This window comes from Saimiri boliviensis, chromosome 14, assembly GCF_048565385.1.
Source record: "Saimiri boliviensis isolate mSaiBol1 chromosome 14, mSaiBol1.pri, whole genome shotgun sequence".
In the NCBI taxonomy this organism is placed as follows: domain Eukaryota; kingdom Metazoa; phylum Chordata; class Mammalia; order Primates; family Cebidae; genus Saimiri; species Saimiri boliviensis.
Window position 1 is genome coordinate 93,500,475 of NC_133462.1, and position 144,179 is coordinate 93,644,653.

Sequence of the window (144,179 nt, forward strand, 5' to 3'; positions counted from 1 at the left end):
GCGCTCTAATGTGCAGGGATGAAGTGAGGAAGTATGTGCACTCTATTGTTCATGGATGAACTGGAGAAAGTGAGTGCTCTCTAATGTGCAGGGATAAACTGGAGAAAGTGCGTGCACTCTAATGTGCAGGGATGAAGTGGAGGAAGCGTGTGCACTTTAATGTGCAGGGATAAACTGGAGAAATTGTGTTCACTCTAATTGCAGGGATAAAGTGAGGAAGTGTCTGCACTCTAATGTGCAGGGATGAACTGGAGAAAGCATGTGCACTCTAATGTTCAGGGATGAACTGGAGAATGCGTGTGCACTCTAATGTGCAGGGACGAAGTGGAGAAAGTGTGTGCACTCTAATGTGCACGGATGAACAGGAGAAAGCGTGTGCGCTCTAATGTGCAGGGATGAAGTGAGGAAGTGTGTGCACTCTAATGTGCAGCAATTAACTGGAGAAAGTGTGTGCACTCTAATGTGCAGGCATGAACTGGAGAAAGTGCGTGCACTCTAATGTGCAGGGATGAACTGGAGAAAGTGTGTGCACTCTAATGTGCAGGGATGAAGTGGAGGAAGCGTGTGCACTCTAATGTGCAGTGATGAACTGGAGAAAGTGCGTGGACTCTAATGTTCTGGGATAAAGTGGAGGGAGTGTGTGCACTCCAATGTGCAGGAATGAACTGGAGGAAGTGTGTGCACTATAATGTGCAGGGATGAAGTGAGGAAGTGTGTGCACTCTAATGCTCAGGAATGAACTGGAGGAAGCGTGTGCACTCTAATGTGCAGGGATGAAGTGGAGAAAGCGCGTGAACTCTAATGTGCAGGGATGAAGTGAAGAAATTTTGTGCACTCTAATGTGCGGGATGAAGTGGAGGAAGCGTGTGCACTCTAATGTACAGGGACCAAATGGAGGAAGTGGGTGCCCTCTAATGCCCAGGGATAAACTGGAGAAAACCTGTGCACTCTAATGTGCAGGGATGAAGTGGAGAAAGCATGTGTAATCTAATGTGCAGGGAAGAAGTGGAGAAAGTCTGTGTACTCTAATGTTCAGGGATGAAGTGGAGGAAGTGTGTGCACTCCAATGTGCAGGAATGAACTGGAGGAAGCACGTGCACTCTAATGTGCAGAAATGAAGTGAGAAAGTGTGTGCACTCTAATGGGCAGAGATAAACTGGAGAAAACGTGTGCACTCTAATGTGCAGGGATGAACTGGAGGAAGCGTGTGCACTCTAATGAGCTGTGATGAACTGGAGGAAGCGCTTGCACTCTAATATGCGGGATGAACTGGAGAAATTTTGTGCACTCTATTGTGCAGGGATGAACTGGAGGAAGCGTGTGCACTCTAATGTTCAGGGATGAACCGGAGAAAGCGTGTGCACTCTAATGTGCACGGATGAACTGGAGGAAGTGTGTGCACTCTATTGTGCAGGGATGAACTGGAGGAAGCACATACACACCAATCTGCAGTGACGAAGTGGAGAAAGCGTGTGCACCCTAATGTGCAGGGATGAACTGGAGAAAGCATGAGCACTCTAATGTGTAGGTATAAACTGGAGAAAGCGTGTGCATTCTAAGTTTAGGGATGAACTGGAGAAAGCGTGTGCACTCTAATGTGCAGGGACGAAGTGGAGAAAGTGTGTGCACTGTAATATGCAGGGATGAACTGGAGGAAGCATGTGCACTCTAATGTACAGGGATGAAGTGGGGAAAATCTGTGCACTCTAATGTCCAGGGACGAAGTGGAAAAAGTGTGTGCACTCTAATGTGCAGGGATGAACTGGAGAAAGTGTGTGCACTCCAATGTGCAGGGATGAACTGGAGAAAGTGTGTGCATTCGAATGTGCAGAAACATAGTGGAGAAGGCATCTGCACTCTAATGTGCAGGGATCAACTGGAGAAAGTGTGTGCACTCTAATGTGCAGAAATGAAGTGGAAAAGGCATGTGCACTCTAATGTACAGGGATGAAGTAGAGGAAGTGTGTGCACTCTAATGTGCATGGATGAACTGGAGAAAGGGTGTCCACTGTAATGTGCAGGGATGACCTGGAGAACGTGTGTGCACTATAATGTGCAGGGTCGAAGTGGAGAAAGTGCATACACTCTAATGTGCAGGGACAAAGTGGAGAAAGTGTGTGCACTCTAATGTGCAGAAATGAACTAGAGGAAGCGTGTGCACTCCAATGTGCAGGGATGTACTGGAGAAAATGCGTGCACTCTAATGTGCAGGGATGAAGTGAGGTAGTGTGTGCACTCTAATGTGCAGGGATGAACTGGAGAAAGTGTGTGCACTCTTATGTGCAGGGATGAAGTGGAGGAAGCGTGTGCACTCTAATGTGCAAGGATGCACTGGAGAAAGTGTGTGCACTCTAATGTGCAGGGATGAACTGGAGAAAGGATGTGGACACTAATGTTTAGGGATGAACTGGAGGAAGCGCGTGCACTCTAATGTGCAGGGACAAAGTAGAGAAAGTGTGTGTACTCTAATGTGCAGGGATGAACTGGAGAAAGCATGTGCACTCTAATGTGTAGGGATAAACTGGAGAAAGTGTGTGGACACTAATGTTTAGACATGAAGTGGAGGATGCACTTGCACTCTAATGTGCAGAGACGAAGTGGAGGAAGTGTGTGCACTCTAATGTTTAGGGATGAACTGGAGAAAGCGTATGCACACTAATGTGCAGGGATGAACTGGAGAAAGGGTGTGCACTCTAATGTGCAGGGATGAACTAAAGAAAGCGTGTGCACCCTAAGTTTAGGGATGAACTGGAGAAAGCGTGTGCACTCTAATGTGCAGGGATGAAGTGGAGACAGTGTGTGCACTCTAACGTGCAGGGATGAACTGGAGGAAGTATGTGCACTCTAATGTGCAGGGATGAACTGGAGAAAGTGTTTGCACTCTAATGTGCAGGGATGAACTGGAGAAAGCATGTGCACTCTAATGTGCAGGGATGAAGTGGAGAAAATGTGTGCACTCTAATGTGCAGGGACGAAGTGGAGAAGGCATGTGCACTCTAATGTGCAGGGATGAAGTAGAGGAAGTGTGTGCACTCTAATGTGCATGGATGAACTGGAGAAAGGGTGTCCACTGTAATGTGCAGGAATGACCTGGAGAACGTGTGTGCACTCTAATGTTCAGGGATCAACTGGAGAAAGCGTGTGCACTCTAACGTGCAGGGATGAAGTGAAGAAAATGTGTGCCCTCAAATGTGCTGGGATGAACTGGAGGAAGCACGTGCCTTCTAATGTGCAGAGATGAAGTGAGGAAGTGTGTGCACTCTAATGTGCAGGGATAAACTGGAGAAAGCGTGTGCACTCTAATGTGCAGGGATGAACTGGAGGAAGCGTGTGAACTCTAATGTGCAGGGATGAACTGGAGAAAGTGTATGCACTCTATTGTCCAGGGATGAACTGGAGGAAGCACGTACATGATAATGTTCAGGGATGAAGTGGAGAAAGCGTGTGCACCCTAATGTGCAAGGATGAACTGGAGAAAGCATGTGCACTCTAATGTGCAGGAATCAACTGGAGAAATGATGTGTACTCTAATGTGTAGGGATAAACTGGAGAAAGCATGTGCACTCTAAGTTTAGGGATGAACTGGAGAAAGCATGTGCACTCTAATGTTCAAGAATGAACTGGAAAAAGTGTGTGCACTCTAATGTGCAGGGATAAACTGGAGAAAGCGTGTGCACTCTAATGTGCAGGGATGAAGTGGACAAAGCATGTGTAATCTAATGCGCAGGGACGACGTGGAGAAAGTGTGTGTACTCTGATGTGCAGGGGTGAACTGGAGGAAGCGTGTGCACTGTAATGTTCAAGGATGAACTGCAGAAAGTGTGTGCACTCTATACTGGAGGAAGTGTGTGCACTCTAATGTGCAGGGATGAACTGGAGAAAGTGTGTGCACTCTAATGTGCAGGAATGAATTGAAGGAAGCATGTTCACGCTAATGTGCAGGGACAAAGTGGAGAAAGTGTGTGCACCCTAATGTGAAGGGATGAACTGGAGAAAGCATGTGCACTCTAATGTGCAGGGATGAAGTGGAGAAAGTGTGTGCACTCTAATGTTCTGGGATGAACTGGAGAAAGTGTGTGCACTCTATTGTGCAGGGATGCAGTGGAGGAAGCAAGTGCACTCTAATGTGCAGGGATGAACTGGAGAAAGCGTGAGCACTCTGATGTGCAGGGATGAACTGGAGGAAGCACATACACGCTAATGTGCAGGGATAAAGTGAGGAAGTGTGTGCACTCTAATGTGCAGGGATGAACTGGAGAAAGTGTGTTCACTCCAATGTGCAGCGATGAAGTGAGGAAGTGGGTGCAGTCTAATGTGCAGGGATGAACTGGAGAAAGCGTGAGCACTCTAATGTGCAGGGATGAACTGGAGGAAGCACGTACACGCTAATGTGCAGGGATGAAGTGAGGAAGTGTGTGCACTCTAATGTGCAGGGATGAATTGGAGAAAGCATGTGCAGTCTAATGTGCACTAACGAAGTGGAGAAAATGTGTGCACTCTAATGTGCAGGGATGAACTATAGGAAGCGTGTGTACTCTAATGTGCAGGGATGAACTGGAGAAAGTGTGTGTACTCTAATGTGCACCGATGAATGAGAGGAAGTGTGTGCACTCTAATGTGCAGGGATAAACTGGAGAAAGTGTGTGGACACTAATGTTTAGGGATGAACTGTAGAAAGCGTGCACACTCTAATGTGCAGGGACTAAGTGGAGAAAGTGTGTGCACTCTAATGTGCAGGGATGAACTGGAGAAAGGGTGTGCGCTCTAATGTGCAGGGATGACCAGAAGGAAGTGCTTGCACTCTAATGCGCAGGGATGAAGTGGAGGAAGCATGTGCACAGTAAGGTCCAGGGATGAAGTGGAGGAAGTGTGTGCACTCTAATGTGCAGGGATGAAGTGGAGGAAACATGTGTACACTAATGTCCAGGGATGAAGTGGAGGAAGTGTGTGCACTCTAATGTGCAGGGATGAACGGGAGAAAGTGCGTGGACTCTAATGTGCTGGGATAAAGTGTGGAAGTGTGTGCACACTAATGTCCAGGGATGAATTGGAGGAAGTGTGTGCACTCTAATGTGCAGGGATGAACTGGAGAAAGTGCGTGGACTCTAATGTGCTAGGATAAAGTGTGGAAGTGTGTGCACTCTAATGCGCAGGGATGAAGTGGAGAAAGCGTGTGCACTCTAATGTGCAGGGATAAACTGGAGAAAACGTATGAACTCTAATGTGCAGGGATGAACTGGAGAAAGTGTGTGCACTCTAATGTGCAGGGATAAACTGGAGAAAGCGTGTGGACACTAATGTTTAGGGATGACCTAGAGAAAGTGTGTGCACTCTAATGTGCAGGGATGAACTGGAGAAAGCACGTGCACACTAATGTGCAGGGATGAACCCGAGAAAGGGTGTGCATGCTAATGTGCAGGGATGAACTGGAGGAAGCATGTGCACAATAGTGTGCAGGGATGAAGTGGTGGAAGCATGTGCACTCTAATGTGCAGGGATAAAGTGGAGGAAGTGTGTGTACTCTAATGTGCAGGGATGAACTGGAAAAAATGCGTGGACTCTAATGTTCAGGGATGAACTGGAGGAAGCACGTGCACTCTAATGTGCAGAGATGAAGTTAGGAAGTGTGTGCACTCTAATGTGCAGGGATGAACTGGAGAAAGCATGTGCACTCTAATGTGCAGGGAAGAAGTGGAGAAAATGTGTGCATTCAAATGTGCAGGGACAAACTGGAGAAAATGTGTGCACTCAAATGTTCAGGGATGATCTGGAGGAAGCGCGTCCCCTCCAATGTGCCAGGATGAAGTGAGGAAGTGTGTGCACTCTAATGTGCAGGGATAAACTGGAGAAAGCGTGTACTCTCTAATGTGCAGAGATGAACTGGAGAAAGCATGTGCACTCTAATGTGCAGGTATCAACTGGAGAAAGTGTGTGCACTCTGTTGTGCAGGGATGAACTGGAGGAAGCGAGTGCACTCTCCTGTGCAGGGATGAACTGGAGAAAGCGTGTGCACTCTAATGTGCAGGGATGAAACAGAGGAAGCATGTACAAGCTAATGTACAGGGACGAAGTGGAGAAAGCGTGTGCACCATAATGTGCAGAGGTGAACTGGAGAAAGCATGTGCACTCTAATATGCAGGGATGAACTGGAGAAAGCATGTGAACTCTAATGTGTAGGGACGAAGTTGAGAAAGTGTGTGCACTCTAATGTGCAGGGATCAGCTTGAGAAAGGGTGTCCAGTGTAATGTGCAGGGATGACCTGGAGAAAGCGTGCACACTCTAATGTTCAGGGATGAACTGGAGAAAGCGTGTGCACTCTAATGTGCAGGGACGAAGTGGAGAAAGTGCGTACACTCTAATGTGCAGGGATGAACTGGAGAAGTGTGTGCACTCTAATATGCAGGGATGAAGTGGAGAAAATGTTAGGACTCTAATATGCAGGGATGAACTAGAGGAAGCGTGTGCACTCTAATGTGCAGGGATGACCTGGAGAAAGTGTGTGCACTCTAATGTGCAGGGATGAAGTGGAGGAAGCGTGTGCACTCTAATGTAAAGGGATAAAGTGGAGAAAGTGTGTGCACTATCATGTTCAGAGACGAACTGGACAAAGTGTGTGCACTCTCATGTGCAGAGACGAACTGGAGAAAGTGTGTGCACTCTAATGTGCAGGGATGAACTGGAGGAAGCGTGTGCACTCTAATGTTCAGTGATGAACTGGAGAAAGCGTGTGCACTCTAATGTGCAGAGATGAACTGGAGAAAGCATGTGCACTCTAATGTGCAGGGGTGAACTGGAGAAAGCATGTGCACTCTAATGTGTAGGGATAAACTAGAGAAAGCGTGTGCACTCTTGTGCAGGGATGAAGTGGATAAAGTGTGTGCACTCTAATGTGCAGGAATGAACTGGAGGAAGCATGTGCACCGTAATGTGCATGGACGAAGTGGAGAAAATGTGTGCACTCTAATATGCAGGGACCAAGTGGAGAAAGTGTGTGCACTCTGTTGTGCAGGGATGAACTGAAGGAAGTGTGTGCACTCTAATGTGCAGGGATGAAGTGAGGAAGTGTGTGCACTCTCATGTGCAGGGATAAACTGGAGAAAGCGTGTGCACTCTAATGTGCAGGGACGAAGTGGAAAAAGCGTGTGCACTCCAATGTCCAGGGATGAACTAGAGGAAGTGTGTGCACTCTCATGTGCAGGGATAAACTGGAGAAAGTGTGTGCACTCTAATGTGCAGGGATGAACTGGAGAAAGCGTGTGCACTCTAATGTGCAGGGATGAACTGGAGAAAGTGTGTGCACTCTAATGTGCAGGGATGAACTGGAGAAAGCGTGTGCACTCTAATGTCCAGGGATGAACTAGAGGAAGTGTGTGCACTGTAATGTGCAGGGACGAAGTGGAGAAAGTGTGTGCAGTCTAATGTGCAGGGATGAACTGGAGAAAGTGTGTGCACTCTAATGTGCAGGGACAAAGTGGAGAAAGTGCACTCTAATGTGCAGGGATAAACTGGAGAAAGCATGTGCACTGTAATGCGCAGTGATGAACTGGAGAAAGTATGGACTCTAATGTTCAGGGATGAAGTGGAGGAAGTGTGTGCACTATAATGTTCACGGATGAAGTGGAGGAAGTGTGTGCACTCTATCGTGCAGGGATAAACTGGAGAAAACGTGTGCACGCTAATGTGCAGGGATGAATTGTAGAAGTGTGTGCACTCTAATGTTCAGTGAAAACGACTGCAGCAATCACCATTTTCAGTGCTGCTGAAGGTCTGCTTGGGTCAGCCGTTAACATACTGGTCAAAAATTCATTCTTGGGCATTTTTTGACCAGCTGCCTAAGAAGCCATGCTATTTTAGAAGACTTAAATAGTGGCTACACTTAACAGTTACTTAAGTTATATGTATAGCTAACGTTACATAATTATGCAGCTGTGCCTATCTGTTGAAGTATTTCCCACAATACAGATGGATACTCAGAGGCACAGGACAGAACTAATGCCAATCGGATACACAAAGTAACACTGATAATGGTGAAAGCAGCAACCTCCTGTAAGGTCGTCAGATTGGAGCCCATTCAGGGCCAGTTACTATCAAATAGGCCTCCGCATGTTGTTCTGTCCAGCAAATCTTTACCGGTATTTTACAGAGCCTTTATTCCTCTGAAACACTTATATCTAGGAAGCCTTCAAGATCTGTCCAGGCAGAATTACCTACACCTGATCTGAGTACCTTATTAACCTTACTACCGTGACACTAAGTATCTTTTTGCGAATATTACTTACCTTACTACTATGATACTAAGTACCTTGTTTAACCAATGCATTGATAATCACAGATACATGGTTGCTACGAGGTCCAAGAATGACTATCATTCATGTGCTATCCTAAAACGTTGTAGCAACACATTTTAAGGAGCAGTGTTTTTATTCAAGCGATATGAAGACATTTATACATAAGTACATACATTCATTTAAAATAGATAAAGTTCTTTTAGAACAGGCAATTGTTTTGCTCAGGATGTACATTCAGAGGGGAAAAAAAAGTACATCTATTAAAAACAGGTACCACACAACTATATTCACCAAATTGCATTGGTTTAAAAATTATCACCTGACACGTTTCACCCATTTTCTCATTGTGCTACTTGTGCAAAAGGAAATGATTTACTGAATTGTTTCATCTTTAAACTATTCATTTAACAAGTTCATTTAAGTAAGTTCAATACTCCATAAATGACAAGCAGCTTAAATACAAGTTTATCACTAAAAAAGTAATAAAATCAAAGTCAGTGAATTTCTCGACAAGGCAGTGTAGCAGCCGCACTGCAACCTTCACACTGTCAATACTTGGCGTAGGCATTTTCATCCATTTCTCGATGTCCATATTGTTATTTGGTAGAAAAATAATGCAGAAAGCACACTGCTTATGCTTCACATTAAAACAAAAGCTTAGCCAACAAAAGCAGTTCTAGATGATCAATTAACAGACCATTCATTACACACTATCAGTTACCTGTTATAAATTATTTTACAACACTTATTTATTGATGAATTCTAGAGCCTACATCAAGTATCACTGCTTAATTGCACAGGTGCGCTGTAGAGAACGGGGTGTTTGTTTTTGCTTTTCCTTTTTTACATCTTCTCACACTCTCCCCAACCTCAATAATCTGTACCTGAGGTCCTGTGGGAATTTGCCAGTTCTAAAACCTGAATATTTAGGGATTTCTGTGGTTCAGTAGCAAGCTTCTTCACAGCAATATTATAAAAACTTGTTCAGACGTTTCATCCCATCAGTATTAGGCACACACAAGATGCACTGAATATCCATAGGTTTATTTTACATTTCCCTTTGTCAAAGCCTTTGATAAGGCTGCAAGTGAGCAGTGAACCGGTCAGTCTAACCTGGATTAGTCTTTGAATAATTAAGACTTTAAAGATAAAGAGACTTTAAGCTTGCTGAGTAAGAGATGCCACCGGTGTAGCTAACCAATGCGTTACTTGGATTATCCGTTTGAGGTAGGTTACGCGAAATTCGTGAAACTACAAAGATGGCCAAATTACACGCCCACAGTTCAGTCTTAACGTAGTCACAGCCAAAACCAGTAAAATACCTTTGATGATTAGAAATCTTAATCACAGAATCAAAGTGCATAAATTATAAAATAGTAACTGTAAAAAGAAGTATCAATAGTTCAATCATCCCCATTTTAAGACTGGTCTAATGTTTTAATCACAGAGAAAATGAGACCCATGAGCATATAAAATGACTGAAACAGATGCCCCTCCCTTCAAAATCCAACAGACACAGACACTGTGAAGTATATACTTTATTTAAACATTCCAGTAATCCATATTTACACATTATAGAAATGTATGAAGTCTTAATAGAAAATAGAAAAATTGCCTGTACTAAAACAATCACTCCATATGGAGTTACTTTACTTATTGAAGACCTTATGTTTACATAAAAATTTACAATAATTTATATAAATTATTTTCTTCCAAACTAGATATTTAGTAATCCACAATATCCTGATGACTTTACAAATAGGTGTACATTAAAAACTTGCCAAGAAATCACAGCATTTTTCTGCGTAAAATCTGCTTTGGAAAGGAAGACGGCTTCTTTCTGTTCCTTCCAAGCCCTTTTCCCGCCGCTTCCGCAGCTTTTTTTGGTCTGCTCTTGACCCCGGCGACTGGGCTTGCCAAAGGAGAAATCAGCTTAATTTCTACGGGAGGAGGTGACCACGCACTTGCTTTTTCTGTGTTTCTGAAAAGAAAGATAGGATTTAAGAATAAACACATGATCAGGCCGGGCGCTGTGGCTCACGCCTGTAATCCCAGCACTTTGGGAGGCCGAGGCGGGTGGATCACGAGGTCGAGAGATCGAGACCATCCTGGTCAACATGGTGAAACCCCGTCTCTACTAAAAATACAAAAAATTAGCTGGGCATGGTGGCACGTGCCTGTAATCCCAGCTACTCAGGAGGCTGAGGCAGGAGAATTGCCTGAACCCAGGAGGCGGAGGTTGTGGTGAGCCGAGATCGCGCCATTGCACTCCAGCCTGGGTAACAAGAGCGAAACTCCGTCTCAAAAAAAAAAAAAAAAAAAAGAATAAACACATGATCCTATAAAACTGGCTTCCCAACATGTTGAAAGAAACCTTAGGGCAGGCGTCCCCAAACTGCGGCCCCCCGCTGCACTTCAGGAAGGGGCACCTCTTTCACTGGTGGTCAGTGAGAGGAGCACAGGATGTGGCGGCCCTCCAACGGTCTGAGGGACAGTGAACTGGCCCCCTGTGTAAAAAGTTTGGGGACGCCTGCCTTAGGGGCTGCTTAGTGCTTGCATTTTATTAAACATGTAACAGCTTTAAGAAACCACGGAGGTGAAGCTTCAAGCTTCACTTATAAGCTAATGAGAAGCAGAGTTAAGGGTTCATTAAGTGGAATTTTTTTTTTTCTTTTTTGATTAGAATATTTACAAACAATTCAATTATGGAATTTTCCCCTAAATGTTTCAAATGTATTAAAAACGCTGCTGGATTACAAGGATGGGTCGAGTGCCAGCAGCCAGCCCAGGGGTGAGAGGCCAGCAAGGCCCACGCGGCCTATCGGAAATGTCCAGCATTAGCAAATACGTATAGAATTCACAAACATGAGTTTCTCAGATATATACAATACCAATTTATATGTAAACGGGGCTATCAGTCAAGAGTGTGTTAAATCCATTTTTAGATAAAATGCATCAACTTGTGCTTTTATTAAATTCAACCATGCCTAACTAAGCACAACATGAACAAGATACTGTGTAACAAATACATCTGACATGGAATAATTTTCCCATGGATCCAGTTTCATTGCTTTTTGTAAAATAACTGCAGAATTTAAAAGTATATAGTCATTTTTTACTAATAGTTACCTAACTTTACTGACAAAGAGGCAAACCATCCCATTTCCCTCTCCCACTTGCTGCTTTTCTGAAAAGCCAGAAGGATCCACTGGGAATAAACCGCTCCCATCCTACCATTCTCCTTTCAAAAGGATTGGGCGTTCATGCCTTTAGTATGTAGAGAAATCTACCTTCAGCAGTAAAATCCAACAATGCCAGGGAGCCAGTGCTTGTGAATACCCCTGAAAATTAATCTTTTCTGATGAGCTTATCCTTTTTAAAATTAAGTCTTCTCAAATCTAATTTTGAGAAAAAAATGGATATAAATTACAGAACGAGGCTGGGTGTGAGAGCTCACTCCTGTAATCCCAGCACAGGAGGATCACCTGAGGCCAGGAGTTCAAGAACAGCCTGGCCAACATGACAAAAACCTCGTCTCTACTAAAAATACAAAAATCAGCCAGGTGTAGTGGTAGAAGCCTGTAGTCCCAGCTACTCGCGAGGCGTAGACATGAGAATCGCCTGACCCTGGGAGGCAAGAGGTTGCAGTGAGCGGAGATGGATCACACTCAGCCCGGGGGACATAGTCAGACTCTGTCTCAATCTATCAGTAACAACAGAAAGTCATACTTGCTTGCTTGTTTTGTTTTTGACGTCCTGATTCGTTTGGCTTTTGGCTTTCCCACAGTTTCTACTGATTGTGCGTCACCTTCCTATGGATTAAAAAATTTTTAAAGTTAAGTATTTAAACGCGAATCTGATTTTAAAACTTCTATCCTGAGACAAGGAATACCATAGGCCAAACACTGCTGATGAATTCAAAGTCACCAAGTCCAATCCTTTCCTCACACTTTTTAGTAAAAATCCTTAGTTATACAGGACTGTTCTTTATTCCTCGTTCCCACAATTCCACTCATCTCCAAGTTATCAGTTTTATTTTTTAATGTTTCCATTGTCCTCTGCCCTTCTGTACCCATTCCCTTTGTCCCTATCCAGGCTCTCACTTTGTAAGCAGCAGACAAGCAGAGACCATTCTTTCCTACTCACATTTCATCTTTCATAGCAACTGCGTATAATACACACATGGCTATTTGCTGTTCATGAACACTCCTCATCTGCCTGCCACTGCCATGCTCTGAGTCTTTGCATCTGCTGTTTACTCTGCCAGGAGGAATGCCTGTCTTCTCTAACCTCTATCTATAGAGTATTTGGGTATAAATGATTCTTATCATGCCATGAAATAATTATTTTTGTCTCTTCAATGAAACTGTGTATCTCAATTGAACTGTACGTACCTGAAAGATGAGGAGTTTGCCTGATTTTTGTGTAACCTGGCCTTGCAGAGTAAGGGACTCATGGCAGATAATTCAGTAAATACTTATGAATTAACATTTATAAACATAAGGGACTCACACCCAATCCTTCAACTATTTCTTAAAAAAAACACACCAGGTAATTCTGATGGGCACTAGAATTTAAAAACTAACAGGTAATTTAAACTAGCTGCCAGTAAAATATCATCAGTAACACACCACAGATCTGTCTTAAAGGCAGGGTCTTCAAAGGGGTAGAAAAGACCATTTTGGGCTTTGAGTATAAATGACTGTTTAAGACATTTAGTTAACAAAATTTAAAATCATTAAAATTTAAATTAAAATTTTATTGAAACATTAATTTTTTTTAAAAAGTATGTCTTAACAAACATACAAATAAACTGTGTTTCTCACCAGTTCATCTTCAAGCTTTTTCTTACTGGATGTGTTTTTTTGTCTGCTCCTTAAAGCAGGAGGCGAGATGACAAAAGGAGAAGATAAATCCGAAACTAATTCTTTCAGCTGTGCAGGAACTTCTATTTTTTTAGCTAAAAAAAAAAGTTGAAAAAACTGTTATTTGTATCTTTTGAACTATATATATCTATATATCTGTGTGTGTATATTATATATATTAAAAAACACAATAAAAACTGGAACAAATGATGTACTTTAGAAAGATACAAACACCCCCAAACCTGGAAACCATTAGTACTGTAACCTAACTTTCCATGTTAGGAGAGAAATGACAGGAAAAATTCCACCATCATTTAGGTAAGCCGTATGTTTAGGACTATCTAACGCTTCCAACTAGAAAGTGCTGTAATATAAAGACAGGCCATGAAAGCAGGTACTCAACTGTGTTAGTCTTTTCCTTTTAATCCTTCCTGCTCCTCAAGCTTTCTGAGCAGGGAAAGCATTAATCCTAAACATAACCTGAGCTTGTCTGTGCCATAACTACTGCTTTTCCAGAGACAATGTTGGTTACAAAGTAGATTTTTTATTTTCAAAGAAGTGAAACTCTTTCCAGCCAGCTCATTCTGAACTACTTGTTCCAGTCAAAGGGAACAGAAAAGTTTATGTACACAAAAGGAGAAAGTGCCAGGCGCAGCGGTTCACAATTGTAATCCCAGCACTTTGGGAAGCTGAGGCAGGAGGATGGCTTGAGGCCAGAACTTCAAGACTAGCCTGATCAATAAAGTGAGACTCCTGTCTCTACAAAAAATTTAAAAAACAATTAGTCGATGTGGTAGTGTATGCCTGTGGTCCCAGCTACTTGGGTGGGTGAGGCAGGAGGATTGCCTGAGCCTGGGAAGTTGAGGCTGCAGTTAGCCATGATCGTGCCACTGCACTGCACCCTGGGTAAGAGCGTAAAAGGCTAATAGGAAGATATTCCATAGATAAACAACAATTGGTTTAAAATACAGAATTAAAAACATTTACCACATACTTTATTTTTTTTAAACTATAGGGCCCCCATTTTAAAAGCAATTATCAATATAATTAGAGGAGCACAGGGAGGTTTAACCAGCCTGCCAGAGTAAATCCGAGCTTCTGGATTTTTTGTGAGACCAGAATCAAGTAACCTACAGCTCTCTGTGCATCAGTTTCTATGAAGTAGGGTTAATAATATCATCCATCAGAGTTGTTCTGAGGATTAAAGAACCAGAACAGGGCGTTGCATGGCAGGTGGTAAGTGCTTTACAGATGTTTGCATTTGTTATTTCAAGAATATAATTTACAAACCCTTGAAACCAAATTATAGTTCAACGTTATTTCAGCTACTGGGGCAGTCAAGAGTTCTATCAGGTATCAAATTCTGCTTTTAAAGCACAGGATTCTTCAAAACAATTCTTTTGTGGGTACATAGTAGGTATATTGAGACACGAGTTTTGCTCTTGTTGCCCAGACTGGGGTACAATAGTGTGATCTGGGCTCACTGCAACCTCCATCTCCCGGGTTTACCCAATTCTCCTGCCTGAGCCTCCCAAATAGCTGGGACTACAGGAACGCACCACCAAGCCCAGCTAATTTTTGTATTTTAGTAAAGACGCGTTTCACCACGTTGGCCAGGACGGTCTCGATCTCCTTACCTCATGATCCACCTGCCTCAACCTCCCAAAGTGTTAAGATTATAGGCGTGAGCCATCGCGTCCAGCTAAGCATATGATTATTAAAAAAAATAATTAGAAATGATATCAGAAATAAGTCATCTCTGCTCCCAGCTTGTAAATGGCAGAAATGGCTAGGTCTACTGGTGGTCCCGCTTTTGGCTTCAAAAAACAGATGAACAAAAACATTCCTACAAAAATTATATATTCTATAACTCTCTTCTAGGCTATCTGGAAAACTACTACTTTTGCTTTTCATAAACTTCACCAAAGCTTTCCTACTCCATTTCAAAGCAATAAATAGGGAAATACAAAAATATACTATCACTTGTGAAAATGTTTAGCCTCCACCATTTTCCCCATATGCTTCTATTATAGTGCAGATGAGACTTTCTTGTGTGTATGTAAATTCCTTACCCATCTCTGTTTTGAGTGCTACTTAAGGACTAAGGAGTTCAGAAGACCCAGGTTCAAACCCAGCTGTGTGCTAGTAAATGATTCTGAAAATTCAGAGAGCTCTGATTGACAGCGTTTGCTGATTTCTAAGGTATAAACGTGCCTACTGTGGCCAATGCAAACCATGGCTGGGTTCCAAGTTTGTGGATGTTTAACAAGTGCCTCTTACCAGCCAGCAGTAGCACCTCCAGGACAATACTGGGTGATATGAGTGCTCAATCTCACTGAACCTCAATTTCCTCAATGTGGACAAAAGGAAGCAAAAGTGCCTACACTTGACTGGGCTGCAGTGGGAATCAAATGATATATGACTATCACGTATCTAGTGTGGCCTCGGGCATATAGCAGGCCCTTCTTAAGAAGTATGTGCTGTATAAAATGTGAAGCTTCATATACATTCAGCTAGTAAAACACAAAATTCTAAGATAACTTCTTCGCTATGTTTCAACAAAATAAAGGACCACCTCTAGCCTTTCAATCACACAGTATTTCTGTACCCGGTCTTCTCTGCACCTCCACCCCTAAGTAAAAACGAAGTTTAAAATATGGGCCTTCTCTTCCCCGTTCTTCCCAGAAGTTGGGAAAAGCTGGGTTGAGAGGGCGAAAAATAAATAAAATATAAACAGGCCCAAGGGACAGAAAGTATGGTTAACAGTATAAAGGGCAAAGGAAGAAAGGAAGCTACATCCTAGAGTGGCAATTGCTTGTTAAAGTAGTGAATACTAAGAAGAACCCCTTGTAAGGTATGCATTACCTACCACCTTCATTCTAAGGATGAGGAAACGAGGCTCAGGAAGGTTAAATGATTTTCTGCCCAGCTAATGAGCGGCAGAAATGAGGAATCCCAATCTTATCCCCTCCAATCCCATCATCGCATTCTAATAGCTGCCTCTTTTTAATATTAAAATATCTGAAAGCTATTCAAATACCCAACAAAAGAGACTTTAAACTATCTGTGGCACATTTGTGAGATGAAATGCCAATATAAAAATATATATATTACGTTTAAGATTTTGAATTTTTTTTTTTTTTTTTTTGGTGACAGGGTCTCATTCCATCACACAGGCTGGAGCGCAGTGGCGTGATGGCTCATTGCAGCCTCAATCTCCCGGGCTCAAGCCATCCTCACACTTCAGCCTCCCAAGTAGCTAGGACTAGAGGTGCCAGCCACCATGCCCAAATCATTGAAAAAAAATTTTTTTTGTAGAGATGGGGGACCCACTAAGTTGCCCAATCTGGTTGGATTCTCAAGAACATTTAAGAGTAACTGAAGGCCGGGTGCAGTGGCTCATGCCTGTAATCCCAGCACTTGGCAAGGCCAAGGAGGGCGGATCATCTGAGGTTAGGAGTTTTGAGACCAGCCTGGCCAACATGGTGAAATTGCATCTCTACTAAAAATACAAAAAAAATTAGCTGGGCATGGTGGTAATCCCAGCTACTGGTGAGGCTGAGGCAGGAGAACTGCTTGAACCTAGGAGATGGGGGTTGCAGTGAGCCAAGACTGTACCATTACACTCCAGCCTGGGCAACAAGAGTGAAACTCTGTCTCAAAATAAATAAATAAGAGTAACTGAAAACGCTCATGAAATAAGTAGGGGGAAAAAAGCAGACTATATGCATATACTTAAACTGCAGGCTTTTAAAAACCAACCGTACATACGTATCTGGAAGGAAAATGTGAAGAGTGATTCTTTTGACAGCTGGATTATATACTTCTATTTTCTATTTTCAGTAAGTAGGCATGTATTGTTTTTGTCTTTATTTTTATTTTGAAACAGGGTCTTGTTCTGTTGCCCAGGCTAGAGTGCAGTGGCACACAATCATGGCTCACTGCAGCCTCAAACTCTCAGGCTCAAGTGATCCTCCTGCCTCAGCCTCCCAAGTAGGTGAAACCACTGGCTAATTTTTGTAGATATTATATATATATATATATCTCCATACTGCTGCACGTATTTTTAATTTAACAGAAAAAAGTTAAAATTCGTAGGTATAGAAATGAAAAATATGTAAGGAGGACAAAAATCAGTCACTGAGATGTTTGCTCTGCTCTAACAAAACCACCCTCACTTGTGATGCTTACTACACTTCTCCAGCCCTCATGAGTGTATAAGTTATGTTAGTAATTTCCTGCCCTCCCTGCCAATGTTTCTCATTTTAACTTTTTAATATCACCTTAATAAAATCAACTTTAAAATATTCTGTCATTTCATTCTCCTCCATGCAAAGCATAGGTATAACCACACTTTTCTCATACAATGAAGAAATTAAGCTATACTACCAAAGTCGAAGATGTAACCAAAAATTCTTTGAGTGGGGAGGGGAGAGGAGGAACCCCTATAGTTACACACCATTTTTAGGACAAATGATCGATTGTTACGTGGAGGGTCATTTTCCTGGGCTCAAGCTCTAACATATAACAAGTCATCTACTTTATTTACAAAGCCCTGAACTGCTTTGCTGAAATTCAAATATTAAACTGTAACTTAATCAACTACATGGCACAGTGCTGTGGCTCATGCCTGTAATCCCAGCACTTTGGGAGGCCAGGGCAGGCAGATCACTTGAGGTCAGGAGTTCAAGATAAGCCTAGCCAACATAGTGAAAAACCACCTCTACAAATTAAAAAAAAAATCAGCTGTAATCCCAGCTACTACAGAGGCTGAGGTATAAGAATCGCTTGAACCTGGGAGGCAGAGGTTGCAGTGAGCTGAGATCGTGCCATTATACTCCAGCCTGGGCGACAAGAGAGCAAGACTCCACCTCAAAACAAACAAACAAACAACCTACATTTTGTTTAGCTAACCATAAACATTTTTACAGAGAGTTACTCTAAGGGGACCTATTCAGCCACACCAGTATCTTTTTAGACATCTTTAAAGCACCCCCTATTGAAATTTTATTACTGCAGATACATTGTGTATCTGTTTGTGTACTTAATGTATATATAGGTGCTCCCTTTGGGGAGAGGTCACCCCTGCTGAGAAGGTCTGACCTACAACACCAACCATACAGAGTCCTTAGCTCACCAGTGACAACAAAGGATGGCCTCATTGAAGATGAAGGCATACAGATGTGCCAGTTTATGGGCAATAGTGAATACGGATTGAAATTGTTTCTGTAGGCCGGGCGCGGTGGCTCAAGCCTGTAATCCCAGCACTTTGGGAGGCCGAGGCGGGTGGATCACGAGGTCGAGAGATCGAGACCATCCTGGTCAACATGGCGAAACCCCGTCTCTACCAAAAATACAAAACATTAGCTGGGCATGGTGGCGTGTGCCTGTAATCCCAGCTACTCAGGAGGCTGAGGCAGGAGAATTGCCTGAACCCAGGAGGCGGAGGTTGCGGTGAGCCGAGATCATGCCATTGCACTCCAGCCTGGGTAACGAGAGCGAAACTCCGTCTCAAAAAAAAAAAACAAAACCAAAAAAAAAAAAAAAAAACAACAAAAAAAAGAAATTGTTTCTGTATCTTAACAAAAAATTACTGGTGTTTCCCTTCAAAACAATTTGGGGTTGTGGGTATCACTGGGGCATGAGTCAAATGCAGCAGTACTTAGGAGATTAAAAATGCTCACTCTATTTTGGGAGAAACTAAAAGTCACATTATTTACAAAAGTCAAATAAAGAAGAGAAATTACACTATTCTAAAAAATAAATCTATGTTAAGGGAGTTACAGGATTTATAGGTTATGTTAACCATACTGAAAAACTGAATCTCAAAATAAACTTTGAAACATGGAAACTTTAAACTTTACTACTGAAAGATCAATTTTGGTTTGAGAGGGGAAGGGGCGAAAATCCTCTATAGCTACAAATCATTTTTAGGACAGATAATTAACCAAGTTTTAAGCTGAAGACTGAATGAGATAAAAACCCTGTTTTGCAGAGAAAGAAAAGTACCTTTTGCTTTCCTTGGAACTTCTGACACTGGAGAAAAGAAAGGCTCACTTTTTGGTTCAGGCAACAAGATGGTCTTGCTAGCTCTAGTCCTGGTGCTATGGGAGGATTTCGCAGAGGGCACCGTGGCAAGCGATCTTTCTTCTCGGCCCTTTGTTTCTTGGTGTGTCATTTCATCCATGCATTCTTCTGATACTGAGTGTAACGAACGTTTCTGGCTTTGATTTTCAGTCCTTTTTGTAGGCTTCTTCTTAGAGCTCATCACCATTGAAAGTTCCTCATTTGGCACTAAAATGGATTTTCCTAAAGCTGGTTTTCCAACATCAGTATTTTCATTTTTAGCTGGGGTATTTCTTGTAGATCGCCTTTTAATGCCGGGAGCTTCTCTCTTCTTGGGACTTCTCTCTTCCTTTACAGCCTTAGCTCCTACATCTTCTGATGGATTTATTTTTCTTTGTCTACCACGTTTCCTAGGTATGGCAGACATATCAGATTCTGCTTGCAAAATCAACTGAGATGAGTCAAGGCTGCAGTCTTCTCTCACATCTGATGGTTTAACCTCTCTCCCTCTGACCCTTCTAATACAATGAATAGGCAGCTGCTCATCACTGGATTTCTCATCTTGCTTATTTCCTGTATTTTCGGAAGCATCTAAATTAGCACTTCTCAATTTTCTGATAGTTCTGCTAGGAGTTGCTACTTTACTAACTTTTAGATCATTTATAATTTCAACACTTTCCTGATTTTCTAAAGATCTTTTAATTCTTCTAGGAGTCCTTTTTGTAACAGATGAAAGCTTAACTTCTTTTTTAAACATTTCTTCAACTGCTGGTTCCAAGAGCTGAGATGATTTTAGTATTTTTGATTCCCTACCTGTAGTAGTCTGTATTTCTTGTTCCACAGAACTGGTATTTTCTAGTACGTCTTGATTAACTTCTTTCTTTCTCCTCCCTCTTCTAGGAGTAACAGAATGTTGAGGTATTTGCTGGTTCTGAGATATTTCTTTAACATCAGAATAGGTGTTTTCAGAAGCTTCAGAAATTTCTTCTGCCTTCCTAGTTTTCTTCCTAAGTGACTGCCCTGACCTCTTAGGAGTAGCAACGCCTGCTGATGCTTCCTGCTGTGCTGACTGGATACTGGTGTTTCGGATTCGCTGTCCTCTCGTCCGAGTTTTGGAGGAAATCATGTCATCAACCTGGCTGACATTTATAGTCACTGCCCTTGTTTCCTGAGCAGTCTTAAATGCAGATTTGCCTACTTTAGTGGGACATATTACCTTCTGGCTTACTAAAGGTATCGTTTCATGAATGGACTGTTCCACTGTATCTGAAGTAATTTCTTTACTTCTTGTGTCTTTAATTACATCTAGTAAATTTTCTGCAATTGCTACTTTAATTGGCTCAGGCACATATGGTAAAGTCTCTACTTTTTGGGTCTTTTGGTCACTAGTCATGACAGATGGCAAATCTGCAACTTGTCCACGATTACCATTTTCCCCACTGTATACAGGTTTTTCCTCAGTGGCGGTGTTAGCTGCTTTAGGTAACACATCAGATGATGCAAAATCACCTGGCTCAACTTCTCCTTCTTCACCTTCCAATATCAAGGTAAAGTTGCTCTGAGCCACAAAAAGTTCCCCATCTACTTCGGCAATGTCACACTCAGCAGTGTCTTTATTATCAGCTAAGTCACAAAACTGCTGGTCAATAGTATCAAAATTATACTGAAGCTTAAGTGTTCCAGAGGGATATAACTCATTAAATGAAAGATTCCTAGTCTCTTCTCCTGAATCTTGAGCTTCAAGCTTTTCTTGTTCAATCACCTAAATGAATTAAAGATAAAAGACTGGTTAAATAAATATATATTTTAACTTGAAGCACACAGGTTTTTGATGACCCTTGGCTGTGTGCCTTTTAAAACATAAATTATATTTAATATGGCATATATGCTTATGGGTTTACTTTATAAAACATCCCTTTAAGCAATTAGTTTCTCATTTAGTCAAAATAACTAGATAGATTTTGAAATTATGACTGAAATTTAACTAGAAATTCCACATTTCCCTGGCTAAAAAGACAGTCAACAAAACCTTGAAAATTATGACGCTAACAGTTCTGAGAACATTTAAGGACTTATTCTACTCTCACCCAAGAAAAAAAATTAACCAGAGAAAAAGCAACAACCCCCAAACTGTGTTTTAATGATATTCCCCAAATTACCTAACTATCCACACTTTTCTAAACAGCACGATCCCCGTAAGGTTGAAGAACAATTCACATACATAAGCTCCCTTGGGCTAGACTCAATCCTCTTCCCTTTGCTGGGGCTGCATAAACCATGAAATTCCTAAGGCTTTCAAGTTCAGTACCTCTCCTGCAAGGGTTTGGTGGAAGAAGGAATGGTCCTTGCATTTACCTTTTGGTAAGGGAAGGGGAGAAAAAGGAGGAGGTAGAAAGTAACAGAGAGATCTCCTGACCAAGAAGGTAGAACATTACCACCCACCTAGACAATGACATTTGCCAATCCCCAAACAATCAGTGAGATGACAGACTGGAAACAACCTAGAAATCAGAATTCCCACTTACACCATACCCACAATTTTTATTAGCCTCCCAACTAAAGGAACTGGAACTTTACTCATCTACTTGGCAGTCGAAATATTCACTAGGATGACCATGGATAAGAGTTAAGAAACTTCCCAAATTCTAAACTATCAAATTTCTATAAATAATTAGTAGAGTTTTTTTTTTTTTAATCTTAAAATTTATTACATAAAAGGTGCCTGCTGATAATAAAAGATTTGGTATAATAGAATTTTTAAAAAAACTCTTAAGTCACATTAAGTGCAAAAAATCCTTTCCAGAGTGTACAGATATTCCACAGCAGCCAGCTGACTCTCATTCTCCCAATAAGGATGCATGGGGGGGATATCCTGTTTAACTGTATCCATGTATTCACATGGTCTTAGGACTAAAAAAACCTTTCATTTGAACCAGATTAGCAAAAATTAAGGTGGTGAAAGTATGGCTTCTTTAACACACCCTTAAAAACCAATTTATTTATTTATTCAAGACAGGATTTTGCTATGTTGACCAGGCTGGTCTTGAACTTCTGGGCTCAAAGGTCCTCCCTTCTCAAACTCCTGAGTAGCTGGGACTACAAGCACCTGCCACAGCACCCACCTTGAAGGCCAATTTCTTAAAGGATGTGTTTTTATATTCCACAAAATATTTATACACTTATTTTTTGAACCCAGATTTTTATAAAGAAATTTTTATATAGCAGGCAAACGAATGAACGTGTTAGGTTTGAACCACTGTGTCTTCAAACAACTAAAGCAAAACTGACAAAGAAGTAAAAAATTAATTTTTTTACATGAACTTCTTGAGTATCAGGAGGGCTGTCAGAAATTGGAAGCTTTTCTTCTGGGAAGTCAATACGTTCTTCTAGTCCATCAACTTCTACTTCATGATCTGCTTTTAAGTTCAACGCTACTTCCTGGTTAAGCCTAGGCTCAGAGATAACAGGACCTGCAGAGTTGCCACTATCACCAAGGACATCAGCCACAGCTGAAAGAAAAGTGAGAGTGAATCTTTTACATTTAAACTGAAAAATAAATCTACACACAATTAAGGGAACCATCAGAAAGGAAAAGGCGACAATGAACTTGAATATTATAGTAACAAACTCTCACACTGCCAGAAAGTCTGCAACTTCTTAAACAATACATACCTTTCCACAGAGATAAAAGAGAAAAAAGATACATTTCACATTTTAAAATGTTAACACTGGTTTTTCTCAACTGGAAGAGAATTCCTGCCCTTATCAGGAAACTTTTAATACGATGACGAACTGCTTCAAGGAAGTTGAGGCACTTGTTCCTTATAAATGTGAAAACTGTATTCACCAGGTGACTACCAGCTATCCTTGTGCAGTAATTATAGAACGACATGAGGAACATGCCATCTGGGCTTCAATATGACTAGGAAAAAGAATGAATCGCTTTCTGTTGGCAGAAAACACTTAAATGAGTATCAATGTACTCTATCACTTTAAACAAATAATTTTTGGGCTCACTTAAAAAGAAATTCCTTCTTTCGTCTTCCCCTTTGCCAAAGCTTAACATGTCATTAGCAATCGTAGGTGATGTAAATATTTGGGTGTAGAGTTTGCAAACGACACAAAATACCACAAGGGGGGAGATGACAACTAAAAACGCTTTAGTGTTTAACGACAACAACAAATCAGTAAAAAAGCACAAAAATAAAAGATGAACTAGGAAAAACTACTTCTACACTGTTAATGGATAATGGGGCTGTTATCCCTAATATGCGAATACTCATCAAACTGAAAGGAAAGCAAGCATTTTACCCTTCTCATCAAATACATGAAGTATACAAACTTTATTGAATACAACAATAAAATATTAAAAATCTGTATATACTCCTTGACCCAACAAGTCCATGGTTAAAAAAACTGACATAGAACGTAACGTGCAAAGACACAGGCATATTCACTGCAGAAACAGCAAAACAAACCCCAAAATGGTGATTGGCCCAAATGTTCAGCAATAAGCAATTAGTTAAGCACAGAACATCTCTATGTGGAACACTTAGAGCGGTTAAAAAGAACAGAATTAATCTATTTTACTGACAGAGAAATGTCTTAAATACATTGAGAAAAGAAAGTTGCTTTTTAAATAATAAATGTAATAATAATGATTACTTCTAACAGCTAACATTTATTAAACTGCAGGTACCAAGCACTACACGAAACACTTCACATGCAAATGGCTTAATCCTGACCACTCTATGAAATGGGTGTTATTAATATTCCCATTTAGAACTATTAATATTTTACCCACAAAAAAATGGAAGTATAGCCCCTAAGTGCAGAACTGGGTTATGAACCCAAACATTCTGGTTCAGGACCCTGCACTCTTTAGCCACCATATTATCTCCTCTTGCAACACATGTGGGGAAATATGCACAGAAAACAAAAATTCAGGAAAGACACTTTAGATTGTTAATTACGGACCCTTAAAATGGGTGATGAGCTTTTTCTTTTACATGTCTGACAACTCTCTCTGTATGACTCTATCATCACGTATCACCTTCTCAATCACGTCACAAAGACAAGCCTGCCGAAGCCTGTCCGCAGCCGCATTCATCACGTACGAGGGACAAAGGTGTAACAGTTAAGAGCATGGGCTCTAGAGTCACACGTCACGGTAGTGCTGTGAGGATTCAATGGGTTAATGTGCACCTGATTAGACAAATTCTGGGCATAAGCGTTCAAGGTGTCTGCTTCCCCTAAATCCAACATAAGCTCCTTGAGAAAAATGTATCTTCCTCATCTCTGTGTAGCCAGAATAGGCCCTCACAAAAATGCTCATTGAATTAAAAAAAAGTAAATTCCATATATATAATTTCCCTGGAGTATATCAAGTCATTTGTGATTTTCTAATAATGAAAAGTCAACTTTGGCCTTAGGTTATCACAAACACAAAATAAAAACTCTTCAGAGTCCAAGATCAAACAGTAGGAATGCAGTTGGCTATGGACTAGTAATTTACTTGTTCTTTTTTCATATTTCTTGTGGAAAATATGTCCACAAAAACCATTCTAAGACTTTCAACATTAGAGCCACAGAATGCCTTACAAGCAACCCACTGTCTGAGAGCTGACCAGAGAGGGAGGAATAATTGAGGGGGAAAATATGAATAACAGAATAGATTTTTTTGTTCTAAGAATAGAAAACTCTTTACTCAAAACATAAAAATGGAATAATCCTAAAGTCAAAATAACACCTACATTTCTCGCCAATTGCTCTACTTGCAGAGGTACAGGTTTCAGCAGACGTTAATCCTTCGTCCATCACTGCTGCCTTGGACTTCTGGGCGAAGACTTTCCTTTTTAGAAAAAGAAATACACACCTTAGTGCGTAAGAAGATCCCACCTGCTTTAACCTGCTTTATAGTCCTACCTGCTAACCTGCCATTTTAGTCATACACAACTGAGGTTCAGAGAATACAACTCAACTTCATTATGAACAACAATATAAAACTGACCAGTGAAGTAGAAACAACTCTGTACTTGTTTTTCCTATTTTCTAATGTTTTAACTCTTGTCAACAAAAGTAGAAATGACATGATTTAAAAATGCCTGTTAGTATACATTATATTTAAGCCAAGTTTTAATAATCTGTGGCCACAGTTTTCAAACAAGTCTGTCAAGTATTATGGAATATTTCCTATGAACTCAGTAGAAGAAAGGTTCAATATTTTAATGCTACCTGGAAATAGTATGGTAAATGACTAAGAGACCAATAAAACCTCTATTAATCCATATGATGAATATAAACCCTGGAATATGATGACAGTGCTCCTTGAATATTCTAATCTGACCTTTCTCAAAACCCAATTAAAGGATGCTAGTTTTAAAAATTAGGACAAATAGTAAATTTTAAGGTAAATTCAAGAAAAAGCACGTATTTAAAACATGTATGGATTTTAAAATAATAACCAACAGTGACACATCTTAACTGAGATAGTGAATATGCACCTAGATTCTCATGTGATTCTGTTTCATGTGATTGCTCTTTGCTTTGCAATTGTTGCAATTTCCATCAAAGCCATTGCAATAAATAACATTAGTTTTCATTAAAATTCAAAAAACATTAGAATGATAAAATAATTTGGATAATCCTTTTATATTGGCTTCTTTTACTGTTTCCATGCAGGCCTGGCAAAGATTCCAGCTAATAATCCAGATGTCTCAGTCGTAAAGCATGTGATTTAAGTTCAATGTACAAGGGGTGACTATCAGGACACTGAATTGTATAGGTGGTCTGGAAAGTCCCTTTCATTATTTATAAATTAACGAACCATTTATAATGTAAATTATATTTTCTGTGAGTTAGTTTCACTGAATTACCCTCACTACTACTTGATAACTGAAGGTGTCCCTTTTCTGTACCCTCTGCAACGGTGCTATTCAAAGTGCTGATATGCAATCTGTGTCAGTCTTACGAGACAAGTGCTCTTGCCAGAAGTCGAATCAATTACTTCACTAACCATTCTGATTAGCACAGCTGACTTTCCCTAAAGGAAGCAGAGCACTGATTTATATTCCAAGGCAAGCTGTTTATCTTGTTGCAGAACATAAACTAAAACTCTTACCAATCTGCTTGACCACGCTTTGAACACGCTGTCTAGTAAGGTGTCAATTATTTGGGAGTAAAATGTGTCAACCGGTCATTAAAAAACCAAACTTAAGAGTCATGTATTGAACAAATGAAAGGAAATAAAACTGTTATCTACCCTGTGCTCTACCTTGGGCTACCTGTAAGAGTCTTGTGCCTGATCATCCTGAAACCACTGAAAGCAGAGGGCATGGAGGAATGCACAGCCGGGAGTGAAACTTTTGGTCTCAACAGAAACAGAATCACTGAAGAATATTAAGAGTTCACCAAAGAATATTAAGAGTTCTGGCCGGGCGCGGTGGCTCAAGCCTGTAATCCCAGCACTTTGGGAGGCCGAGGCGGGTGGATCACGAGGTCAAGAGATCGAGACCATCCTGGTCAACATGGTGAAACCCTGTCTCTAATAAAAATACAAAAAATTAGCTGGGCATGGTGGCGCGTGCCTGTAATCCCAGCTACTCAGGAGTCTGAGGCAGGAGAATTGCCTGAACCCAGGAGGCGGAGGTTGTGGTGAGCCGAGATCGCGCCATTGCACTCCAGCCTGGGTAACGAGAGCAAAACTCCATCTCAAAAAAAAAAAAAAAAAAAAGAGTTCTGCCTCAATTTATCATGTCTCTGTATATTTCCAAAATGTCTAGTAGCACTGCGAAAATGTCAGTAACTACTAAATAACATACAACTGTATCACTAAACTTCTTTTAAAACAGCCAACATCACCAAAATGGAGATGTTAAAGATCTAAATGAAATCTAACATGTGCAGAATATTTTACTTCTGGTTCACAATTTCATTAAACTTCTTTTAAAAAGTATTTTTGAATTTTTCTCCGTAAACTTACCCTTCATGGATTGATGGTACACAGCTTTGAATGGGGCTTAAGTGATTCCATTCTGAAAATGCCTCCTCTGCAGCTAAGAGGTCTTTTGTTTCCGCACCTTCTAAACGGCCTGTGAGTCATACAGACAAGAACATTATTTACGCTAAATGTTTAGTGATTACTGAGATCTTGTGTGGGTAATCCCCACTTCTGGGCACCAAGGAAGGAAAGTTAAGGAGACCCCCAGCACAATTAGTGGCTGAAGAATATCTTCGTTTATAATGTTACTACTCTGTTATTTCCTTTTACATAATCCTTTATATATAATATTTTAGTTTATAATTGGAAGAATATCTTACTACTCAGTTATTTCCTTTTCTGTATATATATAAAATGATATCTTAGTTCATAGGGAGGATTGTCTAGAGCAGACACGGTACAGAGCATGAATTAAGGGAAAAACAGCTCTACATACATAATCATATCTTGTTTATAGTCAGCGGAATGTCTCCAGCAGACACGGTACCGAGCATGAATTAATGGAAAAAGTTCTACCAGGACAAGAATCTATGGCCCAGGCAGCCGTGCCCCTGACTGAAAGGGCATGAGCTACAGGGCAGGCTTGGAACAAGAGTCACTCCTCCTGTGAAGGAGTTGCAGTATCTTGCGTCCAGTTCTTATGGAAAGCTGGCCTCTGGCCGGCAATCTCGCGAGCATCGAGCATCGGAGGGCTTAAAACCCTGCCTGTATAACCGCGCCTTGGTGGCTGTATAACCTGTCAGCTCTCTAGCTACTGTGCGGACTCCAAGCATCTTCCTACAGAAACCACTGGAAGCTGCCAGCAGGTGGCGGCAGAGCCCGTCAGCTGTTGCCGCTGTACTGACTCAGCACATCCTCCCGTAGACATCCTTAGAAGGTGCCTGGCCCAACATAAGAGATGTTGCACACTGCACCCTCCTTACTACACACTGCCCACCTCCTCGGTGACCTCATGCGGGTAGGCCCCTTGCTTATTGCTCATGTGAATGTCTTGGCCCCATCACTCTCCTTAAAATGACCCCACTCACTACCCTGCCGTCTACCCTGTACCCAATAAACACAGACGCTTCTGGACACTCAGGGCCTCACTTTTCACTTTTTGCTGAATAGGCACTAATGCAACATCCAAAAAAGCAGAGAAGAAAACTGAAGCCTGGGGTTATACTGCCTAGCCCAGCTCATGACGCATACTCAGTAAGCAGCTGAGCTACGGTTCAAATCCAGCCTGCGTCACTCTAGAGTCTGTGCTATAGGAACCCCCCTACCAAAAAAAATACAGATTTCTATTTGAGACTGCCTAACATCGTTAGGAATAATCAGTGAAGATAACGGTACGGACATTCTTTGAATAGCTACCATTTAAACATTTTGGTAGAACAAGACACATCAGAAGAGCAGTGTAGGCCGGGAGCAGTGGCACATGCCTCAACTTCAGCTACTTGGGAGGCTGAGTCAAGAGAACTGCTTGAACCTAGGAGGCAGAGGTTGCAGTGAGATGAGATAGCCCCACTGCACTCCAGCCTGGGTGACAGAGCAAGACTGTCTTATTAAAAGAAGGAAAAAAAAAAAGGCAGTGTAAATTTCTAGACATTTACGAGCATAGTCCTAAAGTTCTTAGAGCAAGGAATTAACAGTGCCCATGCTTACTAAATAAAGATATAGTCCAAACTTCAGGGGACCCACCTCTTAAACTACTTAAGACTAGATTTTTATGTAAGTGTGTGCGTGTTTACAACTTTAGAGTTACCACTTACCTTTAAATAACCTTGTTAAAACTGTATGTAGGGTAAGAAACATACACAAATAGGCTAAGTTTTCTGATCCACCAATTCTAGGTCAAGTCTCTTCCCTTCACTAGTGTTCCCCTGGCCCCCCATCCCTCCAACATAGCATGAACCAAACTGGACTGTGAGTGTTTGTCAATATAGTCCACCATGCTCTACGTGACATGGGAGCAGGTACCGGTTCTACTTTACTCACTGTCTATCTTCAACACCCAGAATAAACATAGTAGGAGCTAACTGGCATACATTAGGGACTCAAAAAAATTTTTTGAAAACAAAGATAATATAAATGCACTAGCCACTGAACTAGTTTTTTTCTTCTTCTTTTTGAGACAGGGTCTCATTCTGTTGCCCACGTGGGAGTGCAATAGTGCAATCATGGCTCACTGCATGCTCAACCTCCACCTCCTGGGCCCACGTGATCCTCCCCTCTCAGTGTCCTCAGTAGCTAGGACTACAGGTGCTTGCCACCATACTCAGCTAATTTTTTTTTTTTTTTGTATGGGGATGGAGTCTCCCTATATTGTCTAGGCTGGTCTTGAACTCCTGGGCTCAAGCAATCTTCTCACCTTGGCCTCCCAAAGTACTGGTATTATAGGTGTGAGCCACCGTACCCAGCCTGAACATTTAACTGTCCAGTGATTATTCTCGAGGTGAGGATGGAGAGTAGAATGAAATTCCTGATTTATGAGAATTCTAGAAGCTTAATTAAGACTGCTGGATAAATTAAAAATTGCAATACTTTGTTCTGTAAAGTTACTTCTCATAGCTACTGGAAGGACTTTCAAGTCAGACTATGGCATCTTACATTTATTTCCTTCCTTAAAATATGACTGTTCTTTTCTAAATTTCATGGCCAAATAAAAAAGTACATATAAGTCCTCCTCCTCTGAAATTTCATACCTATTCATTAAACAATGTAAGCCATACTTTCTAAGCCAAAACAGCAAGATCTGTGTGTTGTGTCTAGGAACCAGTATACTGTGAGCATGTAATAATTTAACCCTGACGCTTTCTTTTTGAGACACAGTCTTGCTCTGTCGCACAGGCTGGGTACGCAAGTGCAATCACGGCCCACTGAGGCTTCAAACTTCTGAACTCTTACCACTTCAGCCTCGAGGGCAGCTGTGACTGCAGGCGCATACCACCATGCCTGGCTAATTTTTTAATTTTTATTTTGTAAAGACAGAGCCTTGCTTTGTTGACCAGGCTGTCTTAAGCTCCTGGGCTCAAGCAATCCTCCAGCCTCAGGCTCCTAGTGCTGATACTGTAAGCATGTGCCACAGTGCCTGGTTGTGATGCTTTTTTCTTATAGTGGGAAAAATTCTATTATAAACTTTATTGAGGAACATTAATAACAATTTTGAGTTTTCAGAAATGAGTTCTTACCCATTTGTTTCTCCAGGTCTGAAGGAGTTACTTTTGACTCAAGTACATCTTTATCTCCATCCTTTTCAATTTGTTCAGTTACCTTAGGTTCAGTGGAAGAGCTTTTTGGCTTAGAGCCCATGAAAACAGTATGTTCAAGGTCTTCTGGTGATGGTGCATCCTGATACTCTAAGGTAGTCTCAGCACTGCTGTTTTCTTTGCTCATATCCAGTTTCTCTAAACTTTGTGACCCCACATCCATTTCTTGATGGTCCTGTTCAGGGTTATTGAGGAGAAAAGATGTCACCCTATCTTTGCTCTTCAGCCATTCAGTTTCGGCTTTGCTATCATCTGCAGCCTGTTAAGTAAGATTTTGAAAAGAAAAAGAATTAGTAAATATCACAGTTCAGTCTGGTCCTAAGCTCCCCATCCCAATCACACCCACACTTTCTATGTTGTTTGTACCCAAACTCTCTCCTTAATAAAAACTCACTTATTCTAAATCCATTCTCTTCTGGTACATAAAAGTTAATGTGGCTAATGTTTCCCTAATTGGTAATATACCAGTATTTTCAGAAGACTAAAACACAGAACAGGCTAGATGATCAATAATCACTGAAAGGTTCCTAATAACCTACAGTGGATCTAGAGACACACCCTCCTAACTACACCACCAGTTAGAAACTTACAGGTAACAAAATACAACGTAAAAGCAAACATAAAAGAAGGACTAAGAATTAAGAAATCTGGATCCTAGTCCCAACTCTACCACCATATATCTAGATGACTACAACCAACTTACTTGGTGCTTCCAAGCCCTTTTATCTGTAAGATGATGGGTTTGGCTGAGCCAATGGCCCCAGTGTTTCTTCCAGAACTAATATTTTCTGATTGTACTACTATCTGCAAGGTTATATACAAAAATCTAGGCTGGGCGTGGTGGCTGACACCTGTAATCCCAGCACTTTGGGAGGCCAAGGTGGGCAAATCACAAGGTCTAAAGATCAAAACCATGCTGGCCAACATGGTGAAACACCATCTCTACCAAAAATACAAAAATCAGCTGGGCGTGGCGGCATGCACCTGTAGTCCCAGGTACTTAGGAGGCTGAGGCAGGAGAATCACTTGAACCCAAGAGGCAGAGGCTGCAGTGAGCCAAGATCGTACCATTGCACTCCAGCCTGGCAACAGAGTGAGATGGTCTCAAAAAAAAAAAAAAAAAAAAAAATCTATAGTGGTATTTAAAAAATTGATTTATGTAACTTTTTACTTGTAGAAGCGAATATATTCTTATTAAATATCTTTTCTCCCAATTATCAAACGTACTCCAGGAATCCATTTTGGGTTCACATCTTCCTCTACAAATGAAATTCTAGTCTCTTTAAGTCGTTGAGGAGACCTTCCAGGTGATGGAGAGGGAGACACTAAAGGTGTTGATCGAAGAGCAGATCTCAGGATGGACTGAGGAGTGAACTCAGAAAATCCAGAAGAAGTAACTGACATGGCCAAACTTTTAGCTTTCTAGGATAAAGAGCAAATAGAATTACACCATGAAAAGATGCTTATATAAGAACAGACTGGGTCAACTGAGTCACAATAGTGGTTATAGTCTAATCTCTACTAAGCATGTAAATAGAAATATTTATTCCAGATTTCTGCAAAGAAAATACAAAATTCTTCCAGAGCTTTTTACATGTAAGCCTATGAAACCTAAAACTGCGTCCACAATCTTTCTAAAAGCATTATTTCCAGCTCAAATTCAACTAAAAAATAAAGTGCCAATTAGGAAGATAAATTACTTAACATTACAGAATTACAGAGATCTAATAATTACAGAAATCTACAGTAAGACTGTAGTATATTATAGAAAAAAAGTTCATCACACAAATCCAGTAATAACCAAATTACATATTAGAATCCTCTGAAGATTTAGTACAATGAATACAAATAATCTGAAATTAGCATGTATGTTATTTAGTAGAGATAATTCCTTCCTTAACTTGGCCTCTAAAGGCCTAGTAAACAAATTACTGAATGTTGTTATATTATAATGAGTTCGTTAGACATGTCCTCCATAACAATTCTTTTTTCTAGGCTATTCTGGGAGCAGGTAGAAAATTATTCCAATTTTATTTCATTTGAACTTAGCTGTAGAGAATATAAAATGTAATTTTTTAAATAAATAAAACTATATTGAATATTAGAGAAACTTTATTTTTCAACTTATTTTAATAACCATTTTAGGAATAGCATTTATTGAGATATCTTTTATTCAACTTAAAAAATCAGGATTCCCTAGCTTCAATATAAACGCTAGATATCCAAACAGAAAACCCAGGGACAATGGGGAGGGATGAGGGAGAAAGCAAGCTTCTGGGTTTCAATCCGTAACACTGGTCAAGGGCTAGGGAGATAATATGTAAAGGAATTTTAAAAAAGGAAAGGCAAAAGACCACCACTAGCAGATAACACAAGTTCAGTGTTATGATTTCTGAGCTAATAGCCTTTGAGGGGTGAGAAAAGGCAATTTCAAGAGGGATAAAGGAAACCAGGAAGGAGTGACAGTTTATAGCTTCATCAGGAGTCAAAAAATTGAATATATAAAAATAAACCTAAGAACGAAATAGCATTTGATAGAATAACAGCATAATAGTATCAGCAATGGAGTTTACATAAAAATAAAATAAAAACAAACTCAAGAACCTGAAAGTATTACAAATGACAAAGGCAAATTTATAATGACCACAACTTGCATTACATTTATGAAAATAACGTGTAATTGTTAACTTTAAACAGGAAAGGATAAATTTAATCAACTGTTTAAAAAGATGTGAAAAACATAAAAGAATGCTTAAAGGACTTCCCAGCACTCTCACAACGTATCACTTCTAGATTGCTTATTTTTCTCCTTGCTACTTGAAAAGGAAGAATCATCTAGTTTCACTGTGAATACCAGATGTGTAAATACTAACCTTAACAACAAGAGGAGTTTCAAGCAAATGTAATTCTGAAACTCTGGAGATGGTCTGAGGTGAACCTTTTAATTGCGAACTTGAAGGCAGTGAACGGGATATGAGGTACAAAGGAGATCTCAAGGAGCTTTGCTGAATAAACTCTGAACACTGAGAAGGCTGGGGGACAGGCTGAACAACCAAATCCAGCAGTCTGGAATGAGAATATGCATTTATTGAGTTATACTGAAAAACCAAAAGAATTTAGTACCCATTTCATCAGACTCCCACGTTCACTGGTAACTATGATAACCACATGCAAATACAAATTCAGTCGAGAGTATTAACGTAATCCAAAGTGCCACCATGCATTTAAAAAGTCAGAAAATTATTTCATAGCAAAACAGAAAATTAAGAATTGCATGTAGCAACTGACTTTTCAAAAGGGTTCAAGTCGTCCTCCTTACCTTTACCTATATTTTCTGAGTTCCCACCATGTTCCCGGCATTTATTTTCAAATACGGATGAACTGGCAATGATTTAAAATACTAAAGCACACAGGACAAGGCTTCCCTGGCAAACCATTCACTAACATTCACTAACATGTAAAACAACCATTCACCTGCATGTGATATATATAATGAATACTGGTTCCTTTTGCCTTTATGGTTCTCACTGCCATGAAGACTAGTGACCGCCCCCTCTGAAAGTTAACTTCTTCAAATTAATGAGTTTGGTGACAAAGTACAATCTTAAGATTCTACTGCCCAGGCGCGGTGGCTCAAGCCTGTAATCCCAGCACTTTGGGAGGCCGAGGCGGGTGGATCATGAGGTCAAGAGATTGAGACTATCCTGGTCAACATGGTGAAACCCCGTCTCTACTAAAAATACAAAAAATTAGCTGGGCATGGTGGCACGTGCCTGTAATCCCAGCTACTCAGGAGGCTGAGGCAGGAGAATTGCCAGAACCCAGGAGGCGGAGGTTGCAGTGAGCCGAGATCGCACCATTATTGCACTCCAGCCTGGGTAACAAGAGCGAAACTCCATCTCAAAAAAAAAAAAAAAAAAAGATTCTACTACAAGGTTTTCCATTATGTCCTAGTCCCAGTGATAAAACTGATCCCACTGATTACTTGTACTGAACATGTATAATCCAAGTAAGTTTTAAAGCTTAATTTATAGATACATAATTTAAACTCAAAAGTAGAGTTTTCAGGTAATAATTTTTGGTGGACTATTTGCATAGGTCACTCCTTTCTCAATTTCCTAATAAACAGTCTATTTTATGGTTTGATATTCTAGTGGTAAAAACAATCCCTTTTTATTTCCCCCAAATGCCAACGTGGCTCACCTGAGAATAACCAGAAAAGTACATGATGCTTTGGAGGCCAGAAATAAAAGTTGCTGGTTGCTGTGCCTTCCTTATCATTCTACCTACTGATGAGCATTTTGCTATTAGGGGTGGCAGACCAACATAGGTAACAGCAGGGAAGTATTTAAAGGTCTTCCCACTTGTTATTCTGTATCAAACACAGCTTTTAGATTTCTACCAAACCAAGATTATGCAATCAGGCTGCTAGATATTTCTTTTCTTCTGATTTCACTTCTCTATTCATTTGCATTTAAATTCTGTACTTGAAAAAGAGTTTGCTCACTTTTATACTGAGCTATCACAAAGGAACATTTTGTTAAATGTGTTGCATGTGTTAATATTTATGTTTAAGGGACTTATTTATGAATGACTGCTTCTCAAAAGCAAGGCCTGTGCAACCTATTGAGTCAAAGCAGAACTCCCACATCAACAAAACTGATTTTGTTTTTTTTTTTTCTGAGTCCAAGTTTTCCTCATTGCTGAGGGTGGAGTGCAACGGCAGGGTCTCGGCTCACTGCAACCTCTGCCTCCTGGGTTCAAGTGATTCTCCTCCCTCAGCATCTCAAGCAGCTGGGATTACAGGCATGCACCACCAAGCCTGGCTAATTTTGTATTTTTAGTAGAGACGGATTTCTCCATGTTGGTCAGGCTGGTCTCGAACTCCCAACTTCAGGTGATCTGTCCACCTCAGCCTCCCAAACTACTAGGATTACAGACGTGAGCCACTGGACCCGGCCAAAAATAGGTTTTAAGAGAACTATTTTTAAGATATTTTCTAAATGAAATGTTAAATATTGCACTAGGTCTCAGGACTTCAATAAATGTTTGTTTTTTTTTTTTTAACCATAATCCAAATAAAGAATGCATCTCATATCACATAAAAATAAAACATCAATTACATATATTAGCACTTCAGGCTTGCTATGATTTTCCCTCAGATGTCATCTGCTCTACCCTATTTCACTGAAAAATATAGTATCTACCCAGTAATGCAAACTCAGTATGAAAAACAGAATCAGGGAATAAAACTATTTTTATAGAAGGAAATATTCATAACTCAATTAGCTTTCTTATATCTGAGTTAATACTGGCTTTAAAAAATTCTCACAATACTTTAAGGACCTGAGGCCATTTAATCAAAAGTCTTTTAACTTCTATTATTGACCCCCTGCTAAACCTCAGAGCTATTAAAGTATAAAAAGACCAAGAAAGGGGAACTTGCAGGAAAAAAAAAAATCAGAACTATTGGTAGAAAAAAGAATGTCAGTAATAACGACTTTCATTTAAAATATCTTCTTTCCATTTAAAATACGATCTTTCCATCTTATGAGAGTAAGTAAAGGGGAACAACTAAATTTAGTCCAAAAAAATGAAAACTCCTTCTAAGCTTTAAAATATGTCCATCATTGCACTCTATAAATACCTCTGGCCTCAGCTGTTTGTACATCCTTATCTCAAGTATCTTCCTTTAGTATCAAAAATTCAGATAATGTTGTAATGAACATCTATAATCATCATAAATACTGTAAACAATGTAATTTTGTCTCTGATGAAATTTGCAATGATCCTGGGCATATTAAGGACAAAGAATCAATATATCAAGAGACATACTGTGTTCTCTGTGATGGATAATTATGACAACTTTTCAATTAACCAATGCTCATAAGTAAATACTTGCAATCACAATTTCATCTTGGATATAAAACTTCAACTTAACAATTTTTGTAACACCACAGGTAAGATGTAAAAGTACTGCACCTGAGGCAACACAAGACATTTTAGTAGGCACTGTTGAACAGAAGAAAGCTTCAATGAGCCACCCAAGATTAATTTGTAAGTAAGTATAAAAACAACCTTCATTTAGAAGTATATTAACAAGGAAATAATATCAAGGAAAATAAGTTAATAGTTTGCTCATGAGACAAAATTCACTCCTGTTCACTAAGCAGTCTGAAATTATTTAACAAAAATTTCAAGTATACTCCTACCTGATGTTAAATTTCCTAAAATTACTATACTGCTGCCCAAATTACAATAAAAAGCTAGTATTAAAATATTCATTTAAGTCTATAAAATGTTAAATATAATTAAAATTACAATTTTAATTATCATCTAAATCTAACACTGTGTCTCTAAGAATGATTTAATAAATTCTTACCTAGAAATTTTCTGTGACGCTTTTGAAATTGGTGTTCCAAAAAATGCCTCAGGCAGCCCTGGAGCTGGGAGTGAATGCACTATAGGAGATGGTTCTTCTATTTTGGAACTACAAAAACAAAAATTTAACTTCTAATGTATCACAACGAGCCCTGATATAAAGCAGATGAGATGGGAGAACACAGGATTTTTAGGTTTTTACTTTGCGTATTTCTGCATCATTTACATTAACACCGTACATGTCGCTTTTAAAGGTTTAAAAAAACTCTTCTAAGAAACATAGCCAACATAGTTTTTCTTTTTAACATACATTAATAAACGTAGGCAATGGGAGTGGATTGTTGATGAATGCTGTTGATTGTCCAATAAAGATTAATAAGCAGAATGAGTATAAAAGGTGCAAGAAAAACATACCTAACGGAAGGTGTGATGTTATTTACAGGTTCTCTGCTCGCCCAAACTTCTTCAATTTTAGATAACACATTGTTGATGAAAACAGATCTTGTCAACACAGTTCCTGTTACAACTTGCTTTGGAACTGCTGATAATGGTTTGGGCCTAGAAACTGCAAAATGAAGAATGGAAGAATGAACTGCATCTCTAACAAGATTTTAATAAAAGCATATGAAAGAATGATTGGGGAAAAAAACACATTACATGGTAAGAGTAGCTAAAATTATATTTGGTTTCTTTTTTTTTTTTTTGAGACATAGTCTTGCTCTGTCACTCAAGCGGAAGTGCAGTGGTGTGATCTTGGTTCACTGTAACCTCCACCTCCTGGGTTCAAGTGACTCTCCTGCCTCATCCTCCCAAGTAGCTGGGATTACAGGCACGGCCACGACACCCAGCTAATTTTTGTATTTTTAATACAGACAGGGCTTCACCATGTTGGCCAGGTTGGTCTCCAATTCCGGGCTTCAAGTGATCCTCCCTCCTCGGCCTGTCAAAGTGCTGGGATTACAAGTGTGAGCCACAGCCCTGGCCCTATACATTTTTGGTTTCATTATAGTTATGCAGGATTAACAAGTTGGCATTTCAGTAATCGGTTAAAGAAAAAAAAAAGTTCTTCTTTGTGTTTTCTAGAAGATGGACATTTGCCTTCAACTGAAATGAGTTCTTTCATTAGGCACTACCCTAGTAATAGTCAAATCTTCTAAGAAAGCCTTACATTTACTGGGTTATAGAGCAGCCAATAAAAAAACATCCCTGTGATGAATGAGTACAGGTCTACCTCATTTTCTTGTGCTTTGCTTTACCTTTTTTTTTTTTTTTTTTGAGACAGTCTCGCTCTTTTTCCAGGCTGCAGTGTAGTGGCATGATCTCGGCTCACTGCAACCTCTGCCTCCCAGGTTCAAGCGATTCTCCTGCCTCAGCCTCCCAAGTAGCTGGGACTACAGGCATCTGCCAACTCCTTATTATTATTTTTTCGTTTTCTGTTTTTTTGAGATGCAGTCTTACTCTGTTGCCCAGGCTGGAGTGCACAGGTGCGATCTCGGCTCACCGCAACCTCTGCCTCCCGGGTTCAAGCGATTCTCCTGCCTCAGCCTCCCGAGGAGCTGGGATCACAGGCGCCTGCCAGCACCTCGCCTGGCTAATTTTTGCATTTTTAGTAGAGATGGGGTTTCACCATGTTGGCCAGGCTGGTCCTGAATTCCTGACCTCAGGTGATCTGCCTGCCTCGGCTTCCCAAAGTGTTGGGATTACAGGAGTGAGCCACCACGCTCTGCCTGATGCTACTACTGTAATTGTACTGAGAAGCTAAAAAATGCACCCAAAACAGCAAACTTAATAAATATATGTGTTCCGACTGCTTCACCAACTAGCCATTCCCAATGATGAGCTGTTACCCCGTGAAAGCTCTCCCTTTCCTGGAGGACCTCCCTTATTCCCTCAGACTGACAATGTCCAAACTAGGTCAACTAATAGTCCTACGAAGACCTCAAGTGTTCATGTGAAAGGAAGAGTCACATGTATATGACTTTAAATCAAAAGCCAGACCTGTCATGCCAGTTAGCCAAGTTGGAAATGCAAAACCGAACCTGAAGGAAATTAAATAGTGCTGCTTCGGTGAACAAATGAATGGTAATAGGGCAAAACAGCCTTACTGCTGAAATGGAGAAAGTTGTAGTGGTCTGGACTGAAGATCAAACCAAGCGGGGTGCAGTGGTGTATGCCTGTAGTCCCAGCTACTTAGGAGGCTGAGGCAAGAGGATCACTTGAGACCGGGAGTTTGAGAGTAGCCCAGGCTACATAGTGAGATCAAACGAGCTACAACATTCCCTTCAGCCAAGACTTAATCTAGGCCAGACATGGTGGCTCATGCCTGTAATCCCAGCACTTTGGGAGGCCAAGGCGAGTGGATCACTTGAGCCCAGGGGTTTGAGACCACGGTGGCAGGGGGCAAAAACAAAAAACCTATCCAGGTGCTGTGGCCCATGCCTGTAGCACCGGACAGTTGAGAGACTGAGGCAGGATCACTTGAATCCAGGAGTTTGAGGCTGCAGTGAGCAATGATTATCACTGCACGCCAACCCTGGCCACAGAGGGAGACTCTGTCTTAAAAACAAAACCTAATCCAAAGCAAAGTCTTAATGGTCTTCGGTTCTATGAAAGCTGAGAGACGTGAGGAAGCAATAGAAGACAAGTTTGAAGTTAGCAGAGTGTGGCTCAGGGACTTCAGGGAAAGAAGCCTCTCTAACACGAAAGTGCACGGCGAAGCAGCACGTGCTGACAGAGAAGCTGCAGAAGTGACCCGGAAGATCCAGCTGAGATGACTGATGAAGGCGGCTACGCTACTCAACAGTCTTTTGGTGCAGATGAAGCAGCCTTCTATTGGAGTAAGATGCCATCTAGGACTTTCAGAGTTAAGGTGGAGAAGTCAATGCCTGGCTTCAAAGGACAGGGTGACTCTGTTGTTAGGGGTAAATGTAGTTGATGACTTTAAATTGAAGATTATTTACCATTCCAAAAATCCTAAGGCCCTTAAGAATTATGTGAAATCTATGCCTGTCTTCTATCAAAGGAAAAAGCCTAGATGATAACACATCTGTTGACAGCATAGTTTACTGAATATTTTAAGCCTATTATTGAGAACTGCTTAGGAAAAAAAAAGTCTTTTCAAATATTACTGCTCACTGACAATGCACGTGGTCACCCAGGAGTTCTAATGACAGGGAGATGAATGCTGTTTTCATGCCTGCTAACACAACATCCATTCTGTAACCCATGGATCACAAAGTATCTTAATTTTCAAGATATAATTTAAGAAATATACTTCAAAAAGCTATCGCTGTCACAGACAGTGATTCCTCTGAGAGATCTAAGCAAAGTCCTCTGAAAACCTGGAGAAGATTCACCATTTTAGATGCCATTCAGAGTTCATAGAAGGAGGTCAAACTATCCACATTAAGAGGAGTTTGGAGGCCAGGCGCGGTGGCTCACGCCTGTAATTCCAGCCCTTTGGGAGGCCGAGGTGGGTGGATCACGAGGTCAAGAGATCGAGACTATCCTGGCAAACATGATGAAATCCCGTCTCTACAAAAAATACAAAAATTAGCCAGGCATGGTGGCGTACGCCTGTGGTCCCAGCTACTTGGGAGGCTGAGGCGGAAGAATCACTTGAACCCAGGAGGCGAAGGTTGCAGTGAGCCAAGATTGTACCACTGCACTCCAGCCTGATGACAGAGCAAGACTCCGTCTCAAAAAAAAGAGGAGTTTGGAAAAAGGTGATTCCATCTCTCATGAGTAACTGTGAGGGCTTCAAGACTTCAGTGGAGACAACGACGACAGGTATGGTGGACACGGCAAGAGAACTAGAATGAGAAGCAGAGCCTGGGTCAGGCATGATGGCTCATGCCTGTAATCCCAGTATTTTTGGAGGCCAAGGTGGGAGGATCACTTGAGGCCATGAGTTTGAGAACAGCCTGGGCAACAAGAGGCCATCTCCACAAAAAATAATTAGCCAGGCATGGTGGCACAGACCTGCAGTCTCAACCACTCGGAAGGTTGCAGTAGGAGGATCTCCTGAGCACAGGAGGCCAAGGCTACAATGAGCTACGATCATGCCATTGTACTACAACATGGGGGACAGACCAAGACCTTGTCTCTTAAAAAACAAAAACAAAAGACAGACCGAAGAGGCAATGAACTGCTGCAATCTCATGATAAAACATGGATAAATGAGGAATTGCTTATGGACAGGCAAACAAGTAGTTTCTTGAGATGGAATCTACAGTGTGGAAATAAGGTGAAAACAGACAGGGAGGGTCTCCAGGGATTACAGAAATTTTATTTTAAAAGAGAAAAGTATAATACATAAGTGATATTTTAATTACTAGCCCCTCTAAAGAGGAATCTAGTAAAAATACTGTACCCTAAACTTTCTAGCTGAAATAGGGTAGAAGACCTCAAAAAAACAAAAGGAAAAAAAAGCCCTAGGCTATTTAATTTCTCGGGGACAGAGGTTTCTTTCCCAGGACCGGAAAATGGCTGTATATCAAATACCTCATCCTCAGAACCAAAAAGAGTTACATAAATTCTTGAAAATGGCAGGATTCTGTCACACATAAATTCCCAATTTGAGTATTTTAACAAAGCTTTTTTTATAAAAAGCTGTGAGAGGTAGAGTCAGACCCTTTTAAATAAGAGAAACAATACAACTGGGCCTTCAAAAAACTAACTAACCAAGCACTCAAGTGACTGCTGCTCCCCACTGCAGCCCTGCTTAACTTGGCTAAACCTTTTGACTTATTTGCCCCAAAAAGGCAGGGACTAGCCAGGGCAGTACTTATCCAAATGCTAGGACCACAAAAAAGGGTGGTGGCTCCATTTTTCTAACCAACTTGACATGGTGGCCAAGAAACAGCCCCCATGTCTTATGATAGTAGTTACAACTTGCCTATTAATGAGAAAAGCTTAAAAGCAAACCATGAGTCAGACATTAATGGTCTAGGTCCTCAATCAGTTATCCAGAGATAAAACTAAAAACAGAAATATCACTGGCTTCCTGATGGGAGGATGTTACAATATAAACTAAAACCGAGAGACAGCCAAAGTATCCATATGAAAGTGTGCCAGATCCTAGCCCTGCCATGTTCCTGCCCACCTCCCAGGAACCCGCCCACACAAATACTTACACCACTACTGGTAAAATACACTCTAGTCCGAAGGACCTAAAAACAAACTCTTTCAGAACTCTGAAGTTAATAAAGCCTTTGTTCGTAAATTAGAGTAACATCACAGAAAGGGGTCAAGAGAAACAAGCTATATAAACAAGCTCACTTGGGAGTTGAGAATACTCCAACATGATACAACACAAACGTGAACTTTACAAATGACCCTGATCCCAGACTTCCTACTCCTCAGGTACCAGCCTCAGTATTCACCTCAGAATTAAAGCCAAATGGGAAGGGTATTTTCCAAATTTGGATTCAGAAGGATGAACTATTAATGCCCCCCGCACCCCCCAAAAAAAGAATCTAGATTCCCAAAAACCTAGGGTGGGCTATAACTAAATATGGCCATAGATCACCACATTATGGTAAAAAACAAAACAAAACAAAAAAAACCTTATGCCATTACTTAAGGTAATAAAGATACCAGATGTAAGAGATAAAACAGACCAAGGATCTAACAGGTGCCTCCAATTTGTACAAAATAATACTCAGATCGGGCTCCCTTATGACTCCACTAACCCAAGCTATCCAGCTGGGGTGGCATGCCAGGAAAAGACAGACAAAAAGACTACAGTGATGCCCCAGGCATCCAAACACTTCAACCTGCTAGTTGCCTTGGCATGCTCAAACATCTGACATTCACTGCTGTTGGGACCGAGAGGGCAGCAAAACGTTGTAGATTTTAAAAAGGAAACACAAACTCTCAAAATATGTGAAACCACAATCTTCTAGTTTCCACTGAGGTTAAGCTTCACTCATATTAACCTAGAGACTGGGTTCATCCTAAGACTCAAAAATCCAAATTACCTCCAGACCAACAAAACCCTGTTTGGACCATGTACTATTTACCACTCCCTCTTCTCTTAAATTTCAGGGGCTCAGACCCTAAAAGGTATCATTCCTGCATGAAGCCTGCACCACAGCCCTCAGACCAGGCTCTACTAGGTTCAACTTACTCCTATAACCTAGTATCTAATCTCAAGCTTCTCTTCTGGGGAAGGGATATCATATGTAAGTAAAATGTGCCCTTGCCATTCTCTTGATATATTCAAACTCTCTTCCTTATAGAACTCTCTATACTCTATATTCTTCTGTTGAAGAAAAAAATCTTAACTGGTAATAAATCACCATATAAAAAGTAAACTCCTCCCTTTACCGTTTAGTCCTTTTAATGACTGTGGCTGGTGATCTCCGGAAAGACAATACACTAGTCCAGGGGTCCCCAAACTGCGGCCCCGAGGCCATTTATCCGGCCCGCCGCACTTCAGGAAGGGGCACCTCTTCCATTGGTGGTCAGTGAGAGGAGCACAGTATGTCGCTCACGTACAGTCCTACTTCCGGTGACGCGGGGACGCACGGGTCATGGCTCCAGAAGCGCGTCATATGACGCACATCCGGTCTGCGGCCGCGGTGCCCCACATCACCGGAAGCAGTGTGAAATAACAGCAGAAGTAGGAAGGCAAAGCACTGTAACCATTACTACACAGTACAGTGGCCCCCATACTCCCCCAAATGTACACCACCACAATGGCCCCTATAACCTCCCGTTGCCCAAAAGTCTCCCCCTACATGACTACACACCGTATTTCCCCTATTATAAGACCCTGTCTTATATTAATTTTACCCCCAAAGGACGGGGCCTGTCTTATTTTTAGGAGGTGTCTTACAATAGGAGAAACATGCAGCAGTGGGCTTCCCACAGAAGAGGCTCACTGCCGCTGCAGATGTCCAGGACGCTGTATACACAGTGTCACAGGCTGATCACCGCCATCCCTGTAGACAGCACTGGAGGCGGTGCTGGGCCTGTGACACTGGATACCGCGGTCTGGGACAGTGGAGGCAGCAGCGCTGGCTGTGAAGGGTGTCACACCTTGCATAGTCCGGCCCTCCAATGGTCTGAGGGACAGTGAACTGGTCCCCTGTGTAAAAAGTTTGGGGACCCCTGCACTAGTCTTTGCTCTGGAGACTCCTCCCACCGTTGTCCTCCTAACTCAGAAGCCAAATAATCGAAGTCCGATTGATCTAAACCTGCCTTCTTGTAGGGTAGTTTGTTACTCACCTGGCATTAAAAATACTACATAAACTTAAGATGACAGGGCAGAGGCAGGGTTTGAGAGGACTGACTCCTTTTAGAAGAAGTTCTACTACAGGTAAAACGCTATCAAACAGTATCACATGCTACAGAGAAACTTGAGTGAAAGGAAACTGATGTGGCAAACTTCATTGTGTCATCATCATTAAGAAACTGTCACAGCCGACTCAACCTTCAGTAATCACCATCCTGATCAGTCAGCACCCATCAACACTGAGACAAGACCCTCCACTGGGAAAAAGATTACCACTCGTAGAAGGCTCAGATGATCATTAGCATTTTTTTTTTTTTTTTTTTAAGCAATAATGCATTTCAAAATTATGTATGTCCACTTGTTTTTCGGAATAATGCTAGCATACTTAAAAGCATAGTGTAAATATTATGCAATGGAAAACCAAAACTTCAGAAGACTAGCTTTATCATGATACTCACTTTACTGCAGTGGTCTGGAACCAAGCAGCAATATCGCCAAGGCATACCTTGGCTGCTACGTATTAGCAAAAGTGAGCTAAATTTAAGGTGGTTTCAGAAAAGTAATCATTCAATAACTTTTTTGGTCCAATAGATGATAATATTCTCCAATGAAATTCTTACCTAATCGAAAAACTGATGATGTTGACAGATGATAAGGCTTAGCTCGTTCAATGGCTAATTTTCGATGGACTCTAGGAAGGATTTTTCCATACTGGTCTAATATAGAATTTCGAGCCAGTGATCTCTCCCGCAAACGAGGATCACGATCATTCTATTAAACATATCAAAATTGGTTAAAAAAAAAAAATTTAACCTTCAAAATGTTAGGTGCTATAATTCTATATTTACCATTTAAAATAAAATTATGAATATCCAAAAATACCTTCCTACCTACATATCCACTTTTCCAAACCAATAACTTCATCCACATATCTAATTGTTTTATCAATCCTCACCCATCAATAAATTCCAAATCTCTGCTACCAAGCCTTGATTCTTCACAACTAATAAAAACAATGGTTATCACGTATTAAGCATCCACACTTGTCAGGCAACATTCTACTTCACACACATCTCTGTGCATCCTCAAAATAACCTCACAAGGAGATTTTATGATTTTACCGTTGATGAAACCAAGACTTAGAGTGTGTCCCCAGCACACAGAGTAAATGAAGAATTAGTCTGACCTGTGAAGTCAACGATCTTTGTACTGTGTAAGCCCCACTGCTGACCTCCACATCGTCCTCTCCTGCACAATCATCTTTCTACTATATATATTCCTACTGCTGGCCTCTACACCTTCATTTTCCCTGAGTCAAAGGGCAATATTGTAGGCAGATATCAGATCATAAATGGCATACATAAAAGAACTAGGTAGTAATACCCTGTTCCCAATTCTGCTACAGAGATGAATAGAGGATTCTGCAAGTTCAAGGTAATGTAAGGCACAGTGATTACCAAACCATTGTAAGCTCTTATATGACAAACCAAAAAAGTCCCCAGTTTTCCTTATTCTCTTACCCCCCCATAAGAAGACAACTTAATCATACCATAACATTAATCTTCAGAGTTTGGTTCAGCTTCAAGGCAGGCACATAATTGGCACGCTGCAAATGGTGAACTAAAAGGAATTCATGATTCTGAACACTGGCACTGGACTGCAAAAATTTCACTAAACATTCCTAAAAAGAACAAAATAGATTGTAAACTACCAGCTCATCCTGAATTTCTGACAAGGTTACATTGTTAAGTAATTACCTGCTCAGTGTCTGTAAATGGTAACTTCAGTAAATCTTCCATTAAGCCCATTTCCTGACAGACTTCATACATGTGCTTCAGTAACTCCTCTATATTCAACCTATTACAATGTTGCCGCAAAAAACTCCAGGCCTCAACCATGCACCTGAAAGCAATATTTATTGAAGTTTAGTTTTAGAAAAGTTATTTAAATGTTCAAAATGAGTAATCTACATGTAGAATCTCAAAGATACTTTGTAAAGTATGTTTACAAATAATAAAGAACTTTAAAAATCTGTTGAATACTGAGTACTGCACAATGAATATTGCCAGTAATAATAATAATGTCAGTAAGATGACTTGTTTAAAGAATTTTATGTTGCTCTTTAAACAATAAAAAAGCAAGCAAAGTACACACAAATTCAAAGACAAAAGACTAATGTGGCCTAGACAGAGCTGAATGATTGGCATGGTGTCACAGAGGAACGTTAGGCTTTTAAAGAAGTGACACTCAGTGAGAAGCATGTGGACGAGACTGACCTACAGGCAGAAGCAGGTATACTGTGTTCAAGAGGCAGTGAAGAGTATAGCTTGGTAGCAGAAGACGTTTTTTGGTTGATCTGCAGCAAGATTTGATTGGAGAACTTGGGGCAAATTTGGCAGTCTTAGGCACCAGGCGGAGGTGCTGAGACATCCTTTTGTGGGCAATTACATCATTTAAATGAAGGAGTATTTCTTTTTTTTTTCTTTTTTTTTTTTTTTTAGATGGAGTTTCGCTCTTGTTACCCAGGCTGGAGTGCAATGACGCGATCTCAGCTCACCGCAACCTCTGCCTCCTGGGTTCAGGCAATGAGTATTTCTTACACAGATGTCTCCCAGAATCAGGTAGGAGCATTTTTTTCCTTTTTTTTTAAATGCCAGTGTTCAACTCATACCCCACCAATAAGATTGTTTTGAAGGTTCACTTGACCATATCTATGAAAATTATAATTACATATAAGCCATGGCCCAACAATCCCAATACAAAGAATATAATCTGCAGAAATACCAGCAAAATTGCATAAAGATTAAGTATAAGAACATACAGTGAGGGCCAGGCATGGTGGCTCATGCCTGTAATCTCAACACTTTGGGAGGCCAGGGCAGGCAGATCACTTGAGCCTAGGAGTTCAAGACCAGCCTGGGCAACAAGGCGAGACCCTGACTACAAAAAAATACAAAAAGCGTGAAAAGCGTGGAAAGGACTGAGACCTACAGGTGGACACAAGCGTATTGTGCCAGGCATGGTGGTGTGTGCCTGTAGTCCTCGCTACTCAGGAGGTTGAGGCGGGGAAGCTGCTTGATCCTAGGAGGTCAAGGCTATAGTGAGCTATGATCATGCCACTGCACTCCAGCCTGGGTGACAGAGCCAGATTCTGTCTCAAAAAAAAAAAAAAAAAAAAAAGAATATGCAGTGAAACAATGAGTTATGATGTAGCCCTACATGAGGAAAATATGTATTAACTTGAAAAATCTATATATAAAGTTTTTTAAAAAGCAAGTTAAAAACCGTATGAAAGTGACAATTAAAAAAATTAACCAGGCCGGGCGCGGTGGCTCAAGCCTGTAATCCCAGCACTTTGGGAGGCCGAGGCGGGTGGATCACGAGGTCGAGAGATCGAGACCATCCTGGTCAATGTGGTGAAACCCCGTCTCTACTAAAAATACAAAACATTAGCTGGGCATGGTGGCGCGTGCCTGTAGTCCCAGCTACTTGGGAGGCTGATGCAGGAGCATCGCTGGAACCTGGCAGACAGAGGCTGCAGCGAGCTGGAGCACTCCACTGCACTCCACTCCACTCCACTGCACCCCACTGCACTCCAGCCTGGGCGGCAAAGTGCGAGTCTTTTCCCCCAACCCTGCCAAAAAAAAAAAAGAATTTAAAACATAATGGTATATCCATCCAAATAATGAACTACCATGTGATAGTTAAAAAGTAAATACTTCATGTATCAATTCTAAAATTAGTGCCCAACTAAAATAAGTGGAAAAGTATCTTGCAGAAGGGTATACAGTCAGAAGGGTATACAGTTTGCTGTTTTTATTTTTTTTAAAGGGTGCAGTGGGAAAGAAACAACATATAGACAACATTTGTTAACATTTGTTTAGAAGATCTTAGGAAGAATACACTAGAAATTATTCACACTATTGGTTACCAGGAGGAAACTTAAGAGGTTGGGAGTATTATCATTCTTACCTCTTAAACGTTGACGCATATCATGTTCTTATCAAAAACAAATAACACTCCATGTCTCTCCCTGAGCCCACAGACATATATTTTTTTAATTTTCCACTTTAAACCGTGATACCTACTCCCAGCTGATTAGACATACTAGCAGGAGTAAGATAAACTTACTTTATGATTTACCAAATATTAATTTGATAATAGTATAGAGAGTATTTTTAACAACAAATGACAAATGATAATGTTCTTTCCCAGTTTTGCCCATAGCAGGAACCACTTTAAACTTCAAGAAATCCATTTCTAACACTTAGAAAAGTTTAAAACAAAGTCTCCAAACTCTCACTAGTCTCAGGCTTCCTAGAGGAGAAAATAATGATGCTAGGGAAGAACAGTAAGAAAATTATTTCAATTTATGACAGGCTAGGCTAGCGTGTTGGGAGTAAAAGATATAGAAGTCATTTTAATAAGGAAGGCATGAGGGTTCTTGGCAATACAGCAAAAACAGATTGAAAAACCATTCTGTGAGAAACTCTCTAAACATGCTAGACCACATATAGATATGCATTATGAAACGCATGATGGGGACCATAATAAAAAGAGATATTTAAGAGAGGTAAACAAGCAGCCACTGATTTCTAGTGACCGGAGTAAAGTAAAAAGACTGGGAAAAGATATACACAGGATATAAATAAAAACATTGTTTGTGTAGCTACATTAACAATTATTCATGATAAAGAAGGTTACCATATAGTAATTTTAAAGGTCATTTAAAAAAAAATTTAAAACACTTATGTGCCTAATATTCAAAACACAAAATGCTGGAAATACTGTGAGGAACTGACACATCCAGCATTATTGTAAGCAACTTGCATACTTTTCTTAGTAACTTACAAAACAGACCAGGAAAAAAATTATTAAGGACACAGAAAGATTAAAACCATGCGAACAAACCTGATCGCTGGGACAAATACATTTGACATTTCACCTATTAAATGGAGAATACACTGAGTACTTATCAGTGGGTAAAACAAGTCTTAACCAAAAAAATTTTATTTTTTAAATAGAGGCAGGGTCTCCCTATGTTGCCCAGCCTGGTCCTGAACTCCTGGGCTTAAGTGATCCTTCTACCTTGGCCTCCCAAAGTGCTGGGATTATAGCTATGAATCACCATGCTGGCCATTTTTTATTATTACTTTTAAATAAATCAAGTCTTAGCAAATTTTAAAGGTCAAAAACCATGTGGATTATGTAATAATCCCGTATTATGGGATTACAATACAACTCAGAAGCCATCAACACAGTAATTTTTAAAACCCATTATTTATAAATTAAAACTTCTAAATCATACATAGGGAAAATAAATAACCACAATGAAAATTTAAAAATATTTAGAACAGAATCATAATTAAAATTGTGGGATGCTGCTAAGGTGCTATGCAGGACATTCAGATTTATATTTTTATGTTACTAAAGAAAAATGAAAATGAAGCAATCGTCCAACTGAAGTGAAAAGTACAGCAAAATAAACTCACCTACCATAGAAAGAGGAAAAACAATTATGCCTATACAAACATTTTTCCGCTTTCTTATACATTTATGATACTAAGACTGAACACTCTATGCCAGTAGCTGAACTGTCTACAGCCTTCATTTGTAAGTTGGTCGCTGTACAGTGCATTGTGGTTAATTTTCAAGTAAAACAGCCATGCCAGTTGTGATAGTATGTCCACACATATAGCTCATAAAATTGAAAAGCTACCAGTATGAAGTTTTAGAGAAATGCAAAGATGCTCTTAATGAGGAAACTCAGGCTCAGAGAGGATAACTGAACTGCTTTTGATCAGATTTCAGAAAGTGGCATAATTTAAATTCAAATCTATTTCAGTCCAAACATCTTGCTCTTAACATCTTTGCTACAATAAGTGGCTGTTTCAGTAACATTATTTGTAAGGATGCAAATTAATAAACAATTTGACTAACATAAATCAAAAACAGGGCAAAACCTCACTAGCACAGGTTGAGTCGGGAGAGTGTTACTGTTTGATGGTTCAAATATTAAAACTTTTTCAGCCATTTCAACTATATGCAATGAAATCATTTCCGTGTTAGACTATTATGCAGCCTAACCTCTCTTTTAGTTCAAATTTCCCAAATGTAGCTTCTATCCATGGTTCGAGGATACTGATTAAACACTGCTGGACTAGAGATGTAGGTATCTGAACAAATTAGGTGATCATGTATGACAACAGGACACACTCAGAAACTGTGTTTTCTTGAATAAGTCCCTGTAAATCAGCTTGTTTTCTTATTTGCTTCCTTCTGATAAAAGTGAAGTGTAAAGTATGTCGTTACATAATCTCCTGGGAAATAAACATGGCTGCCTTTTGCAAAATTATCCGTTCAAATATTAAAGCAGCTTTCTCCTCAGATGTTTCAATAAAAATTGGCACCTTCACTTTCAACAGTGTTCTCTGACTTCTTAGTCATTCTCCTTACAGGACTTGTAATTATTTTGAAACATTTCTTAAATCTGAATAGAAGCTATCTCACAAATAGCATTGAGTGGTTTTTATTTCTTAATTTAATGTATAGGAGCCGTAATGTTCTAGATTTCTGGGGACCGAATAATTGAGACTTTTTCCAACTTGAGAGAAGTAAGATTTAGAAGTTAAACTATCAGTGCTTGTTAACTACATATATGGCTAAGGTAAAGGAAATGAGGACCTAGCGTCATCAGGGAAACGTGCTCTGGTAATTAGAGGAGGACACTTGGAATCAAAGGAAGAAGAAATCGGCAACCTTCCAAAGATGTTTCTTCCAAAGTTCTAACACCTGCCCTTCTGATAAGTATTAGAGATTAAGTGCCATCACTGAAAAGTGTGAGGTACGTGCAACTGAAAAAAAATGTGTATGTTGGTTTCCAACACAGTACTAGAACTCTTAACCCCTGTTGAATCCAGCAGTTAACACATTTAGCTTCTTTAAATTATTTTTTCTAGAGTAAATCTTATGGAAACTATAGTTTTGATCTCATAAAAAAATTTCCGTATTGATTCTAGATTTATTAAGCTAGCTAAACATTTTCGCTAAGCCAGAGTATTTCAACAAGTACTTCCTAGTTCATTACTGTTAAGGTTCTATATGTCTGTCTAATCAATCTATTACTAAACTTCAAAACTTTTCTTTGGCCTGAAATTTGTAGATCTTACACTCTCCCTCTTATCCTTAGAAGTACATGCTATTTAACCAAAGAGAACAAAGAAAACATAACTTTCAGCACACTGACACAGAAGTGGTAACTGGTTGAAATATAACACAGTGAGGTAAAGTGACTAATTTCTAAAAATATAAAAACGATCAAGAGGGTTGAATAAAACCAATGAAGCACAAAATAAATCTAGTAAGGAATTTCAGCTCCAAGCAATTTCTGCAGCTTAGTTCATAAGAAAACCCAATAACCATACCACTGTACTTCCAATCACACCATTTAGCTGTCAGTTACTATGTAGCTGAGACTATAATAAGCATTATGTAAATGGAAATATACTTATTAGAGAACATCAAAATACTGCAAAAGGAAGAAACAAAGATAACACTTGCTCAAATCTGGTTGAAGTATTAAGACATGAAACCAGACACTTCCTTAAATCAAGATTTAAGATTTTCTTTCTGTAAGGACGCCATGGGGCAAATGAAATGACAAAATTCAAATACAAACAATTCCAATACTCAAGCAACCACTCGTAACAGAAACATCCAAGTCCCACTGCTGAACGTAGACTCTCCATCCGCCACCTCTATACAACCTCACCCTGCTCTACCCTTGACTTCTTCCCAGCATACTGAAGGACAGCCGCCAGTGCCGTCAATCAGCAACACAGAGAACCACCCATCTCAACTCGGCACCCTACCTTTTACCTAAGGTACTCATCTTATTCTAGATAAAAGGTGTTACATGTTTCTCTTATCACTGAAAGACCAATAAACATACGAATATTAATTAACACAATGAAAGTAAAATATTCTACAGCTGTCCTCACTGTCCTTGAGGGGACTGGTTCCAGGACCCCCATGGACACCAAAATCCTCACATACTCAAGTTTCAAAGTTGGTCTTCCTGCAGAGCCCATGCACATGAAAAGCTGGCCTTCCATATATGCAGGTTTTACATCCCATGAATACTGTATTTTCAATCTGCATTGGATGCAGAACCCACTAATACAAAGCACTGACTTTACTGACTTAAGGGCCAACTGTATATTGTCTATTTAATCAACTCCATTTTATTAACAGATATGATAAAGAGTTTATACTTTCAAAAGATGTACTTACCTATTAAAAAGCAAAACCGTAAGGTGAAGGGTAACATCACTACCACTGGACACTGCTGGCTTCATTGTCTGAATGTACCTGAGGGCTCGTCTGTGCTCACCCTGACTCATGAACGCCTGAATAATCTTTGAGTGTTGCCATGACAAAGGTTTCGCAGTAGCTGGATGAAACAAAAGATCCAAGCCACTCTGGAAATAACATGAAAAGTGTTCAAGACAAACATAATCCAATACATTTAGACAAAGTAGCTAAACCCAACACTAAAAACCACAAAAATCAAGACAAGACCAGTTTAAACATAAGCTGAAAAAAATCTACTTTAACCTGTGGTATATAGAGTTGGCCCTCAGAATCTACAGGATCCATATCTGCAGACTGAACTAAATGCAGATACAAAACATTTGAAAAAATAAGGCTGGGCATGGTGGCTCATGCCTGTAATCCCTGCACTTTGGGAGGCCGAGACAGACGGACTGCTTGAGCTCAGTTCAAAATCAGCGTGGGCAATGTGGCAAAACCCCATCTTTAAAATGAACAAAAAAAAGTTTTTAGAAAAATTTAGAAGGCCAGGTGTGGTGGCTCATGCCTATAATCCCAGCACTGTGGGAGGCTGGGGTAAGCAGATCACTTGAGGTCAGTTCAAGACCAGCCTGGCCAACATAGTGAAACCCAACTCTAGTAAAAATATAAAAATTAGGCAGGCATGGTGGTACATACTTGTAGTCCCAGCTACTCGGGAGGCTGAGGCAGAAGAATCACTTGAACCCAGGAGGCAGAGGCTGCAGTGAGCCAAGACTGTGCCACTGCACTCCAGCCTGGGTAACACAGCGAGACTCCAGCTCAAAACTAATAAATAAAAATGAAAAGGATTACTTAAAATACCCAATGAGATGTAAATACCATGTAAATAATTGTTATATTGTAATGTCTAGGGACTAATGACAAGAAAAATGTCTGTACATGTTTAGTACACACACAGTATTTTCCCCTCAGTATTTCTGATGTGGGATTGACTGAATCCATGGATTTAGACTCCATGAACACAGAGGGCCAACAGTATACAAGAAGATGTGCACAGGACAGAAGCAAATACTATGCCGTTTATTATGAGAGACACGAGCCTCTGTGAATTTTGGTATGTTTCTGGATCCTGGAACCAATTCCACACAGATACTGAGTGATAACTGTATTTTATTTTAAAAATAAAAGCCTTATTAAAAATATACTTTTGAGACCCTATTACACTATTTCATAAGATCTTCCCATCACAAGTTTCATACATCAAAGCCAAATCTTGCCTTCTATGGTTCACTCAACACCCCAAACTATCTCCAATGTAACAATCACTGTACCTATATTATCATAATTATTTACTTATTAGTTTCCTTCTTTAAACAGTAAGAAACCTGGGGTTCTGAACTGTTAGCTTTATATTCTTGGCTTAAAAATAGTGCTTGGTGAAGGTACTATTTAAAGTGAGTCTTTCTTCAACTACCTCTAGAAGTAGACTGTATCGTATCTTTAAATATCAAATATAAATTATGTGTATTGTCTAAAATTCTAGTAATTTATGAAAGTTTATGCTGTAAGTGGATAGACTTACCTCATAGTCATTATGATCTATTAACCAAAACCCCTGAATAAGTTTAACTTGGCCCCAAGAAATGGCAAATATAGTTGGGAAAGATTCAATTGAAGTATCCGTTTTGTTGGGAGAGGAATACATAATATCAAGTAGAAAATAAATGGTCTTTTAAAAAGTGGATTAAGGACAATAAACAACAACAACAACAACAAAATCCTCCTACATATATGTTTAGAATAGGTAGCAATAAAATGCAGCATTAAAAGAGACTTAAAAGACCTCTTTTTAGTGTTTAGGAAGCCATCATGGACAGCCAGCAATGAGAAGTTTTAGTAAGTGTGGGTAACCAGTTCCACACCAACTCCTTTCATTCTCAGTATTTTATTACCCGCATCACAAAGGACATAAAGCATATTTTTATGAAGTCAGTAGCTTAATAAATACAAGAAACAAAGATATATGCAAAATTCTAGTGATGCAGCAAAAGATGGCAGCTGTAGCAAACATCACCTAGCTTATAAACTGTAAATGGAATCACACATTTTTTTAGACTATGTAAGTAACATTAGCACAAAAATATTATCACAAAGACTACAGGACTCAAATAATGCCTAAGGTGCTAACACACTAACTGATAATGTATTCGTTTCTAGCACATAGGTTAATGCCACTGAGAATGATCCTCTGGTAGTAGCATTTTAGAGAAACTGTTTTTACTTTCTGAGTGTCTTAGATGCATTTAAGAATCTGATAAAAGCCAAGTACCCTATCCCTAGAAAAACAAATCTAAAACAAAATTTTGCATACGGTTTTAGGTTAATCATAGGCCATCTGAGCCCAAACAACAGATCCTGGGTTAACATCTCTAAAAAAAAACAAAACAAAACAAAATTCAACCTTGAAATTGAAATTAGATGTCAGGCTTCTATACTATGAAATTTATAATTTTAATAATACATAAACACTGGATAAAATTTAAAAGGATACAATAGAATGTTTGGCTGCTTCAGTAATGCCGTCTAACAGGTACATATCAAGTAGTGCCTGTAAAACAAAGGGATAAAACCTTCAGTACATTTTATACAGTCATTCATTCTCCTTGCTTTTCCCAAGTCTGTGCCAGACATACAGCTAAGCATGTTTCCTCCCTCCCCAACTTTACAGGCTGTATGTGACAGCACATTATTGCAAACCTACATGTAGACTAGGAGGAGGGTATCTTCCTGTGCCTCCTTCATCTCGTCTCCACAACTTCTCAATTCGCTCTCCTAACTGAGAAACCAGTCCATCGATCATCAAGCAATTGGGGTTCCACTTCCCTCTGCAACCAGGGAAAAGTTAAGACTTATTTAATATTCCCGTTAATTAATATCCAAACAACCAGCACAACTATCAAAGAGAGAAGAGGCCAGGCATGGTGGCTCATGCCTGTAATTCCAATGATTTGAGAGGCCGGGGCAGGAGGACTGCTCAAGGTTAGGAGTTTGAGACCATCCTGGATAACATAGCAAGGCCCAATTTCTAAAAAAAAATATAAAAGTTAGCTGGGTCTGGAGGTGTGCACCTGTAGTCCTAGCTACTCAGGAGAATGAGGAAGGAGGATTGCTTGAACCCCGGAGTTCAAAGTTAAAGTGAGCTATACACATGCCACTGCACTCCATCCTGGGCGATAGAATGAGACCCTATCTCTAAAAACAGAAAGACAGAGAGAGAAAGAGATAAGAGAATTGGGAATTGGACCTGAGTTAGCATGATGAGAACTACAGACATCAAGAGTTAACCCTTAGGCTGCCTCAAGTTTAGTCATCAGCAAACCAGTAACAGCAAGCCAGTCAGTCAGGGTGAGGTCCCAGAGGAGAATGTGGTCCAGCTAGCCAGTGACCATTCTATTTTTCATCATATTAAGCAAACTACCATAAAGCCCGGTGCAGTGAAAATACTAAAATTCAAAGTCAAAGAGTTACAGTTTGTTTCATCACTTGGGTTAGCCTTTTACCCTCAGTGATTCCTTCAATCAGAATCACATTACTGAACGCCTCTGATGTGAGACGCAGATACTGTCCCTACGTCCTTTCCTTTTCTCTTTTTTCCCCTGTATTTCCTTTTCTAATTGTGAAAAGCAGCAGCACTTACTACCTTTCGAGGTTGTCCAGCGAGTCAGGCATTATACTAGGTGCCCTGCACGTATTATTTTATTTAGCTTTATACTGACTTTGTAGCTTGCATAACAAAGCTGCCAAGGACGTGCACTTAAGAAATAACAGATCTAGAATTTTAAAATATGCCTAAGCAATCTCCCAAGCTAATGTTCACTGTTATTCTACAGCACTGGTTTCCACAATTGCCATGCATCAGAATTACAGCTGGCATAGACTTTAAAGTACTTGGTGATTCAGGTGTAAGAAACCTGGAATCAACATTTGTGAATCGCTGCTCTAAATGGTATATGCTCTGTAATTTTGTCATTGCAACTTGAGGAAGAAGACTATTTCCAGAAATGCGGTCAAGACTCTAAGCACCACTCTTTCTTCGTCTATTACCTTTACTTCTTTATTTCAAAAGAACTAAGTAACCCATTCATGTGTTCTTTTTTCAAACATGAAAGAAAGAAAATAGTAATGGTAGTATCAAATTCTGATACTTTACTGAGAATTCTATCCATTCAATCACTTTGTAACATGATGACCACTGTTCTGAGAAAGTCTGACTCCTTACAGACAACGTCTAAAACATGTTTCACTATACCTTGATAAACGCTCAAACTTCTGTCGCCGACTGGTGTAGTAGTTCTGAATGACGGGGTAGTTGTAGCATAACCTTGACAACTGCACAGCATCATCTAGATTTTTAAGAGTTGGAAAAAAAGGCTGGTAATATTTCCAAAATATCTCAACAATACATATTAATATTTTACTGTAATTTTATAGTTATAGCAACCCCCAGTTAACCCACAGGGTTATTATATTTAAGTAATAAAAGATTACTACATATCTTTTTATTTACAGATGCACAAGCGAGAAAATGATCTGTCATGAAAGTCTGTAACAACAAGGATACCGGCTTAAAATCCTGAAAACTGTTCAAATAATTTTACTCCTTAGGCACAAATAATTTGAAATCAAGAAATGTTCACTACAAATCAAAATCTAAGAGAATTATGAAAAAATAACATCAATAATTATGTACAGTGGCAGAGGAACTTCTAAATAAAATCTAATGGCTTCCTGGAAATCCAAGAAGCTGAAGGCTTTAGAAGTTATATTCTAAAGAAAGCACAAGTCAAACACCAAGAATTCTCTAATTCTTGGTACTGGCATAAATTATTAGATAAAACAGGTTATTTAATTTAAGAAATATTAGTTAGTAACCATATTAAAAAGACCATTACCAGGAAACAGGCAAATTGTGTTATAGAAACTATGGTTCTATGGATCTATATAGCTAGTAACATTGCTGAACTCATCTGCAGGAGCCAGGTTCTCAAATATGCTTTCCTTCTAAATGTTACTCAATCCAGTAAGTGTGTATGAGCACTGTGTATCAGGGATGAGAAGAAGATAAAAAGGAAGGAAGAATGTTAAGAAGGAAGCACAGGAGAAAAAACTAAGTGAGGTGGAAGAAAAGAAATTCAAAGCATTAGAATACAGTAACAAAACCATAAAGACTCAGAATGTTTCAATTTACACACATAGATTAAGTAGGTGTTTTACCTCTGCCTTCTGGTAAAAGCCCAGAATGGGAGAGCCACAGCAGCACCTGCGCGTACTGACAGATGAGGTGGGAGACCACAAACTTATTGCTCAAGTCTATCAGTCCTGTAACAAAGAGTTCACATCAGTTGTTTAGCTACAGAAAGAAAAAACAAGATGCTCCAGTGTTCAAAATTAATCACTTGCTAATTTACAAATGTATATTATATATGTAATATATATGTGTTCAAGATATATCTAGTTTACTTTGGTCCAAAATAATGTCAACCAAATCTTCAAAATGCTCAACTGAATAAGTCACTTCCTAAAATAGACATTTCAGGTAAATACACTTCAACCTCAGCTACACTTCCATTTAGCTAATTCTAGAACTCAAATTACTAATACAAACTAGCACATCACTAATACAGACTGCTCAAAACAGCCCTTTATATGAAAACTGGCTTGTTGTGGTTTTGAAATTGCAAAACAGAAAAAAATTATAATGACTTATTCGAATAAAAACCATACCTATGATTTAACAATTGGAAACTTCACTGGAAATACATTAACCTTAATAATCATTAACTTGCGAATTTCCCATAGCTTTTCATTAAAACAAAGAAACAAACAAAAACCCTAGCACTGGAGAAATAACATCCTCTTTACATAATGATCCATCTAAGTCACAGGAAATGTATTTGTTTCTGTAAGTCAAGAAGTAAAATTTAATAAAACACTCATTTGATAAAACAGCATACCTCTCTCAGTGATCTCTCGGGCTTCCGATGCAAAACAGTTCAAGACTATATTAAGATTGCTAAGAAGCAAATAACATTGCTGGATAGACTGTATAGTTTGTGGATCCATGAAATGACACGAACCATCAAATAATGGCACACCTTTCAAGAATAAAATATAAGTTTCCATACATTAAATCTAAGCAAATTAGATTCACAATGCAAAATTTCTCATTCCTAACACTCAAGAATTACTCTATTCATTATAAAATTTATAAAGACAAGCTAGAAATGGCAAAACCTCCAAAGAACCTAAAAAGTGCTTTTAATATAAAACCAGCAAAAGTCAAGAGTGAGAATATGAACTCGAATAATCTAGATGTAAAAACAACTGTCTTAATTCTAAAATCCCTCTTTAAATCAAATTCTATTTTGCTTTACTTTTTCTTTTTTTTTTTTTTGGGAGATACTGTCTTGCTCTGTTGCCCAGGCTAGAATGAAGTGGTGGGATCTTGGCTCACTGCAACTTCTCACTACCAGGTTCCAGCGATTCTCCTGCCTCAGGCTACCAAGTAGCTGGGATTAAAGGTGTGCACACCCAGCTAATTTTTGCATTTTTGGTAGAGATGAGGTTTCACCATGTTGGCCAAGATGGTCTCAAACTCCTGACCTCAGCTGATCCACTGGCCTCGGGCCTCCCAAAGTGTTGGGATTACTGGTGTGAGGCACCACACCTGACCTTATTTGCTTTACTTCTAATACTTTTTTTTTTTTTGAGACAGGGTCTCTCTGTCACATAGGCTGGAGTGCAATGGTACGATTACAGCTCACTGCACTCAAACTCCTGAGCTCAAGTGTTCCTCTTTGCTCACTGGAGCTGGGGCTACAGGCATGTGCCACCACACTCAGCTAATTAAAACAACAACACCACTTTTTTTTTTGAAGAGATGGTTGGGGGTGGTCTTGCTATGTTGCTCAGGCTGGTCTGGAACTCCTGGCCTCAAGCAATCCTCTCATCTTAGCCTCCTGAGCCCTCACGCCTAATCTCTAATACATTTAAAGCACTTACTATGCTTTCTATTTTAATTATTCTTAGAGAAGTTTTTTCTTTAAAAAAAAAAAAAAGACAACATACCAGGAATAAAGCTCAAAGCAGCTTAAGCAGCTGAACTACCAAGTTAAACCCAAAGCACTGCATTATGCTCAGAGAATAGCGGCCGTGCAATTTATTAATTGAGCTGAATTTCTTTTTACAAAACATATAATGAGCTCTGATAAACATTTTCCTCTTAAAAAAAAGACATTTTACTCTGATCCTAAATTATCAAGTGTTCTTCCAGACTTCAATTGTACTGATTACTAAAATACTTAAATTATTTCATGCCAATAATTTCATAAGTATAGCCTACAAATACTAGAAAGCTCCATGTCTTCCTATCAAACTTGATTAGTTTAAAGCTCCTCTACTAAGAATAACTTACATTGTGAAAAGCTATCTATAGTCAAATGATTTCAAAAGTCCATTTGCTTATTCATCATGACTAAACATGTATCTAAATAAACTTACATTTTACTTTCACTTACAGTGCAACTGTCTAATTACTAGTATTTTCAGCATTATTTTTGCACTAACTGGACATGATAGGATTTTGATATTCAGGACATACCTCAAGATTCAATCAAAATGTACAACAGACTAATAAAACTGTCAAAAAGAAAAGATTTGCCATGATGATAATGACATCTGTCCGTGGAGGACAGTGGTAATACATTTTTACTGTTGCCATTCAACTTCATCGTTTATATTGATATTTTAAATAGAAAGTGAGTAAGTACAGAACTTCTGAGGGTTACCTAGCACTTTCTCCTTACTCCATCATCAGCATATTCAATAAATTAAACTCCCAAGACCAAAAGACAAGGAAATTATAATCCTAAAACCTGTTATTGTAGGCATGCATATCAGCATGTTGCCAGTTTAACCTGCTGCAAAATCTTGGTCAAAAATTACTTTGGGCTGGATGCAGTGGCTCATGCCTCGCACTGCCAACACTCTGAAAAGCCCAGGCAGGAGGATCATTTGAGGCCAGAAGTTCAAGCCTGGCCTGGGCAATAAAGAGAAACCATGTCTCTACAAAAAATACAACAATTAGTGGCCGGGCGCGGTGGCTCAAGCCTGTAATCCCAGCACTTTGGGAGGCCGAGGCGGGTGGATCACGAGGTCAAGAGATCGAGACCATCCTGGTCAACATGGTGAAACCCCGTCTCTACTAAAAATACAAAAAATTAGCTGGGCATGGTGGCGCATGCCTGTAATCCCAGCTATTCAGGAGGCTGAGGCAGGAGAATTGCCTGAACCCAGGAGGCGGAGGTTGCGGTGAGCCGAGATCGTGCCATTGCTCTCCCGCCTGGGTAACAAGAGTGAGACTCCGTCTCAAAAAAAAAAAAAAAAATACAACAATTAGCTGGGTGTGGCAGCACGTGCTTGTGGTCCAAGCTACTCAGGAGGCTGAAGCAGGAGGCTGACTTGGGCTCAAAAAGTCAAGGCTGCAGTAAGCCATGAACTCACCACTGTACTCCTCCTGCCTGGGCAATAAATGAGACAATGTCTCAAAAAAAAAAAAGGAAAAAAAAATTACTTCTCATTTTAATGTAAAAAGAAATCATTTTCTTGTGGGACATCTTCAAAATGATTAAAAATTATGTATTTAAAACATAAACCAAGATTAGTGTTTTAATATTAGATTCTGCCCTATATCTAGAATTATTACTTACATAATCTGTCAAACTCCTCTTTTGTGACAACCAGTTTATTCCACGTCCATTCAAGAACAAAGCGCAAATTAGCAGCAGAGTTTGGTTGTTCTTATTTGTAAACACAAAAGGAAAAAAAAGATTATTGATTAGACAGAATTCCAAATTTTCAATGGAAAAACATGGCACACAGCACCCTCACCAAGTCAATATCAACACTTAATGGTGGCAAATTGATCCAATGTACCCCCCTTCAGTGCATCACATCAGGGAGCATGTCATTGTAGGTACTAGTGCCATCAAAAATGTAAAAACTGTAATTTCATCATGAGGAGAGACTGGTACACACAAGCGAAACGGCTTAAAATTTACATGTATTTTATAGACTAATTTCTTAAAAAAAAAAAAAAAGCCAATTTTTTGAAAGACAAAGTGACAAAATGTAGATCAACGGAAATTATAAAACCAAATACAAAGCATTCTGGATCTCCTTTCCAAAATACTAAATACAAGCATGATTCTGAACTCTCTCTCCGCTCTAAATTGCTATAAAGAACATTACTGGGATTTCAATAAGGTCTCTAGATAAAGTCTGGATTTTCTTGAGGTTTTTTTTTTAATGATCACAGTAGTGAATGTCCTTATTCTCAGAAGAAAGCAAAACCAAAATATTTATGGGTTGAAAAAGGGTGGTATCTTAGAATCAAATGGTTCAGAAAAAACTATCCTCAAATGGTTCTCAACAGAAGATATTATGTTTGTGGTGTGTGTGTATATGTGTGAAGAGTAACAGTGATGCATACAGTAATTTGGATGAATTACTAGAGAATTTTGCTTATTAAAAAAGGTGATCCCAAAAGGTTACATACTGCATAATTCCATTTATGAGTATGTTTAAAATGACAAAATTATAGAAAGAAAATAGATTCATGGTTGTCAGTGGTTAAGGATGGGGCAGAGGGTAGGCAGGTATGGCTATGAAATGGCAACATGAGGGATCCTGACTGTGATCACTGGACTAGAAAGATTTGTCAGATCATACCACTGTGGGAAAACGTGCTAAAGGGTACAGCATCTCTTCATTATATCTTACAACTGTGTGTGGATCTACAATTATATCCAAGTAAAAATAACTAAGAAAAACATACAACAAATTGTGGACTGATAATTTAAAAAAATACCAAACATTTTAATTGTTAAAAACCAGATTCTTACCTTCTGTTACCCATCTTCTGATATAACCAGTCAAAAGTCCCAGGGAACTAGTGTGAACTGCTGCTGACAATATAGCTTCTAACTGTTCTTCCTAAACCATGCATTATAAAAACAAAAAAAATGGAAAGAAAGAGGGTGTGAGATCATAGGCAAGTTCCAGTTCAGAATAAAAAAATCTTAAGGCCAAAAAAAAAAATCAGTATAACCCATAAGAATGGCTATAATCAAAACAATAACCAGCACTGATAAGGATGTGTTAAAACTGGAACTCTCAAGCCGGGCCCGGTGGCTCAAACCTGTAATCCCAGCACTTTGGGAGGCCGAGGTGGGTGGATCACAAGGTCTAGAGATCGAGACCATCCTGGTCAACACGGTGAAACCCCGTCTCTACTAAAAATACAAAACATTAGCTGGGCGTGGTGGCGCGTGCCTGTAGTCCCAGCTACTCAGGAGGCTGAGGCAGGAGAATTGCCTGAACCCAGGAGGTGGAGGTTGCGGTGAGCCGAGATCGCGCCATTGCACTCCAGCCTGGGTAACAAGAGCAAAACTCTGTCTCCAAAAAAAAAAAACTGGAACTCTCATACACTGCTGGTGGGAACGTAAATGGTACAGCCACTTTGCAAAACAGTTTGGCAGTTTCTCAATGTGCTAAATGTAGAGTTTCCATATGATCCACCAATTCCACACCTAGGTGTATACCAAAAACAAAGAAAAATACACGGCCCAACAAAAATTTCACATGAAGGATCATAGCACCATTGTTAATTAATAGCCATCAAGTGGAAACAACCCAACTGCCCATTAATTGTGGATAAACAAATGATGACACACTCATACAATAGAATATTACAGAGCCATAAAAGAGGGTGATGTTCTGATATTTGCTATAACACAGATGAACCTTGAAAACATGCTAAGTCAAAGAAGACAGTCACAAAAGACTACATATTATTTGACCCATTTATATGAAATGCCTAGAATAGGTCAATCTATAAAGACAGAAAGTACAATAGCAGTTATTTAAAGCTGGGTGGGATGGGGCAGGCAGGAAGACAAGGGAAAAGAAGTGACTATTTATAGGTATAGAATTTTCTTTAGAAGTAATAAAAATGTCCTAAAATGGAATGTGATGACAGAATTCTGTGAATTAAAACCACCAAACTGCATACTTTAAAGCTAATAATTTAAAAATCACTGAGTCTGGTTTATATCAAAGGAATCTATTAATTTCATTCATTACAGGAGCAAATTAAAAGATTTTTCAAAAAGGACTCACATGAATATAAATTAAATAGGTACAGAGGGAATTACAGCACGATAATGGTCCACAAAAACGTAAGAAGGCATGATTCTAGGCCGGGCGCAGCGGCTCAAGCCTGTAATCCCAGCACTTTGGGAGGCCGAGGCGGGTGGATCACCAGGTCAAGAGATCGAGACCATCCTGGTCAACATGGTGAAACCCCGTCGCTACTAAAAATACAATAAATTAGCTGGGCATGGTGGCGCGTGCCTGTAATCCCACCTACTCAGGAGGCTGAGGCAGGAGAATTGCCTGAACCCAGGAGGCGGAGGTTGCGGTGAGCCGAGACTGAGCCATTGCACTCCAGCCTGGGTAACAAGAGCGAAACTCCGTCTCAAAAAAAAAAAAAAAAAAAAAAGAGTAGGAATTTTAAGCCAAACCCAAGACCCCAACTACTGATCACCCAGAGTGAGCATTACACTTCTTTATCTACTTTTGCAGAAATTCTCTAGTACATTTTTATAATAGAAAGCTAATTTACATGATCCAAGAGAAAGAAACGGTAGAGTTAAAAATAATCTCACTTGGCTTAAACTGGAAGGCTGAATATCAACAAATCTTGGGGAAAGAAGACCAGCTACAAGACATCGATTATAACCATCAGGAATGACTTCATTGAGAGATGCTGCTGATTTCTTTAAAAAAGTCAAAGTCTGTAACAGATAAATTAGTAAGATATCAATCAATCCTCAATCTGAATCATCAAATTTAAGATTCATAAATTACACATAAAATTTAAAGATAGTGAATGGAAATTATAAAAGACTATATTTCCTTGCAAGGAACAGAATTTATAGGTTCTTTATAGCTTAACTAATGTTTGCTAGTTGTGAATGATAATACTATTAGCAAAAGATAGCTTATATATTTTTATGAACTGTACAACCCTGTTATCTTCTCTAAAGCTGACAGATTTGGTGACATCTTGACTAAACCGATACACAGAGAAAAAGCTCCTGCAGTCTTTCTCTCTACCTAAAGTAAATGAGATTTGATACAAAGTATAAATAGAGCATTCATCCACATCCGGCTGATTATGAAAGAAAAGGTCTGCCACACCATGCTTCCCTAGAAAAGTATTTTTCAGGACAGGCGCCGTGGCTCACCCTTGTAATCCCAACACTTTCAGAGGCTGAGGCAGGTGGATCACCTGAGATCAGGAGTTTGAAACCAGCCTGGCCAACATGGTGAAACCCTGTCTCTACTAAAAATACAAAAAGTTAGCCGGGTGTGCTGGCAGGCACCTGTAATTCCAGCTACTCAGGAGGCAGAGACAGGAGAATCGCTTGAACCTGGGAGGTAGAGGTTGCAGTGAGCCAAGATCACGCCACTGCACTCTAGCCTGGTCAACAAGACGGAAACTCCACATCAAAAAAAAACCGTTTTTCAACATCCTTTTGGTTTTTTTTTTTTCCTGTGCCAGGCACTGTACCACTGTGCTAGGTACCTTCTTCTTAATTTCCTCATAAGCTTTCTGAGGAGACAGAAAGCTTGAGGTTCAAGTAGTTAAATTACCATCCACATAAATTACCTGCTAAAAACATTCAACATGTCTTCTGACAGGTTGTCCTTAGTAACTGATACTACTAGTTGCTAATCTCATAAACCTAGCAGAAGCTACCATTTAAGCTGAAACAATTGTCAGTATAACTAACACTAACTAAAACTTAACTCAACAATTCAACTATACTCCAAGATCTGACTTCTGTTCAATTAAGAAATCACTTTGTTACCTACCTCCTTCTGAAAGCCAGTACAAGTTACATGAAGAACTCCTGAGCTTAACAAACAAGTGGCATCTAAAAAAAAAAAAAAAATTTAAAAATAATCCGCTTACATAGATTTAAAATGGCATTAACAGAACAAAATTTATCCAAACAGACTGCAAAACAAGATGTTAAATTATTACATGTAATAAATCTTTAAATAAACTTTTCTAGGTATTTTCATCCTAAGAATGAATAACAAACCTATTACACAGCACAACAACAATAAAGCAAAAAACAAAACCCCAAAACTCCAGCACAGCTGAGAAACTGTGCAAAAAAATAAAAACTATTATGAAATGCACCAGATGTGAAATAATCTCTCCTAGAAAGTTCAAAATTAGTCATAATTCATTTATAATACATATAAACACTAAATTTCTCGCGTGCATGTATTAGTTTCCTAAGTTATTCATATGTTCACTAACAGTGAGATATAAACAGTAACACTAAAGTATAAACTACAAAATGTATATAATTATGTACTTTTGTGCATACACAAGGCAATGTTAAGGAAATACATACCAAAATTATAAGTACTTGGATTGAAAAACTGCTCAGGAGGTGGGTATGAAGGAGGGACTCCTCGATTTAAACTTCTCTCATGTACTAAAACATCCAAGATGTCATGTGGAGAAGTTCGACTTACAACAGCCTCCAATGACCACAGTGCAAAATAAGAGCAATTATGCAAATGTTCTCCTGACCTAAAAGAAAAATTTAAACATTACTAAGTCATTGATCAGCTATGCATACTAATACCAGAGAGGTGAGCGAGAGAGAAAAAAAAGAAAAAGAATCATACCTTAACGAATCTGGCATTTGTGCATGATACCAACGATTTATATCGAAAAGCCCCAAATATATAGAAGGCTTTCCCTGTCCATATATATTCACCTGCCAGGTAAAGACTGAAACACTAGTGTCAGGAGATAGAGCTGAAAGAAAAAAAGGTAATTTTTAAAAATAGAAAGAAGCATCTCAAAATTAAAATCACCTCAACAGAATTACAGCGAGATTTTTCTCATAAATTTCTAAGAGGTTTAATTCATATTTCATTTGATTCATCAAAATGCATTTCTATCATTTGTATATAAGACCACATTCATTCACTTGGATCTGGACTGTTTCTCAATTTTACGATCTTATTAAAAAGTACTCACTCATCAGAAGTTATATCCTTGTTTTCAGTTAATACTTGAGCAACATTGAGGCATTAGAGGCAGAAAGTCGAAAATAATTTGAATGAATAGTCTCTCTGCCAAGGATGATACAGAGCTAGTACTAGAGAAGTTGATTCACGACCTAAAATGGAAGCCTTTGGACATTAAGGCTTGAATTATTGAGATGCACCTTAGCTGTGAAGCACTTGTCTAGTTATATGGTAAAGGGGGAAAGACAAGTGCTTGGATAGAGCCTGCGGAATGGAAAGACAGGAATAGAGGAAGAGAATCGACGGAAGAAGAAAGTAAAAACCTGAAACACTACTGCAATAGAAAGAATGGGGACTAAGAGAGCATGGCCAGGTGCAGTGGCTGATGCTTGTAATCCCAGCAATTTGGAAGGCTCAGGTGGGCAGATCGACTGAGCCCAGAAATTTGGGACCAGCCCTGGCAACACAGCAAAACCTCATCTCTACAAAAAAAAACAAAAACAAAAACAAAAATTAGCCGGGCATGGCGGCATCCACCTATAGTCCCACATAGTCAGGAGGCTGAGGTGGGAGGATCACTTGAACCTGGGAGACAGAGGTTACAGTGAGCCAAGATCGTGCCACTGTACTCCAGCCTGGGTGACAGTTGAGACCCTGTCTCTAAAACAAAAACAAAAACAAAAACACCCTGTCACTACAAAAAAATACAAAAATTAGGTCGGGCATGGTGGATCGCGCCTGTAATCCTAGCACTTTGGCAGGCCAAGGTGGGTAGATCACCTGAGGTCAGGAGTTCAAGACCAGCCTGGCCATCACGGTAAAACCCCATATTTAAAAATAAAATAAAATAAACAAAAATTAGCAAGGTGTGGTGGTGTGTGTCTTTAGTCCCAGTTACTTGGGGGAGTGAGATGGGAGAATTGCCTGAGCCCAGAAGGTCAAGGCTGTAGTGAGCCAAGATCGTGCCACCACATTCTGGCCTGGACTGGCCCGGACAAGAGTGAGACCCTGTCTCTAAATAAATAAATAAATATTTTAAAAAGACATGAGCTCATCACAAGTTGTTTTTCACATGTTTAACTGGATCTGAAACCTGAATCAGAAGTACAGATACAGACCCTAGCAAAGAGGACATTTGTAGGTAAAGCCACTGCAACAGTGGATTCCAATAAGAACACAAATAAAACCAGGGCCCTGGTGAGCACTTCCGGAATGCAATGAGCCTATCATGCTATTTCATTTAAATCTCACAACTACCCTTTGCCAAAGGTCTAACTGCATTATCCCACTTACAATTGGAGAAACAGGGCTCTGAAATGTCAAAGGTCATGGCTAGTGATAGGGCTGCTAGAGGATAATGCTGGCTTAAAAAACAGATACAAATTTTACTGTGCTGGAAAAAGCAACGACACTAAAGGTAACAGAACACATTCAAGACAACCAAGGCCCATGTGCCACAAACGGCTCAAAAAATACACGGGGAAACATTATTCAAAGACTAGGGATCACCTGTGCCTGTTGTGAGAACTAGATTTTAAAAAGGGTCCTTCATTCCCCTAACCTATTTTATTTTTTAGTTCTCCATAGCAATCTGCGGAGCAAGAAATATCTAGTATCTCATATAGACCTGAATAAATTATGTAATTACTAATTTTCTTAACTGCCAGGAGTATGAAATCTAGAAAAAATACCTGTCATAAATCTTAAATCAAGCCTTCACATGACAAAATTAAGAGTACTTTAACTAACCTTCATTCATGCCTTCCTCCCTGTCACCGTGAGATCGAAATTTCTCTATACTCTGGCATCCCAGCAATTTGGTATTACTCGTCTGTCCCCTCAAAGGAAACATGCCACCTGTCAGGTCCAGAGTGTATCTTTCTTCACAGTACTCTAACCCCTATAACATAAAATGCACACAAATATTAACCTGATTCTAGGCAAAAGGCCATTCTAAAATTAAATATTCTCCAAATTTAAAGATTGTTCACACAATACAAAGAAAACAATTTTAGACTGAAGAGAACAAATCACAGGAAAAGCCTCTAAAATTTTACATACTTTAAAATAAAAAGTGAGATTTAGTCTCTCAAAAATAATTACCAACAAGTCTTCCAAAGTTGTTATTAAACAAAGAAGCTCTCATGCACTACTTGTTGACGTATAAGCTGGAACAACTATCTAAATTATATATGCATACATCCCAGACCAGCAATGCTATAGCTGTGTTCTCAAAGAAATTCTTAGAATAGTTCTTAGACCTTTTTTTTAGCTCTAGAATAGTTCTTAGACCTTTTTTTTTTTTTTTTTTTTTTTTTTTAGCTTATTGATACTTTTAGGAATCTGACAAAAGGCTATGAGACTTCCCATAAAAATGCATCATCATAAAAATGCCATATATAATTCAGGGAGTTTATGGATTCTCTGAAACCAATTTATATTCCCCTCAAACATTAAGTTAAGAAAAGTCGGCCGGGCGCGGTGGCTCAAGCCTGTAATCCCAGCACTTTGGGAGGCCGAGGCGGGTGGATCACGAGGTCGAGAGATCGAGACCATCCTGGTCAACATGGTGAAACCCCGTCTCTACTAAAAATACAAAAAACTAGCTGGGCGTGGTGGCGCGTGCCTGTAATCCCAGCTACTCAGGAGGCTGAGGCAGGAGAATTGCCTGAACCCAGGAGGCGGAGGTTGCGGTGAGCCGAGATCGCGCCATTGCACTCCAGCCTGGGTAACAAGAGCGAAACTCCGTCTCAAAAAAAAAAAAAAAAAAAAAAAAAAAAGAAAAGTCAGTTCTAGAGACAGGTATGTGAGGGTGTACAAAATATGGCTATTAGCAGCACCCCAACTACTTTCCAGGAATTCAGCCAGAAAAACAGGTAGCCATCTAAAAGTCTAGATGCATATACCCTCTTATAAAAATCACCCCATGGCTTAATGCTTGGTATGTTAGAGCAACGAAGTCGAGTTATTTTTCCTGGGTATCAATTAAGCGGCAAGCCTGAGTCTACTCCAGTCCCCTCACTGTAGAGGAAAACATACATGAGAAGTTAATAGTGCTACCTTGGTAAATAGGTAAAACAGACCTCTAATCTACTGGATATTCTGATCTAGAGATAAAAGAAGATCTCTAAAAATACTACTTCTACTATATTATGAATACAATATTAACTTGGATATCAGAATAGCTTTTCAATATCTTAAAACAAAAACAACACGTTTAAAATAGAAAAACCACCAAATGGTAATATAAACCCATAGTACAATGACCATTTACCTCATATAAGATTTGTCCTGATGCCAAACACTTTCTATCACCAAAGGCCAGTTGCAGCAGATGCAAACTCAAAACATCCCCTTCACTGAAACAGAATTAACCAAAATGCACTAAATATATTAATACATTAAACATCTCTTATTGTCCAAGTGAGTTTAATTTGCTTACAATGTTGAGCGCATGTGACAAAACTAAGATCACTGTGAAGAATTTAGTATTATTTGGCTGTTTTCATAAAATGTAATCCTTTGAAATAACTAATTTTTTTTTTTTCCCCCTTGAGACGGAGTTTCACTCTTGTTACCCAGGCTGGAGTGCAATGGCGCGATCTCGGCTCCCCGCAACCTCCGCCTCCTGGGTTCAGGCAATTCTCCTGCCTCAGTCTCCTGAGTAGCTGGGATTACAGGCACGCGCCGCCATGCCCAGCTAATTTTTGTATTTTTAGTAGAGACGGGGTTTCACCATGTTGACCAGGATGGTCTCGATCTCTTGATGATTTTTATTTTTTATTAATTCTAATCAACTAAATTGATGCTGTTTGCATACTGTAGGTGGTATCTTAAGTGGCAAAGACTGATTACTCAAATACTTTCTTAAATATTCCTTCCTCAATGGGCGTACTCTAGACACATGGCTGCCTGAAGTTCCATGACATTTCCCAGTTTCCTTTGCAGCTAGGTGCAGTAGCCCTGGTAAAGTTGTGGCCAGATGAAAACAGAATTCTCCCATGGTAACCTCAGAGAACCTTGCGTAATGGACAAAATGTCCTTTGTGCCTTTGTCCCGGTCTCTTCCTCCAACTTGGTATTCTTTCACTTAAAACGCAGATGTTCAAAGGATGGTGGGGAGTGTAGGGAGGAGAAAAGGCGGTTGGGGGAAGGGTGGGGGAAAAATTTTTTTAAATGTGGATGTTGCCCAGGACCAAGAAGATGAGGCGTATACAATAAAGACACAAAGTGAAGAGACTAGATCAACCCTGCAGCACTCAAGCATGAAGCATGCAGTAAGTGTTAAGAGCACAGACTCCAGAGCCACGTCATCTGAATTTGTATCTCATTACTAGTTGATCCCTTTTAATAACTCCTATTACTAGTTCTTAATTCTTTTACTTGGTTTCTAGCATAACACACCTTCCTAAAGTTCCTCACACCACACTACTCACTCCTCAGCCCTTTGCTGAGTACCTAGCTCTCTTGTTCTCAATCTCCAAGTATACTTAAAAGAACAAGAGAGCAGCGTACTTAGAGGGTTCTCTTATTCTGTGACAAACATGCAAGTGAGTTAAGCACAACTTCTTCTGATATCTCAGAATTATTCAATGTAGAAACAACCATTTAACTTTCAAAACAACTTCAACTACAACTCACTAATTCACTGAAAGAACTGTCTTCACTAAAAAAGACTACATAAGTGCAAAGTTTTCCAAGAGAAATTAAAACCTGTTCTATTTTTGACTAATTTTTAAAAATTGTATATATCAGACCTACCTATCTTGTGTAGACTGAACCGCCCACAAATAACAGCAATTACGAGGATCATTCTCAGGTTCCTGAAAAGTGACAGCATATACAGGAACTCTTCCACTTTCCAACTGTATGTAATATCTGAAACAGACAAATTAGTACATTTCATAATTTTAAGTTATTTTATAGAAAGGAAAAAGGTACATCAAGTAAGAATTTGGTTTAAGCAACCACTGTTCATACAATCCCCCAAAATGAGTGATCCGTGAGGCATGGCCAAGTCATCTTATCTGCAAAAATACACAGGGGACAAGACATCAAGACTACAGTCATGGCAGGCATCCCCCAGAGACAGAACTGGGAAGAGTCAGAATTACTAAAGTGCATGCATTTAGGTATGTGTAAACTGGTCCTCAGAGACATATTCAATGTACACCACTACATATTGCTCACCCACAAAAGGTACCCTACAAAGAGATGAGATACTGCCATAATACTTTTCAGCTGCTTGGGTTTAGCACCAGTTCCCCCACTACTACAACAGAAGATGAGTTAGAAACTGAAGAGATCCCATAAACTCCTAAAAAGGCAAAAACTGGCCAAGAGATGATAGCGTCAAAGAAAGCACTGCTGTAGAAGCCAGGTCCTCCAGGTGTTTCCTTACAAGAAATTCAAAGGCAAGAGCTGATAAAAGGATAACAGCAAAGAGAGTTGAGACACACTTCCCATAAAATCAATTACTCGAGAAAACATACCGCCACGCCTCGGGAGAAACGGAGAAACCAATCAACTGACAAGTGCGGCACGGGCATCTACTTAACTCTTAACAAAAATTAACTTAGCTACAGAGTGTCAATATAAGTACATTTGGGGGACTTTTTTAAAGCATTAAAAAATTGGAAGTCCAAGTATTTTGTCACTGTGATTTTTAAAAAGCTTTTTTCCCCTCTCAACCGAGAACACTTTTTTAAGCTGTTACTTTTAAACATAGGTAATTACTGGGAAGGTACTTCTGAAAGAACTCGTACTATACAGACACAGTCACGTGTCACTTAACAACAGGGGATCTGTTCTGAGAAATGCTCATTAGGGATTCAGCCATTGTGCGAACATCATACAGTCTGGTAACACAAACCTAGATGGTATTGCCTACTGTATACCTAGGCTAGACGGTACAGCCTGTTGCTCCTAGTCTACTAACCTGTATAGCATGTTACTGTATTGAATACTGCAGACAACTATAACACAATGGTAAGTATTTATGTATCTAAATATTTAAAGGGCATTATCAAAATGCACTGTAATTTTATGAGCCATCCTTCTTATAGAAGGTCTAAGGTCTATTGTTTCCCAAAACATTGTAAAGTTACAAAGTCGTGCTTGACTAGCATGTCATTAAACACAATGACTGTAATGCCTTTTAAGTAAACACTGAAAAAAAAAAAAAAAAAAAAAAAAAAAAAAACAAGCTAAATTCATGTGCTAAGTCACTCCTTTATGGTATTCAAATTGATTTAATGCCATGAAAAATTAGTCATACTCAATCATCTAATCATTAATCTACCCACTCTTTTCTCACTATGCTCATTTTAAAATATTAGTAACTGAACACAAGCTATATGCAAAAAGAAGTACTTATAATCAAATAAGGGAAAAAGTTACACTTACTCTCTCTTCATGCTCTTCATGTTCCAGAGTGCTAGATAGCCATCAGAGAAACCTACAGCAAGCTGGTTGGTCCTGCTGATGTAACTAAGAGTTGAAACGGCTGTTCCTGTCGGACTTACTAACTGGAAACACAGATGGCGCCCTTCTCTCATCACACTGTCTCTAATGTGCGGGACTTCAGCTGGGATACCAGTTAGAACTTCAAGATCTAAAAACACAAATTAGACAAATGCGGTTAAAAAACTATAAACAGCATTAAAAACAAACACTGTCATCCATTATTCAAGCTACAAATGAAGTCAACTGAGTTAAATCAAGTTAACTGAAATTAAAAGTTTGGTGATAACAAAAGTATGTTAAACTAGAAAACTACCATCCTTAACTATTTAAATGCTAAAATTTTAAAAATACATTTAATTATATAATTTTTTTTTTTTTTTTTTTTTTTTTTGAGACAGAGTTTCGCTCTTGTTACCCAGGCTGGAGTGCAATGGCGCGATCTCGGCTCACCGCAACCTCCGCCTCCTGGGTTCAGGCAATTCTCCTGCCTCAGCCTCCTGAGTAGCTGGGATTACAGGCACATGCCACCATGCCCAGCTAATTTTCTGTATTTTTAGTGAGACGGGGTGTCACCATGTTGACCAGGATGGTCTCGATATCTCGACCTCGTGATCCACCCGCCTCGGCCTCCCAAAGTGCTGGGATTACAGGCTTGAGCCACCGCGCCCGGTCTAATTATATAATTTTTAAAAATTCTCTAGTCAGGTGCAGTGGCTCACGCCTGTTATGCCAGCACCTTGGGAGGCTGAGTCAGGTGGATCATGAGGTCAAGAGATCAAGACCATCCTGGCCAACATGGTGAAACCCGATCTCTACTAAAAACACAAAAACTTATCTGGGCGTGGTGGCACATGCCTGTAGTCCTGTAGTCCCAGCTGCTCGGGAGGCTGAGACAGGAGAATTGCTTGAACCCAGGAGGTAGAGGTTGCAGTGAGCCAAGACTACACAGTACTGCATTCCAGCCAGGCGACAGAGTGAGACTCTGTCTCCAAAAAAAAAAAAAAAAAAAAATCCTCTCACAAGTATTATCGAAGACAGAATATTTTTATGGTTAACAATAATAAACAAGCCGGGCGTGGTGGCTCACGCCTGTAATCCCAGCATGGTAAAACCCTGTCTCTACTAAAAATACAAAAATCAGCTGGGCATGGTGGCGCGTGCCTGTAATCCCAGCTACTCAGGAGGCTGAGGCAGGAGAATTGCCTGAACCCAGGAGGCGGAGGTTGCGGTGAGCCGAGATCGCGCCATTGCACTCCAGCCTGGGTAACAAGAGCGAAACTCCGTCTCAAAATAATAATAATAATAATAAATAAAACTGATAATTTCTTTATTTAAATTAAGAACTACTACCTTAATACTTTCGTTGGAGCAATGGCTGACTGCAGGTCGGGGGAGGAAAATACATAAAATGAGCCCAGTACATCTTATGCCAGTAATCTAGGAAGCTATCACAGATGAAAGGGAATGCATCAGCAACATGAAGGGGCTCTCATTAACAAAGACAGGACATTTTGTGCATCAAAAACAATAAAATTAATGAAACACATTAAATATGCTAACCCTCAAAAAGGGGTGTGGGGTGAGGGAGAAGCCTACCCTCCCCACCTACAAAAGACCTTATATTGAACCATTGGAAGTAACTTGGTATCACCCATTTACTCTGAAAATTAGTACTTATGAAATAATTAACATTTATCCTGCCTGTTCTGTATACATTGTTTCAGAGTGACCAAAAAGCCCTACTTAATGAAAAAATTATTCTTTACATTGACAGAACATAAAATCATCATTTTGCAGCCCTTAATGAAATAAGTGACTTATCCAAGAATCTTTTTTTTTTTTTTTTTTGAGACGGGGTTTCACCCTTGTTGCCCAGGCTAGAGTGCAATGGCGCGATCTCGGCTCACCGCAACCTCCGCCTCCTGGGTTCAGGCAATTCTCCTGCCTCAGCCTCCTGAGTAGCTGGGATTACAGGCACGCGCCACCATGCTCAGCTAGTTTTTTGTATTTTAGTACAGACGGGGTTTCACCACGTTGACCAGGATGGTCTCGATCTCTCGACCTCGTGATCCACCCGCCTCGGCCTCCCAAAGTGCTGGGATTACAGGCTTGAGCCACCGCGCCCGGCTATCCAAGAATCTTAAGGAAACAATTAGTTCAAAGTATTTGCAATTTTGGCATGACAGTATTTCCTCCCATTATTTGCAATTTTGGCATGACAGTATTTCCTCCCATTATTCCAGTTTCAGTTACCCATAGTAAACCACAGTCTAAAAACGTTAAACAGAAAATTCTATAAATAAAAAATTCCTAAGTTTTAAAATGCATACTGCTCTGAGTGGTGTGATGAAATCTGCTACCATCAAAGGGACATAAATTCCTCTGTCCAGTGTATCCGCACTGTATATGCCACACTTAGCAGCCATCTTGGTTATCAGATCAACTGTCACAGTCCTGTAGTGCTTGTGTTCAAGTAACCTTCATTTGACTTAACAATGGCCCCAAAGCACAAGAGTAGTCGTGCTGGCAATTCAGATATACCAGAGAAGCTGTAAAGTGCTTCCTTTAAATGAAATGGTGAGAGTTCTTGACTTAAGGAAAAATCATGATGTGTACAGGGTTCGGTACTATCTGTGGTTCAGGCCTCCACTGAGGGTCTCAAAACGTATCCCTCACAGATAAGGGGGGACTACCCTGAGGGCTATCCTGTATACTATAGGACACTAAGCTGTATCATTAGTCTCTTAACTTCTAGTAGCAAGTAGCACCGTCTCCCTCCAGCAGTAACAATCAAAAATGTCTTCTAACATTTCCAAACATCCCTGGAGGACAAGATTCACCCCCATCCACCACTCATTGAGAACCACTAGTTTAAAGGTTGATGGGAGACTTTAAAAAGGATGAATCATGCTGTCATCACATCAATCCACTGATCACTAATTGAAACAACTGAACACTATGTCTCCTGATGTGATACAATATGAAGTACTCAGCACTTCCAAAGTACCTTGACAAAAATGTTAAACCTTGGTCTATAACCAGAGCTAATTTACATTTGCAGAAGATCGAAAATATAAATGGTATCACATGAAACCACAGTTAATTCCAAAATGTGGAACATTCTATGAAAGAATTTCTTCAGCAAGTCAATGGTACTAAAAATAAAAACAGAGAGGACAGAAAGAGGACTGCTTTACATCGTACATTCAAGAAGACTTGAGACATAACTGTCAAATGTAATTAATGTGCGGACTGTGTCTGATTTCCAATCCAAACAATCTGAATGTAAAAAGATGCTTTGAATAATCACACCAATTTGATTATAGACTAGATATCAGACTATACCAAAAAAGTGTTATTAATATTAGGAATTAATGGCATCATGACTATGTAATAAAATATCCCTATTTGTTTTAAACTAACACAGAGGAAAAGAGGTAAAGGAGGAAAGAGGAATCAATTAAATAGATACACATATGGTAAATGTTGAAATTAACTTGAATTTGGGTGATAGGAATACAGGAACTCCTATGTTCTTCTATCTGAAAATGTCTAAAATCTTCAACAAAAAAAAGAAAAAAATTCAGACCCACATATTAATATAACCACTGTGCAAGCGGATCTTCTCATTGTTATAAAAGGGGAAAACATATCACACTGTCCTGGAGCAGATCCCCAAATCACTTCTGCTTCTGATGTCTTTTTCAGAGAACAAGTGATCAGATTTTGCAACAATCAACAGTTCACACAATGGGATACTACAAACTTACTCAAAAGAAATGGGTAAACCCTATGTGTTCTGATGTGGAAAGATACGTAAGAAAACCGGGTAAGTCTGGGGAAGTTGCAGAACTATTTATACTGCATGTTTGGAACTTCGTTTCCTATCTTGGTGTATTTCAGTGAAGCCTCAACAGTTGTAATCATAAATTACTTTTGTAAACAAAAGCTTAATTTTTTGTGCTATAAAATTAACTGCTTCCTAATTGTCAAAATTGGGAAATGGTTCTGATCACAATCCAGAGACTTTCATTATATAATTATCCTTGTGCACCTACTGATTATCAACCTCCGAAATGTTTTAACACTACCATATTGACTTGAAGAGAATTTTCATTATAAGCATTTAATTAGCCTTACACCTGAACTAACCACAAAATACACTCTGAAACAAAAGCCCAGCAAGCCTACTTAATTTTCTGATCGATCTTCTATAAAGAACAGTCAAACCATTTCTAATAGTCTACAAATTCATTTTTATTGTTTTTGCTAATCAATTCTTTTCATTTAAACGTCATGCCAAAATTTTATTAATCAATCAGGTTTGTATACATATCAAATTTTAAGGTATAGCTTTTATCTATGAAGTTTTTTTAAAGTGCATGTATGACCATTATTTTTGCCAAATCTAATTTTTTCAGGTTTGATTTTGCCTATTTTTGTTCAGATGATTTTGACCCTTCCATTTCTTGTTAGGTATAGTTTTATTGTTTGTTTGCTTGTTTGTTTGTTTGTTCTGAGACTGAGTATTGCTTGGTTGCCCAGGCTGGAGTAGAGTGGTGCCATCTCAGCTCACTGCAACTTCCACCTCCCGGTTCAAGCGATTCTCCTGCGCCTCAGCCTCCCAAGTAGCTGGGATGGGCAAACACCACCATGCCTGGGTAATTTTTGTATTTTAGTAAAGACAGGGTTTCACCATGTTGGCCAGGCTGATCTCAAACTCCTGACCTCAAGTGATCTGTCCATCTTGGCCTCCCAAAGTGCTGGGGTTATAGACGTGAGCCACTACGCCCAGCCACCAACAGCAGTTTGAATCAATTTTTTAATACACGGACAATTTTTATTAGTTATGTACATTATAAACTAGATAAAATATTGACAGTCTGTATCTATTTCTCAGCTGATCAATAAATAAAAAGAGCTACACTAATATTCCAGTCTTAAAAACCAAGAATGTCCTCATCACAAAGTGAAAGTCAAAATTTTTTCAGGGTCAAACAGTCCTTTTCTAAAAATTAAGAGTAAAATACACATTTTTAGGTTAGCTCTTCATTTCTACATAAACCAGTCTCATAATTTTCAAAAACCGAAAGCACTTGAAAAAAATGTTAATTTTATAAATATAAGCATTTAAAGGAGAAAAATTGTTTTATTTTCTTTGAATCTGAATAGCATTACTTCTATTTTAGGTGTTATTTTGTGAGAAAGACTTTCAATCACTCTGTTATTTCTATCTTGGTGTTATCACAGAAACATAAACAATATGTCAAAAACACTATATTAGATCCTACATTACAGGATAATTTCATACTGGCTGATAAGAATGAAGATTTCTTATATTCAGCCCTTATTCCAGCATTTACGTAAGAGTAGATCTTATTCAGGTATACACATGGAACCTAATGAAATGAATTACCACCACCTTTCTCAAGGCCTAGTTGAGAACATATGAATACTCGATCAACAAAACAGTATCTTATGCAAGAAGTATCCACTGTGCTCAGATTCAAATAATAGAAGAAAAAAGATTCTAAAATACCTTTTTTCAATAGACAGGAAGGTATCTTTTATTTTACTCCAGCTGCTATAAGATTTTGGCTACTTTAAAAAATACTGCATCAGAATATCCAGGTGCTCAATTTTTGGTTTCAAGTAAAGAACTGATTACCTGATGCGTCGACTTCATTTTGATTGTATGATAAGTCATCCAAACACAGGTCAATAAGAAGGATCTGTCCAACGTCAGTTACCACAGCTGCCACTCCAAAAAGCCATCGCAGACTTGGATGTAAATGCTGAGTGCTTGCACTGGCTCCTCCATGATTAATTATAGGTTCAATAGCTGTTACCTAGAAAACATAATACATAACTTGCTTTTCTTCTGCAAAGTGAGAAAATACAATTAATAGCACAATAAACTTAAAGCAGGTTATCAACTGTAATGGATTTAAGCATTATTAAATATAGAATAAATTTGCATTTAATACTTGTGATCTGAATAATGAAATCTTCAGATCTATTAGAAATTATAACACTATTCAATACATAAGAATCATGCAGTTGGACTAACAATTGATGTTTACTGAGAGCTTACTATATGCCAGGCATTGTGTTATCCGGTTCGCTTCATGTTCATGACAATGCTTTGATAGTAGGCTACGTGTAATTATCTGTCTTTAAAGATGAAATAACTCAAGGCTCAGAAAGTTAGTCTAGTTATTCAAGCCATTAAATCATTAAGTATAAAACTCAAACCTAAATTGTTCTCACTTTAGAGCTCTCAAACAGCTACTCTAGGATTATACAGCCTCTTCTTGTAAGAGTAAAAACAAATCATTCCAGAAAAACTTACTGTTTATGCTTTAAAAAACAAATAAAAAGATGTGTTTTTTTAAAACTATTTTTTATTATACTTTTAAGTTCTGGGGTACACAAGCAGAAAATGCAGGTCTGTTACCTAGGTACACATGTGCCATGGTGGTTCGCTGCACCCCATCAACCCGTCATCTACAAAAAAGGTGTTTTAAGTCCTCTTCATACCTTAAAGACTGAAGAGGCCTAACCTTTAAAAGAGTGATATTGACCACGCGTAGTGGCTCATGCCTGTAATGCTAGCACTTTGGGAGGCTGAGGTGGGCAAATCACAAGGTCAGAAGTTCAAGACCAGCCTGACCCACATGGTGAAACTCTGTCTATGCTAAAAATACAAAAAATTCACTAGGCATAGTGGTGGACACTTGTAATCCCAGCTACTTGGGAGGCTGAAGCAGGAGAATCACTTGAACCTAGGAGGCGGCCGTTGCAGTGAGTCGAGACTGCAGCACTGCATTCCAGCCTGGGCAACAAAGGTGAGACTCCGTCTCAAAGAAAAAAGAGAGAAAAGAAAATTACTTTACCATTGACTTGCGAAGGAGTCCCTAATTACAAACAAGGCCATTCACAATTTGAATCCTCACTGTTTCTGCCCCCACTTTTCCTTCCCCTTACTCCTCTTCAGCCATTCTAAATTAAGTCCAGTTTCCCAAATGCTCCATGCACTATTATTTTTCCATGCCAGGCTCTTTATCTAAAATGTCCAACTCTTTAGAAATTATCCATTCTACATGTTCCAAGTGCTTACATTTATCAAAGTATTCATTATATTTATGCTATAATCTTACTCCTTCATCTCCTCCAACTAGACTATAAGCTCTTTAAAAACACAGACCAAGTTCAATTTATTTATCTTGAGAATCCAGCATATATTTTCCAAAATGCTCCAAGATTATAGTCTCCAAAGGAAAAAACATTTTAAAAATTGCATAGTAATGAATACTTTTTTTTTTTTGAGACGGAGTTTCGCTCTTGTTACCCAGGCTGGAGTGCAATGGCGCGATCTCGGCTCACCGCAACCTCCGCCTCCTGGGTTCAGGCAATTCTCCTGCCTCAGTCTCCTGAGTAGCTGGGATTACAGGCACGCGCCACCATGGCCAGGTGATTTTTTTGTATTTTTAGTAGAGACGGGGTTTCACCATGTTGACCAGGATGGTCTCGATCTCTTGACCTCGTGATCCACCCGCCTCGGCCTCCCAAAGTGCTGGGATGACAGGCTTGAGCCACCGCGCCCGGCCGTAATGAATACATTTTTATGAACTTTGAGTGTCCTCACAGAACACAACTGGAAATAAGAACAAGATATAGATGACACTTGTCACAAAAAAAGAGTATCAGAACATTAGATGTCATTGTTGTTTTTACTCTGGAATGTTTTAACCAATAAGGAAGTTACATTTTAAATGTTAGATTCCTTGAATAACATCATTTTTAGCCTCGTTTTTATTCTAAACACTTTACCTTGTGTACATAAAAGTACACAAGTTACAAATGTTGTAAGTCAATGAAATTTCACAAAGTGAACACATATGCATAACCAGCAGGAGTTCAGTTTTGAAAGAGAAATGTCCGGTTTTCTTAAACAGTACCTACCCTTCCAGGAAGAACAACTGCTTTAACTACTTTTGATATTCCAAGGTCATAAAGACAGAGAACACTCCCTTCTGTTTCTTCCAGTCCTATTAAAAATCCGGTTCTCTTCTGCCAAGAGAATTCTTTCACAGCTAAGACCACAGGAGGCTGCTCACCCACTCCGCTGAATCTGTAGGCAGACAACCGCTCTCCTGTCATACAGTTCACGACCTCAAGTTGTGGCCCACAAGCCAAGCAAGCAAGTCCATTTTTCCCTAGATGAAAAAAATTGCTTATTTTAATACTGTATATACACAACAAACAGTAGTTAGCTCATTTACATATAAATATATGTTCATTATGAAATCTAAGCATTTATACAACATAGTGATCCTTAACTTATAAAACAAATCAAGCACTATCATTGTAATCATAACAGTCATTCAGTAAAAGCCACCACAGTATATGATTGAATACATTATTTCATCTATTCCTTATCACAACTCAATACAGCAATAAGGCAACTAAACCTTAATACAGTTTAACCTGTCCAAGGTCAAAAAGCAGCACAGCCAGAAGTAGATCTCAAGTCTGTTTAACTCCAAAACTCATGCTTTAACCACTCTATAATACCTTAAACGATTTAAACTAGGAACTATGGCAGTTGTAAAATATAACACATTATTCTAGCTCTAAAGAGTTCACAGTCCAATTGAGAAATTCAGATATAACTAGCTTAACAATAAGAAATATCAGAACCTCTTTTCCACCTACTAGTCATGTTTGGATTTTACTCTGCCTGCAATGTATAAAGTCATTGAAGCAGGCGTCCCCAAACTTTTTACACAAGGGGCCAGTTCACTGTCCCTCAGATTGTCGGAGGACCACCACATACTGTGCTCCTCTCACTGACCACCAATGAAAGAGGTGCCCCTCCCTGAAGTGTGGCGGGGGCTGGATAAATGGCCTCAGGGGGCCGCAGTTTGGGGACACCTGCACTGGAGGGTCTAAATCAAGTCAGTGGCTATGTGATCTGGGTATGTTTTTAAATATTACTCCAGCTGCTAAGCAAAGAATGGACAAGGAGAAGCACAGAGTAGCAGCAGGCAAAAGACGACACCAGCCTAGTGACTAGACAGAGAAAAGTGGGTTGACTGGAGATTCATCTTAGGGGTAGAACTGAATTTGCTTGCTGATGAATTACACACAGGAAGATGAGTAAAACGAGAACCAAGAACAGACCCTAAATTTCTGCTTGAACAACCAGATGAATAACTTATATTTCCAAATTTGAGATATCCATCAAGCATCCAAGTTGGATATATAAGTTTACAGCCAAGGGAGGCCACAGTTTAAGAAAGTAGCATGGCACTGTGGGGTTTGAGAATGCCAGGGTTCCAAGCTCCTGTCTGATACTTACCTGTGTAACTGGGATCAAATAAACTATTTCATTCTCAGTTACACAGAACAGTGGCTATTTAGAAAAGTTTTATACCTACTCCAGTGAAAGGTCATTACACAAGGCCTGGCATCTTAAAAGTACTGCTGGCTCCTTTTAACATTGAAGAGAATAGCACTGTAAATAGAAAATGACTCATACATATGCTTTACTGTCTGCCTGCTGGGAAGATGGCTTTGAAACTTATTTTCAGCAGTCTTTTGCAGTATCCTTCATTAGACCAAGATCTATAAGAGAAGGCTTCTTTAGTATGGTCTGATGCATTACACAATCTAAGTTATGTACTACGATATTGTTCAGGCGGATGAAATTACAAAATGAGATTTTCTGAAAATGTTTTACTACCAAGGACCCTAGATTTTTCTACTTATGACACTATTCAGAGTCTAATCCAAATTCATCAACAATAAAACTTCCTAATTACCGAGAAAAACTAATGGCATGTTATTTCTACTTCCCAAACACAGATAATACTAAGATACAAAATATATGGGATTTTCAATAAGGAAAAATGAACTGTAACCCCTCAATCAGAGGTTCACTGATAATGTGTTCAAGAGCTTATAGATGTTATATATGTAATTGTAGATCTCAGGTTCTGCTTTTTCTTCTTCCACATAAAGAAAATACAATATATACTTATTATTTATCTTACAAATCAATCGTATTAGTATATGTCTGGCAACAATATTTTTACCTGCAGCAAACTTTCCACGCAGCACAGATTCTAATGTTATTTCGTCTTCGCCAAGCGCCTGAACAGTCACTTCTGGAAACGGTAGGAGACCACTAGTCACTTGAGCTCTTAGGTTTTGCATACTTCCACTGTAAATATTTTTAAAAGAAAACATTATGATACATTTGTACACAGTATACTTGATTAAATCCAGAAATCTGGTCACAAAATACATATTGGCCAGATGTCAGGGCTTGCCCCTGTAAATCTCAGCTACTTGGGAGGCTGATGCAGAAGAATAAATTGATTCCAGAAGTTCAAGGCTGTGCCCCAGTGAGCTGTGATTGTGCCACTGCACTCCAGCATGAGCAACAAAGCAAAATCTGGTCTCAAAAAAAAATGGCATGCCTCTGTGACTAAGGTATTCTCTCCTAAGAAAATATTTCCCAAACAACTTTAGGAAAGTAAACATTCATTAAGCAAGATGTCCTGAGGATATACATTATTCACTAGATTATTTGAACACGAGTTCAGTGCAATCCATCTCACTGTCTAACCTACTTGCAAAGAACACTTCACCACCACCATACCCCCCAACCCCGAAAAAAAAAAGTGATTGGTATATTTTAGAAAAATTATGGTATATTTTAGAAAAATTATTTCTTCAGTAAAGGGGCAGAAAAATGTGTTAATTCACAGAAACCTCAGAAATTGAGTTTGGTACACATCTTCTGCTAGATAGAAAATACATAAATTGTCTTTCATTTAGAAGATCAGATTCCCAGAATGACTACTCCCATCATAAACAATGAAAAATACTAGCTAAAATACAGAATAATCTTTCTGAATGACTGAGTTGGTTAGCTGTCAAATCCAGTTCTGGGAACCCTGATCTTATTTTAGGTACTCTAAGATCCAGAGGCAAAAGATGAAGTCTAGGGCAAAGAGAACTAACAAGAGGCTTCCCTTAACGCCATTAAACCTCACCAAGCTAAATCAGCCTAAACGTGAGCAAAAAAAATACTCATTGTATGGGATGGAAAGTAATAAAGCTGTCCACACTGACCATGGCTCTGAGTCTCTCACTCAGAAAAAGAACATTTTCTTTCACACAAATGTGTGGCCAGAAATCAAGCTATGTTATATGAAATCCTCAAGAGAAGAATTTATCATCAAGTATTTTCAAGTTGGTAATGCTCCAAGCAACCTACAGAAATAACCACATATCCTGTGGAATCTCAAAGAATTCTCAAAGTTAAAGCAATAAAGAAAATAAGCTCACAGTCCAAATAACAAAACACACAAGGATAGCAATCGCCAGCAGAATTAGATTATCAAAGACCTCAGAGACTAGAAAGTAAATTACTAACATATTTGTGTAAATCAGTGCTTTAGCTTCATAAGGAAGACTGTAAATGTTATAAAAGAAAAATCAAGTCGATTCGAAAAAGATTTTCTAAAAATGAATAATTAAATAGAAATTAAAATTCAATGGCTGAAAAAACTCAATGGAGTGATGATAATGAATCACAGCTACATGCAACAGTATGAATGAATGTCAGAATATATTATTAAACAATAAAAGCAGCCGGGCACAGTGGCTCACATCTATTAATCCCAGCACTTTGGGAGGCCGAAGCAGGTGGATCACCTGAGGTCAGGAGTTCGAGACTAGCCTGGCCAACATGGTGAAACCCCAGCTCCACTAAAAATACAAAAAAAAAAAAAAAAAAATTAGCTAGGCATGGTGGTGCATGCCTGTAATCTCAGCTACTCAGGAGGGTGAGGCAGGAGAATTGCTTGAACCCAGGAGGCAGAGGTTGCAGTGAGCCAATACCAACCTGGGCCAATGCACTCCAGTCTGGGCAACAAGAGGGAAACTCTGTCTCAAACAAAACAACACAAAACAATAAAAGCAGCAAAAATACACGCAAAATGACATTTATATAAGATTAAAAAGACATGCAGACAGAAGGTCTGAGAGGCAATAAGAATGATTATGTCAAAGTACTGGTGCATACAGTATATAGCAAAAAATCTAAACACTGACTACGTAACAATAATAATGGCTATTGTCTGGGGTTTATATAAACCATATAGTCTTCTTACTGCCTGAGAAAATAAAGATACATTGGTATGCTTTAGACATTGTTATATATACAATAGAAACGCTGGGCAGGGCCAGACACCATGGCTCACGCCTGTAACCCCAGGACTTTGGGAGGCCCAGGTGGGTGGATCATCTGTGGTCAGGAACTCGAGACCAGCCCAACCAGTAAGGTGAAACTGCATCTCTACTGAAAATACAAAAATGAGTTGGGTGTGGTGGTATGCACATGCAGTCCCAGCTTCTTAGGAGGGTAAGACAGCAGAACTGCTTGAACCTAGGAGGTAGAGGTTACAGTGAGCAGAGAATGCACCAATGTACTCCAGCGTGGGCAACAGAGCAAGACTCTGTCTCAAAAAAAAAAGGGGGGGGGGAAGACATGTGCAAGAATGTACACTAGCAGTAGCACTGTGTGTGTTTTGTTTTTTGAGATAGGACCTCACTCTGTTGCTCACGCTGGAGTGCAGTGGTATTATCAAAGCTCAATGCAGCCTCAACCTCCTGGGCTATAGCAATCCTCTAGTCTCAGCCTCTTTAGTAGCTGGGACTATAGGAACATGCCACCATGCCTGGCTAATTTTTTTTTTTTTTTTTTAAGTAGAGGTGAGGTCTCACCGTATTGCCCATGATGGTCTCAAACTCCTGGGTTCAAGCAATCCTGCCTCGGCTTCTCAAAGTGCTGGGATTACAGGTGTGAGACACCAGCCTATCAACAATATTCTTTTTTTTTTTTTTTTTTTTTTTTTGAGACAGAGTGTCGCTCTTGTTACCCAGGCTGGAGTGCAATGGCGCGATCTCGGCTCACCGCAACCTCCGCCTCCTGGGTTCAGGCAATTCTCCTGCCTCAGCCTCCTGAGTAGCTGGGACTACAGGCACGCGCCACCATGCCCAGCTAATTTTTTGTATTTTTAGTAGAGACGGGGTTTCAGCACGTTGACCAGGATGGTCTCGATCTCTTGACCTCGTGATCCACCCGCCTCGGCCTCCCAAAGTGCTGGATTACAGGCTTGAGCCACCGCGCCCGGCCAACAATATTCTTAATAGAAAAATACTAAATACAATTAAAGGAGAGAATGAAGAAGAACTTACTTTATCAGATAGCAAAAAGAAATTATAATAACTGAAGTGCCGGGCGCGGTGGCTCAAGCCTGTAATCCCAGCACTTTGGGAGGCCGAGGCGGGTGGATCACGAGGTCAAGAGATCGAGACCATCCTGGTCAACGTGCTGAAACCCCGTCTCTACTAAAAATACAAAAAATTAGCTGGGCATGGTGGCGCGTGCCTGTAGTCCCAGCTACTCAGGAGGCTGAGGCAGGAGAATTGCCTGAACCCAGGAGGCGGAGGTTGCGGTGAGCCGAGATCGCGCCATTGCACTCCAGCCTGGGTAACAAGAGCGACACTCTGTCTCAAAAAAAAAAAAAAGAAATTATAATAACTGAGGCCGGGTGCGGTGGCTCAAGCCTGTAATCCCAGCACTTTGGGAGGCCGAGGCGGGTGGATCACGAGGTCGATAGATCGAGACCATCCTGGTCAACATGGTGAAACCCCGTCTCTACTAAAGATACAAAAAATTAGCTGGGCATGGTGGCGCATGCCTGTAATCCCAGCTACTCAGGAGGCTGAGACAGGAGAATTGCCTGAACCCAGGGGGCGGAGGTTGCGGTGAGCCGAGATCGCGCCATTGCACTCCAGCCTGGGTAACAAGAGCGAAACTCCGTCTCAAAAAAAAAAAAAAAAAAAAAAAAAGAAATTATAATAACTGAAACAATGTGATATAGGCTAGTAATGGACAAATAGGTCAATGAAACAGATAAAATAATGTAGACATAAAAATCACAAAGTTTAGCAGATGATAAAAGCTATTTGTATATTTCAATTCAGAGGGGACATGTGGACTAGTCAATGAACACTTCTGGGGCGGGCGCAGTGGCTCATGCCTGTAGTCGATCATGCATGGGGTCAGGAGTTCGAGACAAGCCTGGCCAACATGGTGAAACCACATCCCTACTAAAAATACAAAAATTAGCCAAGCATGGCTAATTCCAAAGAATTCTAACATCCTTCAGTGTGTGTGGAGAGAAGTAAAATGAAGGGGGTAAACAGATAACCCTGGGAAAACTCCGTGTCTAGAAGTTCCTAATTACGTACTATGCCGCGAGACCTCAGCATGTTTCGGGAACTGTGCTGCTTTCTCGGGAGAAAGGTTAAGGCCCAAAGGAGAAGAATGTAAATGGAAAGAGAGAGATGTAAGGTACAAGTAATTACCATTTCTCAGCGTTTCCCCCTCCTTTCTATTGAGTGCGGAAAGGACTACATTCAATTCCAACACTCAGCCCAAGCCATTTTCATAGAATAGAATAAATAAAATAACAGGATAACAGCCACTTCTGACAGATGTGTTTCTTAATTTTAAAAAATTTATAAATATTTATGTTAAGAGAACTATTATAAATTTAACAATTCCTTTCAGTTTATTTCTTTTTTCTTTTTTTGAGATGGAATCTTGCTCTGTCACCAGGCTGCAGTGCAGTTGCACATTCTCAGCTTACTACAGCCTCTGCCTCCTGGATTCAAGCAATTCTCCTGCCTCAGCCTCCCAAGCAGCTGGGACTACAGGCACACGCCCCCAGGCCCAGTTAATTTTTGTATTTTTTGTAGAGATGGGGTTTCACCATGTTGGCCAGGCTGGTCTGGATTTCTTGACTTTGTTGTGATCCACCTACCTTGGCTTCCCGAAGTGCTGGGATTACAGATGTGCACCACCGTGCCCAGCCTATTTCTTATAAAATTTAACTTTTTCTAAAAAATAGCATTTCATACAATAGTCTCTGAATTCTTCCATATATGTTTATCTTCAAACAGAGATGTCTGAAATAGTCACAGAATATTAGTAACGCTTATTTTTGTGTGATGCAAATTTGTGATTTGTTCATTTCAGTATGGCTTGGATTTTTAAAAACATTTTTCTTTTTATAAAATAAATAGGCCGGGCACGGTGGCTCAAGCCTGTAATCCCAGCACTTTGGGAGGCCGAGGCGGGTGGATCACGAGGTCAAGAGATCGAGACCATCCTGGTGAACATAGTGAAACCCCGTCTCTACTAAAAATACAAAAAATTAGCTGGGCATGGTGGTGCATGCCTGTAATCCCAACTACTCAGGAGGCCGAGACAGGAGAATTGCCTGAGCCCAGGAGGCGGAGGTTGCGGTGAGCCGAGATCGCGCCATTGCACTCCAGCCTGGGTAACAAGAGCAAAACTCCGTCTCAAAAAAAAAAAAAAAAAAAAAGAAAAAGAAAAATAAATAAATAAATAAGTAATTACTTAAAGAATGATTAATATATATGTATATATGTAATAAAAATGCAACTTTAAAATACAGAAGACATTTATGCAGCCTTAGGATAAGAATAAGACACAAATCAACGTATGTTCTTTCTTGTCATTCTTATTCTCTCCACAGCTTAGTCCCCTCCCCACAGAAAAATTTATGTGAAAAACACATTTCAAAGATTCACTCAAAAAATTAAAATACATGAGTTATAATTTTCTGTTGAGGCTATAAATGCTATCTCCTAGACAAAAACTTTAGATAGATTGCCTCAAAAAACTTATCACATATGTCACCATTAAGTCACAAAACCTAAAAAGTTATGCTTGAGATTTCCACTAAAAGTAGAAGTTTGTTTTTATTATCCAAAACAGATCCAAAAGTCTAACCTAATATAAAGGGTACGTGCATCAATAGGAAGCTATGACCATTCCCTCCAACGCAAAACCCTCTTACATTTACATGAAGGTCCTATACTCAAGCCTTAGTTGTTACAGTTACACAAATTGATCCTATTCATCTCCTCCTAAGTAGCTTAGTGCCAAAAAATTTTTTAGGAAAACAGATGGAGAAGGCCAGAATCACACTGTTATTATGGTGTTTTCCACTCTGACAGCCTTTTACATAGCTTGATAAAACCAGTTTAATGATGAACTGAAGTTAACACCTTTTTCCTACTAAACTTAAAACCAAAGTAATTCACGCAGAACCAAAACCTCCAGAATTCCACACAGCTTTTTCCAAAGTGTATTCAAAGGTGTGCTAATGGACAATAAGCAAAAGAGTTCCATGATCACTCTAATTCAACCAAAATCATCCCGATAGAATTTTGAAAAGATTTTCACAAAATCCAAAGTTCATTTTAAAGGATAACACACAGTAAGCATTTTTTTGAAAATGAAATACAGAAAATGTTCTATTTCTTGGGCTGGGTGGGTTCTGTTAGGTTGTTTGAATGCAAAACAAAGATGATATAGAGGTACTAGCTCAAAGAGAGTAAAGCCACAGTATTTAAAAAGAGAACTGTGGCCAGACATGGTGGCTCATGCCTGTACGCCCAGCACTCTGGAAGGCTCAGGCAAGGGGATCACATAAGATAAGGAGTTTGAGTTTGAGGTAAGCTATGATTGGGCCACTGTACTCCAGCTTGGGCAACAGAACAGGATCCTGTTTCTAAAAATATAAAATATATTGTGACTGACTGATATTGTTAGTGGCAAAAAAAAAGAAAAAATAAATAAAAACAAAAATATAAAATATAAACCTAATGTGGTTTGTGTAACTGTCCCCTCCAAATATTGTATTGAAATGTGATCCCCAATGTTGGAGGTGGGGCCTGGTGGGAGGTGTTTGGGTCGTGGGAGAGGACCCCTCATGAATGGGTTGGTGCCCTCTCCACAGTAATGAATTCACATGATATCTGGTTGTTTAAAGCCAGGCATGGTGGCTCCCAGCACTTTGGGAGGGTGAGGCAGGCAGGTTCACTGAGCCCAGGAGTTCCACACAAGCCTGGGCAACAGGGTGAAATCTCTACAAAAAATTATTAGCAAGGTGTGGTTGGTGCACGCCTGTAACCCGCCTACATTTCTTGAGCCCAGGAGGTCGAGGTTGCAGTCAGCCATAACTGCACCACTGCATTCCAGCCTAGGCAACAGAGTGAGACCCTGTGTTTTTTTTTGTTGTTTTTTTGTTTGTTTGTTTGTTTGTTTTTGAGATGGAGTTTTGCTCCTTACCCCGGCTGGAGTGCAATGGCGCGATCTTGGCTCACCACAACCTCCGCCTCCTGGGTTCAGGCAATTCTCCTGCCTCAGCCTCCTGAGTAGCTGGGATTACAGGCACGCGCCACCACGCCCAGCTAATGTTTTGTATTTTTAGTAGAGACGGGGTTTCACCATGTTGACCAGGATGGTCTCGATCTCTTGACCTCGTGATCCACCCGCCTCGGCCTCCCAAAGTGCTGGGATTACAGGCGTGAGCCACCGCGCCCGGCAGACCCTGTGTTTTTTTAAAAAAAAAAAGAAAGAAAGAAAGAAAGAAAAGCAAAACCTGGTACCTCCTCACTCCCTTCACATGAATATCCTGCTCCCGCTTTGCCTTCCGACAAGACTGTAAGCTTCCTGCGACCCTCACCAGAAGGCAGCCAGTTGCTGGTGCCATGCTTGCACAGCCTGCAGAACCATGAGGCAAATTAAACCTCTTTTCTTCATAAATTCTGCAGTTTCACATATTTCGCTATTGCAACACAGACTAACACATGTCTAACATTTCTGATGAAAATTCTGAATCCAGGTTCCAGCACTAATAACACATGTAATGTCATACTTTACTATATTCTATCTTCCTTCCTTTCACATCCAAGCTTTTAAAACAGAGGAGTACGGGCCGGGCGCGGTGGCTCAAGCCTGTAATCCCAGCACTCTGGGAGGTCGAGGTGGGTGGATCACAAGGTCGAGACATCGAGACCAACCTGGTCAACATGGTGAAACCCCGTCTCTACTAAAAATACAAAACATTAGCTGGGCATGGTGGCGCGTGCCTGTAATCGCAGCTACTCAGGAGGCTGAGGCAGGAGAAGTGCCTGAACCCAGGAGGTGGAGGTTGCGGTGAGCCAAGATCACGCCATTGCACTCCAGCCTGGGTAACAAGAGCGAAACGCTGTCTCAAAAAAAAAAAAGAAAAAAGAAAAAAGAAAAAAAAAAACAGAGGAGTATGGCCGGGCGCGGTGGCTCACGCCTGTAATCCCAGCACTTTGGGAGGCTGAGGTGGGCGGATCATGAGGTCAAGAGACCAAGAACATCCTGGTCAACATGGTGAAACCCCGTCTCTACTAAAAATACAAAAAATAGCCAGGCATGGGGCACGTGCCTGTGGTCCCAGCTATTAGGGAGGCTGAGGCGGAAGAATCGCTTGAACCCAGGGGGCGGAGGTTGCAGTGAGCCAAGATTGCACCACTGCCTGGTGACAGAGCAAAATTCTGTCTAAAAAAAAAAAAAAAAAAAAAGAGGAGTACTTATTTCTCCAGACTTATCATGGTGCCTAGCACAAAGCAGCTCAAAAAAATGCTTAATAAATCAAAGTTTTTCAAACTTAACAGCCTTTGAATCTATATGGCAAAACTGGTTTAAAGACTTTTCCAATTTAAGCAAACTAAAGAGAACATCTAAATAGTCTATTATTAGAAACAGGCCAGGCACTCTGGTTCATGCCTATCATCCCAACACTTTAGGAGGCCAAGGTGGGAGGACAGCTTGAGGTCAGGAGTTTGAGACCAACATGGCCAACGTGGTGAAACTTTGTCTCTACTAAAAATATGAGACTTAGCCAGAGTGGTAGCACGCACTTGTAATCCCAGCTACTTGGGAGGCTGAGGCATGACAATCACTTGAACCCAGGAGGTAGAGGTTGCTGTGAACTTAGATGGTGCCACTGCACTCCAGCCTCAGTGACATAGCCAGACTGTCTCAAAAACCAACCAAACAAAAACTATATTATTAGAAAGAATGTCTCATATGAAGGCATATGAAAACACAAACACACATTACACATCTACATTCGGTACTGTACAAAAATTAGAGTCCCAGCCTTTTACGACATGCCAGCATTGGCAACCTATAAAACGTAATTTACAAAGTTTCAACTCCTTTCCAACATCTACATAGGTAGAGTAGGAACATTCTACTGGCTTTGAATGAAAATACTGCTCATCTTCTTGTACAGATGGATCATGTCACGCTCCTCAAAAACCTCAAAAAACTCCCTACCATATATCGTAAGAACTGACACCTTAGCCATAGGTAATCAAGGCTCTCCACAATCTCAGAGTCCCAGGCTACCTTTACAGCCTCGTCTTCCAAAACCATTTCCTTCACCGGCTTGTTACTGCCTAGCACTTCAATTCTTTGTTTATGCTGTTCCCTCATCCATCTGCCAACATCACCTACCCATCACTGAAGAACTAACTTCTTGGTATGTGATCTCATCTCTAAGCTCACCCCTTCCTCCCACTTTTATCCATTCTAAATATGATTTTTAAAAAATCATTACTTCTGCTTGCCTGTCTTCTCCACTACACTATGAATTCCTAAAAGGTAAAAATCACCAAATCTTATTCCTGGGCATTTGACAAAATCACAGTGCCTTCCAACTAATAGGTCTTAAATGCAATAAATTAGGATAACAGAATACTGTATAGTAGGATATTATTAGGATACTAGCAGGGACAAGGAATAGGCATGTTAAACAATAATATCAATTTTTTAAAATTCGAGATTGAGCCCAATTAAAACATACACTGTTTCAGAATTAAGCAAAACAAAATTCTTAAAATTACTAGGCCAGATATTCAAAATAGAATGCTATAAATCAGTTTTCTGTGTGAAATACAAATTCTTGAAGTAAATGAATTCCACCAGAGAAAATGGAACTCTAATCTAGTTCAACAATTATATCGCAACATGTACCAAGCAAACATTTCTATAAACCACTTCGTATGCAATTTTACCTTTTTCTCTTTGACTAACAAAAAGATGAATTGTCATTTAAATATAAACTACCAGCGGACCAAGAAACTTCAAGCCTTTCAGCAATGTTCTTTCCAACTTAATTCAAACATTTTAAAATCACAAACTGCTTTTAAAACACTGTTAGGCCAGGCGCGGTGGTTCAAGCCTGTAATCCCAGCACTTTGGGAGGCCGAGGCGGGTGGATCACGAGGTCAAGAGACCGAGACCATCCTGGTCAACATGGTGAAACCCCGTCTCTACTAAAAATACAAAAAAAAAAAAAAATCAGCTGGGCATGGTGGCGCGTGCCAGTAATCCCAGCTACTCAGGAGGCTGAGGCAGGAGAATTGCCTGAACCCAGGAGGCGGAGGTTGTGGTGAGCCGAGACCACGCCATTGCACTCCAGCCTGGGTAACAAGAGCGAAACTCCGTCTCAAAAAAAAAAAAAAAAAAAAAAAGGCCGGGCGTGGTGGCTCAAGCCCTGTAATTCCAGCACTTTGGGAGGCCGAGGCGGGTGGATCACGAGGTCAAGAGATCGAGACCATCCTGGTCAACATGGTGAAACCCCGTCTCTACTAAAAATACAAAAAATCAGCTGGGCATGGTGGCGTGTGCCTGTAATCCCAGCTACTCAGGAGGCTGAGGCAGGAGAATTGCTTGAACCCAGGAGGCGGAGGTTGTGGTGAGCCGAGATCGCGCCATTGCACTCCAGCCTGGGTAACAAGAACAAAAACTCCGTCTCAAAAATAAATAAATAAATAAATAAATAAAACACTGTTAGTAAAGCAATACAACAGCAAGATGATAACCTACTTCCTGACCTTAAGCAGCTGACAACCTAGAAAAGGAGACACACAAGCAATCCTAAGAGACTCAGACACAAAGAATAAATGCTACAATAGAGGTGCATGTGCTACGAGAGCCCAGTAAAAAAGGTGGGTAAAGGGAAATAAAAGAGTACAGTGCAACGTGGGATTTAGAAGGAGGACCTGAAATTGGAGAATTTAAAAAAGGAAAGATGGCACTCCAGGACGAAGGACCTGAGCAAAGAAACACCAAAGTGAAACACCTCTTCCCCATAATGGGCCCACGATTGGTGATGATTCTGGAATGGCAAAAGCGTAAAATTTTTGAACATATGAAGATAGATAGTAGCATATCCTTATCGTAGAGCCGTTTGAACTAACCTAGGGAAGTTAGACTTAATGCTGGGAAGAAAGAATAGAGAGTCCCTGAAAATATGAAAGGTAGGAGTGAAAGATACAATGTTTACTTCCCCTGAAGATGTTTCTGTACTGGGCCGGGTGCAATGGCTCACGCCTGTAACCAATCCTAGCATTCTGGCAGGCAGAGGTGGGCGATCACGGGGTCAGGAGTTCGAGACCAGTCTGGTCAACATGGCGAAACCCTGTGTCTACTAAAAATACAAAAATTAGCTGAGCGTGGTGCTGAGCAACTGTAATCCCAGCTATTCGGGAAGCTGGGCCAGGAGAACCGTCCTAACCCGGGAGGCAGGGGTTGCAGACAGCCCAGATCTCGCCATTGCACTCCAGCCTGGGCGACAAGGCGAAACTCCGTCTCAAAAAAGAAAAAAAAAAAAAAAAAAAAAAAAGATGTGTCTGTGCCTATGAAAAAGGATAAGCATTAAAAAAAAAAGAAAGTCTCAAAACTGCTCTATAACAATCTTTTTTTTGTTTGTTTGAGACATAGTCTCACTGTATCACCAGGCTGGAGTGCAGGGGCGAGATCCCGGCTCGCTGCAACTTCCGTTTTCCGGTTTCAAGCAATTCTTCAACCACAGCCTCCCGAGTAGCTGGGACACAGGCATGCACCACCATGCCCAGCTAATTTTTTATACTTTTTGGTAGCGACGGGGTTTCACCATGTTGGCCAGGATGGTCTCGATCTCTTGCCCTCGTGATCCACCCGCCTCGGCCTCCCAAAGTGCTGGGATTACAGGCGTGAGCCACCGCACCCGGCCGTATAACAATCTTTTAATTTTAATTTTTTTTAGCAACAATCTCAGTCTCCCTCTGTCACCCAGGCCAGAGTGCAGTGGCACGATCCTAACTCACTGTAACCGTCGAACCGAACCATCGAACTCCCAGGCCTGGGCCTCAAACGTTCCTCCAGCTTCCACCTTCCAAGTAGTCATGACTAGAGGGGCCACCAACGGACATGATGTTTCTATTTTTTTTTTAAGATAATTATTGTTGTTTGCTAACTTGTAACAGTTTGGCATTACGTTACTGAAAAATCAGGAATCACAGTACAGAAACAATGTAGACTTCACAGAGCGCTTTGCACACTTAAGGCATCCGTTCAAGTATTAACTGTAACTGGGCTTGTCATCCCTGGTCAAATCATCCGAAATAAGTAAACCACTCTAATTTCTTCCTCCTCAGAGACTCTATCAGTGAAAGCTCACCTAATACAGTTCTTTCTTTAAAAAACAAAACAAAACATGGGCGTCTCGCCATGTTGCTCAGGCTGGTCTCCAACTCCTGGGCTCAATCGATCCTCCCACCTCAGCCTCCCAAAGTGCTGGATTACAAGCATGAGCCACTGCACCCAACCAAAGATAGTTCTGTCTGTCTGTCTCTCTCTCTCTCTCTTTCTCTCTCTCTCTCTGTGTGTGTGTGTGTGTGTGTGTGTCTATGTGTTTTGAGACGAAGCTTTGCTCTGTGGCGCAGGCTGGAATGCAGTGACGCGATCTCGGCTCACTGCAACCTCCGCTTTCTGGGTTCAAGCGATTCTCCTGCCTCAGCCTCCAGAATAGCTGGGATTACAGGCGTCTGCCACCGTGCCCGGCTAATTTTTGTATGTTTAGTAGAGACCGGGTTTCACCATCTTGGCCAGGCTGGTCTCGAACTCCTGACCTCGTGATCCACCCGCCTCGGCCTTCCAAAGTGCTGGGACTACAGGCTTGAGCCACCGCGCTTGGCCCCCAAGCTAGCTCTTTTAGAGTACTCTGAGAATGAAATGAGGTTTAACATTTCCAAAAGCTCTATGTTTTGTTCTACGAAGAACCCAGTTCTTCCAAAAATTTCTACAACTGACGATCTGAACATAACAACAGCGCTCGTCTCCTAACACTACGCACACACACGGCGCGAACCTCGCCAGCTTCAGAACGAAATGTACCGTCTCTCAAAACACCCAAACCGAAACAGTCGACCCGTGGCAGAAGGAATCGTCCTTGGCTTCCCAGGTGGGGACGAGGCAGGCAAATTAACGCGGACCCCAAGACGCGTCCTCTCCTTGGAAATCTCCCGTGCGCGCCCAGTCGGCCGGAGCCCGGCTCCCTCCCGCCCGCACCGCTCACCGCGGCCAGGCCCCGGCGCACGCGGAACGCACCGCCGCCCTCGGGGCGAGGCCGGCCGCCGGGGGCGCCGCGCGGGAGGCCCACGGAGCGGGGTCGCGGCCCCGGCCGGCCCGCGTCGGGAAAGGACCCGGCTGCCGGCGCCGGAGACGACCTCGGCCGCGCCGCTCCGCCGCCATGTGCCGCCGCGCCCGGGCCCGCGGCTTACGTAACCCAGCGCGGCCCGCGCGGCCCGCCGTACCCGCCGCCGCCCGCGCCCGGACCCCGGCCGTTGGCCCCGCGCCCGCGAGCGGAGGCCGCCGCCCGCCCCCGCCCGCCCCCGCCCGCCGCGCGGCCCGGCCCTCCCCTCCCCCTACCTGCGGAGGGCGGCCACGCCGCCGCGGGCCGAGTCGCCGGGTCGCCGGGTCGCCGGGCCGGGCGCGAGCTCCTCCCGCGCGGGTCGTCACAGCATCTCCCGGGAGACGCAGCCGCCGCGGGCCGGGCCCGACGCCGCCGCCCGGCCGCCCTCCCGGCCCCACAGAGCCACACGCCCCCGAGCGCGCCTCCGCCAGCCGCGGGCCCCCGACCGCCCGGCCGCCGGGCTCGGCGTCCTTCGTCCGGCAGCTCCGCCCGCTCGCCTCGGACGGCGCCGGCCCGCGCTGCGCTTCCCTGGGCCGACAGAGCGAGTCCCGCACGCCCGGGAGGGGAGGGAGCGGAGGGAGCGGAGGGAGAGGGCGGAGGGGGCGGGGGGAGGCGGCGGAGATCGCGGCCGCGGGGCCCGGAGTTATCGCGATGGTTCCGCGCTCCGGCGCCGACTCCGCGGGAATTTTCAAACTCTCGGTGAAAGAAGGAGGTGGGAGGGAAAGGGAGGAAAGGGAGGAAAGGGAGGAAAGGGAAGCAGGGTCGGAAGGGCGGATCGTTGACCAAAAATCCGGTCTCTCCGCCTCCGAGGAGCTGGTGGGCACAAGGACTACGAGTCCCACAGTGCCTTGCGCGTGAAGTGGCTCTGGCGGCCCCGGAGGCGCGCCCCGTGCGCAGTCGGGAGTGGTAGTCTTTGCCGGAGGTCGCGCCGGGCTCTAACCAGCCGCCTGCTGCGGTTGCAGGTGGGCTCGCCTGTCCGCGTGATCGTCTTTCTCCCGTAATTGGCAGCTTGCCTTCTGTATTTCCTGTTCTGCGCTCCCAGGTTTCATGCCGCAGGCGGGCTCCTAAACCTCTGGGAAAACGCTTTTTCCACCGTCCTGTTTTTTCTGGCACCCTCCTGTGCTTTCGTGGCCAAAAATGCTCGCGCAGCCTAGCCTAATCTTTCGTTGAGTCCACATTTTAGGCCGAGCGCGGTGACTCACGCCTGTAATCCCAGCACTTTGGGAGGCCGAGGCGGGCGGATCAGGACGTCAGGAGTTCGAGACCATCCTGGCCAACACGGCGAAACCCTATCTCTACTAAAAATGTAAAAATTAGCTGGGCGTGGTGCCAGGCACTTATAATCCCACTTACTCGGAAGACTCAGGCAGGAGAATCGCTTGAACCCGAGAGGCGGAGGTTGCAGTGAGCTGAGATCGCTCCACTGCACTCCAGTCTGGTGACAAAGCGAGACTCCGTCTCAAAAAAAAAAATTTTTTTTTTTTTTTTTACCCCAAATCAGTGTTACCTTTTTGGTCACCCCAGGTTTTCATTGTGGAATTTCTTATTTCTTGTTGGTATCTTTTTTGAAGCGAATCGCAGCACCAAACATGTTTCAAACAGATATGGAAGGTGTCCTTAATACTAAGTAATAAATAAAAGGATTATAAGAGTGGGGATTCTAACAACATGCTCTTCTATCAGGAAAGTTTCTATTTTTCTGTTACCTTTCCTATATGATTTTGAATTTATTTATTTTTATTTTATTTTTGAGACAGTGGTCTTGCTCTGTCACCCAGGCCGAATGCAGTGGTGTGATCAAGGCTCACAGCAGTCTCAAACTCGTGGGCTCAAATGATCCTCCCACCTCAGCCTCCCAAATAGCCGACACTGTCGGCATACACCACCATGCCTAACTAAACCCCATTAATTTTTTTTTTTTTTTTTTTTTTTTTGAGACGGAGTTTCGCTCGTTACCCAGGCTGGAGTGCAATGGCACAATCTCGGCTCACCGCAACCTCCGCCTCCTGGGTTCAGGCAATTCTCCTGCCTCAGCCTCCTGAGTAGCTGGGATTACAGGCACGCGCCACCATGCCCAGCTAATTTTTTGTATTTTAGTAGAGACGGGGTTTCACCATGTTGACCAGGATGGTCTCGATTTCTTGACCTCGTGATCCACCCACCTCGGCCTCCCAAAGTGCTGGGATTACAGGCTTGAGCCACCGTGCCCGGCCCTTTTTTTTTTTTTTTTTTTTTAAGAGATGGTCTCATTGTGTTACCCAGGCTGGTCTCTACTCCTGGGCTCAAGGGATCCTCCTGCCTCAGCCTCCCAAAGTGCTGGGATTGCAGACATGAGCCACCATGCCCAGCCTATGTTTATTTTTGTAAAGACCGTGTCTTGCTGTGTTGCTCACACCGAGCTGCATGGCTCTTCGCAGGCATTGTGGCCTCATCAGTACCACTGCTGCCTCCAACTTCTAGGCTCAAGCTATCCTCCCACCTCAGCTTCCGGAGCAGCCAGGACTGCAGCCATGGATATCATGCCTCGTGCATATGCTTTCGGAGATAATGCTGCCTTTTGGAAACATAATTTCCTTTTTTCTATAATTTTTGTTTCTTTCGTAACAGCAACCCCCATACATAGCATGTTTGTTTGCACAGAGTATTGGACCAGGTTGTGATAGAAACAGTTAAAAGAGTACTGCTTTTGCAGTAGGAGGCTTAGGGTTCATTGTCTTAATTATTTTAAAGAGACCTCTTCAAACAGAAACCATCCTCTGTCAATATGCTGATTTATGTCCTTACCTTGCTCCACATTCTGCACTTCCTTTGGCACTATTTTATGCTCGGTTCCTGAGGACTGTACCTCTTGGAGGTCAGAAGACATGAATTATCAACTCAGGTGTGCTGCTAGTGAGCTGTGTGACATTACTAAAATCAAGCAGCCTCTGTGGGCTTCAGTAATCAGCTGTGTGGAGCGAGGGACTGATTGATTAGACAAACATTTATTAACTTTGCTATAAGAGCCCTTCCAGTTGTGAAAATCAAAAATGTATCTCAGTTGTACATGTTATCCAGATTAATTGACTGTCTACATGATCTTTCAGGTTTTAATCCTTCTTTCCATCATTATCAACAGAATAGTTTCTGTATGATTTATTTTTATTATTTCTTAAATTTATTTTGAGACAGGGTCTCGCTCTGTTGCCCAGGCTGGAGTTCAGTGGTGCAATCTCAGCTCACTGCAGCCTTAAACTCCCCAGCTCCAGCAATCCTCCTACCTCAGCCTCTCAAGTAGCTGGGACTACAGTTGCATACCACAACTCCTAGCTAATTTTTGCATTTTTTCTTTTTTTAGAGACAGGGTTTCATCATGTTACCCGGGCTGGTCTCAAACTCCTAGGCTCAAGTGACCTGCTGGCCTCAGCCTCCCACAGTGCTGGAGTTAGAAGCATGAGCCCCTGGCCTGGCCTGTGTAATTGTCTATAATCTAGACCAACTACCTGTCCTATTTTATTTCCCTATATAGTTCCTGAGAATTGTTTTTTGTTTGTTTGTTTGTTTGTTTTTAACTCTCCAAACATGTTTTCCCTTTCAGTGTCTGTCAGCCTCTTCTCTCCCTGAGTAAATCTTAACACCCTTGGGGCCCGCTCAAGCCTCTTTTCTCTTCCCAGTCTTCCCTTCAGCTTCAGCTCACACGAATCACTAAAAACTTGTGTGAAAATATGCTGTCTGAACTATTTCGTGTCCGTTTCCCTTTTTGCCTCTGACACTCTCCATCCACCCACCATCTCCATCTCCCAGCTCCACTGAGAGCACAGACTGTATCTTTTTTAAATGCTTCCCCCATACCTGCTAGTTTTTTATTTTAGTTGCTTTGCAAACTGAATCCAATTTAAAGCTCTCATTCAACCTCTTTCTTTCAGTCATTTAAGCAAATGCCAGATTATTTTAATTTGGCATTGGTTTCAAGAGATGTTAGTAAGTGTTAAATGAAGAAAAATCAAGATTTAGTAATCAAATAAGTTTGGGGGAAAAGCTGATTAAATAAAAATTAAAATTCATTTTATGTAAAAGTTCTCTGACTTTAATATGCTTGGCATTTCCCAGAGTCACTTGCCATGGCATCTGTTTACACTTGTGTGACATCTTGCCTTATTAGTGTTCCACAGGACAGACAGACTTTGGTAAACACAGCTTCAAAGCTTTCTCTTACTGGTAGAAGTATGGTGCGGTGAAAAGAATGAAATCATTCGGAGCCCGACAAACCTGGGTTTTAATGCATTTCACTACTTTCTAGCAACATGACTTTAATCAAATTCCTTCACTCTCTGAGCCTATTTTCTCATCTAAGAAGAAAAGATAATGTCACTGTCTTTGCAGAATTTTTGTGAAGATGAAAGGGAAGTGTGTACCTTCCTTAGGACCTCATTCCTTTTCACCTATACAGTCCTAAGTTATGTTGGTAACAGGCCTAGAAATGGATAATAACTAGTACAAATCCTCATACTTCCCATCTGCCATGTTTGATTCAAGAGGCATTTTTAAAAATTTTATTTATTGATTGATTTTTGAGATGGAGTCTCACTCTATCACCCAGGCTGGAGTGCAGTGGCACGACTTCAGCTCACAGCAGCCTCCGCCTCCCAGGTTCAAGAGATTCTCCTACCTTAGCCTCCCCCTGGGATTACAGGCCCACACCACCACTCCTGGCTAATTTTTGTATTTCTGGTAGAGATGGGGTTTCACCATATTGCCCAGGCTCATCTTGAACTCCTGACCTCAAGTGATCCACCCACCTTGGCCTCCCAAAGTGCTGGGATTACAGCATGAGCCACCACATCTGCCCAAGAGGCAATATTTTAACACCATTCCAGCATCCTGGGAGTGACTAGCAGCCATCTGATTTCAGGGAATTCAGAACCCCACTGAGGTGTTCTGAATTAGATCTCCATTTGTTTTGCAAAGTAACAGGAAAAGGCTTATTACTTTAACAACAGCAAAGAAGGAGCTTATCTGTCTCAGATGGGCACATTCTCACAGGCACACGGTCATCATTCTGTAGACGTGATTGCTTGTAGCAAGCGGTCCCCACCCTTGATTTCGCAATTGACAGTAAACCAGGTGAACGAAGAATCATATTTTTCCTGTTTCCTACTGTATTTCCAGTGATGGCGTAATAGCCAGAGCATAAATACATACCAAAATAATTGTTTAGTGACAGTAAATAAGAATTCATTTCATCATTCAAAAATATGCAAGGCCGGGCGCGGTGGCTCAAGCCTGTAATCCCAGCACTTTGGGAGGCCGAGGCAGGTAGATCACGAGGTCGACAGATCGAGACCATCCTGGTCAACATGGTGAAACCCTGTCTCTACTAAAAATACAAAAAATGAGCTGGGCATGGTGGCACGTGCCTGTAATCCCAGCTACTCAGGAGGCTGAGGCAGGAGAATTGCCTGAACCCAGGAGGCGGAGGTTGCGGTGAGCCGAGATCGCGCCATTGCACTCCAGCCTGGGTAACAAGAGTGAAACTCTGTCTCAAAAAAAAAAAAAAAGTAAAATATGCCAAAAAAAAAAAAACCCCACCAAAGCAAAAAATGCAATATTAGATTAAAAGGAACCTTAGAGATATTCTAGGCCAAACACCTTATTTTATAGGTGAGGGAATTGTCAGTTGATTTGCTACAAATATTTTGGAATGGATTTTTTGTTTTCTTTAAAAAATAGCCTGGGTGCAGTGGCTCACAGCTGTAATCCCAGCACTTTGGGAGGATGAGGTAGGCAGATGCCTGAGTCCAGGAGTTCAAGACCAGCCTGGGCAACATGGCAAAACCCCATCTCTACAAAAAATACAAAAGATGGCCGGGCATGGTGGCACGTGCCTGTAGTCCCAGCCACTTGGGAGGCTGAGGTGGGAGGATCACTTGTGCCTGGAAGGTCAAGGTTGCAGGAGCAGTGGCGGTGCTACTGCGCTCCAGCCTGGGTGGCAGAACAAGAGACCCTGTCTCAAAACAAACCACAACAACCACAAAATAACATTGTAGGGGAGGCAAAACTTGACCTTTTTCCCCTCTTCAGCTCACTGGCTGGGTTTGAGGATTAAATGGACACAAATGAGATTAACAGAAGAAAAGGGCTGAGCAAGATGGCTCAAACCTACAATCCTAACTCTCTGGGCTGCTGAGGTGACAGGATTGCCTCAGCCCGCGCCAGGGAGTGGCAGGCTGCAGTGAGCTATGATCGCACCGCTGCCCTCCAGCCTGGGCAACAGAGTGAGACCCTGTGTCTAAAACAAGAAGTGTATACAAATTTTTCATGTACACGGGAGCCCCCATAGGAAAAGGAAGACCCAAAGACGTGAAAACCTGAATGTTTATATAGTGTAGGTTGAACTAAGAGTGGTGGTTGTGGAAATGTGTCGGGAGGCTCAAGGAAGATAAAAGTTAATTTAACAATTCATTTTTTTTTCAGATTTTCCTGAGCCTTGACTCCACATCCCTGATAACTAGAATATTTCTTCTCTCCTGGGACAGGGAAGATAGTGTGTTCCTTTTGTATCAGCTGTTTCTCAAGAGTCTTTAGTTCAAAATAATCCTTACGCGAAAGTGGCATATTTTGTGGTGGCATCCTCTGCCACCGTTCAACATTTTTTATTTTTAATTTAAAAAATTTTTAATTTAAAAAAATTTTTTGAGACAGAGTCTGGCTCTGTCGCCTGGCTAGAGTGTAGTCGTGGCTCACTGCAACCTCCTCCTCCCAGGTTCAAGGAATTCTCCTGCTTCAGCCTCCCAAGTAGGTGGGATTACAGGCATGAACTACCATGCCCAGCTAATTTTTTTTTTTTTTTTTTTTTGTATTTTTAGTAGAGACAGGATTTCACCATGTTGGTCAGGCTGATCTCGAACTCCTAATCCCAGATGCTCCATGGCGTGTTTTGTTGCTCACTATAAACCGTGTACTCAGGTACCATGGCGTGCTTTGTTGATTTTCAGCCTTGACCTCAAGACTCATGCTTGCCTGCTAGCATTGCTAGGGTAGACAGAGGGCACAAGGCAGTTACAAGCGTCTTTCAGTCAGTGTGATTGCAGGTATTGCTCATGAGTTGCAAATCTGTCACTTGCCTGAAGCTCCCTGCCTCTGAGGAGACCCAGGTGAGAAAAGTTGATTCTGTAGTAGAAAGTGGTAGAAATGAGGACAGTCAAGTCTGACGTTCTGTTGAGTGACTATCACTCATTTTAGCAAATGCCTTGTGCCATGTTTATTCGATTTCCAGCTTTATTTTGTTTGGTGAATTTATTTTCTTTTATTTTTCTTTTCTTTCCTTTTTTTTTTTTTTTTTTTTTTTTGAGATGGAGTTTCGTTCTTGTTACCCAGGCTGGAGTGCAATGGCGCGATCTCGGCTCACCGCAACCTCCGCCTCCTGGGTTCAAGCAATTCTCCTGCCTCAGCCTCCTGAGTAGCTGGGATTACAGGCACACGCCACCATGCCCAGCTAATTTTTTGTATTTTTAGTAGAGACGGGGTTTCACCATGTTGACCAGGATGGTCTCGATCTCTTGACTTCTTGATCCACCCTCCTCGGTCTCCCAAAGTGCTGGGATTACAGGCTTGAGCCACCGCGCCCGGCGCTATTTTTATAAATCTTATTTATTTTTTAAAAACAGTGATTCTCATCCTTCAGCCTCACCAGTAGCTGGGATTACAAGCGCCCACCACCATACCTGACAAATTTTTGTATTTTTAGTTGAGACAGGGTTCTACCATGTTGACCAGGCTGGTCTCGAACTTCTGACCTCAGGTGATCCTCCTGCCTTGATCTCCCAAAGTGCTGGGATTACAAGCATGAACTACCATGCCCAGCCAGCACATTATTTAAAAGCGGTATTCTCTTGATACTTTCCTTGAAAATATTAAACACTTTGAGAAGCAGTGCTTTTTTTTTTCTTTTTAGATTTAGGGTCTTGCTTTGTTGTCCAGGCTGGCTCTGTCGTAGCTCACTGTCTCCTCAGACTCCCAGGCTCAAGTAATCCTCCCACCTCAGCCTCCTGAGTAGCTAGGACTACAGGTACATGCCAACACACCTGGCTAATTTTTTTTTTGGAGACAGAGTCTTTCTCCCAACCGCAGGTGATCCGCCTGCCTCAGCTTCCCAAAGTGCTGAGATTACTGGCATGAGCCAGTGCGCCAAGCCTAAAAACTTTTTTTTAGAGGCAAAGATTCACGATGTTGCCCAGGCCGGTCTCATACTTCTGGCCTCAAGTGATCCTCCCACCTCAGCCTCCCAAAGCACAAGGATTACAGATGTAAGCCACCAAACCCGGCCAGGAAGCAGTGTATAAAAAGTCCTGAATTAGGGCAAAAAATATGTAAATTTGAATTTTGATCTCTGATGCTATCCTATGCAATTTGTGCATCCATAGATAAAGACCTTAAACTATCCAAGCCTCAGCTTCTTTATCTATTGTAAGGATTATGTGTGAAAACACATAGTAAACTGAACTTCTACTAAGCATGTGCAATAGCAAATATTGTTCTTAGTCACATAGCTTAAATAAGTTATCTGATGTGCAACAAACTATAATAGTATGGAAGACATTTCTCCATTGTTTTAGATTAATTATTCTACATAAATGTCAGGCTATATTCTATCACTGTATTACGATTTTTCTTTTGAGTTGCTGGTCATTGATTTTAAATGTTAGTCAACCTAATGTATAATTTCATATATAAATTATAGATTATCAGAGTCAGAAAGGCCCATAAGAATTCCCTATTCCAGTAGGTGTGGTGGCTCATGCCTGTAATCCCAGCACTTTGGGAGGTCAAGGTGGATGGATCACCTGGGGTCAGGAGTTCAAGACCAGCCTGACCAACATGGAGAAACCCCATCTCTATTAAAAATACAAAATGAACCGGGCGTGGTGGTGGATGCCTGTAATGCCAGCTACTTGGGAGGCGAGGCAGGAGGATTGCTAGAACCCAGGAGGCAGAGGTTGTGGTGAACTGAGATCGTGCCATGGCACCCCAGCCTTGGTGACAAGAGCAAAACTCTGTCTAAAAAAAAAAAAAAAAAAAATACCTAATCCATCTGCTTCAATGGGAAGATTTTTGCTCAAAATCATGTTTAGCTTTTGGTAAACCTAGACAGACAACCGCCAGGGGTTCCTCAGTTCCTGTCTCTCTTCTTTAGAAGAAAAGAAATTACCCTTATGACACAACTACAAGCACAATACAATCTATGATCATGCCCACTTTAAAACATCAACATGGATCATTAGACAGGAAATAAAACACAGGAGAATCACAGTACAGTGGCTGTTGACAGGCACTGTCATGGTTCCCTACAGCCCCACACTCCTGGGCTCTAACAGTCCCCTGCCGCAGCCTCTTGAGAAGGGAGGACCATTGGCGTGCACCACTGCGCATGGCTTGGCGTATTGTTTTGAGGGATATTTCTCCCAGGTTAGGGAAGCCTGCTGACTCACAATTGCCTCTTGACGGAGAACAGTCTGTTCTAGATAAACACAGCCAACTCTGGGTCTCCAACTTCCTTCCCCACACAAGCGTTGCTACTGCCATTCTAAGCCCAAGGTCAATCCACACAGGGCACAATACAACAGAACGGGTTTTGCTGATGAAACTGCAATCAGGCTTTTCTCCCTGGCATTGTTTCCAGAACGCTGTGAGTGCTGTATTGGGTGTTTCCAGGAATCCAACCACACATTTATTCACACAATCTCTTGATTTAACCCCACTTAATTAATGGGGTTAAAGTCTTGATTAATTTACCCCCTTGATTAATGCATAAGCCTATCCATAATGTGTACAGACATCATTTGTTTTCTTTTCAGACAATCTTATCCCTTACTTCATTTTTGATTTTTTGAGGTGGAGTTTCACTCTTGTTGCCCAGGCTGGAGTGCAATGGCATGATCTTGGCTCACCGCAACCTGTGCCTCCTGGGTTCAAGCAATTCCCTTGCCTTAGCCTCCCAAGTATCTGGAATTACAGGCATGTGCCACCACACCCGGCTAATTTTTGTTTTGTTTTTTTTTTGTTTTTTTTTTTTTGAGACGGAGTTTCTCTCCTGTTACCCAGGCTGGAGTGCAATGGCGTGATCTCAGCTCACCACAACCTCCGCCTCCTGGGTTCAGGCAATTCTTCTGCCTCAGCCTCCTGAGTAGCTGGGATTACAGGCACGCGCCACCATGCCCAGCTAATTTTTTGTATTTTTAGTAGAGACGGGGTTTCACCATGTTGGCCAGGATGGTCTCGATCTCTTGACCTCGTGATCCACCCGCCTCGGCCTCCCAAAGTGCTGGGATTACAGGCTTGAGCCACCGTGCCCGGCGTATGTGTCTTTAAATATAAATGTATAAAAGTGACATTTTGTAGCAGGAAAATGTATAAGGAATTAATTCAGCCTCAGATTTCCTGCTTAAGTAACATTTTGATTATCTTACACCACAGAAGAGATGACATTTGTGTCTTTATTTTAAAAGTGGCTGTGTGCCCCATTTTATGAAATAAAATCTTATTGTACTAAAGTCATACGTTAGGCTTCAGTTACTGAAAGCCAAATGAGTTAATGAGCTCCTGATGTAATTCACTAGAGTCTATGGATTATAAAAAGAATGTTTCCCCACTTTTATCTGGTTCCCTCCTGCTTTTGCTTAATTTCATAATTTGTGAGTTTTTGGGAGAAAGACAAATTTGGTGTGTGCTTGTGACCAGGGACTGTGCTTGGATATACAACTAGGATGGGCTCTCAGATGTTTTAAAAATTATTACTGAGGCCAGGCGCAGTGGCTCACACCTGTAATCTCAGCACTTTGGGAGGCCAAGGTGAGCAAATAATAAGGTCAGAAGTTCAAGACCAGCTTGACAAACATGGTGAAACCCTGTCGCTACTAAAAATACAAGAATTAACTGAGTGTGGTGGCACACACCTGTAATCCCAGCTACTCAAGAGGCTGAGGCAGGAGAATCGTTTGAACTCGGGAGGAAGAGGTCGCAGTGAGCTGAGATCATGCCACTGCGCTCCAGCCTGGTGACAGAGTGAGACTCAGTCCTCCCCCCAAAATAAAATTACTAAAAAGATTCAGATTTGCCATTCTCATTGATTATATGGAATCCTTTAAAAATAATCCACCCAATATGGAAACAGATGGTAATTCCAGGGATTTGTAAAGCTATTAACATTTTTTTGCTCTCCTGGCTCTGCCCCTTTCTGGTTGTACAGCTTTGGACAGGGTACTTGACCACTCTATGTCTCAGGTCTTCATTTGTAAAATGCAAAAAGACAGTAGTTTTATCCTCCTAGGATTATTGCAAAAATTAAATGAATAAACATGTAAAACACTTAAAATAGTGCTTGGCACCTAGCAAGTACTCAAGAAGTATTAGCTATTCTTATGATCACTCCAAATGGAAAAATATTAAACAGGTGTACCTTGTTTCTCCAAAGTCATGTCCACTTATTTACAACCAAACAATATCTAGTTAGTAGTAAACCAAAGGTTTATGTCCCTTTTGTTACAGAATGCGTGCAATTCACAGTGCTGCAATGTTGTGCTTTTTACTCAGTTTAACTGATGTCACATAGTTGGTCTCAAATGGAGGGACTGAGAGGGCCTCAGTATGTGTGCTGTGTCATCATTACAGAACTCACCCTGGCCCTTGGGCTTAGACTGTCGGGCTCTGTTTTGGGCTGAACTGTGTTTCCCAGAGAGATATGTTGAAGCCCTAACCCCCAGTATTTCAGAATGGGACCTTTTTGGAAAATAGAATCATTGCAAGTGCAATTAGTTAAGTCATCATGCTGGAATCGGGTGGGTCCTAATCCAGGAAGAAGGGGAAACAGGCCGGTAGCAATGGCTCCCATCTGTAATCCCAGAACTTTGGGAGATGGGTGGATCATGAGTCAGGAGTTCAAGACCAGCCTGGCCAAGATGACGAAATCCCAGCCCTACTGAAAATACAAAAAGTAGCCAGGCATGGTGGTGGGTACCTGTAATCCCAGCTACTCAGGAGGCTGAGGCAGGAGAATCGCTTGAACCTGGGAGGCGGAGGTTGCAGTGAGCTGAGATCGCGCCATTGCACTCCAGCCTGGGTGACAGAGTGAGACTCCGTCTCTAAAACAAACAAACAAACAAAAAAGAAGACGAAGAAGGGAAAACAGAGGCACAGACACACTTTGGCGTGTTGAAGGTGGTGGAGGTGGCAGTGATGCTGCCACAAGCCAAGGGATGTCTGCGACTACCAGAAGCTGGTCAAGCCAAGGAAGGCCCTTCTCCCCAGAGGCCTTGGGAAAAGCCAGGCCCTGCTGACAGCTCGATTTCAGACTTGGAGCTCCAGAACCGAGAGAATCCATCGCTGATGTTTGAAGGGACAGCGTTGGTGGTGTTTTGTGACAGCAGCCTTAGGAGACTACGACAAGCTCCTAGACCGGAAACTGGAACAGGCCAGCCACAGAGGCCCTGGTCCTTAGCTGCAAGGGTCCACGTTGTCGGGAAACCGTTTCTGGGGGAGGATCCTTTCTGTGGGAACTGCTGAGACCTGCTGAGCTAGGCACTGGCAAGGCTGGGCCAGCCCCTTGGGACTAGAGAGGAACAGAATGAGCCCCACGCTTTGTCAAAGAGGCTTCCGGGACCAGTCCACCTACAGCACACCTTCCCCCCACTTACCCTCTCACCCTGCTTTTTCTTCATAGCGCCAGCTGGTCTTTCTCGGTTTACTGTCTGGCTTCCCGAGTGCGACTACATTTTTTGTCAGGGTCCTGCTGTGGCGCCCAGGCTGGAGGGCGCTGCGCGCTCTTGGCTCACTGCAGCTTTGACCTCCCAGGCGCAGGTGATTCTCCCACCTCAACTTCCTGAGTAGCTGGGACTGGAGTCGTGTGTGACCACATCTGGCTGTGTGTTTGGTGTTTTCAGTAGAGACAGGATACTGCCTTGTTGCCCAGGCTGGTCTCAAACTCCTAGGCTAAGTGATCTGCCTACCTCGGCCTCCCAAAGTGCTGGGATTACAGGCATGAGCCACCGTGCCCAGCCCCCAGGTACCACTTCTACCACCAGAGAGGAAGGTCTGTGAAAACAGGGACCACAGATGATAATTTTCAAATTTTCTTTTGTGTCCTTTGTATTTAAACATTTTTGTTTATCTTGTGTCTCCTTATATTTTGCAAGTTGTTTTCCTCCTTAATCAAAGGATATTAAAAACTATAAGCTTTCTATAAAGCTTTGTTGACAGTTCATATCTCCAGCACATAGTAGGTATTCAATAAGTATTTGTTGAATGAATGATTACAATAAATAATGTTATGCTGCTGCTGCTGCTTTTTTTTTTTTGGCGGGATCTCACTCTGTTGCCCAGACTGGAGTACAGTGATGCAATCATAGCTTACTGCAAGTTTGAATTCCTGGGCTCAAGTGATCCTCCGTCCTCAGCCTCCTGAGCAGCTGGGATACTGGTGCGTGCCAGCATGCTGGTGTTATGCTTCATTTATTCTCCATGTTTAATTCATCTTTTATTTCTCAACAGTATTCAGCAACTTCTTTTTAGAAACTGTTGTGTGTTGGCCAGGTGCAGTGGCTCACATCTGTAATTCCAGCACTTTGGGAGGCTGAGGCAGGAGGATCACTCGAGCCCAGGAGTTCAAGAGTTCAAGACCAGCCTGGGCAATATAGTGAGTCTCTATCTCTCTCTATATATTTATTTTTTAGATAGAGTCTGGCTCTGTCACCAGGCTGGAGTACAGTGGTGCGATCTCAGCTCACTGCAATCTTCACCTCCTGAGTTCAAGTGATTCTCCTGCCTCAGCCTCCCGAGTAGCTGGGACTACAGGCATGCCCCACCACACGCAGGTAATTTTTGTATTTTTAGTAGAGATGGGGGTTCACCATGTTGGCCAGGATGGTCTTGATCTCCTGACCTCATGATCTGCCTGCCTCAGCCTACCAAAGTGCTGGGATTATAGGTATGAACCACCGCGCCGGCCTATAATTTTTTTGAAAAAGGAATTATTGCCTGTCTCAGCCATACTGAAGAACACGTAGGAAAAGGATTTGACTCCACTTGAGCCACAGTTTTAGAAAGGCATGTCCACGGCCAGGCGCGGTGGCTCAAGCCTGTAATCCCAGCACTTTGGGAGGCCGAGATGGGTGGATCACGAGGTCGAGAGATCGAGACCATCCTGGTCAACATGGTGAAACTCCGTCTCTACTAAAAATACAAAAATTAGCTGAGCATGGTGGCGCACGCCTGTAGTCCCAGCTACTCAGGAGGCTGAGGCAGGAGAATTGCCTGAACCCAGGAGGCGGAGGTTGCGGTGAGCCGAGATCACGCCATTGCACTCCAGCCTGGGTAAGGAGCGAAACTCCGTCTCAAAAAAAAAAAAAAAAAAAAAAACTAAAAAAAAGAAAGGCATGTCCACACCACCATTCTCTGAGGTTCCCAATGGCCAGATCGTAACACATTCCTAGAATTTTGATATAATACTAAGTTCGCTCTACTCTACTGGAAATTTTCTTGTCATATGCTCAACTGCAGGCCTCCTTTGGAGGGAGGCTTAGGGATTATTGGCAGATTTCAGTGTATTTAAATAATTAACATGACATTCCTAGCTATTGTTTTATTCATTGATGAATTTTGGAATGCCATTAAAAATTGTAAGTTTGGACCTAGATGCTGATGGTTTATTTGCAGAAAACCTACCGAATAACCCCAGTAATACAAACAAAGAAATGGGCCAGGCATAGTGGCTCATGCCTGTATCCCAGCACTTTGGGAGGTCGAGGCAGGTGGATTACCTGAGGTGAGGAGTTTGAGACCAGCCTGACCAACACGGTGAAACTCCATCTCTACTAAAAATACAAAAATTAGCTGGGCGTGGTGGCAGGCACCTGTAATCCCAGCTACTCAGCGAGCTGAGGCAAGAGAATCGCTTGACCCCAGGAGGCGAAGGTTGCAGTGAGCTGAGATCACGCCACTGCATTCCAGCCCGGGCGACAGAGGGAGACTCCATCTCAAAAAAACAAACAAGCAAAAAAAACAAAAACAAAAACAAACGAAAAACAAAGAAACCTAAAACACTCAGGGTAAGCGTAGAGCTTGGGACTCTGCTAAGACTCACAGGTGCCCTAGAGGCTGGCCATTCAGTATTATCATAAATCCTGAAGTATTCTATTTTGCCATCCTTAAAAAAAACTGTTTCTGAGCACAAGGACACTGGCACGTGCATGAACAAATGACTTCAGTTCGTCCTCGACTGGACAGACTGTCTTGACAATCAGGCCAACCCTAAAGCTACAGAAGGAGCTTGTCCTGAGAGCCAACAGCAACAAGAACTGTCAAACCAGAAGGATAAAGCCCCGAGTGTTGGCATACACTCCCCAACCACATTGCCCAGCAGTTGAAAGCCAAGGACAGGAACAAGCAGTGCCTGCCAGCTGTTCCAGGGGAAAGGGTCCAAACTGATCTTAGACTCAGCTTTGCTTGTGTTCAGCCCATACCGCTGGAGAAGATCCACCAACCTCCCAGTGGCCTAAGATTGATCCACAGACTGGCAGTCACATTCCACAAAGGGGATACTATTACTTCGGCTCTCACAAGACAGTCAAGAAAATCCATGTAACTGGAAGATGAAGGATAAAGATCAGAATAACACAAGATTCTGATTGTCTTATCTAATGTGCAGGATTTGAAATTGGGCTTCTATATATGGAAACCATGTGTGTCTAGAGCCTTAAGTGTCATGCAAATTCCTGTAAAATGATCACTGATCAGATCATCTGTAAAAATGTGGAATCTGGATTAGATGATCTCTCAGGCCACCTCCAGCTTGAAACTTTGACTCACAATCTCTGTATTCTCATGAGGTTTTCTTGCTCACTAAGTTTTTGGGAAAATAATAACTGAGAAAATAAAAATTAAATACAGTCATCTCAGGATACATTCTGACTGAGAAATACGAGGTTAGATGATTTTGTCATTGTGAGGTCATCAGAGAGTGTACTTACAGAGATATCTATAGGATAGCCTACTATATACTCCTAGGCTACAGGGTAGAGCCTTGAGATGGTTTGGCTGTGTCCCCACCCAAATCTCATCTTGAATTGTAGCTCCCATAATCCCCATGTGTCATGGGAGGGACCCGGTGGGAGGTAATTGAATCATAGGGGTGAGTTTTTCCCATGCTGTTCCCATGGTGGTAAATAAGTCTGCACACGCTCTCTTGCCTGCTGCCGTGTAAAACATGCCTTTGCTCCTCCTTTACCTTCCACCATGGTTGTGAGGCCTCCCCAGCCATGTGAAACTGTGAGTCCATTAAACCTCTTTTTCTTTTTCTTTTTTTTTTTCTTTTTGAGACGGAGTTTTGCTCTTGTTACCCAGGCTGAAGTGCAATGGCACGATCTCAGCTCACCGCAACCTCCGCCTCCTGGGTTCAGGCAATTCTCCTGCCTCAGCCTCCCGAGTAGCTGGGATTACAGGCATGCGCCACCATGCCCAGCTAATTTTTTGTATTTTTTAGTAGAGACGGGGTTTCACCATGTTGACCAGGATGGTCTCGATCTCTTGACCTTGTGATCCACCCGCCTCGGCCTCCCAAAGTGCTGGGATTACAGGCTTGAGCCACCGCGCCCGGCCTTAACCTCTTTTTCTTTATAAATTACCCAGTCTTGGGTATTTCTCCATAGCAGTATGAAAATAGACCAACACAAGTCTATTGCTCCTAGGCTACAAACTGTACAGTCTGTTTCTGTACTGAATAGGGTAAGGAAATAGTAACACAATGGTAAGAATTTGTGATAGAAATTTTTCAACTCCATTGTAATCTTTTTTTTTTTTTTTTTTTTTTTAATGAATAAGATGGGATTTCACCATGGTGGCCAGGCTGGTCTTGAACTCCTGACCTCAGGTGATCCACCCACCTTGGCCTCCCAAAGTGCTAGGATTACAGGCATGAGCCACTGCACCAGGCCAACTCCATTATAATCTTAGAGGATCACTGTCGTATATGAGGTCCATCATTGACTGAAATGCCATTATGTGATGCTTAACTGTACTATGTGACAAAATGTATACACCTAATTTTATTTAATTAAGAGAAAAAGCTCTCCTACAGTGTTTTGATATAATCCAAACTCTAAAATCATCATTCTATTCAGTATTGCTGATCTCATTGAGCTTGTAAACAAACACCTCCACAGAACAGAACAGAACTAATTTTTTTTTTTTTTTTTTTGAGATGGAGTCTCACTCTGTTGCCCAGGCTGGAATGCAGTGGCATGATCACAACTCACTGCAACCTCTGCCTCCTGGGTTCAAGTGATTCTCCTCCCTCAGCCTCCTGAGTAGCTGGGACTACAGGCACATGCCACCACACCCAGCTAATTTTTTTTTGTATTTTTAGTAGAGACAGGGTGTTACCATGTTAGCCAGGATGGTCTCGATCTCCTGACTTCGTGATCCACCTGCCTTGGCCTCCCAAAGGAACAGAACTAATTTAATTTTAATCTAAATCCATTTTCTTGCATACCAGAGTTTTTTCCCTCCAAGATTTGCTTTAATCCTTTAGCCTAAAAGGATAACCCCCTATATTTACCTGGCAATGTTACCTTTTCGAAGTCCATTCCTTTCTACTATCTCTCTAGAATGTAAGCTCCTAAGAGTACTACTGTCTTCCAGACAGTATCCAGCACACAGGTGTTCCATAAGTCTCAATTGAAGAAAGTGAGTACGTTGCTCACAAGAACTCCATGGGTAGATGAGGATCTCATCACTAACCCCTTATTTGACAGATGTAGGTACTGAGGCCAGATCAGGAAATTAACCACAGATGCCACATGCCAGATACTCACTTTGATTGGATCATTATTTTTTAAAAATCCATTAAAGATAGTCATGGGGGCTGGGTGCGGTGGTTCATGCCTGTAATCCCAGTACTTTGGGAGGCCGAGGCAGGTGGATCACTTGAGGTCAGGAGTTCGAGACCAGCCTGGCAAAAATGATGAAACTTCGTCTCTACTGAAAATACAAAAATTAGCCGGGCATTGTGGTGCACCTGCAATCCCAGCTACTCAGGAGGTTGAGGCAGGAGAATCACTTGAACCCAGGAGGCAGAGGTTGCAGTGAGCCGAGATCACACCATTGCACTCCAGCGTGGGGATACAGTGAGACTCTCCCTCCAAAAAAAAGAAAAAAGGTCCTGAAATAATTGCCCATTCTATATTATTAGATATCATGAAACTCTTACTGTTATTTTGTATTCTTATTTTTGTATAGATGTGGTCTCGCTATATTGCCCAAGCTAGTACTGAACTCCAGACTCAAGTGATCCTCCTGCCTTGGCCTCCTAAAGTGCTGGGATTACAGGCATGAGCCACTATGCTGGGCCTATGTTTTAAGATGATAATATTGCTGTGATTATTCAGGATAATGTCCTTATTCTCAGGAGATGCTGAAATTGCAGTATTTACAGGTGGCATCATGATATGTGAAATGAACTTTCTACTGGTTCAGTAAGAAAAAAGAGATACAGCAAATATTGAATTAATAAAATGTTAATATTAACTGAATCGCTATGGAGAATAAATGGTATTCTTTGTACTACTCTTTCAAGTTTTTCGTTAAAAATTGGGGAATACAGGCTGCAGAAGAAACCACAGCAGAAAATAGTACATATGACTATATGAAAACTTGAATATCCTCTAATTTTGGTTAATTTGGGTGGCAGGACTATATTGGACTATTCTTTTCTTTTCATCTTTTTCTAAATTTTCCATGTGAGTAGATATTTATAATAACATGTATTAAAATTCAAATTACATAGCAACTATGAGATGAATCTCCAATACCTTTCTAGAAACACGTTGTGGCAGATTTCTTTTTTGTTTTTTTTGGGGGGGAGGGTGTTGAGACAGAGTCTCACTCTGGTCGCCCAGGCTGGAGTGCAGTGACATGATCTCAGCTCACTGTAGTCTCGACCTCCTGGGCTCAGCTGATTCTCTCACATCAGCCTCCTGAGAAACTGGGATTACAGGTGCACACCACCATGCCTGGGTCATTTTTTGTATTTTTAGTAGACACAAGTTGTGCCATGTTGTCCAGGCTGGTCCCAAACTCCTGGTACTACAGCCAGGAGCCACCACACCCAGCCTTGTATTTTCTAAGTATGGTTGCACCTGTGTGTTTAGCTCTACATGCATCCTATATGCTTTGCCTGTGAGTCTGACGCTTCTCCCACAGAGAGGTGGGGTCTATGTTTCTTTTCTTTGAATCTAGACAGGGACTTGTCTTGTGATTGTCCCAAGCATTAAAATTTGGCAAAAAGTCACAAAATATGTGACTTTGAAGGCTAGGTCATAAAAACAAAGCAACCTCCATTTATTTTTTTCTCTCTCTTGGCATGCTTACCCTTAGAACTCAGCCATCACTTAATAAGGAGACCCAGGCCACCGAGAGGTCTAGTATCTGGTATCTAGGTCTATCATCTAGGGAAGATATTCTGGCTGACCTCCTCACCTAGTCCCCAGCCATGAGCAAGCATCAGCTGTCACGATCATGAGTGAATGATCCCTCAGCCGCCAGGGCCCAGGCTTTGAGTCTTCCAGCTGATACCCCTGACAATGTAGGTCAGAAATCAGCTGTCCATTCTACGCCTGGTCTGAATTTGTAACCATGGAAACAGTAAGAGATACTACATGACATAATGCATGATTATTGTACTTTAAGCCACCCCATTTTGGGGTAATTTGTAACACGTTGGGACAGTGAAATCCTCTAAGGAGGATGGTATGTTTGCTATTGATTTATGAAATTGAGTGTCACTCATGGGGAAGAGGAAATGTATTGGAAACTATGAATGATCTCCTCAGATGTCAGCGAATCAGATACTGTATCTTGGCCAGGTGCATTGGCTCATGCCTGTAATCCCAGCGCTCTGGGAGGCCAAAGTGGGATTGCTTGAAGCCAGGAGTTTGAGACAAGCCTGGGAAACATAGCAAGACCCTGTCTTTTTTTGAGACGGAGTTTCGCTCTTGTTACCCAGGCTGGAGTGCAATGGCGCGATCTCGGCTCACCGCAACCTCTGCCTCCTGGGTTCAGGCAATTCTCCTGCCTCAGCCTCCTGAGTAGCTGGGATTATAGGCACGCACCACCATGCCCAGCTAATTTTTTGTATTTTTAGTAGAGACGGGGTTTCACCATGTTGACCAGGTTGGTCTCGATCTCTCGACCTTGTGATCCACCCGCCTCAGCCTCCCAAAGTGCTGGGATTACAGGCTTGAGCCACCGCGCCCGGCGAGACTCTGTCTTTACCAAAAAATTAAAAAGTAGCTGGGCATGTACATGGAGTCCCAGCTACTTGGGAGAGCAAGGCAGGGGGGTTGCATGAGCCCAGGAGTTTGAAACTGCAGAGCTATGGTCTCACCACTGCACTCCACTCAAGCCTGGGTGACGGAGTGAGACCCTGTCTCATATGTATATATATTCTCTCTTCTGAAAGAAGCATTTAAATGTTGAAAGCATGTTATCTGCTTATTCTAGAGAAGCCCCAAATGGGCACATTATTAGAACCTAGCCTATTGAGCTTGTAACTTTTTCTTACGATGTGCCACATTCTGCGCCAATAAGACAAGAAGTTAGTAGCTAGATGTTCTTAGTTCTCTCAGCGGCAGTTCTGAAGATAAGTGGTGAAAGTGGACAGTTGTCCTCCGAAGCAAAAACTCTCCAGTGTTTTTGATCCATTAGCTTCGTAGCAATGTATGCGTTTTCATAACTGTAGTTAGATCTTTTGATAGGTTGCTGTCTTCATGCAGTAGTCAATTTCATTGAACCTCAATTCCTCTAAGTATGTTAGATTATACATTTCACAGTGTATTCTTGGAAATAATTTCATTGAAAACCCCAGTTGAGAAGCTGCATGAAGAATTTACTTATAATTGCTTGCTTTTCCTGTCAGATTTCATGCATTTTGCCATATCATTATCTAAGGAAACGTTCTCATATTGTAATACTTCCTCTTTTCTGTTCAAGGAAATCGTAAACATATCAGCAAAAAGGGAAGCATAGTTTAATGTGGAACACTAATACGTTTCCAGCGTGAACAACACTGCCGCCCTAAGACTCCCCAGTAACCTAGCTGCATTTTGCTGTACTCAAGCAGACTGATAGGACTGCAGTTTTGGGAAAAATGTGTGTTATATATAGTGGGTTCTTTTGGGGGTGGCTTGCTAATTTCTCCAATGCTGTTTGCCATACATGTAAAGTAAAGACAAGTTGGCATTGTGTAGTAGTGTGGAATACTACCGCATGTTCTCACTCTGTATATGCCCCAGACAACCATTTGTCTCCATGCAGAGTGCTGAGGCTACACAAGACCTGCTGGCCATGCAAGACAGGTTCTTTTCTTCATTTCTGTATACAAATTCAGATAATTTCTTTTTTTTTTTTTTTTTTGAGACGGAGTTTCGCTCTTGTTACCCAGGCTGGAGTGCAATGGCGCGATCTCGGCTTACCGCAACCTCCGCCTCCTGGGTTCAGGCAATTCTCCTGCCGCAGCCTCCCGAGTAGCTGGGATTACAGGCACGTGCCACCATGCCCAGCTAATTTTTTTGTATTTTTAGTAGAGACGGGGTTTCATCATGTTGACCAGGATGGTCTCGATCTCTTGACCTCGTGATCCACCCGCCTCGGCCTCCCAAAGTGCTGGGATTACAGGCTTGAGCCACCGCGCCCGGCGATAATTTCTTAATAGTTCAGGACAGCTATCTATCCTTCAAAGAATGGTACAGGCCAGGCATGTTGGCTTTCACCTGTAATCTCAGCGCTTTGGGAGGCCGAGGCGGGTGGATCACGAGGTCAAGAGATCAAGACCATCCTGGTCAACATAGTGAAACCCCGTCTCTACTAAAAATACAAAAAATTAGCTGGGCATGGTGGCACGTGCCTGTAATCCCTGCTACTCAGGAGGCTGAGGCAGGAGAATTGCCTGAACCCAGGAGGCGGAGGTTGCGGTGAGCCGAGATCGTGCCATTGCATTCCAGCCTGGGTAACAAGAGCGAAACTCCTTCTCAAAAAAACAAACAAACAAACCTGTCTTTACAAAAATATAAAAATTAGCTGAGGGTGGTGGTGCTCACCCGCAGTCCCAGCTACTTGGGAGGCTGAGGTGGGAGGGTCACCGGAGCCCAGGCTGGCTGAGATCATGCCACTGCACTCCAGCCTGGGTGACGAGAGTGAGACCCTGTCTCAAACAAACAAAAACAAAAGCATCACAAGGCAGGGTACAAATAGCTGCAAAAGTAAAGAATCTATGAAGGTCTTTTGAGCTCAAAAATGTTTCATTTCAATTATCATTTAAAATATATTTATTATGAAGGTGGGCCTCCTGACTTGATTTACTCATTGAAATTTACAGTAGGGTCAGTTGATGACCAAGAAACTTAGCTATTTCAAAATCATGGGGTATAAGTCTCAACATCAAATAATGTGTACTTAAGTCAAATGTCTCATCTTTGGCATCAGCGTTTACAAAATTATATACATGTTACTCCTCCAATTAGGGTAGCACTTCATTAGACGTTACACATGTGATGAAAGCCACCGCCAGCCGCACCAGCCTCTAATGAGCTGTTTATTTGTTCACGTGACAATCCTATATGGCTACCTATTATTCCGTGCGCACGTAGATACTCATTAAAGGCTTTAAAATGAACGAACGCAAACATTCTGCCTCCCACAGTGCATGTACGTAAATCCTCACCCCCATTATCGCTATTCCCTGCTACCCCCATTCCATAAACTGCAGGGCCATTGTCACAGAAGCTGCTGGAGTTTAAGCTTTAGCAGCTCTCTTCATGCTTACAGGAAGGCTCCGCTTCTCCTCCCCACGACACTCAGGGAACCTTTCCAGGATGCTTCCCTTCCCCTGTGCCGAATGCACCTGCTCCCTCTTGCTACCTCTGCTTATAGTCTTTGCTTCAGACCCTATTGTCGCCCATCGGCCTGTTCCCTCAGATGAGCGAAAGATGCTGTGGACTCTTTTCCCAGGTGCTGCTCTTGGGCGCTACATCCTGCAGCCTGCCTCATTCCCATCCTGGAAGGGACTTCAGATACCTTGGGCTTAGCAGGAAGGGCGATCTGACTACGGTGATCAGTGACCTCAGTGTTCACCAGGCTGGTTAGCCCAGGGTCCTCCTCATCACTCCCCTCGTCATTCAATTAGGGGAAGAGATCTCAAGAAGGCAGAGGCGTAGATTAGCACCTCAAGGGTACTGGGCTTTGGAGACGTCTTAGCTGTCATGACAGATGGTGGTGGTGACGACCCCTGCTGCTGCCTGTATCTTTATAACCTTAGACAAATCTGAACTTCTCTTCAAGGAAATCCATGTGTAATTTCCTTCTCTGGTTGCTTCACAGGGCAGTCAAGGTGGGGCAGGAAGCCACAAAGCCCGGGCTGGCAAATCACAGCAGTGTTTCTATCCTAGGCTCGCTCTTTCCTGATGACGGACAGAGAACTGACTGATGGTGCTCAGGTCAGACTTCCTGTCACCAGCTGGGCTGGCACACGTGGTGAATGATGAACGGCTTGGGCTTTGTGCCCCATCACCAGTGGGCCCTCACGACCCAGCAGCAGGAATATGGCCAGTCGGGCAGCACAGCTGCCTCGCGCCTGAGTTCAGTGAATGGCATCGCATCCGTCACGCCACCCAGGCAAGAAGCCTGGTCATCACCCTGCCCGCTGCTCCGCCGCACACCTCACCAGTTTGTTTACCAAGTCGTAAAGATTTTACTGCTTTACCTCTCAAATCCCCTCTCCTCTCAGTGGCTCTGGCCACCGACTGAACCCGAGTCCTCATCACCGATCATCAGAGCTGCTAAAATCACTCAAACGAGAAGGTTTTCTGCAAGAGTGATCTTTCCAAACTACTAACACCGATTTCACCACCTCTGTGACCCCCTTCTACCTGCTCGCAACCTTTCCATGATCCCTCATTGCCTTTAGGCTGAAGTTCAAACACCTGAGCAGGCAGCCCAGCCCTGTGCCTTGGCCACCTTTCTCCCTGCCCTTCGTTCCAGCTGTACCCATCTGATGTCCATTTCCTGTTCATGTCACGTTCTTTCCGCCTTTAGCGCTCTCCACGCTATTCCCTCACCGGAAACGGCTGTCCTTCCCTAACCATCTCACCCCTGCCACGACTTCTGCATTCACCTTTTCATGGTATGTTTACTAAGCATTCCTGTGTGCTGGCCACTATTCTAGGTTCTGGGCATCAGTGAATAAAACGGTCAAAACAGTCAAAACTGGCCAGGTACAGGGGCTCATGCCTATAATCCTAGTATTGGGAGGCTGAGGGAGGAGGATTGCTTGAGGCTGGAAACTGGAGACCAGCCTAGGTAACATTTTCATTCTGTTTTTACAAAAAATAATAAAAATGAAAATAAAGGCTGGGCACGGTGGCTCACGCCTGTAATCCCAACACTTTGGGAGGCTCAGGGGAGTGAATCATGAGGTCAGGAGTTCGAGACCAGCCTGGCCAACATGATGAAACTCCATCTCTACTAAAAACACAAAAAATTAGCTGGGCATAGTGGCATGCGCCTATAGTTCCAGCTACTCGGGAGGCTAAGACAGGAGAATTGCTTTAAGGCAGGAAGCAAAGGTTGCAGTGAGCCGAGATAGCACTACTGCACTCCAGCTCAAGTGACAGTGAGACTCCATCTCAAAAAACAAACAGACAGACAGACAAACAAACAAACAAAACAGACAAACTTCCTGACTTGTAGAGCTTCCCTTCCGGTGGCGGTGATGGTGGTGGGAGGGGAGGAACAGCGAACCAAATAAACAAGTCAATTATACACTAGATTAGGAGAGAAATACCACGGAGAAGAACTAAGCAGGGAAGAACGCTGGGAATGCCGGGGCAGGTGCGGAGGTTATTGCTATTTCACTGGAGTGGGGTATAGTAGGAAGAACCAGCTGCTTTCTCTTCGACAGTCATGTTTGTCACAGAATATTTCCTCTCTGCTTGCTAAAATGTGTGTGGAGATTTCCCCACACTGACGCATTCTCCGACACCAGCTGGACCATCTACAATTTAACTTGATTCTGACTCTATCTACCTGGAGTTAGAGTCCGATCCCACCGCTTAAGGACTTGGTCCCACAAGACTGCCCCTACTTCACATGCCAGTCACAGGCCCCAGGCTGTGACCCGTGTTCCTGACTGACAGGCTGTAATTTGCCCTCCTGGGATTTGATAATTTGCTAAGGAGGCTCACAGAACTCAGAAAACCACTGTACTCACGTTTACCCATTTATGAGAAAAGAGATCGCAAAGGATATGGATGAACGTCCAGATGGGAGCGGAGTGCTGGGCAAGGTATGAGGGACGGGGCGTGAAGCTTCCTCCACGTGTGCAGCAGCCTGGCAGTCCTCCAAACCGCACAGTTGAGGGACTTATGGAGGGTTCATCACAGAGGTGTGGCCAACTTTTAACGCTCGTTCCAGCTCCTCTCCCTTTCATGGAGGATGCGGAGTGGGCTGTTGGTCTTTCCGGTGCGGCCCTATCCAGGAGCCAACCAACAGGTGCCTCATTAGAAAAAAAAAGATGCTCCCATTACCCAGGAAATTCCTAGTGATTAGGATCTCTGTGTCAGGAACCAAGATCGAAGACCAAATATCAGAACAAAAGATTCTGCGAATGCCCCTATTGCTCAGGAAATTACAAGGTTTTAGGAACTCTGTGCCAAGGACTGGAGACAAATATTGCTACAGTTTGAACGTTTGTTCCTTCAGAAACTCATGTCGAAACTTAATACCTGGCTGGGTGCAGTGGCTCACATCTGTAATCCCAGCACTTTGGGAGACTGAGGCAGATGGATCACTTCAGGTCATGAGTTCAAGGACCAACCAGACTAACATGGTGAAACACCATCTCTAATAAAAATACAAAAGTTAGCTGCATGTGGTGGCAGGTGCCTGTAATCCCAGCTACTTGGGAGGCGGAAGGAGGAGAATTGCTTGAACCGGGGAGGTGGAGGTTATAGTAGGCCAAGACTGTGCCATTGCATTTCAGCCTGGGTGACAGAGTCAGACTCCATCCCCCCACCAAAAAAAATTCAAAGTGAGACACGGTGAGTCACACCTGTAATCCTGGCACTTTGGGAGGCTGAGGCAGGAGGATTACTTGTGGTCAGGAGTTCAAGACCAGCCTGGGCCACGTGGTAAGAACTTGTCTCTATAATTCTTTTTTCTGTTCAGCCAGGTATGGTGGCACACTCTTGTAGTCCTAGCTACCCAAGAGGCTAAGATAGGAAATCACTTGACACGGAGAGTTCAAGGTTACAGTGAGCTATAATCACATCGCTGCGCTCTAGCCTGGGCAAAGAGCAAGACCCTGTCTTTAAGGGAAGAAAAAATCAAAATGCGAAAATTAGGGGGAGGCCCTGTGGGCCCCTGCAAGGCTTTACTCTAAGTAAGTTAGTGAGATGAGGAGTTATTGGAAGGTTTGAACAGAGGAGTTACGTATTAAATGAATCATATTCAAAGCTACATATTAAAAGGATTATATATATTAAAAAGCCACTGGGTTGCGAATAGATTATAGAGAGACAAGGGTGGAAGCAGGCAGACCTGTTAGGAGACTGCTGGAAAAACCCAAGCTAGAAATGCGGGTGGCCCCACGGGAGCGGCGGCCGTGGGGGTGGCGAGACATAGCTGAATTCTGGATGGAGCTTAAAGGTCGGATGGGATCTCCTCACGGATTGGATGGGGGATAAAAGAGAAAACGAGATGGCAAGGATGACGTCACGGTTTCGGGCCTGAGAAACTCTAAGGAACCTGCTCTTGACCCCCAGAGGGCACCCCGGAGACTCTTGCAGGCAGCCTGGTAAGCACCATTGCTGGTCAGCTTCCAGGGTAAGCGAAACTTGCAAAAGCAGCTGGGCTTGTTGCCGGTGGTGGGTATCCGAGTTACCGGCAGCAAATGCGTGCAGGTCTGCAGCAACCTGCTACCCCATGGCAGCTGAAGGCAAGGTCTCAAACACAGGTCTGTATCTCATTCACCACAGCGCTCCTTCTTACTCCTCTTATCAGACAGCGTCTGCCCGGCCACCCAGGCTGGAGTGCAGCGGCTCTTCACAGGGACGATCACAGCTCACTGCAGCCACCACCTCCCTGGCCCAAGCGATCTTCCCGCCTCAGCCTCCTGAGTAGCTGGGACCACAGGCACGTGCCAACTCCTTATTATTATTTTTTCGTTTTCCCACCTCCGCGTCTCTTTCTTCACAGCACTTTAACAAGATAGGTAATTAGCTTCTTCGTAATTGTCTGTTTCCTTGCTGACTTTGTCTTCGCACTAGCCTATAACTTCGATGCTTTCAAGCTCCTTATTTGCACTTAGTACGTTTTCTGGCACATAGCTGGTGCTCAATAAATTTTTCTCTTTTTTTCTTTTTTGAGACAGAGTCTCACTCTGTCGCCAGGCACCAGGCTGGAGTACAGTGGCACAATCTCCGCTCACTGCAATCTCCGCCTCCCGGTTTCAAGCAATTCTCCTGCCTCAGCCTCCCGAGTAGCTAGGACTATTTTAGTAGAGATGGGGTTTCTCCATGTTGGCCAGGATGGTCTCCATCTCTTGACCTCATGATCTGCCCGCCTTGGCCTCCCAAAATGCTGGGATTACAGGCGTGAGCCACCACGCCCAGCCTAAATTTTTCTTTCTCTTTTTGAGGAATTATAGCACTCTGGGAGGCTGAGGTGGGTGGATCACTGTGCCTGGCCAAGTTTTTGTAACTTTTGAATATTTTATGGTAACTGCATTTATTATTATTTTAAATGACTATGCAAGTTGTAAAAGCCAGTTTTGGTGGAAAAACAATTGCAATAAGGCTGGCAATTATTACACAAGCTTTGTCCTCAAATGCTTATTGGCTGTGAGCAAATTTATTATATATTTGGTTCTGAAAGAAAAAACCATGATGAAATAACTTGTGCAAAATGCTGGAGATACATCTTCAAAGATTTTTGCCTAAAAATTATGGAGGAAATAAAGATTACATGTAAATTATAAACTGATAATTAAAATAAAACGAATGCATTGACACACATGCCAAGTCTTTGAAACCACTGATAAGAATACAGCTTATCGCCGGGCGCGGTGGCTCAAGCCTGTAATCCCAGCACTTTGGGAGGCCGAGGCGGGTGGATCACGAGGTCGAGAGTTCGAGACCATCCTGGTCAACATGGTGAAACCCCGTCTCTACTAAAAATACAAAAAATCAGCTGGGCATGGTGGCGCGTGCCTGTAATCCCAGCTACTCAGGAGGCTGAGGCAGGAGAATTGCCTGAACCCAGGAGGCGGAGGTTGCGGTGAGCCGAGATTGCGCCATTGCACTCCAGCCTGGGTAACAAGAGCGAAACTCCGTCTCAAAAAAAAAAAAAAAAAAAAAAAAAAAAAGAATACAGCTTATCACAGATCCTTTCCTCAAGAGAAGAGACTGGGGTTCAATTTTCTTTTGACAACTTTTTTTTAAAAAGTTGATAGTGCAAGACCATCAAAGTCACCATCACTATCTCCTGCTGAACCCAGCCAAATCTTCACCCCACCACACTTAGACACTTGCAAAAATCACTCAACATGAAAACCAAGCTCTTACATATCATTTCAGGTAAGAGAGAGAAACAGAAATGGAGGAAAGAAAAAAAATCACTTTAGAGTAATAAGGAATTAGCTGGGCACAGTGGCTCATGCCTGTAATCTGAGCTCTTTGGGAGGCCGAGGCAGGTGGATCATGAGGTCAGGAGTTTGAGGCCAGCCTAGCCAACATGCTGAAACCCCATCTCTACTAAAAATACAAAAATTAGCTGGGCATGGTGGCGGGCGCTTATAATCCCAGCTACTCAGGAGGTTGAGATAGGAGAATCACTTGAACCTGGGAGGCAGAGGTTGCAGTGAGCCAACATGCTACCATTGCATGCCAGCCTGGGCAACAAGAGTGAAACTCCATCTCAAAAAACAAACAAACAAAAAAATTAGCTGGGTGTGGTGCACACCTGTAATCCCAGCTACTTGGGAAGCTGAGGCAGAAGAATTGCTTGAACCTGGGAGGTGGAGGTTGCGGTGAGCCGAGATCGCACCTGTGCACTCCAGCCTGGGCAACAGAGTAAGACTGCATCTCAAAAAAACAGAAAACGAAAAAATAATAATAATGAGTTGGCACGTGCCTGTGGTCCCAGCTACTCAGGAGGCTGAGGCGGGAAGATCGCTTGGGCCAGGGAGGTGGTGGCTGCAGTGAGCTGTGATCGTCCCTGTGAAGAGCCGCTGCACTCCAGCCTGGGTGGCCGGGCAGACGCTGTCTGATAAGAGGAGTAAGAAGGAGCGCTGTGGTGAATGAGATACAGACCTGTGTTTGAGACCTTGCCTTCAGCTGCCATGGGGTAGCAGGTTGCTGCAGACCTGCACGCATTTGCTGCCGGTAACTCGGATACCCACCACCGGCAACAAGCCCAGCTGCTTTTGCAAGTTTCGCTTACCCTGGAAGCTGACCAGCAATGGTGCTTACCAGGCTGCCTGCAAGAGTCTCCGGGGTGCCCTCTGGGGGTCAAGAGCAGGTATAACCTTTCAGAAGACAGGAACTTCATAAAGGTGACTGACTGAATGAATCCAACCAGACTGGGTCTCAGGGTATGACACTCTAGTAGGTATCGGATCTTCCCCATTGTATAGACAGCATTATACGATCTGGAAGCTGGAGAAAGTACCTGGGGGCTTCCATATTTCAGAGGTCATCAATCCAGCAGCCTTCTGATTTGAATGGTCTCCCTCCACTATCTTTCCCCATTCTGAGCTCCATTCAGCTCATTGGGCTATCAGCTTCCCCTCTCTCTAGCAGCGATAGCCCTTTCCCCGGCAAGGTCCAAGGGTGGAACAGATGTTGGACCTCTGGTGATACAGTCCAGGAAGGCTCAAGAGGAGAGGCCACCGTGCTTAAAGCATCCTATGAAAGTGGCTGGGAAATCCGGCTCCTGCTCTACTTCTGTAGACGGTCCCTTCCGTTCCTAGTTGATCGAGTGTTTTCATCCTGAAGGGGTGTTGAAACTTGTCAAATGCTTTTTAAAAAGTATTTTCTGGACCGGGCGCAGTGGCTCACACCTGTAATCCCAGCATTTTGGGAAGCCGAGGCAGGTGGATCACTGGAGCCCAGCCTGAACAACATGGTGAAACCCTGTCTCTGTAAAAAATACAAATAGTTAGCTGGGCGTGGTGGAGTGCACCTGCAGTTCCAGCTACTTGGAAGGCTGCGATGGCGTGATGGCAGGAAGCTGTGAAGACACGGCTGCACCCCAGCCTGGGCGACAGAGGGAGACCCTGTCACAAACGAAACCAGCAAAAATGTGTCCTGGAGATTAAAGCCTTGCCAGATATATTATTTGCAAGTACTTTCTATCAGTGTGTGGGTAGCCTTTTCGCTCTGTTAAAGGTGCCCAGAGGGACAAAAGTTTAAATTTTTAATGAAATCAAATCTGTCCTTTTTTGGTTGGTGTTGACCGAGTTTGTGGCGGCATATGCAAGAAATCATCACAAAATCCGAAGGTATGGAGATTTGCCCTGCACTTTCTTCTAGGAGTTGTTCCATTTTCGCACTTTCTTTCAGGTCTTTGATTCATTTGGATTTCATTTTTGCGTGTGGTGTAAGGTAACTGCCTAGCTTCATCCTTCTCCATGTGAATAGCCAGGGTTCCCAGCCCCACTTTTTTTTCTGATACGTCCTTTTCCACTGAGTGATCCCGGCACGGTCTTGAAGATCATCTCATCAGGTGTGAGGGCGTCCACCTGGGCTCTCTGTTCTGCACGTGGGTGTGTGTCTGCCTGTGCCAGCATCATCCTGCTTTGATGACTGAAACTGTCAGTAAGGTTTGATCAAGAACAGTGAGACTTCCAACTTTGTTCTGCTTTTTCTTTCTTTTTTTTTTTCTTTTTGCAGAGACAAGTGAACATTTATTTTTGTACCTTTCCTCCTATGTGTCGCAACAAGGCCTCAGGAATCTCCAGAATCGGTTGTGTCCCTGGGCTTGGTTGACTGCTGCAGGAGCCTTGTACAAAGGCTGGAGTTACTATGTACCAACAGTCAACCCCAGGACAGGGATGCAACGAAGCAGGCCGCCAATGTGGAAAACGCCAGAATTTTTCCTTGGAGTTGGACTGCGATGAGCAGTGCTTGCCATGAACGTAAGCTGCTGTTTTTTCTTTTTTTTTTCTTTTGAGATGGAGTTTCACTCTTATTGCCCAGGCTAGAGTGCACTGGCGTGATCTCGGTTCACCGCAACCTCCACCTCCTGGGTTCAAGCGATTCTCCCGCTTCAGCCTCCCAAGTAGATGGGATTATAAGCATGTGCCACTATGCCTGGCTAATTTTCGTATTTTTAGTAGAGACGGGATTTTGCCATGTTGGTCAGGCTGGTCTTGAACTCCTGATCCTCAGGTGATCGGCCTCTCAAAGTGCTGTGATTACAGGCATGAGCCACCACATCGGCCACCTACTGTCTTTTCTTTGACCCTTCCTTTCTAGTTTTTGAAGATAATGCAGGAAATAATCTCTGAAGATACTTGATAAAAATTCCCCAAAACACAAAAATACATGCTTCCACTTCATTGATAAAAATTTCCTGCAGTTTGGCACCTGGGCCTAGTTCAGCTGGTGGATGAGCTGATTGATGCAGTCACCCTGAGAACCAGGTGTGCCCATCTCCCTGAGGAAGCCCACACTATTTTTGGTGGCATGATGGGCCACTGAGAGGTGGAAAGGGCGAAAGAAGCATGAGATCTCCCGGAAATGCTTCTCTGGGAAGGCGATTTCATGAACGAGGCCTTCCGAGCAGATGACACCAGACTTCCCGGGTGCTCCTCCATCTCTGCGTTGTCTGTCAGAGGGACGGTCTCATTCCTGACCTCAGCTTGTCCACATTTCGAAATGAGTTCCTGGACAGACTTCAGATTTGGAAATCCCCAGGTCACATGAAGTTCCACTATATGCACCATTTTTAGGTCCTGGGGGTGACCAGAACAGAAGGACATGAACAGATGCATCTCAAAAGAAGACATACATGCAGCCAGCAAACGTGAGAAACGCTCAACGTCACTATTCGTCAGAAACGCAGATCAAACCGCAAGGAGACACCACCCCACAATAGAATGGCTATTATTAAAAGTAAAAAAATTAACAGGTATGAGCAAATTTGCAGAGAAAAAGGCAACCTTTATATACCACCTGGGGGTGTATTCGTTCAGCTACTGTGGAAAGCAGTTTGGAGGTTTCTGAAATGACTAAAAGCAGCACTACCGTCTGACCCAGCAATGCCATTCCTGGGTACATACCCAAAGGAAAAGGAATCATTCCACCAAATAGACATGCACTCCTATGTTTGTTGCAGCACGATTCACAATAGCAAAGAAATGGAGTCAACCTAGATGCCTGTCATTGGGGGATAAAGAAAATGTGGTGCATACACACCATGAAATACGACATAGCCGTGAAAAAGCAAAATTATGTCCTTTGCAAAAACACGGATGCAGCTGGAAACCATTATCCTAAGTGAATTAAAACAGGAACAGAAAGCCAAACGCTGTGTGTCCTCACTTATAAGTGGGGACCACACATTGGGCACGCGTGGACAGAAGCGGAGAGAAAGGGAGGGGAAAGGGCTGAACAACTAACTTATTGGGTGCGACGTTCACTCCGAGTGCTGGGATCCCTGAGATCGCAAACCTCAGCCTCACACAGTCAATCTGTGTGACAAACCTGCACACGTACCCCTGAATCTAAAATAAAGTTGGGAAGAAAAGAACTGGGGAGAGAGGCTGGTGCACTGACACACATTTCTGCAGAGGGCGCCAAAGGCCAGACAACCCCAATCTTTAACAAAGTTGAGATCTGGGGGTTTTCTGGTTTTTTTAGCTATAATCCTATCCACAAGAGGGGGGCGTGTAACTTTTTTTTTGCTTTGTTTTCTCTCTCTCCTCTCTCTCATGCTCTGTTGTTTTTGTTTTTTTCTTTTTTTCTGCTTTTCCTTGTGTTTTTCTTTCTTTTTTGTAACTTGATATAAAATTTACATAATATCAAATTGACTTTTTTTTTTTTTTTTTTTTTGAGACGGAGTTTCGCTCTTGTGACCCAGGCTGGAGTGCAATGGCGCGATCTCGGCTCACCGCAACCTCCGCCTCCTGGGTTCAGGCGATTCTCCTGCCTCAGCCTCCTGAGTAGCTGGGATTACAGGCACGCGCCACCACGCCCAGCTAATTTTTTGTATTTTTAGTAGAGACGGGGTTTCACCATGTTGACCAGGATGGTCTCGATCTTTTGACCTCCTGATCCACCCGCCTCGGCCTCCCAAAGTGCTGGGATTACAGGCATGAACCACCGCGCCCGGCAAATTGACCTTTTTTGTTGTTGTTTTTGAGATGGAGTCTCACTCTGTCATCCAGGCTGCAGTGCAATGGCACAATCTCAGCTCAGTGCAACCTCTGCCTCCCGGGTTCAAGCGATTCTCCTGCCTCAGCCTCCTGAGTAGCCGGGATGACAGGCATGCACCACCACACTCAGCTAATTTTTGTGTGTTTAGTAGAGACAGGGTTTCACCATGTTGGTCAGGCTGGTCTTGAACTCCTGACCTCAGGTGATCCACCCACCTTGGCCTCTCAAAGTGCTGGGATTATAGGTGTGAGCCATCGTACTGGGCCAAAACTGACCATTTTAAAGTATACCATTTTAAGGTGTAAGTATGTTCCCGGTGTTTCGCAAACACCATCTCGATCTAGTTCCAAAATATTTTCATCACTCGAAATAAAACCCTGAAAATATTAAACGGTTGTTCCTCATGTCCATTTCCACCTCCCCCATCTCCTCAGCTCCCAACAAGCACAGTTTTATTCCTGTCCCTGCATTTACCTGTCTGGTCATTTCACATGAATGGAATTACGCAGTGTGTGACCTCCTGTCTTCTCCTTGCCTTTGAACTTTAAACATTGCACCTGAGGTGGGTTGGGCTGCACGTGTCTGCAGGAGCCCTGGCTGCCCACCGGAGAGGCTCTGGGCCACACGTGGGCTCGTGCACAGGACCACCGTGTCAGGTGACCCACCCATGGGCTGAAAGCCCACACCTCCAGGACAGCTTTCTCCTCCATCGCTATCCCAGTGCTTGTGACAGTCTTTGTCCAACAGCAGGTGTCGCAGCTGCTCTCAGCACCGTGTGCTCTGGGCATCCTAGCAGCTCTCTCTAGGGTGTTCAAGCCCGAGTCCTCCTTCCCAGTCATCACAAGTGTACCTCGGCGCAGCGCAGTGGCTCACACCGGGAACCACAGCACTTTGATAAGCTGAGGTGGGAGGATCACTTGAGCCCAGGAGTTTGAGACAAGCCTGGGCAACATGGCCAGACTTTATCTCTACCAAAAGTGCCAAAAATTTAGCCAGGCGTGATGGTCCCAGCTACTTGGGAGGCTGAGATGGGATGATCGCTTGATTCCAGGAGAGGAGTGGTGCAGTGAGCCGAGATCACACCACCGCACTCCAGCCTGGGTGACAGAGGGAGACGCTGACTTTAACAATATATATGTATTTTTTCTTGTTTTGAGACGGAGTCTTGTTCTGTCACCAGGCTGGAGTGCAACGGCGTGATGGCTCACTGCAACCTCCACCTCCCTGGTTCAAGTGATTCCCCTGCCTCAGCTTCCCGAGTAGCTGGGATTACAGGCTCAAGCCACCATGCCCGGCTAATTTTTTTTGTATTTTTATTAGAGATGGGGTTTCACCATGTTGGCCAGACTGGTCTCGAACTCCTGACCTCAGGCAATCCACCCAGTTTGGCCTCTCAAAGTGCTGGGATTACAGGCATGAGCCACCGCACCCTGCCAATTAATTTTTTAAAAAGGACAAGTGATTGGAGTTTTAGGTCATAGTCTGGTAAAAGCAGGTCACAGGATGACATGATTCTTACGTGTGGACATATAGAAGGGGAACAGCTGGCTGGCCTAAGGGACACTCCCCGAGGAGGGTCATGGGAGGGCCCAGGTGGATTTCCTCTGGCGCCCGCGGGCACGCGAGTGCTCAGCACCCTTCTGTGGCGCTCCAGTGAAGCCCCTCCCTCCAGGAAATCGAGGCAGCTCCTCCCTGGGCTCCTTTCTCACCAAAACCCCCAGAAAAAGGCCCAGACTTTTGAGTCATCAAACAAGAAGGCCAGGAGGGAAGGGGCCTGGCTGCTGGGTGCTGGAAATGAGCTTGAAGGTTCTAAGCCAGGCCAGGGAGGTTGCCAGTGAGAACAGACACCCAGGCCCCCCAGCCGTGGTGGGCAGTGAAGGGCTGGGGCAGGGGAGCCCTGAATGTTCCCCCAGGACAATACAGGAACGAGGCCATTGCAGCATGATCATAAACACCTTTTCTGAAGGACCCGGGCCAGCTCAGCTGGGTCTGCACCCCGCCAGATAACGGGGGGCTTTATCTGCGTTTGCAGCTCCTGCGGTTGGCCTGGGTCCCAGCCTGAGCCGCCTCCTCCCTGAGGGCGGGCGTATCTCCTGCTGCCCAGCCCAGGCCGTTCCACACTGGGGACCACACTCTTCCAGAAGCCTTTTCTTTTCTGCTGCAACTGCCATAAAGGCACCGGTACATGTTTTTGCAAAAAAACAAAAGGAAGAATCTCTGGAAACTGGGGGTTTGGTGGCTTTTGCCAGATGCCCAGGCTGCCTTTCACAGTGCTGCCTGGAGTCACGCCCCACCTGGAGTTGGCAGGAAACTAAATTCATTCCCCCAAAGTCGCCAGGACTTCCTGGGAAGCTGCAGCCACCCTCAGTGCCAGGTGAGCGTTTTCTTTCTTTTTGAGACGGAGTCTCGCTCTGTTGCCCAGACTGGAGTGCAGTGGCACAATCTTGGCTCACTGTAACCTCTTCCTCCCAGGTTGAAATGATTCTCCTGCCTCAGCCTCCTGAGTAGCTGGGATTACAGGTGTGTGCCACCATGCCAGCTAATCTTTGTATTTTTAGTAGAGACGGGGTTTCACCATGTTGGTCAGGCTGGCCTCGGACTCCTGACCTCATGATCTGCCCACCTCGGGCCCCCAGAGTGCTGGGATTACAGGTGTGAGCCACCACACGCAGCCCAGGTCAGCATTACCTATGGTCAGGATGCTGTTTGCTCTTCAGTGTCTCTGCTTCCGCTACCCTATCCCCATCCCCAAGGGGCAGAGGGACCCCAGGGCCTTCTTGCAAGGCCCGAACTGAATAGGACAAGAGCCTGTGCCCACATAATTCCCTAATCACACACAACAAATGCCCAGCCTGGATGGCTGTGCCGGGTAGAGCCGCCCAAGGCCACACACCTGTTTCCCAACACCGCTCTCGACACCGAGGGACAGGAAGTGCTCACGGGAGACTCATGAGGGGCTTAGCCTGCCCGTCCCTGCTGAAGAGTTCTGAGGATCGGGCCCAGCCCCCAGCCCCTGAGTGTAGAATTTCCCGTGGGGACAGCAGGAAAGCAAGGGACATTAAGGGAATCCCCTGATGTCATCCTGACCTCGACTTCGCTTCACCGAGCCCGGGTTTTCTCCCCCAGCATTCTGGGGTTTCATGACAGTCACCGGCTAGAGGCTGGGCCATGGCCCTTCATGAGCAGGTGAGAAAATCAAACCCCTTCGCTCCCAGGTGTCCCTGTGGAATTCCGCAGACGGGCTGGGGTGAGACGTGCATCTCCGCGGGAGATGGGCACAGGCGCACGCCAGGCGAGGCTTGCTGTGTCTCCGTCTCTAGCATTCATGGCTGGTTTGGGAGTGGGAGTGAATGACCTTTCTCTGCTTTCTCTTCCAGGACGTTTTTCCTCTGCACCTGTTTGCTTCCTGGCGGTGGCTCCTGCCGGCAGAAATGGCAGTGACGCGTGCTCGGGACGCCTTCCAGCCCTTTGTCACCATGGTCTTCCTGCAGCTCCCGCTGGCCAGCATCTGTCAAAACTGCTGGACAGCCGGGCGCGGTGGCTCAAGCCTGTCATCCCAGCACTTTGGGAGGCCGAGGCGGGTGGATCACGAGGTCAAGAGATCAAGACCATCCTGGTCAACACGGTGAAACCCCGTCTCTACTAAAAATACAAAAAAAATTAACTGGGCATGGTGGCGCGTGCCTGTAATCCCAGCTACTCAGGAGGCTGAGGCAGGAGAATTGCCTGAACCCAGGAGGCGGAGGTTGCGGTGAGCCGAGATCGCGCCATTGCACTCCAGCCTGGGTAACAAGAGCAAGACTCCGTCTCAAAAAAAAAAAACAAAACAAAAAAAAAACAAAAAAAAAAACAACTGCTGGACAGACCCCTGTGCAAGTGGAGGCAGGTGCCCCGGCGTGGGGGGCGTGTCCAGCACGGCAGGAAGCTGAGGCCTCTCCCCAGCAGCTCAGGGCTCAAGAGGTCCCCCCAGCTTCCGAGACGACGGAGGGGCGGGTGGGGGGAACCCCCTGGCCTCCTCACACACGGCCTAACCCAGCCCTTTCCGATCTGCTCCCCCAGGGAAAGCCAACTTTGACGTCACTGGGCCTCAGGCTCCTATTCTGGCCATGGCTGGGGGACAGGTGGAGCTGTGGTGCCAGCTGCTCCCCAGTGTCAGCGCCGAGGACATGGAGCTGAGGTGGTACCGGTGCCAGCCCTCCCTGGCTGTGCACGTGCATGAGAGAGGGATGGACGTGGATGCAGAGCAGGTGCCGCAGTACAGGGGAAGGACCACCTTCGTGAACGACCACGTGGCAGGCGGCAAGGCCACCGTGAGGATTCACAGCGTCACCGCCTTCGACAACGGGACGTACTGCTGCCGCTTCCAGGACGGCGCGGAGTTCGGGGAGGCCGTGGTGCAGGTGCGGGTAGCAGGTGAGGCCGGCGGCTAGCGGGCTTCGGCCCCGCTTCTGGGCACGGCCTCGGGGCCCAGGGTGTCCACCCTCCTCATCTTCCTTCCCTCCTTGCACCATTGGACTGGAAAGTGGGTAAGAGAGACGTGGAGAATGAAAGAGACAGAGATGGACAGAGAGGACGAGAGAGACAGGCAGGGAGACAGACAGGTGGAAAGAGAGATGGAGAAAAAGACAGAGAAAGATAAAGAACGACAGAGAATAACAGAGACAGGGAGAGAGAGAGACGGAGAGACAGGCAGAGACACAGAATGAAGGACAGGAGAGACAGAGAGGGAGAGAGACAGAGAGAACGAGAAACTGAGAGACACAGAGAGAGTGAAACAGACAGAGACAGAGATGGAGAGAGACAGAGAAAGAAAGTGAGACACAGAGTGAAACAGAGTCAGCGACAGAAAGAGTGAGGGAGACAGAGACAGAGACAGAGACAGAGAGACAGTAAAAGAGAATGAGAACGAGAGAACGTGGGAAAGAGAGTCAGCAACAGAGGGAGGGACAGAGAGAAAGTGACAGGAGACAGAGGGGCCGAGAGAGAGGAGAGTCGAGATCCCGGGGCCTTCCCGGGCGACTCAGAACTGAGCGCGGAAGCAGACTAGCCTGGGTCCCACCTGCGACCTGGATTCTGCGTTCGGGACACAGGATGTGTGGTCCGTCCTCCCGGGCCTTCTGCTTGGCTTCCCCTCTTTCGTCTGGGAAATGGGGACACTCTGTTAGCGATGGCGTGTGACAGGGTAGGCAGTTTGGGAAACTGCCCAAAATACACTGGAAATCCCCGATATTTCTCTTTCCTTTAAGTAGAAGCAGCCATGGCTGCAGGGATTCAAGCCGCTGTCTCTTCCTTCAGGGCTGGGCACGGAGCCCAGAATCCAGGTGACGGCCGGGCAGGACGGAGTCAGGGCGGAGTGCACGTCCGCAGGCTGGTTCCCCGAGCCCCGGGTGGAGTGGAGAGACTTCAGGGGCCAGGCGAGGCCCGCCGTGACAAACCTCTCAGCCTCAGCCAGCACCGGGCTCTGGGCTGTGGCGTCCAGCTTGACCCTGTGGGATAGGGCTGTGGACGGTCTCTCCTGCTCCATCTCCAGCCCCCTCCTCCCTGAGCAGAGGAAGGTAGCTGAGAGCCGCCTGCCTGGTGAGTGCTCCATTCAGGTCTGTCCTCACAGTCCCTGAGCACAGGAGTCCGTGGCCCTGGACACTGGGGATATTAAGAGACAGCTGTGGGACTTGTGGCACGAGGGGACAGGTGGCAGGTCCTTGTCCACACCTGGCTGGGGCGTCCTGGGACGTGTATTGCCTGGGTGCTGATTACTGAAGTGGAACAGAGATGAGGGTGCAGAGACCCTGGGGAGAGCTTTGCCTTTGGGGTAACAAGAAATGTACATCCTGATATCAAAGGTTTTTAAAAAACAGACTGTTTTTTTTTTTTTTTTTTTTTTTTTTTTTTTTTTTTTTGAGACAGAGTTTCGCTCTCGTTACCCAGGCTGGAGTGCAATGGCGCGATCTCGGCTCACCGCAACCTCCACCTCCTGGGTTCAGGCAATTCTCCTGCCTCAGCCTCCTAAGTATCTGGGATTACAGGCATGCGCCACCACGCCCAGCTAGTTTTTTGTATTTTTAGTAGAGACGGGGTTTCACTATGTTGACCAAGATGGTCTCGATCTCTCGACCTCATGATCCACCCGCCTCGGCCTCCCAAAGTGCTGGGATTACAGGCTTGAGCCACCGAGCCCGGCTGTTTTTTTTTTTGAGACAGAGTCTCACTCTGTTGCCAGGCTGGAGTGCAGTGGTGTGATCTCAGCCACTGAACCGCCGCCTCCCGGGTTCAATCGATTCTCCTGCCTCAGCTGCCTGGGTAGCTGGGACTACAGGTGCACACCACCATGCCCAGCTAATTCTCACATTTTTAGTAGAGACGGGGTTTTACCATATTGGTCAGGCTGGTTTTGAACTCCTGACCTCATGATTTGCCCACCTCGGCCTCCCAGAGTGCTGGGATTGCATTCGTGAGCCTCTGCGGCACTGTTTATTGATCCACTCACCTACTGGAAAACATCTTGGTTGCTTCCAGATTTACCTTTTGACAAAAACTTTCACTTCTACTTTTCTCAATTACGTCAAACTCACAGAACATTTGCAAGAGTAATAGGGAAGTTATCTGTGCATCCTTTACTCAGGTTCACCACATTTTCACCTGAGCGCAATATTACTTTTCAGCGTTTCTCTTTGTCTATCTATCACATCTAAGGTCCGTTTCCTACCCCTGCATCCGACACCTGCTTCCCACGCGCGTCTGACCTCTGTTTCCTGCGCACGTCTGACCTGTTTCCCGCGCGCGTCTGACCTCTGTTTCCCGCGCACGTCTGATCTGTGTTTCCTGCGCATGTCTGACGTCTGTTTCTTATGTATATATCTAATGTCTATTTCCTACGCATACATCTGATATCCATTTCCTACGCACATGTTTATGCCCAACTGTCTCGGTCCATTTTGGCTCCTATAACAAAATACCACAGACGGGGTGGCTGAGAAACGAGAGATGGTTATCGTAAGTTTTGCGAGCGGGGAGGTCCAAGATCAAGGCATGGCAGATTTGGTGTCCGGCGAGGTCACCTGCTGGTTTATGGGCGGCACCTTCTCAGTGCGTCCTCACGTGGTGGAAGGGGTGAGGGAGCTCTCTGGGGGCCCCTTGATGAAGGCACCATTCCCATCATATCCGTTATGGGGAATCCACCCTCATGACCTCATCACCTACCACAGGCCTCACCTCCTCACATCATCACCGTGGGGGTTGGGATTTCAACTTGGGAACTTTGGGGGGCACCGACATTCAGTCCCTAGCACCACCTGCACAGATACATACTGTCTTGGAAACTATTTCACAGTAGTTTGCAAATGTGATGCCCCTAGACCCGTGAGCCCGTTAGCGAGTGTGACCTCAGAACACCCATGATCTCTCACCCCAACATTCTTGGCTTCTGGAATCTTCTCCAGCTACCTTTTCCAGAAGCTCCGGGTTCACGGCATGGAAAGCGGCTCTGCCTCTGATCCTCGTTGCAGTGGGACTCCTCACAGCTGGAGGCCTCTGTATCTTCTGGAAACGTCCAAGGGAAAAGAACAAAAGGTGGCCGGAAGAAGTGAGGGAGCGAAGGGAAGAGGAGCAGCAGCCGCCCGCCAGCAGCGAAGAGGCTGAGCCATGGCGGGGTGAGCAGGGAGCCCGACGAGGCACGTCCCGCCCCTCAAACCCAGGACCCTAGCACGGAGCCCTGGGCTGCGGCTTCGTCCATGTGTTCTCAACACGCTAGGAACGGGGTGGCCGGTGGGGCCCCAACTCTGGAATTGCCCAACTGAGATCTACCCAGTGAGACATCTGCCTCCTCGCAGTTCTTCGGTGAGCCTTCACTGGCCGATTTTGGGCAGGGTGGCTGCGCTCTCGCTTGGGAACAGATCTGAGCTTGAACCCCAAGTCTGATGGGCGTGAGCTGAGGGGCCTGGGGTGAGCCCTGAGCCACTCTGTCCGCTGCAGGTGCTGACACCATCCTGAAAGAGGGCTGCGGTGACCAACAGAGTCACATCCAGGGCAGGGGCTGCGTGGGGGAGGGTATGTGGGTGCCATCACTGTGATTATTCTCAGTACTGACTGTGTCCTTCATTCGTCCACTTCACTCCCTCCTGTGCATTTCCGAGCTGAGGACTTGTCCCTAGACTGCAGAGCCCGTTTGGAGAGTCGGGCTGGTGCCTGGCTGGTTACAAAGACCGCATTATGAGAGTCGGTCGTGCTGGCTCACAGCTGCCATCCAGCATTTTGGGAGGCTGAGGTGGGAGGATCGCTTGAGGCCAGGAGTTTGAGACCAGCCTGGGCAATATAGCAGAATCCTATCTTTACAAAAAATAAGAAAATTAACCCGGCACGGTGGCATGTGCCTGTTGTCCCAGCTACTCAGGAGGCCGAGGTGGGAAAATCGCTTGAACCCAGGAGTTTAAGGCTACAGTGAGCTGTGATTGTGCTACTGCACCCAGCCTGGGTGACAGAGCCAGAGAAAGAAAGAAAAGAAAAGAAAGAAGAAAGAAGGGAGGGAGGGAGCAAAGGAAGGAAGGAAGGAAGAAAGAGAGAGAGAAAAGAGAGAAAGGGAGGGAGGGAGAGAGAGAAGAAGAGAAGGAGAGGAAAGAAAGAGAAAAGTCAGGGCGCGGTGGCTCACACCTGTAATCCCAGCACTTTGGGAGGCCGAGGCGGGCAGATCACTTCAGGACGGCCAACATGGCAAAACCCCATCTCTACTAAAAATACAAAAGTTAGCCAGACATGGTGGTGGCGCCTGGAATTCCAGCTACTCGGGAGGCTGAGGCAGGAAACTCGCTTGAACCTGGGAGGTGGAGGTTGCAGTGACGTGGTGCCACTGCACTGCAGCCCGGGCAACAGGTGAGACTCTGTCTCAGAAAGAAAAGAAAAATCAGCATTATGACACACTTAGGTGGAAAGAAGACAGGGCCAATGGCCTATTGTACTTAAACAGCTGTTCTTAGACAGGAGACTCCTTCACATGTTGTTTTACCGAACACGAAAGAAACACAAGTGCTCCTAAGCTAAGTCGGGAGAGCTCGCCTGTGGCCGAGCCTAGCGCGGTGTGAGCTTTGGCCCCATTTTGATATGCCACACCTCACAATTTCCCACCTCTCTGCTTCATTGCAAGTTGGCGGGAGAGTGACGTCACGTGCGGTGAGAGCCACATGTGGAGGCGTGGGGCCTTTGCACCCAGGGTCCCACAGGCAAAGGAGCCGGAAGCACAGACCTAATTCCACGGAGCAGGGATGAAAGGATGGGGGCACTTGCTCTAGGGACCCCAAAATCAGAGCTGGTGTCAGGGGTAAAGGAAAGGCAGGAAGAAGTCCTTCCTTCAGGGACATATAGGTCTTGGTTTCTGTCCCCTACACACTCATTCTGATGGAAATAAGAAAAGTCCAGACTTACTCAGCAGGAGAGTGAGAAAGGAATGAACCAGGGCCTCCAGGAGGCAAGCCCAGACCGTCTCTGGCTTCAGTCTGCCTTCTGAGGCTTGTTTCTGCATGTCTGTGTGCAGGTGTGTGCATGCATACGTGTGTGTGCATGCATACGTGTGTGTGTGCATGTGGATGAGTGTGTCTGCGTGCTTGTGTATGCATGTGTGGGTGTGTGCATGAGGGTGTGTATGCATGTGCACGTGTTTATGTGTGCGTGTGTGTGTGCATGTGCAAACGTGTGTGCATGTGTGTGATGGCTATGTACATGTATGCCTTCATGTATGCACACCTGTTTCTGTGCGTGTATGCTGCCTGTGTGCATGTGTTTGCATGTGGATGAGTGTGAATACATGTGTATGCATGTGTGTGTGCATGACTGTGCATGTATATCCATTTCCATGAGTATATGCTGCATGTGTGCAGGTGTGTGTGCATGTGGATGGGTGTGAATATGTGTATATGCATGTGTGAGTGCGTGCTTGGAGGGCTTGGATTGAAAGGGCAGGATCCCCAAGGCCTTGCAGCGTGGAGTCTGGGCGCTGGAGCTGTACCGGATGCCCCAGTGTGGGATTACAGGCGTGAGTCACTGTGCCCAGCCTGGGCTCCTTCTTTTTTATTTCTGGAACTCTGGGAGAGGCAGGCATGGAGAGCCCAAGGCCACAGCTGTCTTGCACGTGGGGGATGCTGAGAGGGTCTCTGCTTTCCTGATGGGGAGCTCTGGGGATGTGGTTACCATGGACAGCAGGGAAATCTGACTTTTTACCTCTGGACATGATCTCATGCAATACAGAGAAGAGGCTGGGCACGGCGGCTCACCCCTGTAATCCCAGCACTTTGAAAGGCCAAGGCGGGCAGATCACTTGAGGTCGGAAGTTGGAAACAAGCCTGGGCAATATGGTGAAACCCCATCTCTATTAAAAATACAAAAAAATTAGCTGGATGTGGTGGTGGGCACCTGTAATCCCAGGTACTCGGGAGGCTGAGGCAGGGGAATTGCTTGAACTGGGGGGCAGCGGTTGCAGTGACCCAAGATTGTGCCACTGCACTCCAGCCTGGGCAACAGAGCAAGACTCCATCACACACACACACACACACACACACACACACACACACACGAGAGAAGAGTCCCTGTGGAAAGGAAGAGGCTAGGACCAGGGGAGGCAAAACTGGCTGAGCAGGGGGTGGGGCCAGTGGGAGGACTCGGGAGGGACAGTTGGCAAAACGTGAACAGACTCTGCAGATTCCGAAACAGCTGTTTTCTAGCGCCACGCCCACGTCCGTTTTCTGGTTTTGACCATTTTGCTACAGCTGTGCAAGGCGCTGTCATATGCCGTATTCTTTACGCCTTTTGTCACTCTTTGTAAACCTGGGATAGTTTGAATGTGAGTAAGAAATGTCCCTGAATGAGAGCATTTGGGACGGAGGGAAGCACAAAGAGCTGGACTAATTCTTCAGTGAGGGAAGAGGCAGCTGGGGGCTGGCCAGGGCCGTGGGGGAGACGCGGTACGAACAGCCCGTCCCACAGCTCGGGCACAAGGAGCAGGGGACTGGGCGGGCAGAAGAAAGGCGGGAAGTAGCAGCGGGGATGTGTGGAGGGAGATGAAGGCAAGGCGGAGCAGGGCTTCCCTGCAGGTGAGGAAGCTGGGCCCCGTGGGTCCCCTGAAGCCCTTGGGGAGGAGGGTTCAGCGATGACGTATGCCTGGGACATGCGACGGGACCAAGCTCACAGCGGCGCCCAGGGCTTCTGGGGGAGCAGGGCGGACCACCGAGTGCTGGTTCCGGGCGTCGGAAAGGGGTGTCTGGAGCAGCCGGGGGCCCAGGCTGCCCTCACTGCCTCTCGTTTAGGGAGCCGCAGTGTAGACGGATCGCCAACTCCAGGTCATGCCCCAAAGGGTGGCACTCTGACACAGCGGGCCAGACAGAGGGGACCCGTGAACGGAGGGTCAGCAGAGGAAGGGTGGCCCTTGAGGAAGCAGGACAAAGCAGAGAGCTGCTTCCCGCAGAGGTGGGCGTGTGGGGAGACCTCTGTCTCAGCATCGGGGCTGCTGGGATCCTTGCTGGGGCTTTCCAGGGGTGCTGGCTGGTGGCCCACGTCCTCCCTTCAGCGCGGCTTCTCTCAGTCTCTGTCTCTGTGTCTCTCTGACTCTGTCTCTGTCTCTACGTCTCTCCGTTTCTCTCTTTCTCTGTCTGCCTCTCTTTCTTTCCTTGTCTCTGTCTCTGCATCTCTCTCTCATTGAGTCTCTCTCTGTCTCTGTCTCGCTCTCACACACACCCTGCCCACCAGCGCAAGCCTGTGAAGGCAGCGGGTGCAGCCCTGGGAGGTGGCCCAGGCCGCCCACACACCAGCCCCACTCTGGCCTCCCTGGACCTTCTGCCAGGATCCTGCTGGCAGCCCCAGGCTGCATGTGCCCTGCTCTCTTAGGGACAAGACTCAGAGACCATGGAGGGACTCCTGGAGATGGAGGGGGACGCGCCAGTGTGGGAGACCAGCCTCGGGGTTCCCGACCTGTGGTCCCAGCCTCTCAGGACGCTAGGACAGGATCGCTGGAGCCCAGGAGTCTGAGGCTGCAGTGATCTGTGTTCATGCTGCCTGCCACCCTCTAGCCTGGGCAACACAGAGAGACTGTCTCTAATTTAAACAAACAAGAAACGGCTACACAAATGTATTCTCTCCCAATCCTGGAGACCATGTCTGAAATCAGAGTCGCAGGGCTGGTTTCTCCCAGACCCTCTGAGGAAGGCTCCATCCCAGCTCCTGGTGGCTGCTGGCCACCTTGGCTTGTGGAAGTGCCGCTCCAACCCCTGCCTCTGTCACGCACGGCTCTCTTCTCTCCATGGGTGTGCGTCTCAAATCGCCCTCCCCTTTCCCCAGGAGGACATGCAGTCCTTGGCCTTGGGCCACCGTAGGCCAGGAGTGCCTCATCTTCAGAGCCACAAGAAGGGATCTTAATTCCATCTGCAGAGACCCTTTCTCCAAATAGGGTGCCCATTTGCAGATACCGGCACTACGACTTGGCCGTACCATTTTGGGGGACCCCATTCAACCCACCGCAGTGAGCTGTGAGGGCTCAATGACTCTCACACCTCCCGGAAAAGAACGGAGTCCACCAGGACCCTGTCGGGATCTGTCAGCCTTTGGGAGAGAGAAGTGCCTTGGACAAAGGCGAAGTCCATGTTATAAAGCGATTCCGGATTCCCAGTGTTCTCAAGGTCCACCGTCAGAGCACTAACGCGGTTAGTGGGGTGGCCAGAAATCGCCATGGGAGAAGGTGGGCTCGGAGCTGGGCTCTGGAGAGAGGGTAGGGTGGGCGTGGCCGGAAACAGGATCGGACAGAGCCTTCGCCCTCCCCCGTCTCCCCACTGGCAGCTCCGCGTCATCAACAAGCTCTGCAGATGACTTCCTTCAGCCTCAGGCTGATACGGGATTGTAAAAAAAGTTTATTTCTCTTTCCTGATTATTAAGACAATACTGATATATAAGAAAGTGCGCCCGTTTTAAGTGTGCAGTTGGACGAGTTTTGACCCTTGTGTATAATCACACCCCCTGCAAGAGATGAACACTTCCTCCCTGTAGATTCCCCCAATCCCTTAGTACTGACCCACTCTCCCCAGCCCCTGTCCTAAGCAACCACTGATCTGGCCTCTACAGTTTCTAGTTTCCGTTTCGTTTCTACTCACTCTTGGTCTTCGGGGTAACAAGTCTATGAAAATCCAGCCGCCTTCCTGGTGTAGCCGGGCCCACGGCCACCATCTCACTCCAGCTCTGCCCTTGGATGCGTCCGTGCCCATCCCTCTCTGCCTGTTATCTGGAGTTTCAAATACATGAAAGTCTACAGTGCCCCTTCTGTGTGTGACTTCTGTCCCTTGGCACGGCCACATCACTGCCCGTGGTCACAGTCTGGTACGTTCTGCTGCTGAGTGGTAATCCCAGCACTTTGGGAGGCCAAGGTGGGCAGATCACTTGAGATCGGGAATTCGATACCAGCCTGGCTAACATGGTTAAACCCTGTCTTACTAAAAATACAAAAATTGCTTGAGCCTGGGAGGCGGATGTTGCAATGAGCCAAGATCGCACCACTGCCCTCCAGCCTGGAAGACTGGGGTGAGACTCCATCTCAAAAAAGAAAATGGACAGCTTCCCCTGGATCTTTGGGTCTTCATTCTGGAGGCTCCCCGTCTACATGCTTAATAAATGTGTCTGCCTTTCCTCCTGTCAGCCTTTTGCAAGTTGATTTTTCAGCAAATGCAAAGGGCCCAAGGGAAAGCCTTGTCCCCTCCCCTGCTGCGAACATCCGCCATCATGTTTTTGAGCACATTCATGCTTTCCTTTCTCCTTGATGAATGCCTATGAGTGGCAAGCTCATGTTTAACTTGATAAGAAATGGCCACCTGGTTTTCCAGACAAGCTGCACTGTTGTGCAATTTCACCAGCAGATACTGCACCACACCCTCACCCAGCTGGATGTCACCACGATGGCACTGGTATCTTCTTTAATTTCAGCCACTGTAGTGTGTGTCTGTGTGCGTGTGCCTCTGTGTGTGTGCATGCATATAGTGTGCGTCTGTGTGCGTGTGCCTGTGTGCGTGTGCCTGTACCTGCGTGTGTGTGTGCATGCATATAGTGTGTGTCTGTGTGCGTGTGCCTGTGTGTGTGTGCCTGTACCTGCGTGTGTGTGTGCATTCATATAGTGGGCGTGTGTGTGCATGTGCCTGTGTGCGTGTGTGCCTGTGTGTGTGCATGCATATAGTGTGCGTCTGTGTGCGTGTGCCTGTGTG

At 43.1% G+C, this 144,179-nt stretch overlaps 1 protein-coding gene and 1 pseudogene across 6 annotated transcripts; one reads left to right on the forward strand and one right to left on the reverse strand.

Annotated features, from left to right (window-relative positions):
- Positions 1-9,809: 9,809 nt before the first annotated feature.
- On the reverse strand, positions 9,810-96,821 carry AHCTF1 (AT-hook containing transcription factor 1). 5 transcript variants are annotated; one of them, XM_039464282.2, is made up of 36 exons: positions 96,745-96,821; positions 83,150-83,277; positions 81,015-81,268; positions 78,718-78,898; positions 72,990-73,197; positions 71,346-71,462; positions 69,860-69,944; positions 68,335-68,485; positions 66,238-66,370; positions 65,958-66,139; positions 65,404-65,465; positions 64,191-64,319; positions 62,367-62,457; positions 61,173-61,262; positions 58,419-58,559; positions 57,679-57,783; positions 56,714-56,807; positions 55,166-55,289; positions 54,956-55,012; positions 53,987-54,133; positions 52,384-52,571; positions 45,849-45,993; positions 45,641-45,772; positions 44,712-44,862; positions 37,266-37,416; positions 36,853-36,960; positions 33,344-33,536; positions 31,698-31,892; positions 30,393-30,729; positions 27,202-27,310; positions 24,974-25,071; positions 22,536-22,729; positions 19,164-20,982; positions 13,116-13,249; positions 12,019-12,101; positions 9,810-10,270 (listed from the first exon to the last, which is right to left on the reverse strand). In XM_039464282.2, exons 2-36 carry the CDS (start codon positions 83,268-83,270, stop codon positions 10,078-10,080), a joined length of 6,702 nt encoding a protein of 2,233 aa, XP_039320216.2. In that variant the 5' UTR covers positions 83,271-83,277; positions 96,745-96,821; the 3' UTR covers positions 9,810-10,077. The 5 variants fall into 5 exon arrangements, 4 of the variants coding, with proteins under 4 accessions (XP_039320216.2, XP_074241547.1, XP_074241545.1 ...); XM_074385446.1 differs by lacking the exon at positions 96,745-96,821 and adding an exon at positions 96,211-96,352; XM_074385444.1 differs by lacking the exon at positions 96,745-96,821 and having other exon boundaries at positions 83,150-86,078.
- A 36,682-nt stretch (positions 96,822-133,503) lies between these two features.
- On the forward strand, positions 133,504-135,778 carry BTNL10P (Butyrophilin-like protein 10; annotated as a pseudogene). The gene is made up of 2 exons (XR_012513621.1): positions 133,504-134,376; positions 135,259-135,778. The product of XR_012513621.1 is annotated as a Butyrophilin-like protein 10 (transcript).
- Positions 135,779-144,179: the final 8,401 nt, after the last annotated feature.

Coding starts and splice junctions, on each gene's coding strand:
- AHCTF1 (XM_074385444.1), bottom strand. CDS start 83,363: ATGTATTTTGTGACCAGATTTCTGGATTTAATCAAGTATACTGTGTAC. Junction 68,486..69,859: donor CAGGACAAATCTTATATGAG/GTAAATGGTCAT, acceptor TTTATGTTATAG/GGGTTAGAGTACTGTGAAGA. Junction 20,983..22,535: donor CTGATACTCAAGAAGTTCAT/GTAAAAAAATTA, acceptor TAATTCATTTAG/GTGATTGAACAAGAAAAGCT.